The 144,179-nt window shown below is 38.5% G+C and overlaps 3 protein-coding genes across 6 annotated transcripts in view; 1 reads left to right on the top strand and 2 right to left on the bottom strand.

The window, feature by feature from the left end:
* Nucleotides 1-54,079, top strand: part of LOC137290359 (3',5'-cyclic-AMP phosphodiesterase 4C-like) — a 374,490-nt gene extending 320,411 nt beyond the window's left edge. For all 4 annotated transcript variants that reach the window (XM_067821234.1, XM_067821236.1, XM_067821233.1 and 1 more), the window contains 11 exons: nt 7,714-7,829; nt 12,810-12,922; nt 21,331-21,424; nt 42,466-42,656; nt 44,315-44,413; nt 44,731-44,895; nt 47,436-47,535; nt 49,541-49,695; nt 49,828-49,950; nt 50,395-50,577; nt 51,035-54,079. In XM_067821234.1, coding sequence (XP_067677335.1) covers nt 7,714-7,829; nt 12,810-12,922; nt 21,331-21,424; nt 42,466-42,656; nt 44,315-44,413; nt 44,731-44,895; nt 47,436-47,535; nt 49,541-49,695; nt 49,828-49,950; nt 50,395-50,577; nt 51,035-51,343 — 1,648 coding nt within the window. In that variant the 3' untranslated portion in view covers nt 51,344-54,079. The remainder of the gene's footprint in view (nt 1-7,713; nt 7,830-12,809; nt 12,923-21,330; nt 21,425-42,465; nt 42,657-44,314; nt 44,414-44,730; nt 44,896-47,435; nt 47,536-49,540; nt 49,696-49,827; nt 49,951-50,394; nt 50,578-51,034) is intronic.
* An 18,705-nt stretch (nt 54,080-72,784) lies between these two features.
* Nucleotides 72,785-119,041, bottom strand: LOC137291448 (uncharacterized). The gene is made up of 22 exons (XM_067822796.1): nt 118,927-119,041; nt 101,186-101,892; nt 89,107-89,269; nt 87,959-88,113; nt 87,402-87,568; nt 86,867-87,127; nt 84,609-84,698; nt 83,907-84,089; nt 83,285-83,401; nt 82,690-82,833; nt 82,253-82,459; nt 81,809-81,973; nt 80,966-81,095; nt 80,706-80,863; nt 79,978-80,052; nt 79,630-79,809; nt 78,584-78,653; nt 78,004-78,162; nt 76,883-77,056; nt 76,144-76,322; nt 75,364-75,541; nt 72,785-73,783 (listed from the first exon to the last, which is right to left on the bottom strand). Exons 2-22 carry the CDS (start codon nt 101,649-101,651, stop codon nt 73,422-73,424), a joined length of 3,783 nt encoding a protein of 1,260 aa, XP_067678897.1. The 5' UTR covers nt 101,652-101,892; nt 118,927-119,041; the 3' UTR covers nt 72,785-73,421.
* Nucleotides 119,042-127,655: 8,614 nt separating this feature from the next.
* On the bottom strand, nt 127,656-129,153 carry LOC137290785 (large ribosomal subunit protein mL64-like). Its single transcript, XM_067821909.1, has 2 exons — nt 128,685-129,153; nt 127,656-128,085 (listed from the first exon to the last, which is right to left on the bottom strand). Exons 1-2 carry the CDS (start codon nt 129,149-129,151, stop codon nt 127,788-127,790), a joined length of 765 nt encoding a protein of 254 aa, XP_067678010.1. The 5' UTR covers nt 129,152-129,153; the 3' UTR covers nt 127,656-127,787.
* Between the last annotated feature and the right edge of the window lie 15,026 nt (nt 129,154-144,179).

The following is a 144,179-nucleotide window of genomic DNA, read 5'->3' as shown; positions in this document are numbered from 1 at the left end:
TCCGACCATGCTTGTACACTGTTTCTACGGATATCCCTATGATGTAGTATACTTATGCATAGATTCCTATGTAAGGCCTAAAGAGTATTGATCATTAATCAAGTACATTCTGGTCTCATACAGAAAGTGTCTCAAGATATTGGCAAGATTTCCTGCCAGAAAACTGCGAAGCCTGCCATCTTGATGCGATATAATTCCCACAATCCTGCTGTAAAATAGCATTTCCTGTTTTTCCTAGCCAATATTGAATATTGCTATTAGATAGAGCATTTCTCCCTGGCTTCCTCCGTTAGTATGGAATCAATGTTGCCATAGCGATGTCTGACATTGCTCAGCATGCCACTCTTCAATTGTATGTCAGTTTCAGTTTTCTCACAATCGTTGAGACATTATTGTACATAAAGATTACCGTTAAGCAAGGAAAGGTGAGGCATTGTGTCGTCATGACAGTGTGGCAAATAGCCGCAATATCAAGTCTGGCACATGACAGAGGCCTTCATCTATTTACTTGATAGGTAGACGGTATGCAAGACTTGTGTATGACTTGGTTCAATCTAGGTTGTTGATGGTTAATATGTAGGATATCATTATCAATTCTTTGATGATCAATGCTTATAGATATTTCAAAGGATGATATTTTAGATTAATTTTTTACTTAAAGTATGATGCTGGATGTCTGATATTGACTATTTTGTTTGAATTACCATTGATGGTTAGTGATTGTCTGCCTTGGTTTGGTGAAGTCAATGACTGAATGGTAGTGTTTCCAGATGTGGTCGGTGTGTCAGAAAGAGATCATGTATCAGAATTTTAATAATGTCAGACTAGTGACGTGTCAGTTAGGTTAATATGTCAGAATGGGAGTAATGTGTTAGAGTGAGGGTAATGTGTCATAGTAGTGATGTGCTAGTGAGGGTAATATGACAGAATGGGAATAAAGTGTTATATTGAGGATAATACATCAGAATAGGAATAGTGTGTTAGAGTGAGGGTAATGTGTCACAGTGTGTCAGTGAGGATAATATGTCAGGACAGGAATAACGTGTTAGAGTGAGAGTAATGTGTCAGGGATGTGCCAGTGAGGATATTGTGTCAGAATGGGAATAAAGTGTTAGAGTGAGGATAATGTGTCAGAATGGGAATAAAGTGTTAAACTGAAGATAATGTGTCAGAAGGGAAATAAAGTGTTAGAGTGAGGATAATGTGTCAGAATGGGGATAAAAATTTGTCAGATTGTGATTGGCTTCAACCCATCATAAGATGTTAAGTATAACTGTTTGCTGCATGTTGAAATGGGTTTATGTAAAAATAGCAAAATTTAAATAGTCCCTTGCAATGTTTTGAGGTGTCCTAATGGTTTGAGTGGTGGTGTAATGCCTTGATACCCTAATGACACAAGTTGGTGCTCAGAATATCAATCACTGAGGGTAGACTTGAGTACTTGAGGCTTGAGGCACCTGAGGCTTGAATACTGCTGAGTGGAGCATGAAACAGCAAACAGCCATTTTAGGGCAAATCAGGATCAGAGACAGGAATGTGATGGTCTACAGCCATTCTGGGGGTGTAGCCTAGACCTGGGTGCTGTTGTTCAATGCGATCTTAACGCTAAGTTGACCATAACTCCCATGCCAACATGGACTAAGGGTGGTCTTAACACTGAGGTTGTTTAGTACGATGGCAAACAGGGTTCAATTTCCCCACTTGGATACAATGTTTGAAGCCCATTTCCTGTGCTCTTGCTTGAATATTGCTAAAAATGGTGAAAACTAAACTCACTAACTCATGCACTCACTTGACTCCATGCAGTTAAGTAGGAAGCAACAAACTCACACCCAGATCGTAACACACAACAATCATCTGCCTTGACCCAACTTGTTTATTGAGGAAGGTTGATGGTGAAGTGGATGACAAGAAATTGAGTTGCCCTTGGCGAAAGTTTTACCCAACAAGAAATGGAGTATTTGAGTATTGGAAGTGTTATGTTATCATGTCAAGAGCTTGATTAACAAGCGCTTCGAGGGAAGTCAGTTGATCTAATGCTGAAGGTAGCCAGAGGCCTGCAGAAAGTCTGCTGAATTGGATCATTACTACCAGGAACTGTCGCTTGGTACCAGTTTCCCTACTCTTTACATATTGCACTTAAATGGTTGCTTAATAAATGTCTCATTTGGCAGTTTATTTGAATTTAACAATATTTCCGAGTTCCACAAACTGCTTGTCTCACTGACTCATAATATGTCCCGCTGGTGCAGTGATCAAATGAAGCTGGGGTCCATTTGTAACAGTTTCACACCAAATGGGTGATTTCAATCAACTGACCTAAATAATACTTCCAAAGTGTTTGATGTGATTTGCCCATGTTAATTCGAGGAGGTTTAAGGGACACTGGGGAGTATTTATTCCTGATATGGAGAATGTTCCTTCTGTCTGGAACTGTTCATGATGATGAAGCTCTGTTGGAATGTATTAATTATTGCCCAATGTTGCGGAAATCACAATCCTCATCACGATCACTTAACTATGGCATTTCAAATGTTCAGCTCATTATAGACACTAATTACCCATTTAGAAAACTTTAAAAGTCTCCTAATAAAGCACTAAATGTAACTGAGATTTGTCAAAATTACCCTTAAATGTGTCCAATTTTATGGTTTAATATTTGACCTTGAAGGAGACCAGTCAGGTGTTGCATGTGTTTCAGAAAGGAGGTAGGTAAAGCTTAATAGTTGAAGTGGAAATAACAGGTGTTCCAGGTTTACAGACATGAAAGCAGGCACCTGTAATTATTGTAGGTGTCTAGCTAAGCAGTATAGGTGTCCAAATGGGTGTTTTATGCATGTTCAATAGAACATGTCACATCCTGTAGGTGAATTCCACTCGACTGTGTTGCCTTGTATCTTGCTGAAACAAAGTAAAAACAGTCAAAGTCAAGTTGTCATTTTGATTGTTTTTCCCAAAATTTAACTTGATTTCTGATTGCTTATGTTTTTTGACAAACACAGATGTCAAGTGTTTTGAAGAAATATTCTACTTTGCGTCTTGGGCATTAATTTAAAAGGCAACTTCTTAGATTGTGGGAAATGGTCCCCGTGTCAAGTTGTTTTTAATAGCCCTGTAAGAGCAACTTAAAATATAACTTTTTTTTTTCATGTGTTCTTGTGAATTATCATGTTGAACATAACAGTCATGAATATTTTGAATTTATTTGAAATTATTGTGTTCTTGTGTATTTATTTTTCACATGCATATAAACAATTTGAAACAAAATAATAAATTCTAACTGTAACATTTACATACTGGTTTTCTAAATTTATCTTTGAAAATGAACTTTTACATGTCACCAGACAACTGTAAAACAATAATTTGTGGATATCAACAGTATTGTTTTAAAATATCCTTGATCATGTTAATGGTCCAAAGTGGAAATGGAATATCACACAGCAATATTAAATTTGTTTTGTGTTTCTTTTAAGAAAATTGGTTTCATTGGTTTCTTTTGATTTCATAATCTACTGAGTCACGAGAAAGTCATCCCTGATTCTGGCATTGTAGACACAAATACGCTCTTTGCCACTGAAAATAGCCAACCTTTCGCCATTTTAACACAGATCCATCTCAGTTATGTGCACGTCAGGACTACTCTCGTTTGTACATAATCATCTCTATTTATGTACTGTCAGACCACCTTGATTTGGTCTACCCAGGTTCAAATTCATCTCACAACAAGGACCGGAGTTGTTCACAACACTGGTTGTTACCAGTAACAAAATCAATGTAAAGAGTGTAGCCATCGCTCAGTGTAATCTTGAGTGAGTGGGATCATATTTGGTGATTGACATATACCCAAACCTAGTAATTGTGCCTACGTCATAGCGTTCAGATCATAGGCTTCCGCTGTATAATCTGAAGGTCTAGAATTGGTTGGATCGTTACCACCAGCAATTCTGATGATAGCCATCACAGACGCTTATAGATGCTCGGTCAGGCTCTGGAAGAAGTACTTTTTAGATGTAAAAGATAATTTGAAATCTGTTTCCATAAGCTGTTTTTTTCTTGCTTTTCAGATAGTTGATTTAAATGATTTTCAGATGCATTGGTATCTGATTTGTTCAAGTTGTTCAAATTATATTTTTTTCTTTCATACAAGATCATTTTAAGCAATTTCAAAGAGTCGATTGTTTCTCAGTGGAGTCTTTTTCTTTTTATTATGTTGTTTGAGTATGGTCTTTCTCATGGTATTGTCCTCTTCTTCATGCATTCTTTTAATCATTTTCATATTCATTGCCTTCACGAATATTCCCCAATGTCATATTTATTGTCGTCTTCATGTATTCTTTTCCTCATTGGCATGTTCAGTGTATTCATGAATAATTTTCTCATTGCCATATTCATTGTCTTCATGAGTATTTTCCTCATCATTTTCATTTTCATATGAATGAATATTTTCCCCATTGTCATATTCATTGTCTTATTCATGCATTATTTTCCTCATTGTCATAATCATTGTCTTCATGAATACTTTTCTCATTGTCATATTCATTGTCTTCATGAGTATTGTCCTCATCATTTTCATTGTCATATGAATGAATATTTTCCCAATTGTCATATTCATTGTCTTCTTCATGAATATTGTCCTAACTGACATTTTCCGTGTCCTCTTCATCAAGAACACTTTTTCCAAGTTCATTGTCTTCTTCAGGAGCATTGTTATTCTCAAAAGAATTAATATGTTCTTTGTAAGATTTGTCTTTGTTATGAGGGTTATCCTGATGGGCACTGTCTCCTTTGCTGCTTTGCATTATTCTTTTCTTCTAGAGCAATGTTTTCTCCTCCATGATAACAACATCTTTTGGATATTGTCTTACTCTTCATGAAATTTGTGTTATTCAATGTATACACTGTCATCTTCTTAATGAACATTATCCTCCTATGGATGAACAGTGGCTTCTTATCCAAAGGCATTGTTTATGTCATTAGCATTGTCTTTTCTATAAGCATTGCCTTTTTCTAAATCCTTATTGTCTTCTTCTCCACAAGCATTGTCTTCTCCCTAAACATTGTCTCTAGCATTGTCCTTTCATGAGCATATTGTCTGGTCCATAAATATTGTCTTCACCTGAGCATTGTCTTCTCCACAAGCACTGTCTTCTTCATGAGCATTGTCTCTAGCATTGTCCTTTGATGAGCATATTGTCTGGTTCATAAATATTGTCTTCACCTGAGCATTGTCTTCTCCACAAGCACTGTCTTCTTCATGAGCATTGTCTCTAGCATTGTCCTTTGATGAGCATATTGTCTGGTCCATAAATATTGTCTTCATTTGAGCATTGTCTTCTTCTCCACAAGCATTGTCTTCTTCATGAGCGTTGTCTTCCCCAATTTTTTTGTCCTCAACTTGAGATATGAATGTTGTTACCTTCATGAGCATTATTTCAACACTTTTCATCATTATCCATGTATATTTGTTTACTCTTTACACTGTGCAAATCTATTTCTAAACACATATGCTATTCTGGATAAGGTCAACACAATTATTTGTGCAGTATTGGGATTACTTTACACTCTTCTCTCATCAAGCTGATGCACTGTGATAAAATTGAAATACTGCCCTTTTGTGCATGTGAAAGTCATCTTTGATATCTCTGCCATGTTGTTTCTGCATGGACGCCTCTCTCGATCAAGCCGGTCTAATGACCAGGGAAATTGAGGACTATATTAAGCACTAACAATTTAGGAACTGTTTAAGTCACTGCTGGAAAACTACGTTATTTGTAATGATATGAAAAATAAGCACACCTTTTGTATGGTAAATAGAACAAATCTTGTCAAGTTTGTGTCTATGTTATTTTCCTAGAATCCCAAGTCATTTGTAACCGTGCATGTCTTAATATTTTTTGTAGTTATATTTCAACAGTCAAAAGGCTTGTCATTTCTGATGAATGAAGTATTGTAAGAGGTTTTCCAACTGTTAGAAAAGGTTTGTGTGGTATGTGATGGTGTTTCTGTAGATATACTGTACAGTTGGTTATCACTTAATAACAATACCATGATGATAAGAGGCAGGTTGTTATGAGTACTAGTCCCATGTCACTAGATATGTATGCATCACGGTTCTATTCTCGGCTTCCTGGGAAGTATACAGTCCTAGTCTAAATGACACTATAAGTTTTAACATTCACATGTCCGTCACATCATATTAGGTACATGCTCACATTGCACCTGATCATGACCCTTTGCGAATGGGTGAACAATCGCTCCTTTTGGTTGTCCACTAGTCTGTCTCACAGTGTCTGAACCACATTATTTTCCCTATTTTCTCTATTATTTTCCAAACCCCCTCTACATTGCTCAAGCCTTGAAAGCAGCTAGTCTAGATTTCCATAGATTCAGGAATCTCTGGTCTCAATGGGGCTCCTTTTCTATTTATATGGGCTAGTTTATTACTATGAAGATTATATATATTAAGAGACAAAGCATTAGTCTAGCAGTCCACTTATCTTTTATGAACAGGTGGGCAGGATCTTGGTGACTGCCATTTTTTCTTTAAACTTAAACAAAATTATAGATGGTGATTTGTCATGTATCATGTAAGAATATGTGCATCATTAGGTCTGAATATGGACACGACTGAAACACATGAAATGTGGACAGGAATGGAGCTCTAATACAATCATAACAGAGTCAGCAAGTTGACAGAGTGGTCACCCTTTGTAGTGTAATACATTTGATATTATCTTAACCTAGAGGTGTGCTCACAATATCGATCCCCAGTCAATGTGGCCGACATGTGGTTGTAATTTCACTAAGATTCTGGAGTAACAATAAAATTGTTTGGAGGAATTGCCTCAAGGGACTTTCAACTTTCTTGACGTTTCACTTGGGTTGTAATAGGAAATCTGATTCAGAATGAAGAAAGCCTGTTGGCGCCTGTTTATTATATCTTATCAAAATAAGTTAGCAACTTTGTTCAGAGATAAAAATAATGTTAGTCTATCAAGGCTTTTGCAGTAGGTTGTACAAGATGAGAGATTTTATGGGTGCTTCATCTATCACCAGCCTCTGAATGGCCAGTTAAGAACAGTCAACACAGTAGCCTGATAAAAAGCTAATTGAGAACTATTGTTATGTTAATTGGTATGTTTGATAGTTAATGCTTAACATCAATGGAATGTGTATGTCCCACTGGTATGAGAATGTAAAGTCCAAATAATTTCTGCTGGTCATGTATGATGTCTACTTGTCATGATGTCTTACACCGTGCATCAGGGGTACATAACACTTGTCTCTTAATGAGATAACTCTTGGTCTTGATATGATAACCTTGATCTTGATATGATAACCTTGGTCTTATATGATAACCCAAGGATATGATTTTATACTCCCTGATCATCATATTGTCTCCATATCCGTATCTACGTTTTATGATATGGATGATATCCACTCTTTTTGATATGATATGCTCTCATCATGATATGATTTCAACTCATGATGTGATATCATATACAGTTCTCGTATGATGATATTGCTTCCTCATGAAACTGCTCTCCTTAGGATATTATATCATTATATAATGCTCAGTTGTTTTGTAAAACTATCAAACTAAGCACACTGTCTTCTAAGGTCCAATAAACCATTAGTAAACAACTGGTCTTGAGAATGTATGCTCCCCTGAACTCTGTAGCACCTTCCTATATTCTGTGTTTTGCTCTGCAGACCTAGGCGAGGTTCATCCGGCCCCCACGGCCATGGACTGCTGTCACATGCATCACAGCAGTCTCCACAGCATCACCATTTGCAACAGCTGTCTCCCAGTGGCAACAAGCTGCAAGGTGAGTGAAGGAGTGAGTGAGTGAGTGAGTGGTGAGTGAGTAAACAAGCAGGCAAGGGGTCTAGTGGGACAATGAGAGTGTGATCAACACGTTGTGAGGAAAGCAGTATTATTTGTTGAGTGAGCAGAAGGATGATCAGGTGAGTTACCAACCGTTCATAATTTATGGCAAGAGGTGGTGGTGATGATTTTAAAGTGGGGTTACCCATTTTGTTCCTGGTAGGTAAGGGGGGGGGGGGGGGGTCATCAGTTTAGTACACATGTTCTGGAGGGGGTGTTCATTGATTTTGTACATGACAAGCAGGGGGTCACTTATTATGTAGAGTAATTTTAGGGGTTAGAAAGTGGGAGGAGTGAATAAATAAGGGGTTGCATCATGGTGGTTGTTGCTCTCGATAAAGCCTGGATCATTTGACACCAGCACTTCCAAGGGAGACAACTCTCCACTGCTAACTCTTTACTTCACTCAACAAACTGACAACAGGCCACGCACTCCTAAGTGGTAGGGTAACTATGGCGGGCCAGGTGAAGGTCTCAGTCAACAGTTAGTTATTATTTTCTTCATCATATAGTCCCTGAGTAACTTTATCATGATACCCTGCAACTTCATCACACAAATAACTGAAGAGATAAATCTGATCCACTCACAGCATCCAAAAAATGAAAATGGCTAAAGGGACATAACTCTTGACTGACTATAAGTAGTAACATATATTTCTGAAAGATTAGAAATCATTATCAAAGGTAAGTCACAGCTGAATTTTGTTTGATGATAATGTAATAAAATTTGAAGTGTTGAAGTATACCTACAGACCTGTGGAAGGAATCGTTTCAGTACATAGCATTTGCAGGATTAAGTAAATTTGTGACTCAGAGCTTAATGAATTCATTAATGAACATGCTTTTGATTAGATAGGCAGATAATTTGAGTTAAAATATGATTATGCGGTATTAAAGATTCCAGTACAATGATTCATACTACTGAAGGTTAAACTTAGATGATTCATTGTTAAAGCAGGTGCTTGAATCATGAATTACTTTCTTTGTTTGTATCAATGACGAACAGGTCAGTCTTCCCCTGAGAGTGAAAACCTACAGCAAAACATATTGATGAGCAAAATTGTTTCACCTGCTCTTTGCAGTTTGCTGATATTTTTGTGCAAAAAATGTGTGATATCTTAACAAATATTTGGTGTCTCATGTTGACATTGAAAAAAATAGTTTAAAACCATATCATATGGAAATGTTATTTGTTTTCCAAGAATTCTTGTTTGTGAGAATTTTTTTTATGTTGACAGTTGAGATAAAATGGAGGAAGAATTGTTTCAAATTTTTATCAGCTTACATAGTTAGGAACTTAGCCATGATTTTTATGTGACGAGTGCTCCTTGCAAAGAGACCTTTGTACAATATCTGAATTTGAGCTAAATAAGAAATTTCTTGCTGCGTTTCTTATGTAAATATTATCAGGTCTTAGAGTGTGTGTATTTGTGTTATAAATCTCATGTCCAGAAATCTGCAGCAACATTGTCTTATTTCTTTTATCACCAGTCCAAATCAAGCTCCAAGTCCAGATCGATGGAGTTATTCTGTTTGTTTACCTAACAAACTAATCCACAACAATACATACATACAATATACATCAACAACCACTTCAGCCCCCACCTCACCCTGCCCCCACCCACCCCTTACCCAGTGAATTGAGAGATGAAGGAGTAAATTTTGTACTGGTTTTGAGAGCAGAGGATGTATTATAATTTGCCTCAGGAATTAAAAAGTAGTCATTTTATCACTGAATCAAACTTAAAAAATAATGCACAATGCATTTTAAATTTATTTTTTATTTTATCTACCACAATTTTTTCACAAGCAAATGCACCACCACCAAAAACAAAAAGAACAGCTACACCTGTCTACTCCCCTCCACCCTCCCAATCCTATTCCGGTCCCCTTCCCATCCCCACCCCCATCTCACTGATAAAAAAGATGCAGGGAAAAATGTGTACAGATTTTCAAAACAGGAAATTTAATATATTAATGATGAGACATTAAAGAAGTGTCCAATAATGAGGTAATAGCATTAGTTCTCACAGAGAACTGTGGGCAGATTTTATGAACTGGAAAGTTGTTAATAGCCATGAGAAAAGAAAGATTTATGTATGTCAACTTCTTTATTGTAAATAACAGGAAGGAAGGCCAGTGATCCTGACTCGTGCTGGAATCTGTGTTACAATGTGGGAGCACTGTCTCACTGTATCACTGTATCACTGTATCACTGGCTTCTTTGTGTTTGTTTTTATCACATCACATCAATTACCATGTTGTGTCAGTGTATCACTGACTTCCTGATGTTGTATTCTGTATCCTGTCACATTTATTGTCATGTTGTCTTGGCCTCATGTTTGTCTTACATATTCATGCATTTTAACCCTCTGTGATTAGATTTCCTCCATATTGTTAACCACTGTTGAGGCCAGACCAGTTTTATTTCTTGTTTTATGGATTTTTGTCCTCTGAAAACCTAAAGGCTGGCAAAAAAAAATAGAATTTACAATCAAAGTAATATTCCTTCTTAATACTCAGGGTATTATACTTTTGGCAATTTATTAAATGAAAAAAAATACACCCTAAAAAGTTTTTTCTTCTGAGTTTACATTTTTAGCTAATAAAATATTAGGATTTCATTTTTTGAGTGGGGAAATTTTTTTTTTTTTTTTTTTTAAAAATATGGCAGGCAGATCTGTAAAACTAGAAATAACATTGGTCTGACCAAAACATGTTCTTTTATATAGTACCTCAAGTATGTAAATTTATCCCCTAATACTCACTACCATTCACCTGATGAAGGAGCAAGTATACACTCCAACATGTTGTGTTGTTAACAATAAAGAAATGTTGCTTTTCGTGTTTCACTTCTAAATACCTTTCAAAGCTTTGATAGCCCTGGGGTATTAAAGAACTGCCCAGAACAAGGTTATCATGTTAGTTCTCAGTGATTTGTTGTCATGTGGTTTTTCTGACACATTTAGAATATTGGTCAGGTTTGTAATCAATGAACGGTTGTGTTGGTAGGCATATTGTTCTTATCAAGAACTGACTCCATTGTCTGGAAGTATGACGTTCATCAGATGAAATGAATTATCTGTTTCATGAAGGGATGTCACAGGCCCTGATAACAGCAACAACAGTGACGTCAACATCGCCTTGATTTCATCTTGTGTCCATGTCACATGTTGGTCAGTTGGAAACCGATTGTGTACTTTGTAGGTGAATCTTCTGACATAATTTGACTTCCCACATGCAATCAGCCCCGTCCTTGTACTGACATTGTCATGTCATCATATTCTAATTGTGTAGATTGATACTCATGCTGTTGATCACAGGATTGGCTGGTCCAGACATGATTATTTACAGACTGCTGGAATATTGCTGAGTGGGGTGTAAACCTACACTCCCCCACTCATAGATTCAATAAGTCGTATTTAGAGGTCCCTGGATTGTAATGCTGGGTCGAAACCTCAACAAAAAACCTTCAGTCATCAACAAACTTCTTTGTGATCTGGTGGATAGAGTGCCTCCCAAGAAAGAGGAAAGTCTGTGGCTCAATCCCAGACTGGTCATTAAACAGTGGTGCTTGTTATTACCTAGCCTGGAGCTTGGCAGGAAGAGATCAAATTTGCGCTGGTCAGTTTTGGATCAGTATGCTGTGTCTGGGTGGGGCATTCATGTTAAAATGTAGCCTGACATCACATGGGGACTGCTCTGGAACATGCCATGATACTGGACTAGCATTGACAGGACAGTCTACCATGGGATGATGGTAAAGTTCTAGAAAAGATTCCTTGCTTGGCATACTCATGGCAAAAGCATAGAATAATAGCAGAAAAGAATTTGTTTCAGAGGCATTGAATTTGGAAGTCTGGCATAGAAACACCTTGAATTGGAAATGAACATAATTCCATAAAACATTATAATGTATAAATCTTGTGGTATGACAAAGGAGCTTTTAAGAATGATTGGATATAATTGTTAGTTGCCCCCTCTTAGCTACCCCTTGTGCATACATGCACTCTCTCTTATACTCATGCACACACACAAACATATCCACAAACATAACATATTGGAATAACAAGACTCTTAAATCTTTCAAATCTTTTACTCACACCACAAGAGTGAGTGAGTGAGTTTAGTTTTATGCTTGTCTTAGCAAAAAAAGAAGATATTGCAGCAATATCACCATGGGGGGCACCAGAAATGACACCATATAGATTTACAAGGTGTGAAATTGTTGAAATTAGTGTAAGGAGAGAAATTGTGAGTAACTGAAATAATTGCATAATCATTGACCAAATGTGAACCATCTGAAATTGAATTCATTCAAACTGTCATGCATTTCTGTCAGAGGAATCAATCAGAACACACTAACGAGACTCTTTACTGCCAGATGCCTTGGATAAATGATGGAGTGTATGACGTCACTGGGGATGTGAGAGATTTTGTCATATACACGTTACTCCATGTGGAAAATGTGGAGTTATATATAGGAGAGTCATTGTAAAAATCTTTTGTGCATATGTTGATAATGGCTAGTTTAATTTCCCTTGTGTGCTGGTGGAACAGTTCCTGATTATTGACAAATAGTCTGGTTAATGTTCTAAAAGTTGACTGACTTCCTGGTAGTTGAAAAAAAAAAGTGTGGAGACCTTTGTGTTGAAACCGGTGACAATATTCTGGATGACCATCATGGTATTGGATGTTTTCCTGGTAGTCAAATTGTGGAAAGTTGTGCTGAAATTATTTAAAAATATTCCAGTTAAAATCTGATCTGGGATTACTTGTTGATGTGAGATTGAAATGACAGTAGACATGATTGAACTGTGAGTGTCTGTTACGACAGCTTGCTGTATCATAGAGTGGAATTTATTTCACTTATTTCAATGGAATTGTCATTTTTTTTATGGAGAAATAATATTTGTTGTAGATGACACATACATGAAGTTGGCAGTGGAGACACTGGAGGAACTAGACTGGTGTCTGGACCAGCTAGAGACCATCCAGACACACCGCTCCGTCAGTGACATGGCATCTAGCAAGGTAAGCCTCGGTTTTGTTTGCATCGTTCTGTCAGTGACATGGCATCTAGCAAGGTAAGCCTCGGTTTTGTTTGCATCGTTCTGTCAGTGACATGGCATCTAGCAAGGTAAGCCTCGGTTTTGTTTGCATCGTTCTGTCAGTGACATGGCATCTAGCAAGGTAAGCCTCGGTTTTGTTTGCATCGTTCTGTCAGTGACATGGCATCTAGCAAGGTAAGCCTCGGTTTTGTTTGCATCGTTCTGTCAGTGACATGGCATCTAGCAAGGTAAGCCTCGGTTTTGTTTGCCTCATTCTGTCAGTGACATGGCATCTAGCAAGGTAAGCCTCGGTTTTGTTTGCCTCATTCTGTCAGTGACATGGCAGCTAGCAAGGTAAGCCTCGAGCAAGGTAAGCCTCGGTTTTGTTTGCATCGTTCTGTCAGTGACATGGCATCTAGCAAGGTAAGCCTCGGTTTTGTTTGCATCGTTCTGTCAGTGACATGGCAGCTAGCATGGTAAGCCTCGGTTTTGTTTGCATCATTCTGTCAGTGACATGGCATCTAGCAAGGTAAGCCTCGGTTTCATTTACATTGCTTCATCATATGCATAGTAAGAAATAATTTCCATGTGAAAGACAGTTGTACTCAGCTTATCAGGACTTACCCATTAAAAGTAGATAATCATTGTACATCCATGCACTTCCCTATTATAAGTAGATAATCGTTGTACATCCATGGACAGATAATTATTGTACATCCATGGACTTACCCATTGTAAGTAGATAATTATTGTACATCCATGCACTTCCCTATTATAAGTAGATAATCGTTGTACATCCATGGACAGATAATTATTGTACATCCATGGACTTACCCATTGTAAGTAGATAATTATTGTACATCCATGCACTTCCCTATTATAAGTAGATAATTATTGTACATCCATGCACTTCCCTATTATAAGTAGATAATCATTGTACATCCATGGACTTCCCTATTATAAGTAGATAATTATTGTACATCCATGCACTTCCCTGTTATAAGTAGATAATCATTGTACATCCATGGACTTCCCTATTATAAGTAGATAATTATTGTACATCCATGCACTTCCCTATTATAAGTAGATAATTATTGTACATCCATGCACTTCCCTATTATAAGTAGATAATCATTGTACATCCATGGACAGATAATTATTGTACATCCATGGACTTCCCTGTTATAAGTAGATAACCATCATACATCCATGGACTTCCCTATTATAAGTAGATAATCATTGTACATCCATGCACTTCCCTGTTATAAGTAGATAACCATCATACATCCATGGACTTCCCTATTATAAGTAGATAATCATTGTACATCCATGGACAGATAATTATTGTACATCCATGGACTTCCCTGTTATAAGTAGATAATTATTGTACATCCATGGACTTCCCTGTTATAAGTTGATAATAATTGTACATCCATGGACTTCCCTGTTATAAGTTGATAATCATTGTACATCCATGCACTTCCCTGTTATAAGTTGATAATCATCGTACATCATGGACTTACCATTCAGTACAACCATATCGCAAAGCAAATAATTTTTCAGAGATATGAATTTCAGGTTGCATTCAATATCAGCCATTAATTTATTATCAACTTTTCCAAAAACAGTGATCCTTCTCAGCAAGGCAATACCCTTAAGGCAATATCCTGAAGGCCACACAAGGCCCCCTTCCATCTCTTGGAGTTGATGAGCGTGGTACACTTACGATCCATTCAGAGATCATTTAATTGTATATGTGACTCAGACAATATAGTGGTGATGGATAGCATCACTGCACCAGGTGACACATCACTCTACACCATCTGTACTACAGCACTAGAGGACAAGGCTGTGGAGTTCTCCTGTGGTGCTAATGTCTTTTCAGGCATTCACCATCATATTGTGTCAGAGTTTATGCAGTGACTTGACAGTTTACATCATGTTCTAGCAGTTCCAGGAGGTGTTATATCCAGAAAACTGAAGACATATCTTTGTTTTTTAAATTAGGCATGCTAACCCTTAATCTTTGGGTAGTCAATGATAAACTATCAAATTAAGTTAAATAAGTGATAATTGTTTTCTTTAATTACAGTTAATTAAATTTTGAAACATAAATAGAAGTTAGATTTAGAGCATTCATATTGTTATATGTTTCTATTTTGGGTTCCGAGTGATTTAGTGGGTATATAGTTTTATGGTGTTTTATTTTTATTCCTGAAACTTGAGGTAAATGTTCTTGACAATACTAGCACTGCACACCCAGCATTGTTTCCCACAGAATTTTGCCAAAGTTCATGTAGACAATATTGAATGAAAGAGTAAATTGAAGTAATACATGTAATTACAGATATATGTCTTGGCACACTATTAGTAATTTTATGACGATATGGCATGATGAATTAAAAGCTGTATATTATGGATTTGTATTTGTAGCATCTAGTGCTCAGATTCAAACCCCAGACCTTCTGTTGCAAGTTTGGACACCTTGTCCCTATGACCAAAGAAATATACCTGATAATATCAGTGGATCATGACCCGACTCTAAGAAGCTAAATTGTTTGGAAAGAAGTGTGAGAAACTTCAGAATTTTCATGATTATTATCATTATTATGTTATATTATTATAATATGTATAAGTAATTAAAATGAGATCTTAATTGTCTACTGCTGAACAACTATCTGAGGGCATCCCAAAACAGGTCATGTCAAAATCAAAGATAGTTATATTTTTTTGCAGGAATTAACTGATTGCCATTCTTGTCATATTTAATAGTCAAACTATTGCCCAGGATATTCCTCAAATAAAGTGATTATTGTAATTCCCTAATTAGACATTCTGTTTCTTGCCATGTTTATTCATATAAATATTTTACTTACCTCTGCATGTGTTTGTAATATTGGCACTGGTTTGACAGGATCTGCTCAACGCATTTATTTTGTTTGTTGTTTTGTTTACAAACAGAGATAATAGCCAACATATGTTTGTTGTTATACATGAATTACAGTATATCTGGATGACAATGATCATATACTTGTTTACTGGCAGTCTATCACGCAGTGAAGGGGTACCAGGTGGGATCAGACTATGTAACCATTAACCAACTAGTGCCTTGTGGATAGTTTGGGTTGTACAATCCCCAAGGAACTGACAATGAAAATTGAGTACCCAATTAATCAACATGAGATTAGAGTTGATCTTAGAGGATAATTATGTTGTGGGCTAGTGTATTATAAATATTATTATTGTGAAATACAAGAATATCACAGAACTGAATCTATCAAAATACATCACCAAAAGAATGTTTATTTTTTAGACTTCCTTTGTCTGAGATGTGTGTCAAAGATCTTTCACGGTTCAACCGTCTGTTGTACAACATTAAATGCAGTGATTAAGAATTAAGGTACTAAGAATAAAGGGTACCATCTTTAATGGGGCACTGTGTCAAATCTGTTTAAATATATCTACAAATATTTATCCCTTCACTGCCTTTTTGTTTCACTTGGAAAAGTCCAGATGAAATAGAAATAGTCCATATTTCCCCCCCAGGCTGGTAGCAAGGACTTTCTGTCATTATGTCTTTTACTGGAACCATTGGGGACCAATATATTTTGAAATTAGACACAGATGTATTAAATACTTGGACAGAAATAGGACCTGCGTGGATAGTGACAGTTCTGTTTCTTTGTTGTACACCATCCCTGGTGCTCTAATCGGAGTGCGTCTACAGAAGCAGCCTTTAATGAATAACTATGGAAACGGTATGGGTCACAGGAATAGTTAATCCACCATTACAGTTAATTGCTAACGCATGGATCTTTACGATGATTAAAAAGAAAGTATTTTGGACAATTTGTAGGTCTTTTTCGACACTGATTAATTCATTTTAAAAATAGTTTTACTTTGAATGTTCTATAAAGTCCATGAAGGGATAGTAAAGGTGTCTACAATGCTTATGATAAAGTTGGAAACATATAGCAGACTCCACGTTTGAAGAGATTATTTTTGGTTAAGGAAATTAGTTTTGTCACTATTTTTTTTATATGTGAAGCATTAAGCTTCTGTTACTTTTTTGTATGTAAATCAGTGTTTTTTTACTCATATTGAAATTGATGCATAGGATGAAATTACTTTGAGACGTATTATTTGAGACTGTAGCCAGAGTGGGCTTAGTGCAGCTTTTGATGAAAGAAGACATATGTGCTGATACAGATATTATGGAGATTCTGCAATGGGGAAAAAAGTGTGATTCACAGAATCCTTTGAGACACATCATGTCTAGTATGACAAATTACATTTGCTGTTCTTTTCATTAGAGTAATTATATAAGAACCATTAAGACTGAGGCAAAGCTGATGTGATTATGTTCGGATTCAGGGCTGGAGAGAACAGATCCTGGGGCTTTAGGTCAGTAGGATTTCTGACTTGTGTTCTAGTTTTTGTAAGCCATTGATTTGTCTGTGGAATAAGCCTTGGCCCTGTGATCCAGTGAGTGGCACGAGGAGTAACATCCTACTTTTGTGAAAATGAATTGCAAAAACTGTCAAGGACATTGTGGAAATAGTTTTGTTAGGTCTTTGAATTTTGTATCAGATGATGTAGTCTGGGTTCCCCCCCGAGGCATATTGTTGACCTTGCAGCTGAAGGTCACATCTGTTGATTGTTGGTTACTGGAGCAGGAATCAGAACAAGTGAATGCAGTGTCTAGGTATAGAGCCCATCAACCCAGTATGTTACTGAACCTTCACAAGTACTAAAAACCTGTCAGTCCATCCATTCATTTGTCTATCCACCCACCCATTTACCCATCCATCCCCATTCACTCATCTACCCAATGTCCATCCTTCCATGCACCCACCAAACCTATCCATCTATCCATCCATTGAATTCAAAATCAGAAGGGTTCATCGGAATTAGGACAACCATATGTACTTGTTCACACACTTGTGAAGATCTGTGGTAGAGCTGATCCTCAGTAACTTTGGAGACTACTTTGGACCAGATCGTCATACGCAGTGATCTGGTTGACACATGTCATCATACTCCAGCCACGTAGATCGATGCGTGTTGATGAATCACCATATCAACAATTTCTTATAAAAGTGTAAGAAAGTGCAGTTATTAATTTTAATCATATTGACCACACATGGATAAAAAACCAATTAACTTTATTTTTAGCATATGGTGACGCTTCATTGATGATGCCATACAGTGCTATGACATCATTGACAATGTCTTACAGTGCTGTGACGTCACTGACGAAGATCAAAGTGCAATCATGTGGGAATATAAATGATGTTACAGCATTGATTCTCCTGCAAGAAATACCTTGACAGTCATTAAATGGAAATGGACACCTTTTTTCATTTGATATCTAATACTCTAGTTTGACAATTTGTCCTTTTAATAGCTTTATGATGCTCGGCTCATCACATTGATAGAGCAGTTTCATGACATCATATCATTAAAACACTCCCTCTCGAGACTGCTGATATTGCACAGTAATTGCACTCAATCATACCAGTCGACAGCCGATACTCACTCACTCACTCACTCACTCACTCACTCACTCACTCACTCACTCATGTTATTCTGTGAGTCAGTGGACATCCAGAGCCCTCACTATTCTGTATTGCTATTGCTTAAATATTGCTAAAAATGTTATTAAAGTTTACACTCACTTAAAGTTCAATGAGATCATTTTGCCTTATGATCTTAAATATGTTATTAAGTTTATTTGAAACGTAGTTCCAGACTGCTAAACCTGTCTGCACTGGCACAAGCACTTCTGACACAAATAGCCACCTGAGTATCATATTGTATTGAAGAACGTCTAGATGGCTTCCCTGTCTGTTAACTGATCAGTATCATTTGATCAAGGTTCTCTCTCTTCAGTTACCTTCAAGGATAGACTCTCTTGTCTGAGAAACACTTAAGAATCACAACAATGGCTGTTTTGGGGATGTGAATGCCTCTCTATCAGATGGAGGAATTTGTGAAGGCTTTTAATAGATGGATATTTGTAGATGGCTTGTACTTTCGATGGGTGTGTTTATGTTAATACCTTGTTTATTGGCAAGTACAATAAATTAAGCTTATAATGTACTTACAGGAACAGTTTTAGATGTTATGTCCATAGTAGGATATATACATTTCAACTGAAATCTGCAGCAAGTGGTGAGGACAGAAAATCAAGTTTCTTCTATACTCATACAAATTAAAAAGTTCAAGTGTTCCTTTATTATTTTCCAGGTTTCTTCAGATATTATAGAAATATACAAAGGGACACTTGTACTTTCAGGTGTTCCTTCACTCGTGTCTAGACCCATGAAGGTCTGAGGTAGAATAGACCTTCAGCAACCCATGCTTGCCCAAAAAGGCGACTGCGTTTCGTAATAGGTGACTAATAGGATCGGGTGGTCAGGCTCACTAACTCAGTTGACACATGTCATCGGTTCTCAGTTGTGCAGATTGATGCTTATGCTGGTGATCACTGGATTGTCTGGTCCAGACTCAATTATTTACAGACTGCCGCCATATAGCTTGAATATTACTAAGTGTGGCGTAAAACTAGACTCCCTCACTCACTCATTCGTTTCTATGAGCATATATCCAACGATCTTTATAAGCAAGTTTGTTCCAAGTGTTATTCATTGAATGATGGAAGACTTTTGTTTTCATTGTTATTTGATTGTAACCTTGAGTTGATCAAAGATTTTGGTAACAGGTCTAGTCATGTGTCTGCTTTAGATGGATTTATGTTGTTTTGACTGTATTCCATTTCTGAATAAAAGCCTCAAATCATGCAGGCCTCAGATAATTCTGTTGTGAAATTAGGTGTTTTAGACGACTTGGTCCAATGGTCTAACTGTTATGTATTGAAGATGGTTTGGTGAACACAAAAGTTTGGGGTGTGATATCCGTAAGAATAAAAATGTAAGAATTTGAGAAGAAACATCAGTAATCAAACATTCAATTGCATGTCTGTAAATCATGAAATGCTATCAAATTTTGAAAGATTGTGAATTGTGACCTCTGATGATGAAGATTCAATTTTCCTCCACCGAAAGATATTGACCTAATAACACTTGCATATCTTCAACAACATGTTGTTGTTGACGATGCTCAGAAGTCATAAGTGCGCATAGGTAATCTGCAATATTTGTCTGACATGTGTCACTTCAGCTGCAAACTACTGTTTATTAGCCTCTATTAACAGACAGAAATATACATGTCGTCAATACATGCTGACAGCTGTTGCACGCCAATGAAAAGTGACATGCAAACCTGTCAGTTAAGCATAAACAACAATTTGACATGTTTTGTATGACATTCAAAGCAATGGTTAAGATTTTAATGGCAGAAAGAGTGCAGAGCTTTAAATGGAAAACATGTGCAAAGTTACTTTCCTTCTATAAATTTGATGTTTATGAAGCATGGAATGGCTGCAACTGAAGCTCACCTGCATGACAATGTAATGTATTGCATCATGCTTCTTAAGACCCACCATATTATCATGCTGAATCTCTGGGTGCTTATCCTACTTTATATGACATCCCAATTTGTCCAAGAGGAAGTAATGCAATTTTTGACATGCTGTCACAGAAGCCAAAAGCTATTCATGCCATAATTTGTTGTGGGTTGAACTTCCAAGTTGTTTATTAGTATTGTGATTAACCCACTAAATCTCTCCAACTGCATTATTCTAGTACTATGCACATCATCCTTCAAACACCTCTGGACCAGTGACCTGATTTCCCTACATGTAGTGGAAGCTGAATTTGTTAAACAGTTCAAATCCTATTTTCAATATGGCCACCCAGCGAGCCATATTGAAAAAACTCTTCATAGCCATTTATGAGCCAGTTTTGGACTAACTGTAATCGTATGAAAGTAGTGCCATATTGAAAAAACTCTTCATAGCCATTTATGAGCCAGTTTTGGACTAACTGTAATCGTATGAAAGTAGTGCCATATTGAAAAAACTCTTCATAGCCATTTATGAGCCAGTTTTGGACTAACTGTAATCGCATGAAAGTATTTCATGCTACTTCTTAATTAAGTGTAGTATGTAAATAGTATTTTTGTGTAAAGATAAAAACATTCCTCACACATGTCAGTCAGCTGGCTGTCAAAAAAATCTTAAAAGCAAGTAGCAGAACAGTTTTGACCTGATGGCCTCTGTTTGTTTCACCGTTTTGGGGATTACTGGCTTTCATTGGAAATAGCCATGTTGTCATTAAATGATATATCCTCTGTGATCCCTAAAACACACATTATGCATTGTGAATGGATTGCGTCATCTGCATGGTGCGACTTTGAATAAATCAGGGTTAGCTTGCCTTTACGCTTATGCATGTGACATGTTCATAATTTTTTCTTTGTCTATTTCAGTTCAAACGAATGTTGAATCGAGAGCTGAGTCACTTTGCGGAATCTAGCAAGTCTGGAAACCAGATAGCAGAGTTTATTTGCAATACTTACTTAGGTAAGTGATGTTTATTAGCCAGGGGTATTTGAAAACATGTTGGGCTGCACACTGCCCTGGTCCTTGACTGGACTCCTGGAAGAGGGGTTTCTATCTGTCATTGATCCATATCCCAGTTAACCTATATCTATGTGTTATCAAATATGAATCTGTGTCCCAGATAATCTGTATCTGTGTCCCAGATAATCTGTATCTGTGTCCAAACTATCTTACACCTCAATCCTAGATACCACAGATATCTGACTCTAAGCATCATGGATCTGCATTCTACTACTATAGATGTCTGTGTCCTGCGTTCTGTATCCAAGGTACCACAGATGCATGTGTCCTGCCATCTGTGTCCTAGGTACCACAGATATCTGTGTTGTAGGTACTACAGATATCTGCATCCAAGCTACCATGTATTTACACCCTAGCTACCATAAATGTCTGTGTCCTAGGTACCATCACATCAAATTTGGATCTAGTGTGCTTGTATCTGTGTCCTACCCAACATTGACTTTTGTCTGCAAACATGCACCATTACAAAAAAAATATTTGAAAAAAGGCAACTTCTTGTGTCATGTTATTCTGACAAGTCACCAGCATTTTTGGACTTTACGGGGAAATGCACACCTTGACAAAGATGCCACACCTTGAGAAAATCAGGAGCTGGTGTCAATTGAAGAACTTGACAGACATACTGGACACATTTTTGGCCTCTCCAAGCCAGACAAGCTTGCCACTAAATGCATTACCTAGTCTCTCAGTTCTCTTCCACTGTATGTGGATGAGAGGTAAGATGTGACGGTGTGAAAAATGTTCAGATAAAGGAATTACGATCAACAAGAAGACTTTTTTTTTAAATAATTATTCTTTTTGTTAAGACACTAATGCTTCTAAAAATATATGAAAATTAAATTCTTAGACATGTACTTGTCATGCATCTCTCAGGTCTTGGCTGGTGTTATAAGTGAGTCAGGACATCGCACTTCTTTTGAAAGAGCTCTTTGGTTGTTGACGTGGATGTGAATTTAACTCTTTTTGAGACTAACTGCTTCATCAGACTTATTGCATATATATTTAATATATATATATACCGAGAATTTATTAAATATGGAGTTGGAGAATCATTTGCAGATCAAAGCTTGAGCAATGGTTTAATCCCTTTGATATGTACTCAAGGGTAGAAGTCACTGGGATCATATTGATTTATTGACAGGTGGAAAGTAATGGTGATTATCATGATATAGATTTTATTACCCTATTTATTGATCAATCTTCTTTGTACGCAACAAACCATTTGTTAACATGGACCAGCCTGACGTCATTCCATAAGCCGTGGAAGTAATTATTCTTTCATCACATCAGCAGTTGATGAGGAACTTTACATTAAGTTGCACAAAGAGCAATATTTTTAGTAGTCTGGGTATGAGATGGAATTTAAATATTTTCCACTGATACAATTTTGCAGTATTATTCTGCAAATGTAATGACAAACATTTGGCAGTTTTGGGGAATGGGGTGTAATGCACGATGCTTGGATGCAAACAGGGTTCATTTAAAATATTTGAATGAGTCCAATGATATCAGAATCCGACATTCAGAGGGGTCATGATTAAAAACAAATTCTGCTTATTATTCCTGGATGTTTTTATTAGTGTGCTAATAGCATGGATGTAATATGGCTTGACCAGCACATATAGAAATATACTTTCCATAATACGCCTTGCATGAATGACCTTGAATCCTTATTTAAAAAGTAAACAATGGAGTGAGGACAGGATGATAGCTACAAATATATGTATTTAAAAAAAATCATATTACATGCATATTATTTTGATGACCAGTTGTCAAATATTTAATATTTTATGAAAATATAGCAAAGACCACTTATTTGATTTACAACAAAACAATTCCCTAATGACTACTTCTATTGACTTTGGGCACTAGAATGTCTGTGAAGGTTCAGTTATGCAAGCCCTTACTAAAGTACCCCAGCTATGACCCCCTAGAGATTCTGCTATGCAAGATATGGAAACAAACAGCAGAGAAAGCCAACTTTTCGCTGTACCATATGTCATTTGTTATTTTGGGCTCAGCTCAGGTGGGGCTAGGTAACTTAGATATCGGCATTCCCAGTCTGAAGTGAATCGTAAGCTGTATGGGGTACATGTATTCCTTGAAATCATATTTCGGTTAAGTAGAAATTAGTTTTCAAAAACGGATCTACAAACTGTGTGGTTTATGGGTGTTCAAATACTGTGGGAACTGTTTGGGTAGACTGGTGTGGAACTGAAGATTGTTTTTCTGTTTACGAAGGGACAGTACTGAAATAACGCCTGTAGGTTTGTACGGGATTAAACAGGAAGGAAGAATGTCAGATGAGTTATGGGATGTTTTCGTTTTTAGCCTCTCATTTTATTATATTGTTTATGAGGTATTTTGAAGTTTTAAACTGGACAAGATGTTTTCTTTAGGACCTCATCACAAAAATGTCTGCAATTCCAAAATATAGTTTATGAGAAACCTTGCTATATTTATTTGGAGTAATTGTTTTGTTGGTGATTTTGAGCAGTTTTTATTGAAATATATAAATGGAGTGATTTTATATCATTTTGGGAAATATTCCAGTCATAACAGACAAATTTTCCTTCAGGCATAGGGATTTGAGTTCAGATATTTAGTGTCATCAACAATCACTCAGCACTAGGAGAACCTTTATCTCCTTAGTGGATGTGTTGTTAAGTATGTGCATGAATAAGTTTCAAAAGCCTAATGGAATTACTTTTCAAAGTTATTCGGTTTCTAGCTACTGTCCGAATTGCTTCCCTTTATCTTACCAGGATCTACTAATCTAGACTGGTAAACTTGTATGGCTTGGTTTCAATTGTCTAACATTTCCCAAACCTGACATTCTCTATATTAATTACATTTATTTTAATGTGTTAAGTCAGTGAGTGAGTTTAGTTTTACGCTGCACACAGCAATATTCCAGCTATATGGCGGCAATCTGGACAATTGGGAACCGATGACATGTGTCGACCATGTCAGCGAGCCTGATCACCTGATCCTGTTAGTCGCCTCTAATGACATGCATAGTCGCCTTTTATGGCAAGCATGGATTCCTCAAGGCCTATTCTACTCCGGACCTTCACGGGTCTACTTCCATTCCTACAGTTTGAAAATAAGTGAATCTTATCCATACTTTTAAAAAAGTAGATCCGTGTTGATAGAGTTTTTATCATCAATTTTAAATTTCTGATTATTTGCTGTCAAATCAGTATGCACCCTCATGAATATGTTTAGCAAGTGAAATGAATCTGCTTTTTGCCTTACGACAACATTGTATTGACGTCATGAATTTTATTGTCACGGATATGGTTTGAATTCATTCATTTGTGAAGTAGGAGGGTGCAAATGAATTTCATTTTGCGAATGACGTCTTTATGCTTGTGTGTCAGACTGACCCTGTGATGAGGTGGATGCCGTGTGTGATTTAGGAAGCGCAAAGTTAATGATTCCATGTTGAACCAGATTATGCCGAAAGACTAAAAGACATTGCCTGCATAATGGAATGGTACAGGGACGAGTGGACTGAAGGCTTCAGAGCTCTGTATTGTTTATGGGTAACTACCTGGTATCTAAGAACGGGTAACCCAGATACCCGGGACAGGTGGGTAATGAGCTGGACCCAGGTACCGATCTCAACACCTCCACCTGTTATGTTAATATGATTAATAGGTGGATTAAACAATGTAGTATGTTATTCTTTCATGATTAAAAGGTTGCAATATCTTTGAAGATTTAGACATAATTAAAGTCACTTCTTTTGAATAGAATGCGTGGTTAACACATTCTTTTATGTGGTCTCTGGTTAAGATATTGAAAAACTCGAAATGTGAGCCTCCGAACTGAAGAGTATATTGCCATTTCTTACAAATCTGAAGTCATGAATGAACATGATGGGTATGCAGTATGCAGTTAGGATAGGATGATAGGGGCAGGGTACCCGGGTAGAAAATTTTGACCTGTCTCTGTTATCTAATTGGGTTAACACTAAAAGACCAGTGGATGTCCAAGGTCCCGATTCATGAAACGTTCATAAAGTTGCAACCTGTCCTAACTCTGTAGTTTACCATAGGCTTACGAATACCATAGGGCTATGAACACTTTGTGAATCAGAACCCAGATTTGCATAACCATGTACAAAAACACATATATCCTTATTGCTGTCAGAGTGCAATCATCTTGAAAATGACGTACAGCCATTTCTCCTCACCTTGAGTGTTACGTCTGGATGCAGTTTGTTCTTATTCATCCCTTCCGCTATAAAACTGTCTGGTGAATAAAAAACATTTCAATTATGCTGTGCATTATAGCACTCAAGTGTGTTGAGGCAGTGAAATTGAAATTTTGAAATTTTTTAGAACTGAACAGCTCGTTATGTTAGGGTACATTTCTCCTGAGGAAACTGAAAGACGTAATCATGGGAGCCGGATATTTGAAGTTGTTTCAGGTTGGTTGAAACCAGAGCATCAGCTGTTACAGATCAATTACATTTAGGAGGTTATTGTCACATAATTTTTTTATCAATTTTACCTGTACTCAGAATCCTTGTATCAACTGTGCCTGAAGTGATAATCCTGTTTACCAATTGTATCCTCTTCTCAGAAACTGTTATATGACTTACAACTTTTATTTCTTCTTTGAAACAGTTAAAATTCTACCCCACTCTCAGAAATTGTTTCCCCAATTTTACACCATCTCAGAGTCCTTGGTACAAATTGTACCCTCTATCAGAAACCTTTTCACCACCTGTACCTTCTCTCAGAGACCTTTACACCAATATTGTACCCTCTCTCAGAAACTTTATCACCAGTTGTACCCTCTTTCAGAGCCCATTTATATTAATCATACCTTCTCTCAGAAACCTTTATTCCAACTGTATCCCCTGTCAGAAACCTTTACACCAAGTGTACCCTCTCTAAGAAACCTTTACACCAATTGTACCCTCCCCCAGACACCTTTACACCAATTGTACCCTCTCCTAGGGACCTTTACACCAATATTGTACCCTCTCTCTTTTGACTCTGATTTGTAAGCTAATCTATGAGTGCTTCTCTCAGAAACTTTATCACCAGTTGTACCCTCTTTCAGAGCCCATTTATATTAATCATACCTTCTTTCAGAAACCTTTATTCCAACTGTACCCCCTGTCAGAAAGCGTTACACCAATTGCACCCTCTCTCAGAAACCTTTTCACCAATTGTACCCTCCCCCAGACACCTTTACACCAATTGTACCCTCTTTCAGAGACCTATTCACTAATTGTACCCTCTCTGAAACACCTTTACACCAATTGTACCCTCTCTCAGAGACCCTTTAAACCAATTGTACCCTCTCTCAGAAACCTTATACCAAGTATACACAGCTACACGTCAGTGCTGTCACATATCTAATGCAGCATTTAACAAGAAACAAATTGTATCAACTGTGCTTTTCATACTTGTTATTTTCACCGTGTTACCAATATGGAATGAAACTTTAATGTTGCCTTAACGATTTCATTTTTGAACATTGTAACATGCAAACTCAGCCTTTTAAACATACAAACCAATTATGTTGATAAGTATTCAGTCACATGTAACAACATGCTTTTGTTGACAGCCTGCTGTATCTAATAGTACAGTCACGTTGATAAAAGCCCTATCTAGTAATACACTCACGTTGAAACACAGATGACTCGGATATGTAAGCTAATCTATGAGTGCTTCTCTATCTCTGTCAGCTGGTGTCAAGGAGCTGTTGATAACTGTAGAAGTGCAGGTACTTTAACAAGTGGACCTCCTCCGGATCATTATGTCTTCATTAAGATACATTGTAATCAGCCACAGGACCAGTGTATACAAGCTGTGGAGACAAACCTTCACACCTTTGTCAGTATAGAGAAATGTAGGGCTTTACATCTTGTTTTCCACTTGGAAGTATTGCAACAATGATAGAAACTGTCATGTACTTTGACGATACCTTCATGGTGTGGAGACATTGTGCTATCCTCACATCTGCTGCTGGCCAATTTGGTCATAAGTTAACTTTTAGCAACAGAATTATATATATCATATTTCAAGGTATATCTCATGTGTTACTGTAGATACACTGATCTCACAGATAAGTCAAGGTCCTAACGTGTCCCTTAATATCGGTGTGAAAATGAGTGAGTGAGTGAATTTAGTTTTACGCCGCACTCAGCAATATTTCTGCTATATGGAGGCGATCTGTAAATAATCAAGTCTGAACAAGACAATACAGTGATCAACAACATAAGCATCAATCTGTGCAATTTTTGGAACTGATGACGTGTCAACCAAGTCAACAAACCTGACTACCCGATCCCATTAGTCGTCTCTTACGACAAACATAGACTCCTTTTATGGCAAGCATGGATTGCTGAAGACCTATTCTAGCCCACACAGATGATGTCAAAATGGTATGCTCCATACATAAACTGAACCACCAACCTTCGTTCCTCATTTCGTCATGCAAATATGTTTTCTTGTTCAGTCCCACCAAGCATTATGACATCATTTTCTTACCACCAGAAAAACAAGTTTGACAAAAGTGTACCCTGTAGATAAGCCAACCTTCTACAAACTGATGTTTTGGTGTCATAAAAATTCAGCTTGCAGTATTCTACAAAATGGATATAACAAATAACAAGGGTTTGGTGAATACAGCTAATTTAAAACATAATTAGATGTAACATATGTCATATTTAGGATTTCACTTTCTTAGTAAAGTACAAATTCTAGTACTTTTTTCGGTTGAGTCCCATCCGGGATTCGAACCCGCACCCTCAGAGTCAGGCACCTAATTGCCAGCACACAAAGTCAGCCGCCTAGCCCGCTCAGCCACCGCGACTTCCACTGAGTGGGCTAGGCGGCTGACTTTGTGTGCTGGCGATTGTTTTGACAATTATATGCATTACTAACATGAAGTAAAGTAAAAACTGATTTATGAATAAATATGTGTGAATATCTTAAAGGTGTCTGTTTGTTAAGAATAGTATAAAATTCAAACTTTTGTTAGTTTTAAATTCAAGCTTTGTTTGTTTAAAATTCAAGCGTTTGTGTCATGTAGTACTAAACACCTGGAAATATACCTGTATTATATACTGTGTAGAATGAAGTGTTGTTTATCCCACAACTGTCGTTAGACATATTCTTGGGAAACATATATTAAAATGTTATTTTGGTTCATTGTTCATAACGTCCGAGCACCTGTTGTCAGTTTGTGTGGTTCTACCAGTCGTTCAGGAATAGTAGCCCAGTTCCTGATGTCCGCAGGTGTTGTGACTGAACTATTATTATTTTGATTATTTTGCTCACAATAGAATTTGTTTTGCTAGTAGTAAAGAATGGTTGCTCTCTGATGCTAACACTATAATTACTGTATGTTGCTAGGTAAACAGCAGGTGCTAGTAGTGAGTTAGAATAATTTTATTAGCAATATTCCTACAATATCACAGCAGGGGGCACCAGAAATGAGCTCCACACATTGTACCCATGTAGAGATATATGTTCATAGTGTTAAAAAGGTTCTCCCAAATTTCAGAAGGAAACTATTCAGATTTTCTTGACCTTCCTTTCCACGTATATATAAGAAGGTGAAACATTGAAGGGTCATATTACAGGTTCGATGTTTAACTCTTGAAGGTCATTGAAAGAACAGGTGTGAAGCCATTTTCAAATGCACTCTTGAATTTCGCAGATTAAATCTTCTGATGTTTTCTCACAGACATTTTTTTATTAGTGAAATGTTTTTCATCAGTAAACATAAGGAGTATGTGGGCTCTTGAAGAGAACGTATGAGGTGAGGTAGGAAGAAGGCAGTCAGTACAGTCGTGATTCTCCTGCTTAATTCATTGAGGGTTTGGCATCGAGGCACCCGCTGCGTCTTGGCTATCCTGCGTTCATGTTGACGTCAAAGATGGCCGGAAGTGATTAGTCAGCAGTAATTATCATCATCATCACTTTGCAATGAATTCATTGAGGTGGTATTCTTACAAAAGTTATTTTTAGTTTGTAATTCTTCAACTTCTATTTTATCCTGTATTCTCTCTCTTACTTAATACATCTTGTTATGCAGGTTACATTTCAAACATCTTCAAGTGCTTGGGTAAAGCTGGATAATATGGCTCAAAAATTTCATCTTGTTTTTTGGAAGTTTTTTTTTTTTGAGAATATGTCCAAAATGTTAATTTTATTATCAGTTATTCGTCTTGTGAATAATAATTTACAGATTTTAATTAACTCAAAGAGACCAATGTATATTTATACAAGTCATTCATTATGTACATTATATATTTGACTACAAGCAAAATATGTGTTATATCCATCATTTTTATAGGTGTTTCCATCCAAAATATATTTTATTGTTATAATCTGAGCAGGTGGTGTGAAGACATTTTTGGAATTCCATCATTTGAATTACTTGCTCAAAAACTCTGAAACTCAAAGGTGCAGTAGGGTAGCCTAGTGGTTAAAGCATTAGCTTGTCATGCCAAAAACTCAGGTTTAATTCCCTACATGGGTACAATGTGTGAAGCCCATTTCTGGTGTCCTCCCAGCCGTGATATTGCTGGAATATTGCTAAAAGTGGCATAAAACAGAACACTTCCACTCGCTCACTTGACAAGCCTGTCAGGTCGTTTAAGTTTTTTTTAACTTGTTTGTTTCAACACTTCTGGTTATAACTGTTGATATATTTGCTTTTCTTATTGAATGTGTTCAACTTAGTGGACAGTTTTGTCACATGTCACTTCCGTTAGCAGGCAGATGAAGCTAATACAAACATGATGCTAGCCCAGACATTTTTGAGGGCAACAAGTGTTTGGTCATGTCTTAAGGAAACTGTGATCTCATGAAAGCATGGAGGTGAAAGTTCTCATTGCTGAACTTTCTTAACCACATTTATAACATCATCACATTGTGATGTCATAACCACTTTTCATAATGGATATGACATCACACAAATTAGTCAGATAAGAACTCATCTGAGATGTTCCATAGATGCCAAATGTGCAAGGTTTATATTTGATATGTAGACATGATAATGGCGTTGCCATTGCTTGTTGAACAGCCCTGGTAACAGTTTCATGTGACAATCTGTCAGTTGGCATCCAACCAGATCGAGTACATCATCTGAATTTGGCTTGTTTTGCAGACATAATTACACAATCTTGCTTCCTCTATGACAAATGCTCAGATGATAAGCAGATCATTAATGAATGGTATACACCATCAATATATGTACACATGTTTCATTGAGGCTCGTCAGGTTCATTTCAGTTCTCCATAATTGCTCTAGGGATGGGGAGGTTTGGGAATGTCAGGATACGGAGGCAGAAAGCATGTCTCTGCAACACTATCTCAGGTACTTGTGGCAGAAACAGATTTGTTTTACAGACAGCAATCCTCAAGAATGAAGTTTGACTGTAACTCGTGACAGTTTTCATTTTTAGGCATTCAATGAGTCTTTGACGTGAAGGAACTGTGGGAGGGTGGCACCATGCCAGAATGGGAATAGTTGGTGCCGATGTCTCCCTCCTGCAGTGCGGAGGAGGATGTCTTATTGTGATGGGGTACAGGCAGTATGGCTCCACCTGTGCCCAACCTCGTTAGTGGCAGACTCATCAGGTGCAAACACCTGAAAATTTGAGTCTTAAGCTTTAAATGTTTGTGTCATATTTTGTAAATAGTGGTGCTCCTAATTGGCTGCTGATATTGTGTTGGGTTAAGTCATCACGGACAATGGAAGACACATAACTGCATACGTCATCAGGTTCAAACAGAATGGGATTTTGTGTTTTGTAAGTATGAATGCATTCCTGTACATTTGAATGCAGATTTTTTAGTTACTTTCAGTTTCTTTAATGCATTCATGATCATTCTTGGTCACTTCCAGTTTCCTGATTGTATTCCTATGTTTCAGTTTCCTGATTGTATTCCTATGTTTCAGTTTCCTGATTGTATTCCTATGTTTCAGTTTCCTGATTGTATTCCTATGTTTCAGTTTTCTTTATTTTGATGGCAGCCACATTTAGAAACCAAATGAAAACTGTCACTTTTTCATTGATGTGTGACACTAAGGCTAAAGGTTTTACTTTTCTGCAACTGGCATCATATGAAAATTTAATACTTCAGTTCACAAGAACCACTACATAACCTGATTGCATTTACCATAAACATCAAAGTATGCCTGGCCTTGGTCACATACCAGTCCTTCACATGATTCATAATATATGAATATAAGTGTTGCTTTGCACCTGACATCAGATCATCTGTCATCATCTGTCAGTAAACAAATCAATTATCAGTGTTATAATTGACCATATTTGTTTTTTGGGATACTCAACCAAACACAACTTGACAACTACAAGATGAGCTACATGTGAACAGTGTGTTCATAAAGATGGTATGCTCTTTAAATTACCAAAAGCTCAAGTAATGGGGAATATAGAAATGATTTCTGTCCATCTGTCCGTGCATGACTCTGTGTGTCCATCACACCTTGTCCGAGGCATATCTTCTAAACTGTAGCAGATCTTTCAAACTATACATGCTAGCTTTATCAAACTTGGTACGTATGTCAAGCTTGATCCATAGATGTGCCTTTTGGGGGGTAGACTCAGATGTGGATTTCATTTTGTGCTGTTTCCATGGAAACATGACTCAGGCTGTGGCTTTGAGGATGTCATCTTGTTTGGAGCAGATTCCCTAAACTATACATGCTAGCTTCACCAGACTTGACACACGTATCAAGCATGCTTCACAGATGTGCCATTTTATGATTGGACCCAGCTATGTATTTTTTTTCTGTGGTTTTCATGGCAGCAAGTGTGACTTCGACTGAATGTGGTGTTAGTGCTCTTTTCTGCAGCAAAACCTGTCACTATTTCTTCGCTAGACTTGGCACATGGATAGATCTGATGGTGTACTGGTATGTTTTTGGCAGTTTCGGAATTCTGAATAAAATATGTTTTGTTATTCCATGGCAAAAAGTTGGCTTCAGCTGAATTTGGTGGTAGTGTCCCTTTCAGGAGCAGAACTTGAAAACCTTTCAATACTTTCCTTCCACTTTGCCATACACACACCAAAACATGTGACATCATTGTAACTAGTAGACATATTCATGAAGCATATTTTGCCATTGTGTATTGATGACTTTGTCTCCTTGTTAAAGTTGTGAAGTGTGTTTTAATCCTGGTCCAGATTTATCTACATAACAGGTGGTCGAACTCCACAGTTTTGATCTTTGTAAGTCATCATGCATTGACCAACTCCCATGTTCATTATATCTGTCACTGGATTGTGTGACCCAGATTTATTCATTTCCAGGACAGCGGTCAGTATATGCTTAGGTCAAGTTAAACAGCCTTAAAAAGTGACTTATTGAAATTACCAGAAACTGAAAGATAGTAATATATCTGGTGTAGATAATGTGTTACTTAAACAGTGTTTCTCTATAGGTTTTGATTACCCAATCGATGCTTGAATTCTGGTGCTGACCCCATTTTTTTAAGCAGTATGCATAAAATATGCTTTCAGATACCATTATTTTTTCCATGAACCAAGGGATATTGGTCATTCTGATCGGCAAAGTCGACATGATTGCCTCAATCTTGATTTAATGTATAATTTACTTCTAAGTAAAATGTAAAAAATACAATCTTAATTTTAGAGACGTGTAATCGGAACCACAACATTATATTTACTTGACCTTAGAACTTTGTGATTATCTAGGTGATTATCCACAAATCGATTGGTTCATTGGCTACAAGGCAAGTAATACAGACCAGGATTACTCAACCTGATTAGGATTACCTGAATGATCCTTTCCTCACAGAATTATTACCCCAGGCTAACTATGAGTCTCTAATGCTGACCATTAATTTGATCTATTCATCTTATCCTTGTCCGCTGGTCTCTGGCCTTTATCCAAAGAACTCTCGGTAGCTTGTCTACATAAGAAGTCATTGAACCCTGCAGAGGCTGAGTACTTGTGTCTTGTGATGACAGGCTTGTCATACCCAGAGGCTGTGAAAGCAAGGGTTTTGATGTAATACTGTCTGAGCACCATACACTTCATGTCTTTATTACTTGTTACGTCATCGCTTGCCCTCGTCCAGCCTTGTCCCCTCCAATCAAAGGACTCCACCACCATTACTATTACAGGTTTGAAAAATGCATGCATTAATTCATGCATTAATTCATGGTTTATTACAAAGTATGCATGCATATAACATGTTTTGTGGGAAAGATAAGCAAGTCTCTAGGGATGGCAGAAGCTTGCATATTTCAGATTTTCAGAAAACTGGAAGACATATGCAAACATATTTTGGGGTTTAGGAACAAGGTATGCAAGCATAATTTGGGTTGTAGGGACAATATATGCATGCATAATTTGGGATTTAGGGACAATATATGCATGCATAATTTGGGATTTAGGGACAAGGTATGCATGCGTAATTTGGGTTTTAGGGACAAGGTATGCAAGCATTACCTGGGAATTTGGGGAAAGATATGCAAGCATAATTTGAATTTTATGGACAAGATGTGCAAGCATAATTTGGGGTTTAGGGACAAGATATGCAAGCACAAGTTGGGGTTTTAGTAAAAAGAATGCAAGTATAATTTAGTTTTTTAGTACCAAATATGAAAGCATAATGTAGATTTTTTTATTAAAAGGTATGCAAGTATATATGTCAGGGTTTCAAGTGGTCCCTGTAGTTATACACTGGGAGTTCACTGTTGGTGCCTCACATGGACTTCAGATCAGTGGTCAGGCCCACAGACTTGGGTCATGCATATCATCATATGCCTACTGCAAAAATTGATGCCTATGTTGTCTATCACTGGATTGTCTGTTCCAAACATGCTTGTTTATTTACAAACCACTGTCATGTGCCTGGAATATTTCTGAACAAACAAAACAAAACAAAAAGTGAAGGACTTTATTTATGCCTTATTGTTGTATTAACAACTAGCTTTTGAGATGGTCCCCAAGTTACATACAGTCAGTCCATTGTCAATGGTTGACACAAATGTTATGGCTGCTTGTCAGCTACGAGGGCATGTTTTGAGTTTGTCAAGGCATGCGGGGTTACTATTGGTTTGAGTTGTAGGAAGTTGTCAGTAAGTTGATATATGTGTAGACTGTGTGAATGGTGTCAGGAAACTTGTATCTGTTTGTGTCAGATTTAATATTGTCTAAGTAGGAAACTATATAAATACACTATATTGTTTGGAAATGCCAAATCTTGCAGTAGAAATTACACACTTAATGAAGTACAAATTTCATTCATTCTGACCAACACTCTCAGAGACAGGCACAAGATTGCTGGCACACAAAGTCAGCAATCAAACCCACTCAGCCACCATGGCTTTCATGGGTACATACAACCCACACAATGATTGTTATGATGATATGATGCAAACAACACACTTTCTAAGTGTCATCATTACAATGATTTCGGTCAGATTTCAAGAAGGATTTCTTCCATAACATGGATGTTGTAGTGATTGTCAAATAGTTAGAAATCACGCATCCTGTTTCTGGCTCATTGCCAGTTTGTTACATCTGCTGATGAAGAAGATTCGGATGTGTTCAAACAGGATGTGGTGATATCCCTTGTAGTACATCCCACGGTCTCTCAGCTATATTGTTTCTCCTTCTCATCTTCCTACTGAATGTGGAAGTCTCAAATGAAGCAAGTCTGGTCATCAGTATCCAAGACCCAGCAGGATTAATTACACAGGGTCACAACTTGAGATTGATTAGGCTAGTCTAAATTGATCTCTAGGGTCCCTGAAATTAAGTAATGTTTCATCTCTGTTTATATTTTACTGTCTTTATTTTGTAGATATGAATGTATAAATATTATTGCTTTATTTCAGGACTAACTTTCAATCTGCAAGTCTAGATTTCCAACCTTAATCAGTTTTTTCATTAAATCACATTTTTAACTGAAAGATTGTTGAGTTTCCATCAAAATTGCATTTTTTTTTGTTCAGAGACTAAGCATTTGTCTATTTACATATGCTGTGATTAATGATTTAGTCAATCACAACGAAAATATCAAATTCTATAAGTTGTTGAAGGAATGATACTCATATTTGTTATGTTATGTTTTTATTTTGCATGAGCATATAAATGCTTGAATATTTTCCACAGAAAGTGCAATATGATATTTGAAGTTTATGCTTTGGATTGAATTGCATTGTATTTGATTGAATATCAGTAATTTTAGGTTGAAAAAATCTAAGTGATTAAAGCTCAAACATTGTAGCAGAAAATATTGGTGTATTTATAAAGTGCATGTGTGAGAGAACATATAGTATTTTAATGAGTAAGCTGAAAAAAGTCTTTTCAGGTCTCCGTGGTAATATTCTTGAAGCTGGGCATGGCAAAAATATTGCTGTAGATGATTAGAAGGGATCGTATTGGTATGTTAGTTCTGTCTGTTGATCAAAATCAGGCGCAGGTTGTCTTTCATTTCAAAGTATGAAGTGTGCTAGGTTGTCCACTCATCTGGGGGAACAGTTTCCAGAACATCTGTCTTAAAAGATGTTGATGAGGGTGAATGGGAGAGGATGAGGATGTTGATCGCACTTCCTACGCTGTGTTCGGGAGTGGGGGCAGTGGCCAGGAGATCATTATGAACACTGAGCCGCATGTGTCACACCCTTTGTGTTGAAGAACACCTATCCCTCTTAATGGCTTCATGCTCAGATGAGCCTCTCCTGTCGAGGACTCTAACATTTGCTGTTGTTTTTGTTGTTGTGTGAGTGATTTTATCTTAAAATATCCTATCCTAATTATGTTTTTATTATTTGAAGTTTATAATGTCTGTCAGTACTTCTTCATGTGTGGTGATAAAGTCGTTAAGGGTTAATTGTTAGATTGTCAATCAGCACTGAAGGTTTGTGTTTTAGTGTGCATTTGGTTGGGATTGGGTTGTTAAGAGACTATAGGTTAATGTGGAACTTGGCAGTCATAGGCAATGTAATTATGGTCAGTTGCATTAAGACAATTAAACATCAGCTGCTTCATCTTTTCATCCTCCTCAACAGTACGTATCTTTTCATAAGAGGAAAATATTACATGCTTTCAGGGGAGGTAAGATTACAAGTGGCCTTTGAAGTGGAAGGACTTTGAAATATCAAGTGAAGAATTATCAAAATATCACAGTTTTGAAGTTAGGTGCTTTTTTTGTATGTTCAGTCTTTGATGCTATTTGATACAGTCAGAGTCGTAGGCTTGGATGCACTGTTCACTGGTGGAGTCAGGTGACAGAGTTCCACATCACAGATCTGTGAGAGGATAACAGTTTATAATGACAGATCCTTTAGAGGACAGCTGCCATCACAGATCTGTGACTCAACAGTGCCACATTTTCTAGACTTGCGTGGACTTTCTTGGATATATATATTTCAGGGTCTGTACGACAGACTAACTCGACAGCTCTTGTCACAGATCTGTGAGGGAACAGTTGTTATCACAGATTTGGGACAATAGCTGAAGCATCACATATCAGTGATAGCTATGATAACCTTTGTGTCCCCTGAAACATCTGTGATAAAAGTTGTCCTCTCACAGATCTATGATTAAAGTTATCTTCTCACAAATCTGTGATGAAAGTTGTCCTCTCATAGATCTTGATAATGATTGTCCGCTACAGATTTGAGATAACTGGCTTTCCTGTCACAGATCTGTAATAACTGAGTAGGACATTCGCCCAAATTCCCCCTTCCCCTCCACCCACCCTGAAATTTTAATGGTGAGGAAACATTTTGTTCAGTGGCATCTTCACAAGTTGGATGCCTTTCAGTATGGTCAGATACAATTACAAAAACTTGAAACTTGTGTGTGTTAGGGTAGAAGTCTATCCAATAACTGGCTCCTCTCTCACAGATCTGTGATGTGGAATTATTTACAATTCTTTTAAAAAATGAAAAGTGTTATTATCCAATTATACTTTTTATTGTAACAAATCCTGCCAGCATCCCTCCTCCCTACCACAGATTAAATAGCGAGTTCCTTAGTCATAACGAAGTCATACACATCTGACACAAAGGAGGAAATGTCAATGTCGTATATGATGCAGTCTTGACATTTGCTCACTGGAGCTGCATACCATGTGTTCAACAATGCAAATCATGAAAAAAGGTACCTTGTACGTCCAAATATGGGCATATTGTGCAGATGTTTCATTTTTATGGTGTGCGTGTGTGCGTGTGGAGAGGTGGGGGAGCGGGTAGGGGTTGTTTTTTTATTTTGTCAGGTTACTACATTATTCACTCAAGCCATGATATCTACCTCTGCCTGAGATATTTATGTCCAGTATGAAAGTGTTTAAGTGAATATGACAATTTCTGTTGCATTGCTTTTTGTCTGACTGGTGTAGGTGGGAAGATTACGTGATGCTATTCATGTCAAGTATGAGCTTAATGGGATTATGTTTAGTTTCAATACTTCTAAACAATGAATGATTGTTGATTTACAATACAGCTAGCAATGTAGTAGAAACTGAGATCTTAATTTTTTTTTGTTTAATAATTAACTGAATTTTACACAAACGGCATTGCAGGAGCATTTTGGAAAATCAAACCTAAATATGGCAATCTACTTCCTTTTTATCAAAGTATGATTTAGCACACAGGGTAGTACATATATGTAATTGTGACATGTTTAGCGATTTTTATTCTTGGAGGAATTGTCAAAACAAGAGTGCGTGTATGTTTTGGAATAAATAGTTGGCAAAATAAACCTGCCCTTCTGCATAAACCATAAATGATCACTATTGATTTGGCTACTGTGCATACAGTGTAAGGAATAGCTTGTCTGCAAGGATTCATTTAATCTGCTGATTTGATCCAGTTGTACGATACCTGCCCACGTAGTGAGGGCTGGTGTCACAGATAAACACTGGCTGTGACATTGCTCCAGTTACAGGAGTTAGAAGAAACATACCCTACTTCTACTTTCAGCTTCGTAGTTACTGTAAATTCATGCTATCATTGCATTTTATGTATCAGTTTAAGGAATGGGGCAAAATATTACTGCATGATAGCTTAAATAATACAACTTACTGACTCAGCATTACTGGATGACAGCTAAACTACTACAGCTTTATAACTAAACATTACTGCATGACAGCTAAACTACTACAGCTTTATAACTAAACATTACTGCATGACAGCTGAACTACAGCTTAATGAATAAACATCACTGCATGACAGCTGAACTGTTACAGCTTAATGAATAAACATCACTGCATGACAGCTAAACTACTACAGCTTAATGAATCAACATTACTGCATGATAGGAAAAATACTGCAGATCAAGGACAAATCATTACTGTATGACAGCTAAAGTACTACAGCATAATGACTAAAATACTACAGCATAATGACTAAATTCTACTACATGATGGCTAAATTATTACATCCTGAACATGGGTAGGAACACCAGACATCCATCAATATTCTCCCTATCCCCATACAGACAGAGTTGTCACAGAAAACATTCAGTGCAACCATGTTCATGTTATGGTTTTAATTATAACTCTGCCCAATTTCAAGAATATGATATACAAGTTGTGGTAATCTGTAAAGAATTTCTTTAAATTCATCTGACGTAAGATTAATAACTTTGAAACTGTTTGAATATTAGTCTATATAAACAGGTAGATAACGAGGCTTTAGGTCGGCTTGTGTTTGGCAAGTATCAGCTGTAGCCTGTACAGGGAGAGTTGAGGCAGCCATAAGCAAGCCTAGCCCAGCCAGGTCTGTGAACTAACGAGACAGCATAAGAGCTTAGTGACGTCAAAGCAAAACTCACACGAGGAACTTATTAGCTGTTCACTCAAGCCAAGAAACTAATGCAGTCCCAGTGTTGCACATTGATTGGCAGGCAGTGGGTGGAAGTCAACCAATCAGAAGGCAACTCTCATAGTAGGGAAATACGAGAGATATGGTTAGAATGTTCTGTGTGTTTTATTCAGTTTACTTTGAGCTTGTATATGACACAGAGGTTCATCCTCTAAGGCCAGTGTGAGTTGTATCTTTGGATATTTGACGAAGGGTTTCTGCCTGATGCTAATCTGGAGTTTCTGAAAGACGGTACCCGTTCTGAAACAGAACTTTTCTTGGAACAGTTTGATGCTGAGTGTTTGTAGTTGCGATATGCCTGTGTTGTGTTCCCTCTCCGTTGTGGACTCACATTGTCGCGTGCCCTGCAACGGCAGCAACATCGACATGATTCCAACCTCTCACACCGACACAATTCTTCTCACAGTGTCATCAAGAACGTGCTATGAATGTAAGTAACTACATCAAAATTATTTTGGTTAAAATAATCTCATACAACTGTTTTCCTCAAATATCATTAAGAATAGTACCATGAGTGAAATCACTGAGATTCTTATGTCAAAATATTTTGGATGAATTTTTTTTGTTTGCTTTCAAAAGTCTCCTTATATTAGGAAACTGTATTTCTTAAATATGTCACAATGTGTTCTTGTGCGATATGTGTTAGAAGTCATATTTGTTCCACTGGATAAATGTATGATACTTCAGCCATTTCCTGTTCTAATTGTTCTGAACTCAGTGACTTGGTGTGAATCCCACACAGTCTAGGGGCATGGGGGCAAAGACAGACCACATGAAAGAGAAACTTACGACTGATATACTCATGGTAACCCTGAGCGACCCAAGCCAAAATATTTTGGCCTGTGACAGGGAGTAGTGGACAGCTGCACCTCATTTTCACACCCTATAATGAACATGTTAGCAACCACAGAGCATGATGATTGACAGTGATGTTAATCTGTGTATCTATCAATGACAGCAGGTGTAAACACGTGATTTGATACTCTTCTGTTTATCAAACTGCAACACTGATTATCAAGGCAAAGAGCATACATGTGTCATGGTGTTGTCATTTAACATAACCCTGTGAATTTTTATGTTTTATCAACCAAAATAAATGAGTGTTATGGTACAAACTGATTTTCAGACAGCGATAGGTGTTGTAGACAAGCTTAATGCTTATACATAATGTGTGTAGAAACCTGTATCGTCCACCCAGTGTGTCCTGTTATGTAAATCACCGCTAGTGGTTGTAAACATGATGCTAATTAGTACCCAGTAGATGGTTATAGGGATTAATTCATAATACCACACCTACATTTCTTTTGGCTATTGAACCTTCAGTGGTGTCAATGACTGACTAGTTCATGCATTGATCAGAGAGCAAGACAAGCTTGTTTGTGGAAAATTTATTTACAAGTTTTGATGGCTTAAAGAAGACATTCTTCAGTCTGCAAAGTAAATAAAAGGGGAAAAATTTTGTTGACAAGTAGTATTAATCTAGCAATTCATGTGTTAAAAATGAACTGGATTGATAAGCATTATATGCATTAAATAAGCATTGTTTAGAATAATTAAAAAGAGGCTATTTGTTTTTAAATTATTCCTTTGAAAGAGTCAAGTGCATGTATTAAAAAAAGGAAGTTGTGGGTTTTTTTTAAATGTTGTCAGTAAAAATTAAAATCAGGATAACAGGACAGGATAGGCTCTGGTGTATGTGCTGGTCAGAGTTCTGTTGTACAGAACATCTTACACCTTCAGCCGTGGTAATTTGTGTTGGGATTGACAGAGCTGCACCATGGGATATTCTCACACAGGGGTTTGGATGAATGATACAAATTTTATGTGAATGTTTGCTCATTCTTTCGACCACTGGTTTGCCATATTGATTATAAGGCTTATGTTGTTACAGATTGATGTATTGTACTTGAAGGTCTGAATGTAGTGTTAAATGCGATCATGCTTCCAAACTCAACATTTCTTTTGGCATTTCCATTTTCTGTGTATGTAGATCTCAAGAATATTGTGCTGGTTCTGAGTGAGGACTCAATTACCAAATACTTGAGAGGATCTGGTTGGTTGACACATGAACTGGGCACCTTAGGGGTGATTTTCCTGCTTCTCAGTAAGAACTCATTTACCAAATACTTGAGAGGATTTAGATTTGGAGACAATCAACTGGACACCTTAGGGGTGATTTTGCTGGTTCTCCGTTGAGTGTCCCACATGCTGAGCTACTTGCTGTGTTGAAGGTCTGTCCGATTTGTCCCAAGGTTGCTATAAATATCAAGCTTAGGGTGGACACAGCTCAGTCAGAATCCTGTCCAGTGTGTGTCCTGGGATGATCTGCTCAGGACCTCCACAGGACCTCCTCACTATGGACTTTGATTGGCTAACTACATTACGGTCTGTTTATGAATACAGCAGGGCATCTGCTGAGACTGTGTACATTACAAGGGCAACTGCTGTGACAGTCTACATTCTACATGGGCACATGGAGGGGCACAATAAGACCATTCAGGGCACCTGCTGTGCCAGTATAAACAGAGGGGCCCCATAGAGGGCAACAGTGTACAGTGGGCCTCATGCTGACTTATCTTAGACCACCAAGGTCCTAGAAGGACCATGGCACCTAAAGCTTTTTGACCTGAATGAACAACCCCTGTGGCTTTCTTAGTGAACACTGTTACTGAAAACGTGACAAGATTATTATACTTATTCAGTAGCCAGAAGAATTTTACTATCGGTGGTCAAACGTGAATTACTCTCCCGAACTGAATCATTATGTTGGACAAGTGGTATATTGTTATTGGAGGTGAGATTAGGATTTTGGATTTGCATTGTATCTGGTGTTACGTTAAGCAGTGCTCTTGAGATGGACCATTTTGGTTTATGCACATTTTCAGTTTTGTTTTTGATGTTTAAGAACAATCATGACACACATTCACGATATTCACAATGTAAATATTGAATCAAGGAAGTGAAAAATTACGAGGAACATAGTTTCATTTTCAGATAAAGAGGCGGATGTTGTGTTTTTTATTATGCTGTGAATTTTTGTGACTAATTTTACGAGGAAAAATTAAGATTTTTTTGTTCTAGGAGATTAACCATTGTTTTTTTTTACAGACAAACAACAGGAAGTTGACATCCCGACCTTGAAAGTCGACACAGTGGAAACGGTAACTAAGGAAATACCGGACAAGAATCGGCCTATGTCCCAGATACAAGGTGTTCGGAAACTGAAACATGCCAACAGTTTTACAGGAATTGTGCCAAAACATGGAGTAGATACACCTCATAAAGAAGAGCTAGCACGAGTGAGTGAGGCAGTTATTTTTTATTACAATATATATGGAAGGCACAGATCCATTATTCATTTCTTTTACAGATTTTCAGGCTTCAAACTTTGATGAGATATTATTTACTTTTTATGTGAGTAATATCAACACCAGAAATAGCCAGACATGGATGTAATATTTCATGATATTAAATTTATCAAATACAAAGACAAAAGATTTTTATGAAAATACATATTTTCAGTGTACTTCATAAGTTTATGTGTCTGTATTTCATTTTAAAATAAGATGTAAAACAGAAATGTAAATTATTTTGGTTCTGATTGCATAATATATTTGTTTGAAGACACCTCAAGTCCAACAGGTTCTATGTACAGTTTGTAGGGCTTGTTTCCATCCTATGTATAAAAATTGTTCCAATGCTGTGTTACCTGAGGAAGTCATCCACTTAGAGAACATGAAATGTGCGATCAACATATGAAGTTAGGCTGAAATATGAATACAGTCATGGAGGTGTTTAAGGTGTTAATATGGCTGCAGTCACGTTGGCAGTGAATGACATGGTGGAGTGATGTCATTCACATTTCTCGGGGAAGGATGTAAACTTCTTGCTATAATCAGGACAAACATGCCAGTATCATGTTTCATATTTTTAAGGAAACAAAACCTCCATTAACTGCTAAATTCAGGTGATATTTTTTGTTAATATGTTAACATTAAAGTAAATATGGGTGAAAATATTTGAATACTCTGTGAAATTGCTGGAATTTGGTTTGGCATGTTTTTGTCATATGAGTGGTACAGCTGAATAGTTGAGTGACTATAAAGAGACATTTCTGTGTATCACATTGCTAGAGCTGTACAGATACAGACAGACTAATGATTAGTCCCTGAACATATATAACTTTGATAGTTACAAATAAACCCATTTAAATTGAAAAGGAGCCCCAGTGTTGCAGGAAATTGACATAGTGAAATCTACATTTGCTTCATTGAGGGACTTTAGCATAGTCTGTCTCACAGTCCCTGAACCATATTCTTTTCCCTAAAGCCTAGCCCTCCCTGCAATGATAAAGCCCTAAATCAAGCTTTGACTTAGCCTCTGTATGTATGTAATTTTGGAACAAATAAACCAGTTTAAACTGGAAAGAAGCCCCGGGGAGACCAGAGATTCAGACCTGAAGAAATCTAGACTTGCTTCATTCATTGCTTCAGCATTGCAGGGAGGGCAAGGCTGTAGGGGAAATATTGCAGTTCAGGGACTGTGAGACAGACTGTGTACTGACTTTGGTGCACTTTTGTCTTATGCTTTTGAAGGTTATGTTATTGATTACCGATTGTCTGGGAAGCCATTGTTGAACTTCCTACATACTATTAAGTTCAATATTACTACAACTACAATTATTAATTGAGATATTTCAGCTGTAAAGTGCTAAAAGGGAATATTGATATGTCAGCAGCTGTGTAGATGAAGAATATAGGAATATTTGGTTGCTATGCTTAATATAATTATGACATTCTGCTGATACTGCAAGGCGGCAGCTGTTTTGCTGTCAGTATTAAGCTGTGTTTGCATAACCTTGTACTTCGGATCAATAGGACTATAGTTACTGAGATAGCTATTGAATAATGTATTGTCAAGTGAACTTGAACTAATTTCTTTTTTTTTTTCATTTCAGTATTTGAATGACATTGACAAGTGGGGGATTGATATTTTCAAAATTTCTGAATACTCAAGCAACAAGCCCTTGACCAGCATCACATACACTATATTTCAGGTGGGAAATAGAAAGCAGTATTTGTTGCTAACAAATAAGATACCAATTTTCATTTTTGTGTAGCTTAAAAGATTGATTGTCTTAACAAACACATGAATTCTTTTGGCCACAGTGTCAGAATAATTATTATATGAAAACAGAAATAAAATGATTTTACATTTTTACTTTTAAAGATAGATCATTATTTATAAGAATCTTGCCGCATTAATTGAAATTTTGTGAATCTTTCAAGAGAATACATGTAAATATTTGTTATATGTGACAGACGTGATTTGTAAATGCATATCAATATTAATACAATAACCTTTGTTTTCCAGGAAAGAGATTTATTAAAAATATTCAAGATTCCTGCTCATACTCTAGTCACTTACTTGATGCACTTGGAAGAACATTACCACCGAGAGACGCCCTATCATAATTCCATCCACGCCTCTGACGTCACACAGTCCACGCATGTGCTCCTCAACGCACCTGCCCTTGAAGTAAGCACAACCAACATTGCCTGTTGATAATCAGTGTTAATGAATAGTCTGTAGGTGTGGAGCTTACCTTAGGTTTTGTAAGCTGCAGATGTTTTCTCAAAAATGAAAATACATGGTGCATACGTCCTAGTTGGCGGAGGAATATTTTCAGATTATCTTTTGATAAAAAATATGTTTTCACTGTTATGTGGTCACTACAAAACTGTTTGTGTCCTTTTGAAAAAATGCCAGGCAGATTCAAGATATTTATGGTAAAAATGTTCCATGCAAAAAACAGGAACCACTTGTTGAACTTCTAAACATTCTCTTTGTATATCAAGATGCCAATATATGACATGAATAATGAATAATATGTGTTGAAACTTTAGATAATCTACAATGAATATTTCAGCTTTTTCATAGTTTTATGAATGATAAGTTATTTCTATCATTAGTTGAAAAAATATGCTTCATTTTTCTGGAGACATGAGGATTTATAAATGTTTGTGTTATGGAAGGAAGAAAACGAGAAAGAGATGGCTGTTGTGTCGATATCTTCAAACCATAAAATCTTGTTATATTCAAATACAGGATAATCAGAGAGTTGTTTTTATCTCTTATATAATACTGAGAGTGGAGGAGTATTAATGAGCATGTGTTTATTTCCTGGCGAGGCTTCTCTGACGTAGGAGATTCTTTATGACCTCAAAACATTTTGTCAGCAGATTGTTATGAATGAAGATTATTAGCTCGCCATTCTTTAATTAATTGGGTGATCTCATGTTGGACTCTGTGAAAGAGTGGAAGTGAGACAGTCCTCTTTGTTATCGTGGAAGTCCATTCATGATAGTTCTGCCCAACTGTTGCTAACAATTAGCACCAACAGATGTGATAAGGACTTACGTGTGTCCTCGTCCACAACCCCACCCTTGCTAGGCGCCATCACGGCATCGGTAGAGGAGATTGTGGGGGTGAGGGACTAGGCTGAACTGGAAGAAAGAACAGTGGCTCCTAAATCAAATGCAAATATTCCACTAGAGGGGTGCTTGACTGTCAGAGAATTAATATGAGCCGTTTTACAGAGTAGGGCATTATTGTTGGGTGAGCTCGTGACACCGACCTGTGAGGGGGTGAGCGTAAAAGTAGGGTACGACTGTCTGCCATAGCGCTTAGCTCACTTCCAGAAACTTCTGTGGGCAGGATTGCTTGGTGAGTTTTGGTTCACCAGCAAGGTAGAGTTTTTGGCATACCTTCCCAACCAGTGATTGTCTTACCTCCCACCAACTTCTGGTAAACTCTCTACCCAGTTCTTCTTCGATAGTTCTGAAATTCTCATCAGCCGTTCCTCACCCTCAAAGGTATCTATGATGATATTGGATTACAAAGTCACCAGATTAACTCTTATGTTATGCAGTCTTTTTCCATGATATTTTCATGTCTTTTTGATGAAGTGATTAAAGTATTTTGACATTCTAAGAAGTTATGTGATAAAGATCTGTCGACTAATGAGTGGAATCCGACCCTGAGTGTTCTTATTTACTGATTATGATGAAGTATTTCCCCAACATGTTATGAAAGGAGAGTGTAATCAGTGTAGGTTAAAGTATACAGGCTCTACAGATAACACTGGAATGGTTCTAGGACTTGGCGTCAGCGTAGACTTCCCAGAAATATATCTCCAGGACACAACAGTACAGTTGACTGTTTCCAGGAATTTTCACAAAAGCATCTGATGGTGGATAAGGATGTTGTTGCTAGGGTTAGACGGAGGTTGATGGTTCTGAGAATGTTTTCATAAGATGATCTGATAATGTTTTCCTCTAAAAAATTAAAACTTCCTATTTGTTTGTTGGAAGCATAGTGTTCAAGTTTTAGGCTGGTCGTAAACATGGTGGAGAGTGTTTTGATGATGCTGGAAGTTGAAGGATTGTTCAGATGCTAATACGCATTACTGCAGTTTGAAGCTTTGTCAATATTTATGCTAAATCCTTTTTTTATTTTATTGCCTCATACAAGCACGGATGCATCTTGATTTTATCAGGAAATTCACATGAAAACATATTATTTTGATCAAGATATACGTGTAATCTTTGTGGATATGCTAGCTGGAAAATATCAACATATACCAGTGTGACCTTTCAAGGACATTAGCCATATAGTAAGGACAAATATTCATGTGTTTAAATAAGTTTTAAAAATCTAAGGCTGATTGTTTGTTGTTTAACACTGCAATGTTTCAGCTATATTATTTAGGTCTGTATATAACCAAGTCCATGCTAGACCATCCAGTGATTGACAACATGAGCATCGATCTACACAATCAGGATACAATGACATGTGACAAGACAGCAACTCTGACCACCTAGTCTTAATTACTTAAGACAAGCAAAGATGAAATCTAATTCAGATCTTAGAAGAGCTATGAGATAGAAATTTACAATCCAGAAGGTTGATGGAACATAATCTCAGCTGATGAATTTATTACATCAGGTTGGGTTTTCTGGTTATTGGGGGAGTTGTTTTGTTGTTGTATATCTAACGATGTTTTATTTTTGTTTCAGAGTGTGTTCACAGATCTGGAGATTCTCTCAGCTATATATGCATGTGCTATTCATGATGTGGACCATCCGGGCGTCACCAACCAGTACTTGGTCAACACAAGTAAGTTCATCATCCCCATCTGGCACCTTGTCATCATGTGGCTATGTTCCCATCTGTAGGCATGTGGTGATCAGTCGAGACCAGGGACCCAATCAACAAAGTCATCATAGCTGATCCATAAACCTATGACAAACTATACAGTTACGATAGTTCATAATGTCACGATCGCTTTGAGCTCAGGGTGCAGAAGTATTGTGTTTCAGAACAGGTCAGTAGAGATGTGGTAGATATACTAATGGGATATATGTCATGATATACAAGTTTTATGCCTCTTTTAGCAATATATCCAGCAATTTCATGGTGACAGACACCAGAAATAGGCTCCACACATTGTACCCATGTAGGTACATTAACCTCTAGGTTGCCCCACTATATATACTATAGGTATACTAGGAACACCATGATTTTAACAGTATAGCTAATACAGTATGATGATAGCATCAATACATACTAGTATCCTACATTGGGATATACTAGTAAGGATATAACAATTTTAGATGTGCCAGGATGGAAATATCAGAAGAAAACAGGATATACTAGCAGGATATACCAGGATGGATGTATGAGAATATGCAGGTGGTGATGTACAAGGAGAGAGATTGTCATATGCTGGTATAAGAGTACCAGTATATCAGGATATACACATAGTGATATACACAAAAATATACAACTCTGTTTATAAATGGTGATATATTTTGGTATAGTCATTGAGAATAGACTTAATCATATACAAGTTTACTTGTAAGCAGGGATATATCAGGATGTACGAAGGGAATATATTGTTAGGATATGGTGATATATGAGAGGGGAAGAATTTGGATATACTTGTTAGTGGAAGAATAGAAATGTGGCAATAGATACACACATACCAATGCTCATAGAGCAAATGTGATGAACATGATATATTCCTGGAGAATTTGGGATATTGAGGTTAGTGTAGATGTTTGACGTGTTGTGTGAGTGCATTGCAACCTGTAGGTCATGTACGTCATCATAAGTGTACCACCACTTAACAGACAGGAATAGCATCATACAACCAATCAAAGACCTGGCACTGCCCAATTTGCATAAATATATCCCACGATGTACACCCCAGACTGCTGGTTATGACGCAATTGTTGACATCTGTTGCTGCAAAGCTTCAAGGTCAGGAGAACTGGTATCAACCAGCACTGGAGGATTCGCAGAGGAACATTCTCCCCACGTTCCACATTTAGCTGGGGATGTGTTTGTTTTCATTGCTGTTTGATACAAAGAGCTAACTATGCAAGTGTTTTGGCCTACAGCTGTGCTGGGTAGCCTCATCCTTGGCAGTTTTCGGTCAGCTTGGATATACAGCCAGTGTGGACTGATTTGACTGGGAGGGAATAAACTAGCTCCTAAATCTAATTTGTGAATACTGGCTTGAGGTCTAAATAAACTGTTCCATATCTGGTTTACTTTGATGTTTTGGAAGCTACTCTGTAGGCATCTGGTGCTGACTGCTCGGGTAATTCACTCCACTGAGTCCATTCATTCAACTTGATGTTCTTCTACACTCATTCATTGGAGATGGGAAGCTGATAAACAAAAGCACTGTCAAGCTAGAGGTGGTCATGCAAGCAGACGGTCACAAATTTGCATACCATCTGCAGGTGTAAACAGAGGATTTTTGTGTTTAGAGATATGAAAAGCTGTAGAGAAAATGTGGAGCCATGTGACAGTTAAGTTGTAATAAATACAGCCTTCAACATGACTTGAGTTACAGGACAAAAATGTTTAATAGAAAAAGATTAAAAATTCAGTTAGTGTTAGTGTACAGCCCCTCATAGTTCAAGGCCAGTGTTGACAACCCCTGACCCCTGCAGACAGATCAGACCCTGGTCAGCAACTCCCCCCTCCTATAGTGCAGTAACTGACCTGTGCATCTTGTGTCCAGTGTGGACCCAGGTCAACCACTTAATCCTCCCTCTCTCCTCCATCTCTCCAATATATTGACTGACCGGTGCCTTTTTTTTGTTTCCAGGTTCCGAGTTGGCCCTGATGTACAATGATGAGTCCGTTCTGGAGAACCATCATCTGGCTGTGGCATTCAAACTCCTCCAGGAGGAGAACTGTGATATCTTTCTCAACCTCAACAAGAAACAGAGACAGACGCTGCGCAAGATGGTCATTGATATGGTGAGTAGCTGGACATCCTTGGTCAGTAATTTACAGGTGATGAGGAAAGTGGAACATCTTAAATGAAAGAATGGGTTTGCCAAAATTGATATATTTTGATATTTCATTCTCATGAATGTTTGACTCTTGCAGGTGCTGGCGACAGACATGTCAAAACATATGAGTCTTCTGGCTGATTTGAAGACTATGGTAGAAACCAAGAAGGTTGCCGGCTCCGGAGTTCTATTGCTGGACAACTATACTGATAGAATACAGGTGCATACCTCATCGTCACAGAAACAGCTAATATACTGATAGCAAAAGAAACGCAACACTGATGTTTTTAGTAAAGTTTTGAAATAGAAGACATAGACGTTAATGCTTACTTTTGTGAGATTTCATTTTGTAGAAACTTGCATTTCTTTTGCCGGTCAGTATACTTGAAACATATTTACATATTTTACATATTTTTAACTGTAAACATTGGTTATAACACACCCAAAGGCATATACACTTTTTAATAAACATATATATCGAGTGTCTGGATCATAAAATAGTCCATTTTATCCACCTGTTTATTATATATATTTCTGTTTTGTAAGATAATTCATTGTACCTTGACAGAACTAAGTAACATTTTGATGTCCAGGAACTTTGAATCTTTAGTGGTTTCTTTATTGGTTAATTTGATTCTGACCTTGCCCTTCGTTTGCCCTTCAGGTTCTCCAGAATATGGTTCACTGTTCAGACCTCAGCAATCCAACGAAACCCCTTGATATATACAAAAACTGGGTGGATCGCATTATGGATGAGTTTTTCAGACAGGGAGATCGTGAACGAGAACAAGGTCTTGATATTAGTCCGATGTGTGACCGGCACACTGCAACTGTGGAAAAGACTCAGGTATGCATAGTCACAAATACTGTTTATTATGAAAGCTAGTGATTGAAAGTATGAGCAACATTCCAGACTATTGGGACACAACGCCTTTGCTGAAAGATTGTGAAACTGTTAAGTAGATCTGCATCACTTTATCTTTTCTCCATAACATTAAGCTGATGTGCTTTGATCTAAGTGAAATACCATTCAAATCTTTGATAAATAAATCAAAACTCACTGGTAGTTGCATCCATTCACTGATCATGTCGAAGACCCGGGTTTGAATCCCCACAGGAGTGCGATGTGTGAAGCCCATTTCTCCCATTGTGATACTGCTGGAATATTGCCAAAAATGGCGTAAAACAGTTCTCACACCCTCACATGCAGCTAGTCTTAAGTGAAATTTTCTGTGTAAGTGGTGTGATGATTATGTGAGATGACTGATTCTTTCACAAGACTAATGTCTGCCCTTGCTTTCTAGGTTGGATTCATCGACTATATTGTCCATCCACTGTGGGAAACGTGGGCAGACCTGGTCTTTCCAGACGCCCAGGAAATCCTGGACACGCTGGAGGACAACCGGGACTGGTACCAGACAATGATACCAATCTCACCCTCTTCCAGTTTCTGTAGCAATAAGACAGACGAGAAGGATGACCAGGAAACCACAAAGTTCCAGTTTGACCTTGAAGAGGACAAAGAGAATGAAGGTCAAGGTAGCAGCCCAGTTGTCATGCGTGTAATTCCAGAAGGATTGGACTCAGATCAGCGAGGACTTGATAAGAAATGAAGCCTCTGTGTAGAAAGATATAGTAGCTATATGTATGAGCTGACATCAATTCTGACAACACTGCAAATGCTGACTCTCGTTTGGTCATGGCCGGCCAATATTTCTGTGCGTTGATGGATACTCGAAGAAGCTAGATGACGAATTCATTATTTTCAGTTGCACATGAAATTCACTCAGGGAAGAGCACGGCAATGGTACAAGCGGCGAGCTACCAACGAACATCCGATTGAGCTAGGCTGGTGCCATGTAGCCCCAATGTCAGGAAGAACTGCAAGCAGTGACAATGCTGTTGTTGTTGTTGATGACGATGACAGAATGATCTCCACATGATGTGTTACCTGTCCTTATAGCCGATCTGGCTTCCTCTGACACTCATTGTGATTAACATGGACAAGGGGGGTAACTCTTGCTGAGCTCCCCCGATCTGTTGCATAGACAAAGACTTGTGTAGATATGTTGAAAGACTAAAACAACTGATATATGTCAAAATGGCAGAATGTACACAGGAGAGTGTTTCTTGCCCAGAGCAAGGAGAGTTCATTTGTATATGTGATTTATTGCATATTTGGGGCATTTAATTTAACCAATAATTTCAAGATTTATTAAGCAGCTTGAAGTGGGTCCCGTGTGACAACTGTGATACATTCATTATTTCAATTCCGTCAAACTGTGTCATTGCAAATGTTTGGTTCGAGTATCTTCGCTCAGACAATTCTCGTCGAGAGACGACTGGACATGTCTAGTCTACCGAGAATGAGGAATTCTCAGTTCTTAAATGAACTCTCTCCAGTCTGGATTTCAACTTCGAATACAACGTAGTTGTTTTAGTAGCATAATTTTCAAAATAATAGTTTAGAAGGTTCTGTGTAGCATAATAAAAAATTGCAAATAAGTGTTAGGATTGCATAGTGTTTTCTTATCATGTTGAATGTTATCATAAATTTAAAATAACAATTTTTTATATGTTTCTTGCTAATCCACTAACTTTATAACACAAAAACTGTTGGATTGTTGAGAAATTGAGTTAGCTTTGACTCTTGTGACTTACTGTTTAACATGTGAAATCCCTTGCAGCTGATTGAGGCTATATCTGACAACAGTTCTGTGATAATGTGTATTACCGCAAGGGAAAAGGGAGGGGGACATGGGGGATGGGGAGGGGATAAGAAGAGGTAGTCCCTCTTCCATCAATCGCTTTCAAATTGTTCATAGAACCTATTTATTTAAGTTATTACTTGATCAAGGTTGTTTGCAGTTCAAACTTCTTTAAAATGTCCCATACTTAAAACAAATTGCTACCTTTCTGAAATGGCAGCTGATGCTAACGGGGTTGTTTTTTTTCCACTGGAACACTGGTAATGCATAACAGCTCAGTCCAACCAAAACTTCACTCTTTACTTAGAGAACTTCACTCTTTACTTTCAATAATTCACTCTTTACTTTCAAGACTTCACTCTTTACTTTGAAAACTTCACTTCTTGAATGTTAATCAGAATTTATTAGGGATTTTGAATTTTATAATATATTTATTATCTGAATGATTGTATGAAACTTTTCTTGAAAGTTGATGCATGCATAAAGATGAAATTCTTAGTGGTCATGTAACTTGCACTAATTAATTTTGGCACACTTGTAAAAGTTTTCTTATTGAGGCGAAGTTGAGTCACCAAAGTTTTAGCATTTATAAGACACAATTTTAATTTAGTCTGTTGTATTTTATACATTTGAATGTTATGGAAAAGATCCACATTTAACAATGTGGAGAAATTTTATATTATGCATAATTTGAAAGGAGATATTTTCCAAATATGGATATTATTTAGATATTTTAACTGGTGATTGGACAAAAGCTAAGAGCGTATTCATAGTCTATGATGTTCACTTGTAGTGAATATGAGATTATTGTCGGTATTCTATCCGATATCTACATATCTTGCTGATTCCACAGGTCTGTTGTGTTTAACACTAAGAGTCTATGTTCAGTGATCATCAACACCATCAGTTTCATTACATTCACGATCAACTCATCGATCACTCACTCACTCTAGTATTTATTAAGTCTCAGGCCATACAGGTGTCTCGTGAGATTCTGTTTTTGTAGTTTGGGAAGTGAACTTACAGTGACTCGCAACTTGGATCCTTACAAAGGATAGTTTTGTTGTTGTTTATTTGTCCAATGCAAGAATAGTCACTGTTGAGTTATGCATTTATTGCAATACAAAGGACTAAAACGAAATTGTTAAATCTTGTGTTATCTTAGGACGTTGCTGTCACCGTTTGTCAAAGTGCCACATTCACTAAACACATTAAGTAAAAAATTATTTGTTACTGTTTCGTTATGGTTTAAAAGACTGTAAATTGACTTCCCTATGCATCTTACGTAGATGTTATGATATTAATTAGCAGGGTTCTCACTACATTTATGTCTGTCAGAACCATTTTTTAACATGGCGTTCTTGATGTTTTTCTATGTCGCGGCTGTTCCTGACACAGTGCTCATCATCCTCACTCTGTCACGGTTGTTACTGACGATGATCCCCACTGTGTCACAATGGTTCTTGACATTGTGGTCTCAAACAGCAGTGTGTCAAAATGGTGGACGAGACAGAGAACGCCCTTGATGTACACTTCTCATACCAATCATGTACTAACCATGTGATATCATTGCCCCTTCCTTCCCATGGTTCCATGCTGCAGGAACCAGCTAATATTTAAATTAAAATTCTTTAATTGCCATTGATGTGTTGGTTGTATTTTTTAGTTATTGTGAGATTAATGCAGTGTGAAGTAAATGTGCCTTCTGCTCAATCTGTGGCACATATTCTGACAGAATCATCTTTTTAAACCACTTGAGATTCAATTCTCCTAATGAATGCGTGGGGTAGCCTATTGGTGAAAGTGTTTGCATAACATGCTGAAGACCCAGGTTTGATTCCCCACATGGACACATTGTGTGAAGCCGATAACTGGCACCTCTGCTGTCATAATGCTGGGATATTGCTAAAATCAATGAAAAATTAACCCCACTCACCACTCTTACGGCCTCCATGGTATGGGTGATGTATACTCCTCAGGGAGTTGAGAATTACGTGGTTCAGTGTATGTTTTGGGGTCACATTCTCTGCTTGCATCATTCTAAGTAATATTTAGTGGGAGGAGGATGTTAATACCTTCTAGTGCCCTTGGTCAGCATGGGTTGTATATTCCTAATGGAGCTGATAATGACATTTGAAGAAAAAATCATATAGATCAACTGATGAGAGAACTGAATTTTAGCAGATATCTTGACAAGAGCAGTGTATAAATGGTATGTGTTGTTCCCTTGACTAGTTGTCAGCATACAAGGATGGAACAAGGACTAGCCAGCTCAGTGTCAGAACACTGTGGTAAACATGTGTGACATACATCACTTCAAGCTGACATGCTGTGGAAACTGAAAGATTAACAAAGACTTAGTCAAGGGAGATTACTCTTCAATATGATTTGTCAATCTACATCTGAAACCACTATAATTCACTCTTTTTAGTGGTGCCACACAGCCAGTGTTGTCTCATCTCATATGGTATATTTGGTGTGCAAATAGGGGACACTCTCTACATACATCATGGATCCAAGTGGTGGGGGGTGGGGGTGGGGGCTGGGGGTTGGAGAGGGTCAGTGTTTGTTCAGGGGTTTGACCACCTCCACCCCCAACCTCTTAAAGAGGCTTAAGACCTTATTGAAGATTTTGTTTTTCTAGATACACCTTCCTTTCCCCAACCCCCAACCCTTCCAAAATTCCTGACTGCCAATGTACATAGTTCATCTAACACACTAATAGCATACATTTAAGGTCCACAGATAATTACTTTCTATATACATAAGGTTTATATGGTACGCTCTCCGTATACTTAGGATCCACATGGTACGTTTACGGATGAAACCCTGTTTGGACCCCCACATAACACAAGCATGGATATATTGTAAGGGGCAGAATATTTCCAGTATAATCTGTTGCATAACTTGCTATCCTTCCCTTCAAAACTTTTTCTGTTTATAAAGCCATCCACACATAGAACAGACTTGTATCATATCTACACAGCTGAACTGTCCCACATGGTACATACAAACCGGGATGGAACCCATAAAATCTGTGAGACAGACCCTGAAACAAATATATCCAAGAAAGACCATGCAAGTCTAGAGTGTGTGGCAAGTCTAGAATATGTGGCAAGTCTGAAATATGTGGCAAGTGTGGAATTTGTGACTAGTCTAGAATATGGAGCAAGTCTAGAATGTGTGGCAAGTCTCTTGGCCCCTTTTCATTATGTTTTAAAATTTGTTATGAACATTTTTTGTTGTAAAATATTTTCATGTCTGAGGCTGGATGTTAAAACCCAATAATCAGAATAGACTGGTCAATGAGACAACCAGCCTGAATAGCATAAGGTGATGTGGATATCTATTTTATTAATCCAAGGGAGATAACTCCTTAAGTGATTTCTTTGAGGGCATTTAGAGGCATTGTTACTCCTGGAGTGGTAGGACATCACAGCATGCTTTTCACTCATTGCACTGGCTGTCTTGAAAGCTGGTAGGAGTTGTATGGGGTAAGTCTGATTTGGTTTCTTGTGTGGAATATTTGAAGATCCTTTCCTAGAAATGTTTATTTGTGGTTCTCTTGAGTTATTGTGTTGCATTTATGATCTTGTGGTTAGAGGTTGGTGGGATGTTTGTTTACTAAATAATTTCTACTGGGATAACTTAGACTACAAGCAGAGACCATATTATAATATTATGGTGTCTCTGCTACAACTAACACCTAGTCATAGCAACATATTTTACCAAATAAGAGCACCTTTGTTAATTTATCTTATGATGTAGATAACAGCAGTCTCAAGACTGTATTCATGATTTTCAAAATTGTCACAGTAATCCTAAGACTTGCCAAGCATTTGACTAAATGGACTTGCATGGGCTGTCTAGAATATCTGAGGTTTCAGGGATGCCATTCTGTAAGATAATTATGACACTGGTTTAGATTTACATATACAAAAAACTATTCAGCAAGTGTCATGAAAAATACTCCAAGGCTGTCATTTAGCCAGAGAGAGAAAAATATTGCACTGGGGAAGGACTCCCTTGGAGCAAATTTACTATATAAAAAGAGGGAGATACGGGTGGAACTATTTCTGTGTAGTATTCAAGATGTCTAGCAAGACAGTCATAATGTCCACTGTGCCCTGAAGAGCATGCAGCCCCAGTCGGCAGAAACATTTTCTCACTAATTTTTTCTTCATGTCACAACTGGCTACTGAAGTTGAAGTTTAAGATATTTTGAACATGTATTTATTTGGTCAGTATTATTTGAATATGTTTTTTTATTCTTTTGTTTGTGACTGAATATGAATGGATTTATCTAGATCTGCACAGAAACTACTATTTGGCCTGAGTCTAAAACAAATGACAGTAAAAATGCCCAGTTTAAACAAAGTTTCCCAAAGCCTCAGAATTAATAAAAACATTAATAGTATACATTTTTTTACTAATACCACATTTTGTTTCAAAATTGTCCTGAGAGACGCTTAGTTTGTTATCCCTGTTCGATCCCAATTTGTTGTATGCGACTAGGATCCCTGTCCACAAATCAGTCATAAGCTCGGGATAAATCATAGAGGTTCGACAGATCATTACATTTTGAAACCTCGGTATTTCAGCCCCAACCCGTCTCCATGAGACGCTGAAAGACAATCAGACTCTGCAAACTGTAGTGTTTTTATGGATTGTACCTAATAAGTACCAATGCATGCATGTTTCCTCTTCTACCTGGCATAGCACAGACAAAGGTCAACATGAGTCATCTACACTGAACTACAAAAGAAATATCACTCCCTGGTTCTAAATTCATAATCAGTTTAACTCAGTCACATGTGAATAACAATAATTGTCAGAAATAGTTCAACATTGACATCATCATCAACACTTAAAGACAAATTCACACTCTTACAAATCAAAATGACAGCATGTGACATGACAATACGATCTGAAAGTCCATAACATGTATGGGCTCTGAGCATTGACAACAGTGGTACATTGTATGTACAATGAGTGGATGAGACGGTTGATGAAGGCCATAGGAAATCACACCCAGACTCGCTGATACGACTCAGAGAGTTCAGCTGCAGTTGGTGGCCTTGGTCTCACATCAAACCTCGAAATCTCATCCCACAAGTGTTCTATCGGGTTTAAGTCTGGACTGAGGGCAGGTCATATAAGTGTTAGTATGCCATGTTGATGGGTAAAGTCGCTAGTTGTTCTTGCAGTATGGGCATTGTCTTGCTGGACAGATGTTACAGCATTTCCTCTACCAGGACCAATATTCTGGAACACCATAGGGCCTAGTTTGCGACTGAGAGCAATAGCACCACACACCATTATGCTCGAACCTCCCCATGAGTCTCTTTCCAAGGCACAATCATTTGCAAAACACTCCCTGTGTCATTGCCACACTCATTTTGCCATCAGTTATCAAGACACAATACCTGTTTTCATTGGACAATGCTACAATTCGCCAGTCCTTGGTTGAGATGAGCAGTGAGGATCAGAACACACTAAGGCCTGGGACAACTGATGTTTCCCTGCCTCAAATTCTTCCACTCTGTTGATTGTGGTGATCACTATGGTGATTGCCAATGGCTATCTGTGCAGCTCCTGTAGCCCAAGTGAAATGATTTTGCAGGTGTTGACAATCTGACAATTTTGCCTCAGGGTTGTCACAAGCAGTCTTCCACTGTGGGGACGGTTGGCTGTGCCTCCAGTGACTTGGACTCATGGCTGCAGGTGATATATTGTTAAAACATAACCAGAAAAATGATTTGCAACATGTCTTGCAGTTTGGTGGGCAATCAGTCTTCCTAAAGCTTGCTCTCTATGTCCCTTTGATAATCATGATATGTCGCTACTGTCAAACAGTGAATGCTGGTGCATGTTTGGTGACTCTTCTAGTCATGTCATGTTGTCGGGTTTTTTGTGTCAAATACTGAACATGAAATCAAATTTTCTTGAACATTCGCTATGAACCATGTCTAGCTAACATGTAGAAAGTGAACAATTAAACATCTGGCAAAATATTGGGTAGGGTGATGTTTCTTTTGTGGTTCAGTATGTTCTTATGCAGAAATGATCAAGGGAAGACAGCCTTATGACATCAAACATCTGTATTTCTCATCTGCTATAATTCACCAACTCAAAGCATGCGGCAGGCATGTCTCGTTGCCCTAAATGGAGAATGTCACAGGACTCCCTAAAAGCCTGTGTCTACCTGAAAAGTCGATGTGTGATAAGCAAGAACTCTGTCATTGCATTCATTGAGGAAATTGTTTCCATAAGCTAATTTGTCTTATCGTCCTTTCTGCCCAGCCATTTCTGAAATGCAAACATACCAAACAAAGCAGGTTTATAAACCACTGAAATGCAAACATACCAAACAAAGCAGGTTTATAAACCACTGAAAAAAGTAGGGGATATTGGCCATGAAGCCACAGAGGCAACAGATGAAGGGAAATTGAGGGAAAATGTGACAATTTATCACATTTCGTTAAAAATGTTTCATCTGTATGGATACAGGTTACTTTTTCTCAAATGCAATGGCAATGGCTTGTGGTATACTTGCAAAATGGAATATACCCTACTTTTTTTTAATGGTTTTCTTTTCCATTTTAATTGAGTTACTTGTTTCCACCCTAATTACCAAGATGTGTATAAAGAGACAAGGCATTCTATATTTACATTCAGACTTGAAGGTAGTTTTCCCGAATTTTATAGAATCTGGATACTTGTTGCCTTTCATTTTGTCTAGACATCTAACTCTGCATTTTGTTAAGTTATGACATGCTGACAGCCACTTCAACTGCTCACGATCATTGGATCAGTGTCCTGTGAAAAAGGGTGTTAAAAGTGTGGACTTAGTCATGTTTAGATGGATCTGAAGTCAAGTTTAAATGGACCTTGAAGTCAGATTAGATGGACCTGGAGGCAGGTTCACGTGACCTTGAAGTCAGATTAGATGAACCTGAAGTCAGGTTGTTATGGGTCGTGAAGTCAGGATTAGTTCTCAATTTATCTGATTTCTTGTGCATGATGAATGATTTTAGTCATGTGATATTGTTCCTACTTGTTGTCTGTATGGTGTGCTTCAACATTACGTCAAGAAGAGTACAAGGATCCACACTGCAAGCCATGTTCACTCATGCGTTACATGATATTTACTGTTATGTTCAACCCAGCTTACCTCATGTCAGTGTGGGGTACAGAAAATGTTCGCTTGTCACACCAAAGGTCTGGGTTTCATTCCCCACATGGCTACAATGTGTGAAGCCCATGACAGGTATACCCTGCAATGATATCGCTACAAGCTGTGCAAAACTCAGTTCACTCATTCTAACACTGCAGTAACACCTGTTTGTGTGACATGTTTACAGGGGTTTTCAACAAAGCTTTCAGCTGATATTCAAACATGTAATTGGATTTTAAAGTGTAAGTTCACGAAATCTAACCTGCGAAGATCAGGGGTAGAATAGGTCTTCAGCAACCCATGCTTGCCATAAAAGGCAACAATGCTTGTTGTAAGAGGCGACTACCAGGATCGGGTGGTCAGGCTCACTGACTTGAATGACACATGTCATCGGTTCCCAATTGTGCAGATTGATGCTCATGCTGTTGATCACTGTATTGTCTGATACAGACATCAATTATTTACAGACAAGCTCCATATAGCTTAAATATTGCTGAGAGTGGCATAAAACTAAACTCACCTTTTATCTAGGTTTTTGGGGCCTTATTGAACAGATATCCTTGGGCATATGATGACTATCACTCTATAGTTGAATAAATGCATTGATGGATGTCATGAGCACCAATCTTACTACTGGAATATTTGGACATGCATCTGACAACTCACTGGGTCTGACCACCAATCTTAATAGTTTCTTTCTATTGTTATGCCTGATGATACATGCTTCAAGCTATACTACCCATTCAACGTGTAGACTCACTGAAAGCACATATGTTATGTACATATGAATGATTAATTCGAAGACGAATTTCCCCACTAACATGGGGGAACCAACTGCGAGTCTTATGCAGATGAATTGCACAGTGATCATGCATCAAATTGCCCAAAACCATGTGCAAATATCATGCATGTGAACAGCTGTGTTTTTGAAAGTTTTGTTAAGGATTCGCCAATTTTCACCAAGTTTCATCATTTTGTGAACTCATGACAGTAATCTTGTCAGCATTACGAATTTGTTTCACAATACATCAGTTCATGTTGTATAAAGAGTTCATGAAAATAATGTGGAGTATTTTCCCAAATCTAGTTTGACAGTTGACTGAAGTAAGTGGCTGCACTTACACGAGTGATTTGAAACTTTTCATTGGTAGTATACAATGTGAACTTTTTTCATATTAATGAGCATAGTTTGTGAAATTAGACCCATGTTTAGGTGAGGGGCCTCCACATGGAATTATGTAACTAGAGGTACAGCTTGGAGTTTGATGAATTCAGGCAAGTTGATTGTGTAAGCTAATTAAGGTGGCCAGCTTACAGGTAAAGCGTTAAAACTTGAATGATTGTGACAGAAGCTTGTGTTACTCTGGTCATATGTGGAAGTAGTTTGTAGCCTTGACTTTTGCCATTTATTTTCCATAAAGTGGACATTCAAAAGCTGTACCCATGTTGGGCTTTATGCTGGAGACAAATTTGGAAAATCATAAAGTATGAAATCATCATCTTGACAGGCTTGGACAGACTTGGAGTGAGTGAGTGGTAAGAGTTCTGCCCATAACCCTCACCCCAATCAGAAGCCAAAATTACAAACTGACATGCATACCTCACTCTAAATATACATCAGTAAACTAGAACAGATATGAAAAACGCATCAATGAACTTGTTTCAATGTAGGAATATTACACCAAGGAAGGTGGCAATATTCTATGTAAAAAGAGCGGGGTTACGGGCGGAACTCTTTCCGAGTGAGTTTGGTTTTATGCCGCTTTTAGCAATATTCCAGCGATATCATGGCGGGGGACACCAGAAAATGGGCCTCGCATTGTACCCATGTGGGGAATTGAACCCGGGTCCTCGGCGTGATGAGCGAACACTGAGTTTAACCACTAGGCTACCCCACCACCCCGGACAGACTCGGAAATGACGTGACAATAACCTACACTGCTAATGCCATATTTGTGATGCCCATAATTATTGTTAAGAAAATCTCCTTTACATTTATTTCACTTCTATTTGGTGACAACCTACTATTAGCATATTATTAACTATTTTCCTTAATTGTTTATGTTGTTGTGTAATCCATTCAGTGGAAAGATTTGGTATCCCCCATAAGTTTAATTCCAGTTAAATGATATCACCAGAATATAATTTCTCATCTGACAAGGACGAGTTTTAACATTTTGTTTTAATTGTATCTCAGCAATATTTAAAGACTTTTTCTAAAATACCACACAAAGAAATGTTCCTTCATGGTTAAAATTTGGTGGGGGGATACAAGAGGAAGACTTGCCCATTTAATTGTGCAAGTGAATGTATGGAATACTCCTTTATTACAACCTTCACTCATAACACTGTAAGCAAGCGGTTGCTTAGGACAACTAATGTAACATGCATCTTCACATGAGTCATGTGGCTGGTGGTATGGCTGATGAGTCTGTTTTTCAGTTGTTTTTCATGTATAATTAAGCACATTTAACCAAAGCACAAGTGATGATGTTAACAGGAAGTGCTTATGACTTTCTATTATATTTAGAAGCATGATTCTTTAAAGTTCTAATCAATGTAGCCAGAGGCATAGGACCTTCTGATTTATGGCTGTTGTGCCATCGACGTGTGTTTTCAAAAACAGGAAGTGATGTCATAAAACTAGAAGTGCTCCCAACATTCTTATTAACGAAGCTGCAGGTATGAGTTTATAGCGGAAGCTCCATCACGTTCCTCATTGTTGGGTGGGGACAAGGCACTTTCATCTTCTATTACGATGTAGTGGGCGCATGTTTAACCAAAATGAAGGTAATGAGGATGTCACACTGGAAATGAGTGTTGAATACTGGTTAGGAGAATGTCTGTGGGCCTCTTCTCTAATTGTTTACCATAATACAGATCAAGGTTACACCAGACCAAATGCCATCTTTCAGTATTGAAGTTCTTACTTATCTAATTTCCTGCTTTGTATCTGGTCCAAGGCCATAGTTGTTTACTTCCATGCGATGATATCATGTACTTAGGATCGTGGACACAAGGGGACCTGTCATCGGAAAGAGTTCCGCCCATATCCCCCACCTCCATCAAAAAGCAAAATTACAAACTAACATGCATACTTCACCCTAAATATACATGCAGTAAACTAGAACAGGTGTGAAAAACAATGAACTTGTTTCAGTGTTGGAATATTACACCAGGGAAGGACTCCCCTGGTGTAAACTTACCATGTAAAAAGACTGGGTTACGGGTGGAACTCTTTCCCCAGTCATCTAAGGCACCACAATCTATATTGCTGTTATTGTTGTGTATGTAGGTAAGGAACATTGCTCCAAGTCTCTGAATGTATGTAATTTTGACAGAAACAAATAATTCCTGAAAAAATGAAAAGGGAGTCAGATCCCGAGCAGGTGTAGTCCAGATCCTGAGGACTTGCCACATTTTGGGCTTTAGCACTGCAGAAAGGGGTTTTGAGACGAACTATGGCATCCTGTACTTACCATCCTTGTTGGCATCAGTGGACCAGTAACATCAGGCACCATGGGTATGGTAGTTGGTTTGAATTCTGGTCCATCCTGGGCCTTGGGGGAGCCATATGCCTAAAGCATTGGCTTGTCATGCCAAAGACCCAAGTTTGATTCCCCACATGGGTGCTACATGTTAAGTCCATTTCTGGTGTTCCTTGATGTGATGCTGCTGGAATATTGCTAAGAGTGGTGTAAAAGTAAACTTGCACACACCTGGTTCATCCTGATTCTTCTCTTCATCACACCATGAACCCATGAAGGTCTCGGGGTAGAATAGGCCTTCAGCAACCCATGCTTGCCATAAAAGGTGACTATGCTTGTCGTAAGAGACGACTAATAGGATCAGGTGGTCAGACTCGCTGACTTGGTTGACACATGTCATCGGTTCCCAATTGTGCAGATTGATGCTCATGCTGTTGATCACTGGATTGTCTGCTCCAGGCTCGATTATTTACAGACCGCCGCCATATAGCTGGAATATTGCTGAGTGCAGCGTAAAACTCAACTCACTCACACACTCACTCATCACACCATGCTTGTATTTCACTCAGGAGAGAACAGTCAAAGTCTGCATCAATTAATTTTTATCTCACATTAAACAAACACCTAAATATTGTTCAAAGCCAAGTCTGTAGTTTTCTTCCTTGCCTTACCATCCTGGACTTTTTGGGCTTTGGTGGACCAGTTACGTGCTTTTCGTTTTTATTTTGTGATTCATTCTTATAGCTACATATATACAAACATATTACTGTACCTGAAGTGAGCAACTGTCTGAGAAACGCTCCAGCAATATGATGTAGGGCGACACCAGAAACGGGTCTTACAGTCCGTACTCTTGTGTAGGGCAGCTGAACAGTTCATGATGGAGATTTCATTTAGAAATATTTTTTTCTGCAAGAAAGATGAATTCTGAGGTTTTCAGATAAGTGATATTACATAAATACAGGTCTGTTTGCAGAGAAAATTATACGGTTTAGTTTTTTGTTGGCATGTGAAGATATTTTGATCCTTTGAGGTATTTCTCGATCTACATTGCAAGCTTATAAAATGTCTTATAGAATGTCTTATAGAATGTCTTATAAAATGTCTTATAGAATGTCTTATAGAATGTCTTATAGAATGTCTTATAGAATGTCTTATAGAATGTCTTATAAAATGTCTTATAGAATGTCTTATAAAATGTCTTATAGAATGTCTTATAAAATGTCTTATAGAATGTCTTATAAAATGTCTTATAGAATGTCTTATAAAATGTCTTATAGAATGGCTTATAAAATGTCTTATAAAATGTCTTATAAAATGTCTTATAGAATTATAAAATGTCTTATAAAATTATAAAATGTCTTATAAAATTATAAAATGTCTTATAAAATGTCTTATAAAATTATAAAATGTCTTATAAAATTATAAAATGTCTTATAAAATGTCTTATAGAATTATAAAATGTCTTATAGAATTATAAAATGTCTTATAAAATGTCTTATAAAATGTCTTATAGAATGTCTTATAAAATGTCTTATAGAATGTCTTATAAAATGTCTTATAAAATGTCTTATAAAATGTCTTATAAAATGTCTTATAAAATGTCTTATAAAATTATAAAATGTCTTATAGAATTATAAAATGTCTTATAGAATTATAAAATGTCTTATAGAATTATAAAATGTCTTATAGAATTATAAAATGTCTTATAAAATGTCTTATAAAATGTCTTATAAAATTATAAAATGTCTTATAAAATGTCTTATAAAATGTCTTATAAAATGTCTTATAGAATGGCTTATAAAATGTCTTATAAAATGTCTTATAAAATGTCTTATAGAATTATAAAATGTCTTATAAAATTATAAAATGTCTTATAAAATTATAAAATGTCTTATAAAATGTCTTATAAAATTATAAAATGTCTTATAAAATTATAAAATGTCTTATAAAATGTCTTATAGAATTATAAAATGTCTTATAGAATTATAAAATGTCTTATAAAATGTCTTATAAAATGTCTTATAGAATGTCTTATAAAATGTCTTATAGAATGTCTTATAAAATGTCTTATAAAATGTCTTATAAAATGTCTTATAAAATGTCTTATAAAATGTCTTATAAAATTATAAAATGTCTTATAGAATTATAAAATGTCTTATAGAATTATAAAATGTCTTATAGAATTATAAAATGTCTTATAGAATTATAAAATGTCTTATAAAATGTCTTATAAAATGTCTTATAAAATTATAAAATGTCTTATAAAATGTCTTATAAAATGTCTTATAAAATGTCTTATAAAATTATAAAATGTCTTATAGAATTATAAAATGTCTTATAAAATGTCTTATAAAATTATAAAATGTCTTATAGAATTATAAAATGTCTTATAAAATGTCTTATAAAATGTCTTATAAAATGTCTTATAGAATTATAAAATGTCTTATAAAATGTCTTATAAAATGTCTTATAAAATGTCTTATAAAATTATAAAATGTCTTATAAAATGTCTTATAAAATGTCTTATAAAATGTCTTATAAAATTATAAAATGTCTTATAGAATTATAAAATGTCTTATAAAATGTCTTATAAAATGTCGTATAAAATTATAAAATGTCTTATAAAATGTCTTATAAAATTATAAAATGTCTTATAAAATTATAAAATGTCTTATAAAATGTCTTATAAAATGTCTTATAAAATTATAAAATGTCTTATAAAATGTCTTATAAAATGTCTTATAAAATTATAAAATGTCTTATAAAATGTCTTATAAAATTATAAAATGTCTTATAAAATGTCTTATAAAATGTCTTATAAAATTATAAAATGTCTTATAAAATGTCTTATAAAATGTCTTATAAAATTATAAAATGTCTTATAAAATGTCTTATAAAATTATAAAATGTCTTATAAAATTATAAAATGTCTTATAAAATGTCTTATAAAATGTCTTATAAAATTATAAAATGTCTTATAAAATGTCTTATAAAATGTCTTATAAAATTATAAAATGTCTTATAAAATGTCTTATAAAATGTCTTATAAAATTATAAAATGTCTTATAGAATTATAAAATGTCTTATAAAATGTCTTATAAAATGTCTTATAAAATTATAAAATGTCTTATAGAATTATAAAATGTCTTATAAAATGTCTTATAAAATGTCTTATAAAATTATAAAATGTCTTATAGAATTATAAAATGTCTTATAAAATGTCTTATAAAATGTCTTATAAAATGTCTTATAGAATTATAAAATGTCTTATAAAATGTCTTATAAAATGTCTTATAAAATGTCTTATAAAATGTCTTATAGAATTATAAAATGTCTTATAAAATTATAAAATGTCTTATAAAATTATAAAATGTCTTGGCTTCATTACACTTACAGCATACCTGATTGTTTCATGTAGGTCATTACGGAAATTGCATGTCATAATCTTCTAGTTAGACCCAACTCTCTCTGTTGTTGATCACTGGATAGTGCGGCCCAGATTTGATTCAATATATGTATTCCATGTAGCTGTAATATTGTTAAGTGTGATGTAAAACTAAGCTCACTCACTCACTCCATGCTATATACATAGCACGAACTGTCAGTTCACTTGATGAAGGGGTCTGGAATGACCCAAAACGAGTCAAGGAATTAATAGAAGATTTATCCATAAAAGATTTTGGTCATATGTAACAACTTCTAAATTCTGCTAAAACACATTATATAGCAACCTTTTCAAAAGTTTCCATTACTTCACCACATTCTAGTGGGCCTTGTAAATGAGATCATCTGAAGAAAAACTGGATACTCCACCATTACACAAGGTACACAGGCATGTTAGCTGTTTGTCCACATTACATAAATATGTACTGGTAGATATTTCCGAAAGGTTCATTGAAGATATCCACAAAGTTTTGGACAGTAACAGGTGATGGAACTGAAATATTCTCATAACTAACGAGGTTGCTAAAAACATGCTAAGTCAGTTTCATTTAAATAATGAATGATTGAAAATGATATATTTAAAAAAATTGATTATAATTATGATTTTTGCATGAAGGTGAAATCCACTGACATGTTTTGTCACATGATATGTTTGGTCTGGAAGTCTTCAGATACTGCATGATAGGGACCTTTGATGCTTCTTGCCATATCAGGGTACGGGAGCAGCAAGTGATGGCTGCACAGGGAGCTGATATCTGGACTTGACAAACTTTGAAGAAATGATTTAAATTTAACCACTATGCTACCCTTTCATTACCAGATACCCTTTTAATGTTAACATGGTGAAGGCACAATGCTGCTCTGTTTCCACAATATTTTGGTGTGTCTCCCTCTCTCTCTCTCACACACACACACACAATTAAAGACTATTTATACGTTACTGCCTTACTGTAGAATCAGTAACTGCAACTTCAATCACAAGTTGAGTTATAGGATATTCTTGAAGAACGTTCCAAGGAACATAACTCAGTGGTGTTTGTTTGAAATAAAGTTTGGTAGTTATCGGCACAAAAGTTGATTCATTGCGATTCAAACTTTGTATTCCATATTGTGATCTTAATCCGTAATTTTGTTTTTGTTAGAGATTTAATGGTAGCTTTGTTGGTGAGCTGATAGTTGAAATATGAGTGTTGCGTGATAAGCTTAAATCTCACAACTTTTTCCATGAAATCTTTCGAGCTCTGCCTTAACTCTGATCATCACCCAGGCAGTTGGGTAGCCCAGCAGGGTCAGTGTCAAAGGGATCTTGGTTCACAAAGCTTAACATCTGACAATAATTAAATTTTTATTGTGTTCATTAAAATTCTGGCAATCTGATTGGTTAACTGGGAACAGTTCTTTTGATTTCATTTCCAAATGAATAGAAAAAGCTAAGCCACGCCCACCGAACCGGACTACTTTCGAACCTTAGGAATGTTGTAGAATACCTTTCCATGGCGAGGGAATTCCCTTTCACTCGGGTACCCTAATGAACTATGGATAAACACTGAAGTGATACATTGTGGTTAACATAAAGAAACTAGTCAAAATTACCCGTGAACGTTAAAAACATTGTAACGCCTCGACAAGAGCATACGCACGATGGAACATCAGTTCATGGCATTGCAGTCCCAGTCACATCACAGCCTCTTTCCACTTGCACAAATACTGCTGCCACTAACTATCTCAGTTCCACTAACTTCATGCCATCGGGCTTCACTTCCAATTCTCACTTTTCAAACTGAGTCTTTCAGTTCGCTGGTAATAATTCAAATGTTTCAACTTGAAACTTTGCTGTTACTGGAATGCGTCATGTTTCGTTGTTCTGTTCTCATTCGCTACCCAATGTTAGCTTGGTTGATTGACAGCTGTTTGTGCTCTATGCTGATTGGCTAATAGTTTGGTAGGCGTGTCATTTTATGTAAATGAGTCACCTGAGTCATGCCACGCCATTACCGAATTCTTACACCGAAATTGTTAATCAGAGGTAACAAAGATACCTGTTTCGATGAATTTGATTATGTTTAAAGAAATATTGTTGAACGCCCATAGTATTTGTTGTTGCATTTAATTATAAGAATTGACTACGCGGATTCATACAGTTTGCACACTGGTTTTTAGTTTCATACCTCAGTGCAACCAAAGAAACACACAGTCAATCCTTAAATGATATACACACCAAAGAATGAAAATGTATATTTTATTGATATTGTCTACATATGTACATGGCAGATTTAAATATACAAATTATGTACACATAATTACACACAAGAATGTACAACATGAGTTGGAAACTATGACAATTTCAAGTAACTCAACAGATTGATACAATACTGATTTCCACGAGTAGATTTCAGCATTCATTTGCTTCCACAGGAATACAACTGCTGTGAAACATATTAATAGTCAGTTAAGAATTTAGCAAGTCTTGTGAAGTCCTGTACAAGTCCACTCAAAGATGAAAGAATGTACAGACATCACTGTCACAATATCACACAGTACTCTTTCCCTGAAAACAAATCTTCAACAACTTTTGAGCCTGTACTGATAAATGTGTCATAATGTGTCAGTTTACAAAATCTCAGATTGTATCATGCATATGCAATATTGAATCTCTCTACTGAGAGAAATATTCATGCAAAGTCTCTCAGATCCCTTATACTTTAGCAAATGACAGAACGAATATACTGATCCACACTTGGATTTTCTATCACAGTAATAAAACCACGAATCCGGGATTCTGGCATTTGGTATGTTTTCATGCTTGTTTAAGTAAACTGATTTAAGGATATGTGTCTATGGTGTTTCAGATTCACCTTGAACTATGTACTAAATATTCTCTAAGAGCTTATCTAAATCATTTTATTTTATATATTCCTTGAGACACTTTGTGCTGTGCTGTGCTGCACAATGAAATACTTTAGAATAAGTTTCAGTTTTGCCATTAGATCAAACAACAAAAACATGTCCTGAGTTTAATATTTGAAATATCACAATCTTAAGTTATCATCAATTTGGTAAATTGTTTACGTCCACCTTTAAAATATTGTAAAAAAAGAAAGAAAGAAAAAAAAGCCCTAAACAAAACAACAAAAAAAACCCCAACCTTTAATTATACACATCATATTCTTCATTTAATTCTTTTTTAAAACTACTGAATAAGTATTTTTTTTCCTATTTCACAGCAACAGTAAACAAGAATGTACACTCTTAAAAAAAAAAGGACCTATATTTAGTTATGCCATTTACACAGGTCCTCAAACTGAAACCTATCACAAGAATGCAATTGCAATGGAGCTTGCCTTCAGTGAATATATTTTCTGTAAAAAGCCCCAATGAATTATCAGTTGCCATCCTCAATACTGCTGAAGAAATGAGCTCAATGTCCAGACACATACTAAAACAGACAATGGTGCATAGCCACTCATTTGTGATCAATTAAATGAAGCATTTATTCAAGGCCAAAATAAGAATGATTTTTCTTCAAGTTCAAACAATTGCCCTTAAATTAGTGTGTCACACTGAAGAAACTGTTGTGATTGTTTGGTAGTGTTGATAAATAATGATGTCAGTGATATTTTGGACAGGTTGTGTAATGACAGAAACATTTACTAAACATTATATTCCATAAGCTATTAAGACTTCCTCTGTGGTGTAGCAGAGGTAGGTCAGCTGTTGATCCCATGTCATTCTTGTTATCTGATGTTACTTGGTGTTTCCCTACCTGGTGTGGCACTGTAAGTCCCCATGGTCCCTAGTATGGTGATCTACCTTCAGTTGTTGGCAATCTATGGCCTGTTTTTATATTGTACTGTCCAAATAGTGATAATAATATTTTTAAAGTTTCCACACTAGTTTTAAATACTAACTGTGATAATCTAATGATTTTACTGTCCTTCATCGACAGGTTCTTCATAATATGAACATATTAAAAACCAAATATGTTATGTATGTTCTCGTCACGATATGGCTGCAATATTGCCGATGTGATGTTAAATATTAACTCACTCACTCACCTACCTGGTGTTCGGCTTCCAGGGAACAACATGTTGGTCCAGAGTCAAAACCATGTATCTATATGTATAGATATGGATATCTAGGTGGAAGTACATATGTACTTAGCAACTAACATCCAACAGTGAGTAGCTGACTAAAAGCGATGTCAGAAACCACACTGATACTAGTTCATGTTACTTATTGAAAAATTGAGGTAATCTCTACAGTAGGATGAAGTAACGACCTGTTGCCTTTGTTTTGACCCATCCATGCATTGAAATTATTCTTCATAAAAGTCACTATGCATACACACCTACAATACAAGGAATAGTGCAGTGGTTTAGCTTGTAACATAAACTACAGTTAGTCTATGGTTCAATTGTGAACTTATGTGAGATGGTTAGCGTGAAGACTGTGGCAGGTGTGTGAGATGCTTAGCTTGAAGACTGTGGTAGGTGTGTGAAGACTGTGGCCGGTGTGTGAGATGCTCAGCTTGAAGACTGTGGTTGGTGTGTGAGATGGTTAGCGTGAAGATTGTTGTAGGTGTGTGTAATGCTTATAAAGATTGTCGTAGGTGTGTGCGAGATGTTTAGCATCAGACTTGTCTTCAATAATGATAGGAAACAAAACAATATTAGTGAAGCTAAGGATAATAGGAAACAAGAATAATGAATATTTCAGATCAAACTGTCCATAATACACATATTATGCTTAAAATGTTTTGAAACTAGTTCAAAGGACGGAACAGTTAACACATGATGAGAAATTAAATATGCTTAATGTTGAGACCCTGGTAAAAACACATACCAGCAATTAAGAATTCATCTTCTAAAATCTGACATCACCTTTGCACCTTTCAACCAATTCTTATTATCTTGCCATCTGACATATCTATGTACCTACACTGTCTACAGTAATTAGGGATATTCAGACTTCGTATACCTGCAGTTCCTCACTGCAGACCAGAGGCTAGTTCCACAAAGTAACAGGCCTGTGTTAAAATATAGAAATAATTTCAGTGCCAAGACTGCTTTGAGGAACAGAGCCCCTAAGCTCTTGATCTTTCAGATTGCTAAAACAGGGAAATTATGAAGTAAAGGGACTGTGAGTAAACCTCAGAATTCCCATGTACTGCTATGTAAATACTTGTAGTTACAGCACTAAGGAACTTGGTAGTTCTTGGTTCACAGTGAAAGACTATTAGTTCTGACCCTGTTAAACTGGAAAAATCATTATTATGGATATCACTAAGGTTTTACACCTCGCATCCATAAACCTGTTTCCAATAATGGATTAAAAACAATGTGAACATAAATCACTTGCTGACTGACTGGTGATAGGTACATGCAGTGTATGACTGACCCAGCACCATTTTCTCTAACGTTCCTATGTGTAACCATGGTAACAAGTGCAGCAACTCAACAATGGATCAGAAACAAGAATCATGTTCCCTACCACCAGAATATCTAAGGGTTATTCAGATGATGCTTCTGAATTAGGACGGACATAGCTTCAGTCATACTTGAATGATGTGAAGGTGCGGCTTTTTCACTGAAGCCCACAAGTACTGTGATAGTGCAAACAAACCGAAGCTGAATGTGCACAGCACATTTCGGCACCTTAGATAGCTAGGCACCAGTGACCAAATGTGGTAATCCTGATGCAATATTGGTCTCATCTACCACTTAAGTCCACAAGCACTGGTGGCTACACCCCTAGACCTAGCATATTATCAGGAAACCTGGTAACTCATTGAGGAAAATACCCACTGACTTCTACACTGCAAGGGGTGGTTACCGGGTAGCACGTATTGCCAAGCAACCCATCTGCATAGCAACATGTGGATAATTTCTCTCATCAGCAGTGCTGGACAGTTAAACTAAATCTTGTTTTTCACATCTCACACAAAGTAAAAAATATTTTCCTGACCTAGATTATCACTGTTGTCTTGCAGATAGCTACTTCATGCCCTCTTCATCATTTATCTTACATGCATCATCACTCAAGTTAGGACACCTAATACATATCACACAGTGCCCTTAAACAAATGTCACATAAGTGTTGTTTCAGTCATTTGGGTTGATTGAGTACATCCAAGTATCACAAGAACTTGTTCCTCAGACACATCTCAAAGCTACAAACTTGTTTTTCTTGTCTGGTAGCTCTGAATACCTTGATGGCACCAATGTCCACATCAGTACCAATGACCCAGTAGAGTTGAAGACCTTGATGGCGGTATTATCTATGATGTATCCCCTATTAAGTAGGGCTGAAAGTCTCTAAATGCATTCGGCCTATTCACACAACACAGGGTACTCCTCTAGGTCAGAACTGATCTTCATGTTTGTCATTGGCTCCAAATTGTGCATTGCATGCTCAAGCTGTTGATCACTGGAATGTCTGATTCTGACTTGATTATGACCGCCGTCATGTAGCTGGAATACTGCCGAGTGTGGTGTAAACTAAACTCACTAGGTTCAAGGAAGGATTACATGAAGATAACTTATTCTACCTAAAATGTTAATTCTTGCTTTCCTGTGGTTCCTTTTATCTGGTGGGAAAGCAACTGGAATGAAATACTGGCAATCCTGGTCCTCAGATTGATATATACACCATGTGACAGTCATCCATATTCACAATCACTGCCAGTCCTGCTTTAATGTTGACACAGATACCCCATGAAACCATAGAATGTCCAGCAATAGTCTGCTTGGTTGTAACACATGATATAAACCCTGTCACATCCGTTTCATTGACTGTTGTCAAGGCCAGAGTGACTTGCAGACTTAAAGCACTATATAGTGAAGACCTCTGAAGCTGTGACAGTTTCTGTGCGCTACAATATGATACACACTGCACACTTGGTCACATGAACCTGCTCAACGGTCCCTGTTGCTGCTGCTGGTTGCTGTGCAGGCTCTGGCTGAGGTGCAATGACTGCATTGCGATGTGGGCTGGGGGGGTTGTGGTACACCTCTTGGAGCAGGGGGATGTCTGGTTCTGTCAGGGAACTGAGACTGGTGTCGTACAGGCTCTCGTTACCTAGTTCCTGTTGTTTGCTGATGTCGGTGACAGTGACGGCGGAGTCAATGCAAGGCTGGATAGCAGGCATGGTGTGCAGGAGGATCCGGTTCACGATCTCATTGTGTTTGTCCTGGAGGTCAGCATGTATCCCACTGCCCCCGTGACCTCCGATACCTGCAAGATTATTGAAAGGTTATTCTGCATGTTGTCTTAGTGTTGAAGTTACATCAAGGTGTTAGAGAGAGAGAGAGAGAAAAAAAAATAACATAAGTAAGTTCTGGTTTAAAGATTTCAACACCCCAATTTTACTCAGTAAAAAATGCCAACCGTCAAGCCATGACCCTCTTCTTAATGGTTTCAGAACGTCATGAGTTCTTAAATTGCGACCCGTGAAGGTCCCGGGTTAGAATAGGCCTTCCTCAACCCATGCTTGCCATAAAAGGCGACTAACTGGATCGGGTGGTCAGGCTCACTGACTTCTTGACACATGTTATCGGTTCCCAATTGCGCAGATCGATGCTCATGTTGTTGCTCACTGGATTGTCTGGTCAAGACTTGATTATTTAAAGACCGTTGCCATATAGCTGTAATATTGCTGAGTACGGCGTAAAACTAAACTCACTCACTCTTAAATTGCACTTAATGCTGTTAGACAAGTTGAAGATCTGTCTTTCTTTACTTGGCGTCATTTAACCCCAGTCTGTTATACAGAATCAAGACAAATACATATGGCGCAGCTTGTTGTAGTGCTGGTTGTTACAAGGAGTTACTTAAAGTACAAAACATACAGGGCACAGCTGCACACTTGCTCAGCTATTGTTGACATTGGTAAACAATTATATTTTGGAGAAACTGTCTATTCCTGCAACAGCATTATGCAATATTCCATCTGTTTCATTTTAGATGGGACATTACCAGACAAGATGACTTTTTCATTGTATTTCCAGTACTAAAGGCTAAGTGCCTCTCTGCATATTGCTATTTCCAGCATAGTCTATGCGGTAATATATTTCTCATATCAATCAACGTGGAAGAATTATTACTTTGACTGCTATTTCATAAAAAATTATGGCATATATATACAAAAAATGTAACTACAGTGGAATCTGTCTGTTTCATTCATCCAGATAATACAGCAGTTCTTATAAGTCAACTTTTGTCTGTTGCCATAGACACAGCTATGGCGCAGCACAGCTATTACCTCCCTTTCTGTCACTCAGTGACAAATCAGTTCTGCTGGTCGATATGCCATAACTATGAATTTAATTTTGTCACCTTAATTAATTAATTCTATAAACATACAATATTTAAGAGAAATATTTATTCAACAGACCCTTTTTTTTAAGTCACCTATATCCAGATTACAAAGCACTGTTCTCATGGCAAGTTGATTGTTATTTCAGTCCGTAATTGTGAGAGTCTGGTTCATAAAGCAAGCTTTAATGATAAACTAACAAGAAGACAGACTGAAATTAGAGGTAATGCGGGGGATATTGATGACTAAGTCACACTTGTTGCCATGGAAACACCAAAAATATTTTATCAAAAGGCACTAGTACACCACTCTGTGTCACGTTTGGTGAAGAAATATAAGAACACTTTTACAGTTCTGCTCCGAAAAAGATAAATGTGCACAGACAGACTGGGTGCATTTTCATACCCCCAGCAAAATGTGTTGCGGGGTATAAAAACAATTTTGATGGGATTTGTCTGGATTTGACATCCCACTATGCTATTTAAAACATTTGTACTACCTTTCATGTTGATGTAGACAAGCTGAGAGAGGATGACGGACATGCCCCCTGGCGGCGGCCACATGACGGACTCGAACATGACGGGGATGATGGGCTTCTTCAAAATGTCTGCCAAGGCCAGTTCACGGTTACAGTGGTGGGACACCACATACTTGGGTGTGATGCAGGAAATGAACAACTGTGGCAGAAGTCAGAGTATGTATGGTATAATATGATTGCTGTACACTGGTACAGACCATCTATATGATTATGGCTTTCATTCACAAATAACCCTGCTTGGCCACTAGAACCACTCATTCACATGTTACTTTTTAATGGCTATATTAAGTAATACCAGTAAGGGGTACCCTGAATTCAGGATTAAATTTTCACTATTCATACAGCTTTCAGCTTGGCTGCTCAAAGGCACTTTGACATCCTTTGATCAAGGGTGTAACAATTTCAGCGGCACATCATATTGTGAATCTCCACTCCCTGGGGATCATACATCTCTTGGTGCACCACCCTTAAGAGGTACCCATTCACAGCTCCATGGATTGGGACACCTAGTTTCTGTCCTTTGGCAATAAACATGCAATAAACTTGGACAATGAATTTGTGGATTCTGTTAAGTGCACAGGGTTATGTACTATATACATTGGTGGGCTGGATCCTGGCACCTTCAAGCCAGCTGCATGTCCCATTCAGTGAGTGCACGAGAGGGAATTTTTACAATGGTGAAAACACACTGATGGGGGGAAATGATTTTGCAACTGTTTTCCCTAGATGTGAGCAACTGACCACACAGTTTCGAATGCCCTCATCTATCTTGAGGTTGAGCTGATCTCCTCCACCCATCTGGCCAATGTCCATCCAGCAGGTGAATCCCGACCTCTCCAGGCGTGCTCGGAGAGTCTGGACATCATCTTGGGAATCCCACTGGTAGCTCAGGAAGATCTGAGGCATGTCGGACTCACTCTCTAGTACAAACATACAGACTCTGTAGTTCACCTTCACATGTTAGGGTCAGTTCTTGCACTACATAGTTCAGCAACTGAGGGAAACAATTCACTTCAGTGTTCTATTATCTAATCTTAGGTTGATAACCTTGAGCATTTTTTGTTTGTTTGTTGTGTTAATCACAATTAAACAGTCTTGTTAATCAGGTCAGAAAGATGAACACTTGTACTTTATGTGTTCTCTTATTTGTTTCATTCAGAGTGAGTTGAGTTTTATGCTGCACTCAGCAATGTTTCAGCTATATGGTGGCGTTCTGTAAATAATTGAGTCTAGACCAGATAATCCAGTGATCAACCATCTGATCCTGTTAGTTGCCTTGACAAGGGTTGCTGAAGGCCTATTCTACCCCATAACCTTCATTGGCAAGCTTTTGTCAGGTTACAGAATTGAGATGTGAATTAAACAAAAACTGTCGTTTCAAGACCAGTTTTTTCTTAAACCTGCTCTGGTCATCAGTAACAGTCTATCCAAACAAATCATGGTGCTGGAGACTGACTGAATCATGCTACCCAACACATACCTTTGGCCTTCTGGATGACGTCTACTATGTCATCTCGCTTGATCTGTTCCAGGAACACCATCATGAGGTCAACAGAAAGAGAGGTGTTCCCACTGGTCAACACCCAGTCCGTCAGCAGAGCAAGGGCTGGGTTCAAGTCCTCATTGATCTGGTCAATCCGAGCCTGTTTGTAACCTGCAGGATAAATAAACATTGTGATCTTCAGAACATTCAATTCTGTTGTCACATAGCAAACCCATATGTAATGTTTTCAGTTAAAGTATTGGCAATACGATGCTCACTCAGAGCCATATGACTAAACATTCACCTTGCTTGTTTAACACTACTTACCATGACAAAAATACCAGTGCAATTAGTATAAAAATATTTTGTTGATCTTGATGTGGTTTCTGCCTCGCTGTGAAAGATTGAATCACTCATAAATGTCAACCGAAGGGAAAAAAACCCACCCAACCAGCAGGAATTTCATTCCCTGACTCCTGAATACTACATAGAAATGGCCTTGAAGAGGTGACAGTGGACAAAAACATTTATGAAAACATGACCTTTTCATCTAATTTTACCTCTGTTTTTTTTTTTTTTTTTTGCTGGGATATCTGTACAACAAGGAAATCTTAGTCATTTAGCTCCTAAAATATGTATATATGGAAGGATGTTCAGCAAATGAGAGAATGTTTCACAATGCCTTAAAGATTGGTTGGAAAATCTGAAATTACATGGTCTCACAACAGAATGGCAAGGGTGGCTGCACAAGACCAGAGGCATGTTCAGAATCGTGAGCGCTCATTCCTGAATGCCTGTGTCCGCGAAACATCATCACAGCTGCCTTGCAAAGCGAACAAAGATGGCAATCATGTTTACTAGAAAAATGCCCATAATCATTAGTTAGCATCCACCTGATGAATGGGCAAGGAATAGCCAAGAAGCATTGTATAAGACGAAATGCAAGTGCTCGCGGTTCTGAACACACCCCAGGACAGCCACTTTTAACCTTCCCAATGGCTTTTGGTGGCCTTGATCCCTGTGCCAAGTCCGACCTACCTACCTATGAGTTTAGCCAGTGCTGCCAAGTCCGACCTACCTACCCATGAGTTTAGCCAGTGCTGCCCAGTCCGACCTACCCATGAGTTTCGCCAGTGCTGCCCAGTCCTGGTCATCAGATCCACTGTTGAGCAGCTTTGCCGCTCCCTTCATCCACGACGGCAGGTTGGGGATGTTCTTCTCAATGTTGCCACCTGTGTTCTCTAACGACAGTCGAGGCAGTATCGGTTCTGGCATATCTGTGCAATAGAGAGGTCATAGTCTCATAAAGATGTCATTGTTGCAACTTTTTAAAAAATATGGAATGTCCTTTTGGAAAGACCCGATTTTAAGTTTCAAACTATATCTGTCCATGCAGAATAGATTCACATTTACTGGTGTCTACAGACCGAGTTTTTGAATGGAAACTCAAACTTGAGAGAATACATTTCCCAGAATGTACTGAAATTGATAATAAACTAAAAAATAGTAGAGTGTTTGGCCTTTTTCATTTGAAATTTGAGCAAGTTTTTTTGAGAAATGAAGGCCTGATATTTTGTACTCCAACAACTAAACTCTAAGACCACCATCCAACTTTAGCACACTTTAGTTGGATCATGATTGATTCGTAATGAGTAGCACATAAGCACATATTCAAGTAAAAAAACACCAGACATTTACCTATTTTTGGTTGAGGAAACCATTTCCTGATGTCAGCAGTTTTCACCCGTCTGTGTTCACAGCAAACAACCTGAAACCAGGAAGGATCATGTTACACATAATACAGATACACTCAAAACCATCATCCTCAATCAGCATTGTCCATGAAGGAAAACAAAGTTCTATGGATAGTCAGCTTCTTTATTGCAATTTACATCAACTCATCAATTGAGTATCCAGTGTATTTGTTAATTGTATATACTCAGTAAGCAGTATGTATATATTCTCCATGTTTCAAATTGTTTCACTTGCTTGATAACAATGTTAGTACCTGCCCTCAAAATGTCTCTCATTGCAGTAAAGAAGTTGACTATCCACAGAACTTGGTTTTCCTTCATCCATACAACTTCTAAAATGCCTTTCAAAGAAGTATTATTACATGTTGAAAAGTTCAGATCTGATTTCTTCACAGAATTTTGATAAATTCTGATTCCACTTTAAATTTCTCAGAATGATGTCTCAGATGGGAACCATGGTAATATTTCTTCCTCAACTGTTTTCAATGTTGTATTTCCTTGACAAAAAGATTGAAACATGTTATTGGCAAACAAGGACAAGTTGAGCACTGATCTGACATTATAGTGACAATTGACCTGTGTTAGCATGAAAGAGTACAGTCCACTGTGAGCGAAGGGGCCCCAGGTTGTCCGTGATCAAGTGTAGTACCATGGGTGAAGCACAAGGGCCTAATGAGCACGGTGTGTGCAGCTACAAGCGGAACCAATTTTATCACCATGCACTAGCCTACATCTCTTCCTTTCAAAACCATATAGGTTTGTTCACTGCCTACATCTCATGAACACTTTCTCTGCACCAGTTCAAGTTATCCTTGTTGCCAGTATTTTGTTACTCATATTTTTGTTTTATCCAAAATGCTAGATAACATTGTCAGATACTTTGATCCTTAGTATTCCTTTGATTTTGGACTTTTCATCTGTTTCACAGGCTGAATTCATACAGCTGAAATATTGCCAGTTGTGGTATTAAACGAAAAAGTGTGACCCTACCTTGGTGGTGAGACATTCGTCTAGGTCCAGGAAGTGGACACACGACTCCTGTGTACACCCAGCCAGACTATGTCGCTCACACACTTTGTCACATGTACATCGCAGACACATCTTGTAGGCAATCCTCTTCATCCACAGCTGTCGCAGGTCTGTCATTGTTGACTCAAGAAAGTTTCGTACCTATGAACAGCAAGACACAACTGATCAGGATTCAATGTTTTATATACAAGGGGAGACAATCATGACTCACTTTCCTAATCATCTCCACATGGACCTTGAAAGCAACCATCAGTTTGTATATGAACTACTGTGCATTAAACATATCACAGAACTGAGGCATATATTAACCTTGGCACAAGCTGCAGAGAGGGGGTTGTAGCCGGGGTTGGTGTAGATTGAGTCAGAGATGCCCACGATGACAACCTGAAGCAGAAAAATATGTACAAGTGGGAAAAAAAATTCTCTGACTAAAGTAAAACACTATTTCCATTTAAATTGTGTAAACATTCCACAGTCTGGGAGCCATCAGATATTGTGTGGTTGGCAAGTACCTTCAATATAAAATATCTCATCTACATATACTTTAACAACTACCTTTAACCCATGGTCTGCTATGGAGACAAGTGTTGGGAATTTGTTAATGTCTTACAATGGATGATTGGTTCATTGCAACTGAACAATCATCAAAAACTAATTGGTTAGCATAATTAATAAATATTTTCCTGATTATGTTCATGTACAATACCATAAAGCAAAAACCGGTAGATCTTTCAAGAATTTTTTAAATTGCACAAAACGCATTTTAGAAATTTCACATCTTTAAACGAAGACTAGTATGTTAGGAACATAAATTTCCCGGAGTCTTTCATTCAATCCTGACCTGGAATGAGCTTGTAGCTCTTATGAAATGTAACAGACAAAACCGGCCTAGAGAAAACCATTGTTAATGCAAACAAGCATTCAAAAATTAATTGTGTTTGATTATGAGAAAACATGATAGATTGCTTGGTCGTTTAGTCATTACGACCAATCTTTGATTATTTCAAATACTCAGACCACCACCAACAAACATCTACCTTCAGTCGGTGGTATGCTCTTGGCGCCAATTCCAGCACAAAGTCATGGGAATCATCCAGAAAGAACTTGGCGATTCGACTGTAGAGATAGGGGTCTCGTCCCCCATTGTCCTGGGACCATCTGATGGCTCGTGTCAGGATCCGATAAAACAGACCATCTATAACAGTCATGATACTGTTACCATGGTTTCAGCATTAATGATATAAAGAAATGTGTTGATTTGCCACGATTTGATAAACACTATGAATGACGAACATACCTGGGAGAAAGTTGTTGAAGTCAAGATAGAATACTGCCGTGTTGTCTGAGAGAGTGTACAGGTGGCGCTGATCATCCAGCTTCTCCAGACGCATTGGGACGTAGTAGCTGAGTGTCTCCTCACGGTGAGTCTACAATACATCAATACACTTCTGTCAGGAAAACAGATCCTCTAAAAAAGCACTGAGTGTCACATGCACAGATCTGTATACTTCAACATGCTGACAAACTTCTCTGATGTTTACTGATATGTGTCTTCAATAGAGTCCTATGTGAGTTAGAGGACAGTCAACAGCATGGTAGCATGATGTGGGAAAAATCCGTAGGTGAAACCCACAGGTTGCTAATTGTGCTGTTTCAGATATACATACACTTAACAAAGAAGGAGCCACATCTCTTTCATAGTATAACAAGCTAGTTCTCATGAATATTCCTGAGTTTGAATGAACTAGACGTAATATCACTTTGAACAATATTTCAAATATTTCAGTTATATCCCAGTGTATCACGTCGAGCGAGTGAGTATAATATTACACTGCTATATTCCAGCTACATGGCAGCAGTCTGTAAACAATCTGGACCAGACAATCCAGTAATCAACAGGATGATCATCGATCTACAAAGCTGGAATATAATGACATGGGTCAACAAACTCAGTGAGTCTGACCATGTGATCCTATTAGTCCCCTCTAACGACAGGTACTGGTTACAGAAGACCAACTCCAACATTGATCAGCAGGATTTCATGTAGGGAGGAAATTCTGGTGATGCAGGTTGAGGACCACAAACCAAGGACCACAGAGATCTGAGATTCATTAACCGATGTGGGTGGTGTTGGGATTACCTGTCCACGGGGCGGCAGTCTGTGGCAGATGAGGTCAAACTTGTCCATGAGGGCCAGCAGCGTGGGCTTCTGGTCCAGGGCATCACTCCACAGTATGTCCAGAAGAGGCTCTTCCAGGATCCCCAGCTTCTCCAGGCGGTCCCACTTGTCACTCAGGAGGTCCCACTGGGACATAGCAGAACACCTGGTTACACCTACCCCCATAACCACCCAGTTCCACATAAACACATCTGATGATCGAAAATCGATTGCATGACATTAATCAGATAAACCAAAAAAGAAAAGCAACTATAAAAGGGGGTAAAAATCCTTAATATTGGTGATTACATTAGATTTTGGTTACCGATTCACCCCATCCCCATTAACCAAACTACCTGATCATGACTGGACCCAGCTGTGATGATCCTCCTTAACATATCCACCCCATTAACTACCCCAAACTACCTGATCATGGCTGGACCGAGCTGTAATGATCCTCCTGAACATATCCACCAGCCATTGAGGTTTGAGGATGACAGTGTTACGGAGGACATTGTGGGCTTGGCCAGCATTGCCGTAGTGGATGATGACGCCAAGGTCATGGTAGAACTCCAGAAGAGTCTTCACCTCTTCCGTGTCCATGACGCCATGATTACTTGCCATCTCTGTGATCTGTGACAAGTAAACAATTCAGGCTGCAGACAGAGTTCTATGTTCCAAACATGTCATGGTAGCTCGTTCACAAATGTATACAAGAACCATGCTGACCAGCGACAACAGCAATACTGTTACGCTAAATCCCGATCTCATCAACTGTCTTACACTGAATCATAGTCGCATCATTATTGTTACACTTAATCCTAGTCTAAGTTACTTTACACTAGGAATCTGCTATAGCTCACCTGATCAGTGGTTGCGAAGTGTGTGCCTGTGTCCGCCTTCTCTGTGATGTCCTGCTCAAATTTGAGCCACTTGATGGGCATCTGCTCCCCCATGTACGACTCCTGGCTAGCAATCCGCTCGATGTGCTGACGCAGCTTATCAATCTGGAGCAAGTCAATGCAACTGAGGGTCACAATGACAATTAAAATACATATACTTCCATGAGAGGTATCTAGACTATCTAATCCTCCATTAAACGATATTGCATGGCCATACTGTCAGTAATGCCACAAGAGTCTGACCTAACAAGCATACAGTCTTTAAGCATACATTTATACATACATACTTTGTATCAGTATATAAACTAAAGTGAAATAAAACTTAACTCCAGAACTGCTTTCATCCTGTTTGTTTTTCAATGTAAGGTCATTCAGAAAGTTCCTGTGACCTGACAAAGTTGAAGTATAAACTGTAGCTTAGAGATGAAGATGCTGTTGTTCAAATGGACACTATGGTGACCAAAAGTACAGGCAGAGACATACTCTCAATACAGTGGAATACCAACCATGCCTGGTGTACTTATCAATCACAAAGTACAAACAAAGCAAAGCTAACCTGCACATCCTCTCCACCCAAAGAATTATTTTCCACAGCAAAGAATGGTGTCACGATGTGCTGCGTGTATGGCTTGCCTGTCAGGAACTCTCGTAGCTGGTTGAACTTCTCAGCAACCTGTTGCAAACCACTGGCATCATTCCCAGTTTGGAATAATAAGCACTTGCCAACCATGGGAACAAATATAAACTTGAACTGAAGTGATTCCTAATTCACAATGAACACTGATGCCACAATATTTCAGAACCCTTACGACCCGTGAAGGTGCGGGTTAGAATTGGCCTTCTGCAACCCATGCTTGCCATAAAAGGCAACTATGCTTGTCGTAAGAGGCAACTAACGGGATCAAGTGGTCACGCTCACAAACATGGTTGAAACATGTCATCAGTTTCGAACTGTGCAGATTGATGCTTATGCTATTGATCACTGGATTGTCTGGTACAGACTCGATTGTTTACAGACTGCTGCCATATAGCTGGAATGTTGTGGAGTGCGGCGTAAAACTGAACTCGTCCATTCACTCCAAACCCTTACAGTTTGTCTCAATACTTAAGCTAGGTGTACACCTGCAGGATATGTATTAATATTTAAGAGATGTGTAGCGTGACCCTGAGTATCTCACCATTTCCATCTGTGCATCATGGTCCAGAGCCAGACTGTCTCGGTGGGTGCCCACGATGAAGATGGGCGGGGACAACTTGGTGTTGTCCACGCTGCTGCGCATGTTCTCCGCGGCATGGGCGTGTATTGACCGCAGCCAGAAGTCCATGTAGTCGAGAGTGGACAAACTGTCCTCTGTGTCATTCTGAAAAAGGAAGACTTTCACTGCCAGAAATACATCTGTTATGTTTGGTAGTTTAATGTCAGCAATATTCCAGCAGTATGATACATAACTGAGCTGGATGAGACAATCCATTGATTCACATCACGAGCATTAATCTCTGCAACTGGAATACATTGACAGTCATCCTGTTACATGCTTACTGTGATATGACTGGATCAGGATCATCCTGGGCTTCAAGTTTCTCACATCATTAATTGGACATCACTCACTAGAATCAGTTACAGGAGTTGTCTGATACAAGAGACAATCCATTAAAAATAGCCAAACATCTCTTAAGACACAACCATAGATGTAAACTAACACAGGCAATTGTGGTTTCTGAGCATAAGACAGTGGTAATAAAATCAAGTCATGGCATAATTTAATGGTACATCTCAGTCCAGTGAGCTAAAACACCTGTGATGAACACTCCTGCGATGTTGCCACAGGAACCCAAGTACGTGTCTACTGCATAGCGCAGCTCAAGGGAGACAACTCTACCTTTTCCTGCATCTCTGGTAAGTGTTTGTCAGTGAGATCATCACACAAGTTGAACACAATCACATAGATGGCTCGGGCGGTCAGGAAAACCTGCAACATCACCAACAAAGGAGAAATATAGGGAAAGCCACATGGTTATTAAGTCTGGTGCTAACGAGATTACACCTGGACAGTTTAACAGTTGAAAGTTGATTGCTAGTGCGGACAAACAATATATCAGTATCATTCATTATAATCTATTTATGCAGTGATGAGTTCCAGCTGGGCTGCTCACAGGCGCTTTGTTTTTTTTTTCCCCCCTCTATTACAGGAAGTAAGCACTACGTATTATCAAGCTTAACTCCCTCGGGATCATACAACTCTTGCAGCAGCTAGGCGCACGAGTCAATGTGTCTTTCCATCCTTACGAGATCCCCATTCATAGATGGGTGGACTGGGACACACAGTCACAATTTGACATGGCACTCAGCAGTGTGCCAGCTATATGGCATAGGTCTGTAAATAATTGGGTCTCGACCAGATAATCTAGTGATCAACATGATCACATCGATCTAAGCAATTGGGAGCCCATGACATGTGTCATGCAAGTCAGCAAGTCTGACCACCTGATCCCATTAGTTGCCTCTTACGACAAACATGGGTTATAGAAGACCTATTCTAGCCTGGATCATCATGGGCTGTCATACCAAATACCACAAATGATCACACATTAGCAGAAATAAATCATAATTTGAGGCATGCAACTCTCTAAATCCTGACCCAAACCTGATGACCAGTGCAAAAGTGGAACCACCAATCTACCTCCTGTCTTGGAAGTGACAGTCAACATGTGACCCATGTAGATCACAAGCCTACTGACAGCTCACAAGTTAAAAATACTTTCATGGAAGTGTATCCTGTACACAAGCTGAATCCTTCAAACAGAATCTTTTTCCGATCTTCACCATCTGTCTTCGCTACCTTCAAATCCAGTAATTATTGTATACCATCTTCCATAATGATACATCAATGCTCTAGATAATTTTTTCAGCATTGGACGTATGTATGCGCTACTGTTTTTAAATACAGGAGTGCTGGAACCCTTTTAGAGGAGCGGGAGCGGTATAGAATTTAATGGAGCATCAGTAATCTTGTGTTTTGTTTCACATATGCACCACAATATTGCTCCTCTTGTGTAAACAGGTCACTAAACAATAAAACAATAACCAGGTCCTTTAAAGAATAAAATCTTTTTTGAATCTTTTGCAAAATCTTTCAGAGTCATTTCAGATCCTTTCATTCATCAGGTGAACTGACAATTGAAGGGACCTGAAATGACCCCTAAACTTTGTGTGTAAAACACTAAAAGAAGACTTATCCATAAAAGATCTTGGGTCATCTATAACAACTTCTAACTGCCTCTCAAAAATAAAACAATACTTTTCTAGATAAAACCATCCATGCTATTTAGTGAGGTGAGGTGAGGTGAGGTGAGGTGAGGTGAGGTGAGGTGAGGTGAGGTGAGGTGAGGTGAGGTGAGGTGAGGTGAGGCGAGGCGAGGCGAAATTGTCCTTGACATCATACTTAAGAATATTTCACTCACGTGAGGGTGTGCATCAGTGTGGATGAAGGAAAACCAAGTTCTGTGGATAGTCGACTTCTTTATTGCAATGGGTGCAACAAAGAAGTTGACAATCCATAGAACTTGGTTTTCCTTCATCTATACAACTTCCAAAATGCCTTTCAAAGACATCTCGTGTGACTGCTTGCACCAGCCCAGATTCAAGCTGGTTTTATAGTGCTAGGTCAGTGAGATACCATGCCACAGTTACGCATGAATAACCCACTCAGAAACATCATACTGCTACAGAGCCGATCAGTCCTTGTCCACAATAATGGCGAGCACCAGGCAGGGACCAATCAGTACCATATTTTAACATCTTTTGGTTTGATGCGACTGGAGACAGAAGCTGTGACCTTCCACAATCTGTTCAAATTATCTAACCACTACACGACAGGGGCGGTGTATAGAGATACAGAAATGTCTCATTACTGGGTAAAAGTATATATTCAAATTGGCTGTATCTAATAAAGAATTTGACATCCATAAAAATATCTCCCTTTCTAGATGTAAAGAAAGACTGAAACCCCACAAAAGTTCAAAGAGAAAAGTAAATGTTAAAGTTTCCAGCTGGGTCAATAATATGACACGCCAGGAAATCTCTTCTATCATATTCAGCAAACAATGTAAATACATCCTGGAAAGCAAAAACATTTACCTGGTGTGTTGTGTAGTACACTGCCTGACCTGCTAAGTCCCAAATATTGAGCACAACTCGGTGACTCTTCTCAGTAGTTGGCACAAGGTCAAGGCTGTGTGTTGGTGACCCTTGGGACCCTTGACCCAGCATCTCCTGAACCAGCTGCACAACACGATCCGGTACATCATGCATTACTTCTGCGGGAACCTCTTTGATATCGTCAAACAGATTCATACCAAGGGATGTTGCCCTCCGGACCAGCGAGGGTTTCCTCTTGTCCTGTAAGAACATTTTCTTGCAGGTTTTTGTTTGTGGTTCATTCAGATCAACAATTAGTTTTTCCAAACACCTATGGACACAACCTTAAGTTTTTACTTGAAACAATATAAATACCGACCTATTAATATGATAGAGTCTGTTTGGGATCACCAAGACACATTTTAAGATGATTAGTTTTAAGAGGAATAGGATGATGCCTTAAATGTTGTTTTAATACAAGACAAAGCAGATCTAGCATTAATCCTCGTAGCTCAAAGCAATCCCCCAAACTCACACTTATCCTGTTGGTAATCTTCCCTGCTGAGTGGGATGTAACAGATGACTTGGTGTCTCTAGATGTTTTGGTTGCAGCCTCTTTCTGACGTTTCTGATAGAGCAGTTCCTGGACAATATTAGTGGCCAGTGCCTTGTGGTACTCCTCCTCTAGACCCTCACTTCCACCTTGAGACAACAGAACTATTTTAGGTGCTGGAAAATGTTGCAAAGTGCCTTGTAGTACTACTCCTCTAGACCTTTACTCCTACTGTGAGACAAAGCATGGTCAATACGCTTCACATACACACTCATATATACATCATCCTTTAAGGATGATCTCATATACAGTCTTCTTTGTTTACCTTGTTTTCAAAAATATCTGACATAATCACCAAAGTGCAGAAAATATATATGAGACATTTTGAAATTTTGTGTCAAGCCTGTTTTCCTAAATGGCTCCAAGCAAATTTTCCACAACGAACATTATATTAATTCTGATGAACATCAAGAATAAACAATGTTCTGATTAGAATAATACAGTAACAGTAGTCTTAAAAAGAAAAGAACTTTTCTTACCAAGAATACCCATGTTTTTCTTCTCTGTGTCACTTTCTTCTTCCGGTAGTTGCTCCCCCTTGATGGCTAGTTGCCATGACGATCTGTTGTTGAGGTTGAAGGAGCAGGAAGCGGACAGGTCGATGCCATCTGTGCTCTCCTCAGCTGTGTTATGGCTGTGGACACGAGTATATCATGTTACAACAGTTTTGCTGATGCAACAATAAGTCTAACAACTTTGTTTAAATCCTACTCAGCAACATGAAAGACACCTGTAAACATGGCTGACAGACTCAAAGAACCAGTGGCTGATGTCAAAATCTGGGTTTCTGTAATTCCTCTAAAGTGAGCCACAGAGGCTGACCAGAAGCCTGATCAATGACCAAGGGGAGGTTCTTGGTGGTCCAAAGTGTGAGGACTTTAGAAAGATCAGTGTGAGGTTTTGGTCTGTCTGTTTGTGTGTCTGTCTGTCTGTGGGTTGCAGAAGTCTTCAGACACTTGGGGTTAAGGGGCTCTGAGAACACTGGAGACAATGTTCAGAGACTTGGGGTTAAGGGGCTCTGAGAACACTGGAGACAATGTTCAGAGACTTGGGGTTAAGGGGCTCTGAGGACACTGGACACAATCTTCAGACACTTGGGGTTAAGTGGCTCAGAGGACACTGGAGTCCATCTTTAGGCACTGTGTTTAAGGGGCTCTGAGGACATTGGAGAAAATCTTCAGACAGTTGGGGTTAAGGGGCCTTGCGGAGAGTTGATTGCTAACGTAAGGTGACAAGGGTGTATGTTGGGTTTAGTCCCCCCCAAAAATGCCCAAACTGTTCTAAATGAAATCTGATGTTTTACTTGTATGAAGAATCGAATAAAAAATTATTGAATCAAGGGTCCAGTATAGAAAATTGAATCAAATCGAGGTCTAGGTGAATAGTTTCACCCCTAGTCACAACTATGGACACACTTCTGTCCCCCATATTGCCATCTTCCATTCTACGGAAAGGACACAACCTTGCACAGTGAATAGCAATGGCACAGACTACTGCACAGACTACTGCACAGACTACTGCACAGACTACTGCACACCCATGCTGCTCCATCAATAATCCACGTTAGTGATGGAGAGACCATAAATTTTCACACACAAATCTTCCATAAGTCATACAACCAAAATACCTTTGACCTGTGAGGGCTTTCTTGAGACTAGTTTTGCCCACTCTATCCTTTCCCACGAGCATAAGACGTGTGCGGAACACTGGCTGGGTTCCTGTCGAGCACGCCTTTTCGTACGCCTCCATCGCATCCGGACCACGGGCAACAATCTCCTTTGGAGCATCATCTGCAAGAAGTTGTTTTTGATTAAGTTTTAGGTAACTGTAGAAACATCTTATAAGGTTCAATTTACCATTCAGAACCATAAAATCAGTGATGAGTCTTTAAACCAGTTTTGGTACTAATCAAGAAATATGTGGCTAAATGGAATGACAAGAATATTATTGACATCACTTTGAAAACTAGATTTTTGGATCAGTATATAAGGCAAACGCTCAGCATCAACAGGAATATGAGACTGACTGAGACTGTTTGATGAGGTGAGGTAATGTGAGATTTTACATTTTGGGATATGTTTAAAAAATGGCACTAATGGTAGTACAGGAAGTGACATGAAGAGATGAATACTGACATGGGTTATCGTGTCCAGGAATGAGTAAGTGAATAGGATTTCACATTGCTCTGAACAGTTTTCTAGCTTTATCATGGTATGTCAACTGAAAGGAGGAAGAGTGATGTGAGTTAAGTTTTACGCCACTTTTTGCAATATTACAACGGGTGATACCACAAATGGGTTTCACACACTGTACTCATGTGGGGAATCAAACCGAGGTCTTTGGCATGATGCTCAAACACTTTAACCACTAGGCTACCCCACCACCCCTTAAAATAGGGAGGAAGGCCTCAAGTGAAGCAGATCTAAAACTTTACCACTTTGTTGAAACCCATGGACAGGTTCAGTGTTGATACAGCTAGAAACATGATTCAGTAAATAGGGCTTCAAACCTACAGTGACAGGTTTCTGGTATCTATATAATACTTGTTACTATACCTGGACTAGGAATTAGAGAAACAGAAGAAGGGTTGAGTGGTGTATCCAGGTGAAACTGCTGGCTGGTATGTCAGTAGACTGGTACAATAACATTGGTACTTAGCGGGACTTGTGCTTTACAAGCAGCAAGACATGTTCATGAACATCCAGAATACCTGGGATATGACTGGTCCTTTGTAGTCCAGTCCTGTGCTCTAGGAGATGATTAAATACATCAGTTTGATGGTGAGTTTGGGTTGAATGAGTTGGATTTTTACTCCACCTTAAGGAATATTCCAGAAATATCATGGCAGGAGACACCACAAACAAATGTGGGAAATCAAGCAAACGCTGTAACCACTGGGCTACCCCATCACCCCAGTTTGACATTGATGGATATAATTCATAATATCAACCACTTGGTATCTGACCTAGATTCGATTATTTCCAGACAACCCTGAAACAGCCTAAATATTGTCACTTTTGGCATCAAACAACTTGTAGCGATTTACTATTCAAGATCCTCAATGGCTCCGAAATCAACAATCTCTTAACAAAGGCACTGAGCTTCTGTCTCCCCACTTGTGTTCTGATGACACCTCACATGAAGCAGCAGTTAGACAAGCCTTTCTGGTGTGTAAAAATCAATATACTGTCACCTGGATGATTGGGACTTTGAGTAATAGAACATGTGATTACTCATGACATGCTATATAGCAAAAATCATTGTCCAGATTCACCTTAGCTGCTAAAACTCTGGCAGAAATGGCTCTGCCAATAACTTCGTGTCAACACAGCGAAATCAATGTTTTGCAGGAAATGGCATTGCATCCATTAGGTGGCCTTGCACACGACACACGTGCAGCATACAAATACTGTTAAAGAAATTGGACTTCCATAACATCAGCAAACACATGGATGTGGTAGGCTTTTTATTTGGCAAGATTCAAGTTGAAAATGAACATGTGGGATTTATTGATAGGTTTGTGAAGAGAAAGCCTACCTTTTTCAGATTTATCATTTCAGCTTTGCTTGTGTTGCAGGTAAAATGACTGAAAAGGGCTGTAGAGATGTAGAGATCTGCATTAACTGACTGCTTTTGGAATCCTTTGATTTATTTGTTTTGTTTTTGTTTGTTGTTTAACATTGCACATGACAATCTCCCAGCCATATGGCAGTGGTATGTAAATAACTGAGTCTGGACCAGACGATTCAGTGATGAGCATTGATCTCCACAACTTTGACATAATGACGTGTCACCTGTCAATATTTCATTAGACCAACACTGACTTACTTAGATCTGTCAATATTTAGTTAAATCAACTATGAGTGAATTCTTTAAATGTCACATGCAACGTAAAACAACTTTGCTGATTCTAATACCTTTCAGCATGCACTTACTGAAACAAATCATCAAAATGCCAATTTCAACCTAGGAAATTGAAGAAGAAGAAAAAAAAAACGCTACGAAAAAAAAGCCCGCAAAATCGGAGTTCAAATGAAAAAAAAAAAAAAGTGGGTCCAACAAGCTCATAACGTTTGTGCAGTGAATAGGTTCAGTATGCATACCCAGATTTTGAGGTTGTGAGCAGTAGTCTAAGATTGGTTGTGTACACAGACAAGTAAGTAATCTACTTGCAAAATTGGAGTTCAAATGAAAAAAAAAAAAAGTGGGTCCAACAAGCTCATAACGTTTGTGCAGTGAATAGGTTCAGTATGCATACCCAGATTTTGAGGTTGTGAGCAGTAGTCTAAGATTGGTTGTGTACACAGACAAGTAAGTAATCTACTTGCAAAATTGGAGTTCAAATGAAAAAAAAAAAAAAGTGGGTCCAACAAGCTCATAACGTTTGTGCAGTGAATAGGTTCAGTATGCATACCCAGAGTTTGAGGTTGTGAGCAGTAGTCTAAGATTGGTTGTGTACACAGACAAGTAAGTAATCTACTTGTTGCATAAAAAACAACAACAACAAAAAAACCCAAACATGTTGATTGTGATAAGCAGACTCTGTCACAGAGAAAACTTAATGTCTGGTTTATTGATACCTATGATGCCTGTCTGCTAGCGACAATATGCAATGCACAACTTTAATCACTGACCACATGCAATTTGAAATTAACACCTATCGGGCTTAAAGGCCATAAACAAAGAGGCGGCTAAACGTCTTGGCAAATGAACCAGTGGCCAATGAAAGTCTTCGTTACACTTGAGTGCACATTCACCAGCTCTGACAGGGTTTGGCATCACGGCTGCTTCATTTTGAGGGAGGTGAACCATGTACAAAAAGTTGCACTTTTGATTTGTGATTATACACTTATAATTCTGATTATTTGTTAATCTGCAATGCATGTCATATATCATGAATAAGTGATAACTGTGTTTTATTTATGTTTGGTTTTTTTTGTTGCATGTGACCTTTAATAGGTAGCAGTGGATTTATTCCTGCTTAAAGGAAAATGGTCTTTATTCTCGGTTTTTAACTCGGTTACTTGTATTTCTTCCATTTCAATAAAAAATTACCTTCAAAATGCATTAAATAATGTGTTAAACTTTAGATCTGTGACCTAAACATGCTAAAGCCTTATGTATTTTGTGAACTAATTTCAAAAATTACGAAATATATATTTCTGGGAGCAGATTCTGTTTCATGAATGATCGGCTGTCACCCAAGCAGTAGCTGGGTAAATAGTTCTGGACAAAATCATTACAGCTAACAGCTGATTTCTCGTGAAACAACCTACATGCTGGCAATAAAGGTTGAAATTGATGCAGCTGATGCTGTTTTATCTGCATGTCATATCATGTCATGTCATGTCATGATGTGGGCGGATTTCATGACAGAGTCGGCTAAATCAGACGTCATCCTATCAACTACCACCATACCACTCAGTGTTCTGTTAGCAGTATGGCTGTCCATTAGAGCCTGCTTATTGTTTAATGTCAGGATAAGGAAAGACCAATTTTATTTCGTGTTTTGTGGATTCTTGTCCACTGAAAACGTAAATGCAGGAGGGGGAAAAAATTACCAATCAAAGTAATATTCCTTCAAAATACTCGAAGAATTTTACTTCTGGCCCTGAGAAATATTCTCTGGTAAATTTACATTTCTGGCCAATAAATACATTGGGATTTAATTTTTTGTAGTAGTGACAATTAATTTCTAATTCTGTATCTTATTCTTGAAAAAAATATAGCAGGCATATTCATAAAACAATAAAAGAAATTTAGTCAAAATTTCATTGAAATTTGCATGTGAAGTAAAAAAATTGTGCAACACTAACAGGTGATAGTAACAGAGTGATTCAAATTTTATGTCATTTTGTACAGCACAGAACTTGGATGGTAGTCAATCAGTTTGAAGTGAGGAAAAGCATCTGAAAATACTGAAATATATTTCTTGTCTGTTTTACATGGATATAATACACACCTGTGTCAATATCACTTATCTCCAACTAAACCTTTAATATGAAAATTATATCTTGGTCCATTTTCAACACTCTTCTTGTTCTTCAGCTCATACCAAGAGTCTGTTAGGTACATACCTGTGGAACCATGCTACTTTCCTAACAACACCCTCAATGTCATACAAATTAATATTAACATCAAAGAATCAATAGAATAGAGTTCTTGGACATGATGGATGAAGCAGGATGTTTCAGCAGCTGTGGCACCTTATATCACACGGCTGGTCACTGTTATTCATCAAGCTTTGATCTCGGTTACTGGTAATGTGTTGACGTGACAAATGGTAATGTGTTGATATGACAGTTGTAACAGTTTGTCAATGACTTACACTTCCTAGCTGACTGAGAATCGATGGGCAAATTGGCCAATGTACTGACTGTCGCCCTCTTGACCACAGAATCAGTTGTCCTCAAAGTACGTCTTCAGGAATAAAGCAGTGTTCATATATAACTTAATACTTCTGTAGCCTACTTAATAATCCCTGCAGTTAAAAAATCGACAGTGCCAGAAAAAACTGCTGTCAAGGTTCTTTCAAGGACATATTTTAAAGTTGTCGATATTTTTCACATTGGCCACTTCCATTGTAATTATTCCACCTTGAGACACCACACACCTGTCCAGTCTAAGCAAACATGATATGTACAGGGCTTCTGCGAGGATGAGCCGCTTATACGACATCAATACTTGATGGTCTTCGTGATGATGAGTGCACAGTACACACCAGTACAGAGGACGTGACTCTCGTCATTAGCATGTGTTTATTGTACATCACATTTAGAGTGCTCAGATATAAGACTACTAAATATGTTGTTTACAATATACCAGTTACCAAAAAACAAGGCTCCACACCTAAGACTGTATGTCCAGGGCTTCAAGATTGAGACGCCTTGCTAACTGTTGACTGGACAAACTTGATTGCTTGAAATCTTTAGAGTTTTAGTAAGTTTGGTTTCCATTGATATTCTGTTCCTAAGACACATGAATATGAAAGGGAACATGAGAGTATTCTTTCAAAACAAAAGCATAAATCACAATCTTTTCTCTCAGTACCTATCAACCTGTGCTAGGATTACATGCCGCAAGTTTCATGACTCGAACATATTTGAAGGAAATGTTAAGCATATACAAGTTTACAATTGTACAAATTACGAGCGGTAATTCAGCAGATGAATCTAGCATCTGATAGATGCAGATGGTAGAGGAGAAAGCCCTTTATTCAAAAACAACAAGCATTCCTATGGTTATTTTTTCAGCCGATATCCGTAAGTACTGTGAGAATACGAAGCGCCTTCCTACATTGAAACATATTAAGAAAACATGTTTAGCATCAAGCAATTCAAGTCAGTAACACATACTCAGAACAGATTTGCCTTTAACTGCACCTTAAATATTGTGTGTGCATTATATGAACTGTCCAAACTCGGATAATAAGATTAAAAAATCTAGTCCTAATTCACATCAGGCCTAATAACTTCTTTATTTCTTTTAATACTAATTGTTACTTCCACTAACTGTTAAATCAATCAACTTTCATATCCAGTAATTTCACAGTGTGGAAAAATATTATTCCAACCTTGGATATTATGCTCTGGATAATGATAGTAATGAAGTAAACAACTTAATACTTCTTTCTAGCTTCTAATTCCTTTGTGTTTAGTCTTTTTCACTATGTCATCTGGACAGACCAATGCAGCAAACATTTTACCTCAAATATTTCATAATAATGATCAGTCTGTGAAAAAAGCAATAATCTCAACCAAAGAAAATAAACACCAGTGTACATTATTTCTGCTTTCTCCAACCTCACCTCCCTCTAATGGACATATGAGCTTTTCAATATCTTACATTCTCCAACCTCACCTCCCTCTAATGGACATATGAGCTTTTCAATATCTTACATTCTTCAACCTCACCTCCCTCTAATGGACATATGAGCTTTTCAATATCTTACATTCTTCAACCTCACCTCCTTCTAATGGACAAGCAGATAACAAACAGAAAACAGAATGGATGAGCTTTTCAATACTAGTATATAACAAAGGAAATGACAATGACCAGTGGAGACCATTCAGCTTGGAGGTAATTTTGTTCTGTTAATATTCTGCCGTCTCGCCACGTGGGAACTCAGTCAACATGCTATTGTGATGCTAATGCTGATCTTGTCCTTGGTCCTGCTAGTGGCCATCATAGAATTGTCTCTACCATTGTGATGCATGGCACTGACCAAGAAGGGATTGTCTAGGTAATGCACATCAGAAACAATGGCAATAAGATATACAAGCTTATATGTCTTTCATATAAGTAATATCTGGGTTGCACTACTTTGGTTTCAAATTGAACATAATTTTGTCAGCATTATACATATAGGTATATGATCTTGCTGACTCAGTTTTGTCTGCTATGTTCTGTGTTGTGCTAGACAATGTATGGTTGCATAAATATGTCATAGGTACCAGGTACAAGAACAGAGGTTTATGCGAGAGACTGTGAGCTCTGCAGTATTTAAGAAAATGAATATGAGCAACAGTGAAGGATGGAGAAAATGTCATACCTACTTAATAAAAGACTCATGAAGGTCTGGGTAAGAATTTTGACCTTCAGTAAACCATGCTTGTCGAAAGAGGTGGCTAAAGGGGCTTGCTGACTTGGTTGACACATGTCATTGGCTCCCAATTTCACAGATCAATGCTTATGCTATTGATCACTCGATTCTCTGGTCCAGGCTGGTGAGAGAGTTTAGTTTTATGCTGCACTCAGCAATATTCCAGATATATGGCAGCATTCTGTAAATAACTGAACCTGGGCCAGACAATCCAGTGAGCAACAGCATGAGCATCGATCTACATAAATGGGATGACATGTGTCAATCAAGTCAGTGAGTCTGACCACCCAATCCTGTTAGTTGCCTCTTATGATAAGCATAGTTGCCTTTTGTGGCAAGCCTGGGTTACTGAAGGCCTATTCTAACCCGAACCTTCACAGGTCCACCAACTTCTAAACATGCCGCTCATAGAAACATTATTATTATGATTATTACATAATACACTGAATTGCAAAAAAAAAGTCACCCCCTTTTTGAAACTGGTAATCAGTTTAATTCAAAGACAAGTAAATAACATAATAATTGTCGGAAATATTTCAGAATTGACATGCTTGATCATCAATACTTAAATAAAGGTCAAAATCCTTCCCAAAATCATTCTGTATTACTCTGCGAAGCTCATACTCACCACATATCACATCTGTATCATGATACAGGCTACAAGAGCTGACTGATTGTCAACAGTGTTCACCAGGGCTGGCATGCTTAAAATCCAATCAGAGTGATCTATCACAACAATTGGTGCCAGGTTCATTTCAACATGCAGCATCAGACCTAATGGTGCTAGACAGCTTGTAGGGTACACTATACACAATGATGGACAGACACAGACATGTAAGCACCTGTTCACGCAACCTACAAATAAAATTCCAGACTTAACTAAGGCATGATCCAAGCATTTGACATTTGGATTGAACCTGTAAGAGCTTTACAGTCACAGCAGTGCAGTATATATGTACACAAAGAGTAAATTATTCAAACTGTGAGGGCTGGCATTATAGATGTAGAAGATTGTGAAACCCAAGAAACCAGGTCCATATGGGCCAGTGAACTGACTCTGATCAGAGTGATTAACGTTGCCAAGGTATGCTGTTAACTCTGCCCTGATCCCATCAATAATGTATTTCAACAGGCTCAGGAACTGCACAGTCCAGCTCTGTGGGTGAACACATATTGATACGAGCTTTACACATTTCATGACAAAACAAACTTGCTATGGATCAGGACGGTCAGACGGATCTGGTTATTTGGTTTCGTTCGTTTGTCAGTGTACAGTTTTTTAATGTAAGCATAAAATCGAGAATCGAGGGCGTCCATAATGTCCCATGTTTCTACACGGCTCTCTTAGACACTGACATGGACTGTCCCATCATTTACTGTATTCTTAATCAGTCAGCCATCTTATTAGTTGCAACTACTGCTACATGCAGACATTTGTACATCATACCTTCTCGGAACAATCTTTTGGAACATGTATTTCACATTTCTTTACGGAAGATTTTTCTAAACAAATAGTTTGTCAAGGAAAATGAACCAAATCAATATTTTTGGTTTAGTAGTGAAATGAATCAATAGTTTATATGAATTTTCAATTCTAGTTTTTACAAAAATATTTTCTTTTAATCACACTATCAGTACATTAATGGAAATACCAAAACATCAAAAGTTTTCAGTTGATTGCTTAATCAATTAATAAATATGCTGTTTGTTTGGTAAAGCTGGGTAGAAATATACACGGTACCTCCAAATCCAGCTGGGAAATATACTCTCTTGATATTCATGCTGACAGGAAGCAATATTTTACAGTTGACAAGAGTGAAATGAGGTATATTTGACTTCAAAACATATCTTACAGCTTACAATAACATGCATTAAATTTAAACTTGCTAAATGATACAGATCTTCTACTGTCTGAGTGCAACTTATACTGAATTAGATGTTGTGGTTCTACACTGCAAGGGCAAACATTGCAGTGTTCGAAACACCTGCTAGCCCAACTGCCCATGGCGGGTTATTTTCAACACAGACTGCCAGATTCCCACATTCACCTGCCATGTGGTTAAGTTAAAATTTAGACATATATATGAAAATAATTTGTGGGCAAGCCAGTTTTGGTCAGGGCTGACAAGTTCTACACCTAACCAGCCCTGTGGTCTGGCTTAAATCTCTGAGAATTTCATACCCTGGAAAAAACCAGAAAACCGCTTCTGTAGAAAAATATGTGTTATGTGACTTTTCCCATATTCTGTCAGAGGCAAGAAAAAATGAGAAACAAATATATTTCAGCCACAAATCATATCAAATATGTGTAAATATCCTGTAAATACATTCCTTATAAACACAACAATCAGTCTGCCAGTAGTTTCCATATAAACTAGAGCTAGACTGATCATACAAGTTTTTTAACAGATCAATCAGAACATACATCATCATTACTGACAGCTTAAATCTAATCAATAAAACAACTTTGTATCTGTCAGTCACCACCTCTGCACTTCCGATACACCATGTTGTGTCGGGAAAAGAAAAAGTCTTATTCATGTTGATTAAAAATCAGAACTCAGGTTGTTGTTGAAAGTACAGGGCAATAACACGACTAAAACTACACCGATTTCAGCAATGGCTGCTAAAAGTCCAAACACACCATGAATTGTCCCATGTCTTACAGAAAATGGGATCTGGCTTGTCCAATTATACAGGACTTCCCTGGATCTAGTTTTGAGTCCAAGGGACAATCAGTAACAGCTTTGTCTTTCACAGCATGAATATGGCAGAGACATATCAGGTTACACATGATATTGCCTAATCGTCAGCATACAGTCAGCCGTCTAACCCACCCAGCCACCATGCTTCCTGTTGTTGTTTTCATGAAATTATATCTACTATGCAATAATGTTCCACATTCAGAATCAACTGGGGAAAATAAGTATAGTAAGGTACATATGAAGTGAAAAAGGTTTTAGTGAGCAGCACATGAGAACAGTTACCAAACTAGTTATGTGCAACAAAGCAATCTACCATTGATTGTATTATTTTGGGAGGGACAGACCATTCATTATTCAGAGTTGATAATACTTTTCCTTACACACCTGTGGGCTAAAAAAAACCCCATTAGAGATATTTGGTATCAAAAGGATATGAGAGACAGAATTCCAGGTTCATGATTGGCTTGTCCTTTGTGATTAACCGAGATCAGATTATAATGGAAAATGTTATGGAAAATGTTTCTGACTAATTACTTTACACAAATCATATTCCTGTGACAAGAGAGTCAACTTACATGGAAGTGCGGTTTTCAGCTGTAAAAACTGAGGCTGGAGTTTTGATTTATTTGCCCTTCCTGTTGACCAGATTCAATCACTAATGACACCTGTATTTGCTTCAAACAAAATGGCTAGTAAAAATGATGATTTGGTTGAAATTATAGATCTATACTGCTACAAAATGTGTTATCCTACTGCGGCTACAGATAAGTGGCGTACAGGGGTAATGTACACTTATAACTCAATGCTGTACGGCATAATCTAAGATTTCAGGAGAATCATGTACGCACATAAATACCTTTGTACGTCTAACACACATATACAAAGTTTAATAGCTGAAAGGTTCTTTAAAACTATAAATAACAAACCACTTCACCTGCTTGCTGACCCTAAAATATCAGCACTCCTTCAAAATTCCAAGTACATCTCCACTTGCAACATGAGGTGTAAGTGCACCTACACCCCAAAAAGTTATCTGGAGCCCTGTCCTACCACATGTAAGAATGTCCATCTCTGATTGGTTCATATGACCTTGAATGTGGCCATACCCTGCAGAAGTGGGTATAAAGCTTTGAGAGGAAGAATAAGTCATCTATACCCCACCCCATGGAAAATGGCATATATCCATGGCCACTATTGAGGGTGGTTCTCATTGTCTAGTCAGTACCACGTTAGTATAATGTATGATTCAGTTTGTTTTATTGTTGCATTTACACACAGACTTAAACATTCTGTACAATATATTTGTTTGCATTTTGATTTAGGATATACAGAGTTTTATGCATCCCTCATTAGGTTTGTCCATGAGTGATGCATAAAACCTCATATACCCCTCATCACAAACCTACAACTTATATTCTACCTCACAAAGTTCATGAAATCACTTGAGCATGTTGAATAATTAACATGAAAAGCGTAATGAATGTAGAAATGAAAATACCTGTTGACGTCAAGTTGGATGTACATTGTACACATACTTTGTCTATTATTCAACTGATCAAAACTGATTTTGCTGAACATGGTTTTGATTGGCTAGAGCACTAAGTTGTTAATTGGGCTAAGGGCTGGCAAGGATGGATACTCCACTTCTACAGTCTACAGTTAATTCAGCTACATACTAAATATCTTGAACCCATGCTGAAACTTCATAGTTATAACAGTGATGGATTAATTTCTTTTCTGTTTCATTTAGCCACAGACACACATACAAGTTTTCTTGTTGAGGGTCACATTAAATATCAGTAGTTATCAGTATGAGGGCTTACATCAGTCATGACGGCTGACGTTTGTATTACATGACACTTTAATCAGGATATTTGATAATTGTTACATACATTCATGCCAGTTATACAGGAAATAGTATCATTAGGGGCACAAGATTGTTGACAAAGATTGACAGAGGACATACACTGGAGAAGGTATGACCTGTATGGCTTGTGTGTCATTAGCAAACAAAGATTTTCTAGAAAACCCAGAAGAAACAACTTAGCCCAAGATTTCACCCATGTCGACAAAATATTCACTTATTTCAAACAAGGTGCATGTCCTGAGAGAAAGGTGTTGTGACAAACACAAAAGTGTTACATTCTCGTGTCACATAACTAGTTTTGTTTTGGAAGAGTAAGAGAAAAAAATATTCTTTCTCTCACAAACATGAACAACTACATATATTATTCCCTTATATTTAAAAAACTTACTTCCTGCATACGATAAAAGAATGCTTATGCAAGAATTATACCAAATTACCTCCCAATGAGACTATTCAATGATGGGCTTTAGATTTTGACAAATAGGATGATTATAGTACATAAATACTCAGTATTCTTGAAATGTTCACCCACCTGGTTTGACAAATTTTGCTGCCTTTGTGTTTCCATAGATGTCGAGGAACAACCAGAGCGTCCTGTTGGTCGGAAGTCGTGACAAATAAACCCCCTTGTGCTCATTATTAATGAAGACTTGTAGATGGCCCTCCGTTGTCACGTAAAATGTAACACGTGTCCCTGATGCGGTCAAATTCTCATTAACTGACCGAGCCCAGTAGCCTTCCTTCTTCAATAGATCAGGAAATGCAAATTTGGGGAGGTCAGCCTGGGTCAGCTTGTTGGGGTCGTTTGTGGTGACTCCGATCCGAAGGGCGCCACTCCATGTTGAAACACAGGTCAGTTCCACACACAGCTTATGGCCCACCTGGATTGCCTGGTCACCAAACACTAGCCCATTACAAAAATGGGCCTCTGATCTTGTTGCTTGCTTTCTATCATCAGACAGGACAATGGCTCTACCATGGACATGATGAAATTTCATCTTGATCCGAGAATTTCCATAATGGATTTGATAAACCTCACATTAGGGAACCACATCTGATCATTATTTCTTCATAAAGTTCACAGATGTGTTTCTGAATAATTCTGCCATTTTGGTTGATTTACATGACATAGGTATTGACGTCTACACAAAATGAGTCATGGTATCGGTAGTTTACTGGTTGTATCTGGCTCCTCTGCCACATGTCACCGAGTCAGCTCTTGGTGCTTCATGTCCAGCTCTGGAATCAGAAAAGACACGAATTATATACAAGCAAACAGTTGGTCTGTTGGGTGACACTGATTCCAAATCAATAGTGACAGCCTAGCTTCATTAAAGGCGTTGCCACCCTGGATGGTGTGGCAGGTAGTTGCAGTTCATATCATATGATCACTGGTTCTCACTGATGTCATGCTGTGCTACTGGTACTCCCACAGGACTAGTAATTAGTGTCTATACCTGGGGAATATCCAGATGTGTTCAGGAAGTGGTGTGTTAGGTGGTTGCAGTGACATGTTGTAGAAGTGTATCTAATGTGGTAGGTGGTGTGTTGGAAAGGTGAAGAATAGGCAAGTGGTGTGTTGGGAGGTGGTGCAATGGAGAGGTGGTATGCTGGCAGGTGGTGAATAGGCAAGTGGTGTGTTGGGAGGTGGGGCATGGAGAGGTGGTATGCTGGCAGGTGGTGAATAGGCAAGTGGTGTGTTGGGAGGTGGTGCAATGGAGAGGTGGTATGCTGGCAGGTGATGAATAGGCAAGTGGTGAGTTGGGAGGTGGTGCAATGGAGAGGTGGTATGATGGCAGGTGATGAACAGGCAAGTGGTGTGTTGGGAGGTGGTGCAATGGAGAGGTGGTATGCTGGCAGGTGGTGAACAGGCAAGTGGTGTGTTGGGAGGTGGTGCAATGGAGAGGTGGTATGATGGCAGGTGATGAACAGGCAAGTGGTGTGTTGGGAGGTGGTGCAATGGAGAGGTGGTATGCTGGCAGGTGGTGAATAGGCAAGTGGTGTGTTGGGAGGTGGTGCAATGGAGAGGTGGTATGATGGCAGGTGGTGAATAGGCAAGTGGTGTGTTGGGAGGTGGTGCAATGGAGAAGTGGTATGCTGGCAGGTGGTGAATAGGCAAGTGGTGTGTTGGGAGGTGGTGCAATGGAGAGGTGGTATGCTGGCAGGTGGTGAATAGGCAAGTGGTGTGTTGGGAGGTGGTGCAATGGAGAGGTGGTATGATGGCAGGTGATGAATAGGCAAGTGGTGAGTTGGGAGGTGGTGCAATGGAGAAGTGGTATGCTGGCAGGTGGTGAATAGGCAAGTGGTGTGTTGGGAGGTGGTGCAATGGAGAGGTGGTATGCTGGCAGGTGGTGAATAGGCAAGTGGTGTGTTGGGAGGTGGTGCAATGGAGAGGTGGTATGCTGGCAGGTGGTGAATAGGCAAGTGGTGTGTTGGGAGGTGGTGCAATGGAGAGGTGGTATGCTGGCAGGTGGTGAATAGGCAAGTGGTGTGTTGGGAGGTGGTGCAAAGGAGAAGTAGTATGCTGACAGGTGGTGAATAGGCAAGTGGTGTGTTGGGAGGTGGTGCAATGAGTCTACCAAGGTTTTAAGCACTACTTATGCATTGGAAGAACTACAACAGCTTGGAGTTGCTATCAATAAATACTTGGGTTTGACAGCAAAAACAAAGAGAGGTGCATTATTATGTCAAAAGTGATTCTATTACCAGGAATTATTCATTATATCCAATACACCATATGGATATTCCATCCCTACCAGTTCCTTCCCATTGCCATCAAGCAAATCACCATATTGCTATCCCTAGATCTAAGTTTATGTTTGCAATTGTGATTGTTATAATGATTTACAAATCAGTCAGTGAAGACAAAAAATATTCCCCTGTCAATGTCAACACCACAATTACAGGTGCAAATCATTGTGTCCCAATTACAGGTAAGGCCATCATACATTATTAATGAGATTCTCAACCTTAGCCAATGGTATTGATCATATCAGAGGACACTAATGAACACCAGTGTCAAATAATTCGTGCACTGTTCCCAACAGAAGGAAACAGCTGTTCTCTGTCTTTAATGAGTCAGTCCGCCTGGATATACCCATCGCTATACAATGTGTAAGTGGCTTCATAAATATCAGGGGTCATGGGGTAGCTTAGTGGTTAAAGCATTTGCTCCCCCGCATGGGTACAATATAAGTTATCACATCGTGTCGAGGGAAATACAGGTTTTTTTCAGTCCTGAGTAAGGTTAAGACAACCTTAAGAGGGACTGATAAAACCCTGTATTTCCCTTGACACGATGGGATAACGCATTTATCTAGCTGAATGTTTTCACTAAATCAAAACAAAACAACACGCAACACGACACGTTTCATTGCTGCAATGTTGACACCAGCTGATCGTTTCACCTCAATGTACTGCACGTTACTAAAGGCTTGTCGATGCATGCTTTTCTCCCTTCGTGTCGTCACCGAGGCGTAGTGGGGTGATATGACTTTCGTAGCAGGAGTATACGACATTTATACTCCCGCCCGCCGATTGTGATGGATGTACATGGTATTTTATCAGAGTCATGTGGACCAATCAAAACTTACATGAGGCTGGATAATGTGTTATGAGAGTGTATGTTGTGCAATTTGAATTATCATAGATTAAGTGATAGTTATTATTTGTGTCACAATGTTTAGAGTACTGAGTGATAGTTACTATGGGTCATATTTCGTTCATCAGTAATAGTGTTTTAGTGGCAAGCCTTTAAGGTAGCACATTAGAGTTGCCTCCCTTGGGGGTGTAATTTGACTGTTGGTAAACCAGAGGCCGATTGTGAAGCTTCAATACTTTGCTGGAATGCTCAAGAATCAGTGACTGTGTATATATAAGGCTGGTTGTTATTTGAACACATACACAGACTTACACTCAGAGTAATACAGGAGTTGTGTCATCATTTGGCCTACCTACATCTATCTTCCTCTTCGTCAAGCCTGACCTACATTCAAGACCGCTTGGTGCGTAACATTTAGCAGAACTGTTTCTCACTTAAAACAAAGACATTGGTGAGCTGATATTATATTTGTAACCTATTGCTTGAGATTTGATTCAGCTGCACTGTACTACAAACCTCTATTGTGAATTGTGGTATCTTGGTATTCGTCTGCTCAATACATATTACTGGATATTTTAGACTTGTCAGTGTTGTATTTTGCTGGTTCTGAGGGGATTACCTTTTGTCACAGCACATTATTACTCCCCCAAAATGTGTGAAACCCATTTCTGGTGTCCCCCCATGGTATTCTAGAGTATTGCTAAAGCAGCATTAAAACAAAATCGCTCACTCACTCAGAACTGTGAAACGTTTCATGTTCAGTATCTGGCGACAGCATCGAATCGTCTCTTGACATATAATCACTAAAAGACATAGACATCCACAGTACTCCACCCTTAAGGATGGGAGAGCAGTGATAACTTGGTGCACATAATGGCTGCAAGAGATGTATGATCCCACAGAGTCCAGATTGATACTACGATGTGCCGTTGATTACATCCAATCCAGTGACCTGAGCATTCACTAATTGTGTGGATATATGCACTGTATGAATATCCGATCCTATTCTATCCTATCCTATCCTATCCTATCCTATTCTATCCTATCCTATCCTATTCTATCCTATCCTATCCTATCCTATTCTATCCTATCCTATTCTATCCTATCCTATTCTATCCTATCCTATCCTATTCTATCCTATCCTATCCTATCCTATCCTATCCTATTCTATCCTATTCTATCCTATCCTATCCTACTGTGGGAGTTTTTTCAGTTGTTTAAAACTTGTTTTGTTTAAATTTTCAAATGACTGACATCGGTCTTTTGAATTGTTGTTTATTTAGTGGAAAAAAAGAATGCCTGATTCTAAAAGATGTTTCAGCATGTCCTTAGGCATTAAAGTTTGCTTACTGGACTAACTTGAAGAATAACTTTTATCCTCTTTTGATCTGGGTCAATATGATTTTAATAATGTCAGATAATTAGGAGTTGTAAACGTGCATGTTGGACCCTTCCTTTTCCAATGAGAATGATGACAATATTTTAAGTTCTGACACACCATATTTGTCCTGAGACTCACATTGTGCATGGAGCATGTTCACATGTTTACTACCACTCATTATGTCCATATGGCTGCCGTATGTATGTTTGGTTTTGTACATGATAGTAAACACAGTTACCAAGTATTGAGTTCTTCAAATTTTACTTCTATACTTTTCTTCTTTAGGCACCATTAATTTTTAGTAATCATTCACATCTATACAAAGTAAAGCTAAACAAATTAAAATGTCCACAATTCAAAAATTTGAATGATAATCTAATAATTGTTTTATGTGTTGTAAACAATTTACATGATGTAGTTGTGTATTCATGTGAAGACACTGGCTACCTCTCCAAAGGCAACCTGCAACACAAATCAATAAACAAGATCTTGTACCTGCAATGACCTTTTACCTGTGAAGTGTACATAAATAAACCACTAGTATACAGCTGTAGACTCTAGAGGATTTTAACAATGTCTACTGGCAGGAAACTTCTGTTAAAGAAATCAAGATTCATGTTAGACTGACAAAACACTGTCACAAAAGAAAATAATTACTGAATGTTTTTTTCAACATGCTGACTCTGTCTGTGATAGATTAGAAAGGTAAAAAGGTGCAGACTTATATAATCTAAGAATATGCAGTCATAAACCTTATAGATGATAGCTCATCCATGACTTCTGACAATAGAGGTATTCATCTTGTCAGACATATCAGTGTTAACCCATCCACTTTTTACACACACGAGACAGGGTAGTTACACAGCTGCAATCCATGCAAGCACATTGTAGTATCACCTGTTGACTGTCAGTGTGAATCATGCACATCTTATACGAACAATAGATCACTGTATATAATATGCTTTAGAGTAAAAGACATTAAAAAGAATCATCAATGATCAAACTTTGTTTCATGCTTACAGGAATGATATCAACTTTGTAAGTTTGTTTCAAGCTGCAAGATACTGATATATACTACTGGTTCTCACAAGAAGTTAAGAACATCCCATTTTTCTTTCATTCCTACTAGCTACGATGTGCAAGACGAAAATGCATACTACTCACAAATAGTTAGGAACATACTCTTTCATACCATCAGGACATATACTACTCAATATAAGTGAAGAACGTCCCATTCTCTCATACTTACTTTCTGCAACAACGAGCAAGATCAAGACATTTAATATCCAGTTCATTTTGTTTAGTTATAAACAATTATGTCATGGAGAATGACATAGCCATACAAAACTTCTTTCCATATTTTAGTCACGGGTTCTAGTTTTGGCTTACAAAGCATCTGAACTAAATATTTTCAATGGTTTTCTTATGCGTGAGTGAACTATCATGGTGTAATATATCATATCACCATATTATGTTTCAAGTTATCACTAACTTTTTATTCAATTCAGATCGAAAACCTAATCAAAAGATTGCCAGAACACATCCCACCTCACTCAGTATTTGAGGCGGCACTAAAGATGTTCATACCCTGTTCCAAATTCAGTTCAGCACGGTGATGTGTAAGATTTGGTAAGGAGAAATTTGGATGAACAACTTCTTTATTCAGGTGATGCAACATTTTGTCAAGTATGTATGACACAAGAATCTATCTTGAAACATCATAACACCTGAACATCCTTATCTGACTTGCGAACTTCTGAAAGTGCCACTCAAAGAGGAGTCACACAGGTGAGCTGAAATGGGGTTGATGTGGCATTTATGAATATTTTGCTCATATGGCAACGTGTGTACATGTGTTTTGGTTTCTTGTACTAGAACAGACTTAGGCTTGTTTTTTAGTTTTAGCTCCTGCATCCTGTTAATTCCTGCATCCCATGCCCAAAATGACTGCCAATGGACGCAGCAAAACTGATTGGTGAGTCCATAGGGACACAGAAAAAGTCTTTGCATAAAAACGTCCAATCGAGTAACAATGAGTAATCGCTGACCTTGCTACCTGATGGGTTATGGGATTATTTACAATTTATATACCGTAACAATGTGATGATCATGACATGCAATACTACAGCAGTAAATGAATTACAACAGTGTTACAGCATAGTATTCATAGTACTATTTATAGTGTCCAGGACTCGTATTCTGTAGTCCAGGATCCCAGAAGATTAAGAGTATGAACCACAGGGACCCTAAAATACAGGGGCCCCTTTCACAAAACTCTCGTAAGCCTAAGGTCTCGTAACTTTTCTCATAGCATTCCTACTTCCTATTTTACAGTACAGGAGCTACGATGCTACGAGAAAAGTTACGAGATCTTAGGCTTACAAGAGTTTCATGAAACGGGCCCCAGGACTCCATGTAAATCCCTGTTTAAAGTCTTTTGGTATGATGCAACTGGGGATCGAAACTGTAACCTTCTGCTCTCTGGGTTGACACTCTAACCTGACTATACCACACTGAATGATAAGTAGAATCTAGGCGACCTCTCTGATAAGAGACAAGACTTTATGATCTCCCTGTACTTCATCGTTTCCGATCACGCAACTCCAGAAACACATGCTTGTTATTAACAACGTTGGTATATCGACACAAAACGTTCTGTGGATGACATTACAACATTGCTGGGACTGATTCAACACACTGTGTCTATGTGATTATTAATTCATATCTGACATTAACAATACAGAATTGGTGAAGACAGGATTCACACCATAATGTTGTCTAGAAACTAATCTGAGACAGACTGACTGACGCGCATTATCTCAGGGTTAGGATGAGCTGGGGTAACAATGCACTTCTTTCCATAATCATTTCTAGCAGATCACTTTGAAAATAACTAAGGTAATAATACCTGTCCAGTCGACCAGTCCTTGTTGTACCCATTTATGCTGAGCTCCAGGCAGGACCAACTAGAACCAAATTTTAAATTCTTTTGATATGACATGATTGGGGATTGATGCACTACTCCATGGAGGTGGTCTGTTCATCAACAGACCATCATATAGCCGGAATATTGTTCAGTGAAATATTAAATCATAAACAACAACAACAAAATAAATAAAAAATAAACAAAATTAAAAATAATAAAACATCGTGTTTGCAGTGTCAGTGTAGCTGAAGGTTAGAATTGTCCCCTACATCCTATTTCTCAAACACTGCAGGTCGATATCAGAAGTAATGCTTTAGTGTTCATTACATGTCTAGCTAGATCAACCAATGACAGCACTAATGACCTGTTCCATCATGCTCTAGTACACGAGGAACAAAACTAGAATCAGATGATTACATATAATTATCAGAAAACTAACCCCAAGTGTATTATATCCATTTACTTGGAATTACATCATTACGCATTGGGAGAAAAATGCCCACCATCAATAACAGCCCACATGCAGTAGTTCAGGTATTTTTAAACTGATCAAAACAAATTCTTTTATTCTAAATTACAAAATTAATCTGATTTTAAATGGTAAGAGACCTTCGAAAATCACGACTTTTCACTGATAGCCATGACAGTTCATCACCTGAATTCCTAGTCTGTCTCACACACCCTTAACCATTTTTTTTCTCTTCTAGTCTGCCCTAACTGCAATGCTACAGTCCGAAATCAAACCAGTCCAGATTAACATACAATGAATTTCCCACCTCACAGAGGTTCCTTTTGAATTCATACAGGACTATTTTGTTCTAATCAAAATTATAAATGTTCAGAGAGACTAGGTGTTCGTCTACTGAAATCCATATCATCTCCATGCAGGATGTGTTCATATTTCAAACGACACACATGTTTACACTTACAGTTATGACACAACTACTGATTTCATCAAAAATGGCGATAAGAAGATCTATCAATCCTCTATCACTGATGACACTGGTGGTCATTAGACACGCAGCCAGAACTGCAATTAGTTTAATCAGCAGAACAAACACATTGACTACCAAGCCATATCTGCTCATCATTACTCGCAAGCTATGTCTTGACTGCCACAAACCCTCGAAGCCTGTTTTAATGACATGCCAAAGTCCATGTCGTCAAGGTTTCTCATGAACATATTAGCATCACTGTTATTAATATCATAAACAAACGACAAAGTTTTGTTTTATCCTGCAATAAAGCTACAAGAAATAGTTAGACACTGGGTATCATTTTGCTTGGGTTACACTTTCAGTAAACATGATAAATGTCTGCTTGCTGTTTAACCTCAAGATGACAGCAGTAGTCATTACCTGGCAAACAAAGGCAACTAGCAGGACTAAGTGGTCAAGCTTGGTCATCTGGCTAACACCTTTACCTCAAATGGATGTTCATGATATCAGTCCCTGGTTTGTCTGCTTCAGACTTGAAAATTTACAGACTACCATATAGGTTGAATATTGCTGAGCCTGGCATTGAACAAACAAACAAATCAGTAGTGTGTAAATAGATGAGTCCAGACTAGGCAGTCACATGATATTGTGAGTGATGATTGTCAGTACTGGATGTTGGGCAACCAGAGGTGTAACTATCCAGTGGGTTTGCAGTACAAATACATATACAAAATACCATAATATAGGTAATATTTTCTTCCTTTTTGACCTATGAAGATCCGGGTTACAACTGTTCCACATCAAACCCATGCTTGTTGTTAGAGGCAACTATGTTTATGATGTTGACCACTGGATTGTTTGGTCCAATTGACTATCTACAGATCAAAGTCACGTACATGGAACAGTATTAACAGTGCAGTATTAAACAACAAATAACAATCATTTGGGGATTTTTTTTCAAAGTTCAGACAGCAAACATGGGATATTGTTGGGACAAAAAAATAACTATTTGCACTGCTCACCAAGAGATACAAGAGAATCTGCACTGACTGTGTCTGTTATCATTCATATTTGTTCGCGTTCAAATAAGTTGTAACATACAGAATCATGTGCTGCGGTACAAGCGTTATAAATCGATGTAGTGTGAACACAGAAGTCGGAAAATCAAAATCACTAAGGACATGCCTATTGAAAAGATGCTAGCTTGTCCTCGGACAAGGGAAGTCAATAGTTATCCACGGATCCCAGTAACTGTCAGGTCAACCTAACATCGCCTCAGTGTTTACATAGAGTATTGACAGCTTTCCTCAGTAATCAGTATATTGTTCCTCCCTTGGGTGTGGCTATTGGGTATATCTAAACTGATGTGTAGAAATTTTTCTTGAAATAATTCTATTAAAATACCATTTCAGGGAACTGCTGACTGTACGTGTCCATTTGCTGCCAAAGTGTGTCCTTGGTGCATAAATTCGCAACTGCAGTGTTTATCATGATGCATAAAACTGAATACACCACTGAATTTCTCAGTAATAACATACCGGTAGACATGATAATGAGAATATTTACAACACACCTTTTCTGCTACCATATAGCCAGAATATCTCGGAGTGCAGCATAAAGCTAAACTCATCACTCACTCACTTTCCCAGACTAGGGCCCCTTTCACAAAACTCTCGTAAGCCTAAGGTCTCGTAACTTTTCTCGTAGCCTTTGCACCTCCTATGTTACAGTATGCCAGGTACAAATGCTGCTAGAAAAGTTACGAGACCTTAGGCTTACGAGAGCTTTGTGAAATGGGGCCTAGGTTACCTGCTCAAAGCACACAACCTGGTCATAATTAGCCTGGATATCCCCAGCTACCTGTTAACGCACTAGAAGGTTAATAGTCACATGACTTATCCCACCACGTACCCATCTTCTCCTAGGTGAATAGGGGCAACTTTGGCTGGTGGTACCTAAGAATGCCAGGAAACGTTTATTACTAGTCCTATTTTACCAAGATTAGAGAACTTGTAGTGGCAAATTCAACCAGAATTGACACTATGAGTATTCTCGTGATAGACAGTCAACATGCTAACCTCAACCACAGCTCGAATGGGGTTGTGCAGCACACAGAATATGATGCTCTTGATGTGTGAGTGAAGCAAGCAAAGGTTGGCAACATATTTCCCTCACTTTGGTTTGAAAAATTTTTGCATGTCAAAATCAAATATTGCCACCATCAAAGGTACACTCCCATTTCATCAGATTTTCAACCCCATATTTAAAAATTACTCAAAAGAAAAATATTCTATTCAACATTATGTGCTCTTCGCCTCCATTACCTCTGCCAGCTTATGCGCCAAATTGGCATCATTGTGACAAAATACTAGTGTACAGAAAGAGAAGAAATCCCATTATATTCAAAGACCACTCAGCTCTTCTAGAAGCATATTGTCTAAGTGTCTGATACATATTCCTTAAACCTGTGGCAATCCAGATAAGCCTCCAGCTACGCAAGTGCAATGAGTACAGAAGAGAGCCTCGTTCCACAAAGCACCAATGTTAAAGAATGGGAGCTAAGGTTAATCTTAGTAAAGGATGCTTGATGAAGGGAGCACCTGGTGTTTTTCAGATCTGGCAACAACCATACATACCTTTTTAAAGTCCAAGTAAACTTATCCTCAGTACTTTTTGTTACACTCCACTACTGAGTCTAACAAAACCGTATGGGAGGTCACATCAGGTAACCTTTGAGATTGACCAATTAGAACACAGCTTACCAAATCGTGAAAGTGGACATTCGCACATACCATTTGAACTTTTTATATAAAAAAGGTTCGTACCCAAACGATTCCAAATGCTATTTAGCGTACGCTCGCTTCTGGGTGATGCACGCAGTGTACATACAACCATGACAACGGTGAGTAAACAGTCACTGAAAATAGTGTTTTTTGGGCAATATTTAGGGATGTTATCTTGCGGAAATATTAGCTAATGGTAACCATGTCAAAAGACACCCAAAAGCGTATATACTGCAGGTCAAATAACTGTGTTATATGCGGATTTTTGCTTGTGGAGCGATCTGTGTCAGTGAGCTGAATATTTTGAAAGTCCCTCCGATTCCTAAATAATAGCCGTTGTCTGATTGGTTAAATCTATTTAACCCTCTCGCGTTTGACTGGACGGTCATTGGTCGCTCAAAGGTTACCTGATGCCACCTTCCACTAGGTTTTGTTAGACTCAGTGGTGGAGTGTAACGAAATACACTGAAACTAAGGTTACTTAGACTGGCTTTTTTAAACCATTAAATATTTAACTGTTCATTCATTGTAGTGTTACAATATTTGTCATCTTACAGACCCAAACTGCCATAAACAGATTGAGAGTGTGAGTTCATCATCAGCCAGTGAGTATGAAGAAAATATCCATCCACTGCTGACACAGAAGAATCTATTCCCATATAAATGCAGACAAAGTTTTCGAAAATTAATAAAGCACCAAAACAATAAAAGCCTTTTACAACGCTTTCTGACCATGTATTGGATAGCATTGTATGTTGCTAGTTTTCCTCCAGACATCATCTACTTAGAGTACAAATGCATTGTCTTTTGCATTGTTCACAGATTTATACACTATTGATGAACCAATAATTGCTATTTAGATCTTGATGCCGAACACCAGCAACCAGTGCCTTGATTGATGTGGGTGTTATAGCACAAAGATATTCGCCTGTTGAGACAGCTTCACATCACTATTGTTGCCACAAGTATCACGTGATTATGACTTGTGTTGGTCCAACCGATAATCATCTCTGTTCCAGAACACAGGTGACAAGTTATGGACAGATGGAACTGCACAGACTTGTGCTCAATTACCATACAACCATTATCAGTATTGATGTTTCATTAAGACCCCTAAGGTGCACAATCGCCCAGGTTTCAGACGACAACATCTAGCATTTTACACAATATTTTTACAAAATGCTTGCAATTATATTATTATTGTCACATCACATATGAAAAATTTCTAAGTAAGATAATGAACAAAAGTACCTGCCTTCCCTACCGCCCATGATGAGTTATTTTTCCAAACAGACTGACAAATTCTAATATTCACCTGCCCTACAGCTGGGTTAAAACTTACACGCGTATGAAAATCTTTATCATATTTCAAACTTAAATTATTTGCAGGTAGGTAAGTATTGGTCAGGGGGTGGCAAATTTGACATCTACCAGCCTTGTGGTCTGGCTGAAACATGTGGGAGTTTCATTCCCTGTTATGTGGCATATGTACATGTCAGTTAAATGTAACTATGGAAACGGCACATACTGTATAAAGGATATGACAAGAACATGTGGAAAGGTTATGAGACCCTCTGAAATAACATGTCAAGGGTGTCATCAAAAATACAATGGTAATACAACGGTACTATGGTAATACAATGGTACTATGGTAAAACAATGGTACAATGGTAATACAATGGTAATGCTAACTAAGTCTCTGTCTGTGACAACACAAATCAAAGCAGGGCTGTGATAACACCAAAACTGGTGACAAAAACCTGTCGCAAATTGCACTGAGGTGTGATAATCACGACAGCAGAAGATAATTACGAGGAGCGATAATGACACACACTGCACTAAAGTGTGATAGTTTACACATTCTGCATTTAATGAGAGTCTACTTCTCATATAGAGCAACATCTTTGTGGAAATGTCATAATGTTATTGATTGTCACCTCCAAGAGGAGACGTCCGCTGGTGCAAGTTATTCATGTACATACAGTAATATTCGTTTATAACGAACTCAAAGGGACTGTTGTTTTCAGTTTCTTGTAAGCGAAGTTCGTTCTAAGCGATTCGGGAATGTTCGTGAATATTCGGAAATTACCAAGAATCGCCACCACGCCAGTGGTTTGAGACAAGATCATGTTCACAGAGAAAATAAAATATTTTGTGTCAAGATCTAGAGCTTTACCGTTTACGTTTACGTGACAAGCCCTTCCATGCTGACTTGAAAGAAAGACTTCCCAGATCGCTATTTATGCCTTGACAATGTCAACAAGATTCACAAGATTAAATAAATGATAACATTTCACAGGTAAGTTTATTTTATTATTCCCTTGATCCTCTGTGAGGAAGCCTGTTTGTTTTCACAAGCTAATTGGTGACACGTGAGATGACACGCAAGTGGATTCGGATCAGCTGTTTGTTATAAACACGTCAATTAACACGTGAAATAGCACAGAGGGCTCATCAATTTGTTCGTTGTAACAGATAATTCGTACTATCAGTGTTCGGTGTATACGGTAGTTAATTCATAACAACATATAGGAAAGCAGTCGGGACTTCTGAATTTGTTCGTTGTAACCGGCAATTCGTTGTAAGCGTGTACATTATAAGTGAACTTTACTGTATTTATTGATTGGGGAGATTCTCAAGTCGGTGTCATAAATGTGTCTATGGTGCACAGGTTACTTGAGTACCAACTTACGTGGCTATAGACACTGAATGTAAGTTGTAACTGCAGATGTCTTTGGTTCAGACCAGTTTTGTTTCTTGTTTCATGAATTCACTGGTTGTATATTTTCAAAAGTAAAAAAAACAATTATAAATCAATTCTCCCTCCTCTAAAAAGGAATCCTTATGTTTTAACTGGTCAAAATTGTACACCCTAATTTTCTGAGGACAAAAATCCATAAAACAAGAAACAAAATTGGTCTGGCCTAAGCTGAAAAACCTGGCAAAATGTGTATTGAAATTTCCAAAACAAGCACTGAAATACTCATTTGTAGCATTACAAATACACAAAGACAATTACACAAAGACAATTACACCAAGACAATTACACAAAGACAATTACACAAAGACAATTACACCAAGACAATTACACAAAGACAATTACACCAAGACAATTACACCAAGACAATTACACCAAGACAATTACACAAAGACAATTACACAAAGACAATTACACAAAGACAATTACACAAAGACAAATACACCAAGACAATTACACCAAGACAATTACACAAAGACAAATACACCAAGACAATTACACAAAGACAATTACACAAAGACAATTACACAAAGACAAGTACACCAAGACAATTACACAAAGACAAATACACAAAGACAATTACACAAAGACAATTACACAAAGACAATTACACCAAGACAATTACACAAAGACAATTACACAAAGACAATTACACAAAGACAATTACACAAAGACAATTACACAAAGACAATTACACCAAGACAATTACACCAAGACAATTACACAAAGACAATTACACAAAGACAATTACACAAAGACAAATACACAAAGACAATTACACAAAGACAATTACACAAAGACAATTACACAAAGTCTTTGGGTAGTTGTTGACTTGCATACCGTGACTTACGTGCCCCAGTCAGTAGCTAACTTTCAAATATTATGAGTGGATCAGATAAATTATCGATTGACTCTCACAATGTAACTGAACCCTTTTTGATCTTTAGAGAAAAAAAATAACGAAAAGGCACCTAGTTTTGTTTGTAGCACTCATTTTGAGTTGTTCTGTTAAATTACTGGCATTAAAAATCAACCTACATTTATAAAAAGGGTGGGTATTGTCAAATATGAGTACCCACTGAAGATCAGAAGTACCCATTTAAAACTGACATCAAGGTAAAATATCCAGATTGCAAAAAGCTTATCTAGAGCTCTGCAACTGTCAGTGTGTCGCATCTACCGGTGTAACGTATATTATTGTTAACATACCGTCTTGCCAGTCATACCTCAATTCTCGCTAGAGACAAACTCAATCCAAACTGTCCACAGAAAAGACCAATAAGAAACCAACATTAGACAATCAAAAACCAGCTTTCTGAAACCAGTGACCTCCAAATAAGGCTAACATTGAGAAATTTTCTTTAAGGTTAACTTATTGATTTATAGTGGAAACATTGTGTGAAAAACAGAAAAAAAGGACTCAAAAACCTTAAATTATGATATAAATATCTTTATGAGTAATGGTAAGTGATGTTTATTCGATCACTTTAAACACTATTGTTTTGCAAGTTAAACTACACTATGCCAGTGTATGAAATAGCGTCTGCCCTGCTCGCTGCTTACTAGTTTCATAGCGGGCTTTCAACTTGGGGGTAATATATTTTCATAGATCATATATTTGACCATGTCATTGACTACGGACATATTTCGAAAATAATCTACAATGTGGTAGCTACATTTATGTCTATACAGTTCATGATCAATCAAACTGTAACTTCCACAGATCAACCTACCCATTTATCTAACACTAAATGTGACTGGTCTACAGAATGCTTTCAGCCATTGAAGTTGAACAATGTCGTTCTTTTCTGCTTTTCTGATTCAGATGACTAAATGAATCAACAGTGAAAATCATGTTATGATTTTATTAAAATAAATATTTTGTATATGTTTGAGTTTACCTCACTACAAGTAATTCAATAATTACTTTATTTTAACACCTCATCTCAAGTTTCATACACTGACTGTGCTAAAGTTATGTTGAACGACGTTTAGGGGCACTGGGATACCTTGCTGGTAAAGCCTTAGCTCTGGAAGCTGAACTCCCGGGTCATATACCAGCTTCAGTAAAAATTACTACATGTCCCAAATCATGATATTGCTGGAATATTGCCAAGAAGGGCATACAACTAAACTTGCTCACTCGTTACAACCTTGTAACATACATGGTAGTGTTACAACATGTGTGAGGTAACTGTGCGAGACAAATGAAATCTGACTTTAAAGGTTCATGAATCTTCAACTGTAAGCCACATGTGACCTGCGATATGTGATAATCATGTATGATGCAAGGAGGCCAGTGAGGTAACAACTGACTACAGGGCATTCACTTCATTACATTGTAGCTCTGTCTCACTGAAGTTGATACAATGTTTGCTGATGGTTACTGAATTTACTGAAACATCAACTTGTCAGTTTGTTTAAAGAGTTTATATTAAATCTGGCTGAGTTTCAACATTGTCATACATTTCACAACAACTTATAGTCTAAGAATGAAGATTTTTTATGGATATCAACTTCTTTATTATGAGAACACAACATTTTGAAGTTAATGCTTACTCCTGATGAAGTTGATATCCATAAAAAATCTTCACTCTTATGCATTTCACTTCTAAATGCCCTTCAAAAACGTACAGTCTGTTTGCAGTGAAAATGTGTGATGAATTTCACTTCAAACAAACAAGTAAATCAAATACAGTGAAATTACAACTGCATATTCTTATCAGAGCAAGACATTCTTTTACCTTGCCAACAGGACATTTATATCTTAGAATATTATTCATTGACTTAGCATAAAAAATGTTTCACAAACGAACACAGATTCAAATTGCTATTATTGGTTTGTATTGTTGAGGAGTGAGCGCAGTAGTTGGAATAGTGAAACAAATGAATGTATAAAATAATGAGTGTTAACTTAGATTAGCCCTACTTGTCCTCGGTGTTTCATTTAATGCAGTCATACTCCTTTGTCATAAAAGCAAAAAGCAGGATTTGAAACTATGATCATTTGTTAAACTTTAATCCTAGGGAGAAATTCTGATATTTAAATGTCCAGTTGGCAAGGTAAAATTACGGGGATTCACAATCTAAATTTCACTTCAAATGATTTATTTTTGCAGTCAGTTTGTTAGGCAACAGAAATATCAGAAGTCACGAAGATAACTACATTCCCTGGTTTATTGCAAGATGACACAGCTGTTTTTTCATCATTGTTGATCAATGTGATGATATGCCTAGTTCAGCAAGCTAAACTATGATGTGCCCTAATACTATCAACTGCACTTCCAGTTGACACTGGTGAGATCACAAACTAGAGACGAATTATGGGATACCAGCGAACCCATTCCAAAACTACAAGTACGACAACCAGTATTGGGAAATGGTTCTAATTCAGTGCCCCAGTGTTTCCAATTACCCGTGGCATATGCATAATTTAGATGGAGGAATAGAAAACGCATATGGCTGGTATGGAATTAAAGAATTTTAATGACCACAATGATAATTAATCACAACACAATGTGAACCCATTAGAGGTTTATTTTCAATACGTGTCTAGAATGTGCCATTGTAAAAGTAAAAAAACTTCAAACATGCAATGTTCGTATGCATCCATATTCAAGAATTTTTAACAACCTGTTTGAGCTCGTTATGTATTGCCTACTACGCGATATAATAAGCCTAGGTTGCTTGCAACAAAGTTGTGTCGAGTGTCTGACAAGCAATAAACGTGTGGCAGTTTACGCTCGTGGACCTGAGTCGGGTACACCTGTATCGGCTGTAAAACGAGTCGGCAATATGCTCACACCTGCCGAAATATCTCACCTGAATTTTCCAAACAACCACCTAGTTCAACAGCACAAGAAAGCAACGTCGAAATACACAGTACCTCCAATAGTATAATGTCCACATTGTTTTCTGTAATGACAAGCAACCCTCAGCCGGTTATATCCCGCACTTTTTCAGCCAGTTTCGCAAAGCATTCTGGCATCCATTTTGTCACTAAGGCGGATTACCTCCCTTGCGCTTCGTCGGCCAAGGGTGGATAATCCTTGCCCAGAGCATCACAACCAATCGATGTTGATTACTGTGACAGCAAAACAACGTCTTAGACTCAGTCAGGTGTTATGGACAGAGAATTATTGCACTGTTCAACTTGCACAAGTCAGAGTTTGTGAACATTAACTATTTTTCACATTTTTGTAACGTTTGTTTCTGGGTATCAATGCACTGTTGTCAAATATCATATCTTATGTCAGAGTGCTTTGACTCCAGTCTCTGCTGTGTGCATGTACATGACGTACCTTGCTGACGTGCCACACCAAACTGTTTCACAGAATTTTATCATACATAAGTTCCTCCACCAACCTACCTACCTTTCACGGTGTTTGGCAGGGTACAGTCCTTATTTTTATTCAAACAATCAAGTAACAACCTGCATACGTGTTGAGATTGACCTGAGGTACTCTACATATGCATGGCCTGAAAGGTGAATTGGCGCAATGGGCAGGTCAAGTAAATTCATCAAATATGGGGGCAGAGAGAATGTTAAATGGCAAACTTGTCTCGGCTGTCCGGACATGCTGACGATTGTCTGACAAAGACACACCCCTTCACAATAATAGACCCAACCTGTTGTGACATGGTCAGGTAATGCATTAGTATTCACTTGATCAGGACAAGCTGAATGAGTTGTAGCAGTGTGCGAAATAGTAAAAGTAATTTGCAAGCAAGTGGGGAACCAACTAAAGAAAACATACGTCAGAATATTTTGTTTACACTGAAATAAGTCATTATAAGCTTCAAACCTGATGGGCATTTGTATCAGATCATAATCTCGCATGAATTGAAAGTGTATAGAAACTTAGGTTTTGGAGTGTGATATACATGTATTTACAGTTGAAAAATGAATAGCCAGTCGGACTAGTGCCTGTGGAGATTTACTGGCCCGGCTGGATATTTACTCGTCACGGGCTGGCGGACCAGAAGCTGACGGCACGGTGCCACTAGATATACACCAAAATGTACTCAACTTCTTTAAGCGGAGTGTAGACGTTTGCATGATGGACATGCACAAATTTTACGGATTGACAGCTTTTTTTTATTGTAATAGATGTGATGTTTCAGTGTAGAAGCACCAAGACCGGGATATCCACTTGCTTGATAACGGTCCTAGCATCTAGCTGACATCTCGCATCTAACGCAATGAAAAAGTTGTCAGTCCATACAATTTGTTCTTCACTAGCACGGGCTCAGTCCAATGAAGTCTCGTGTACACTCTGTGTGCTGGAGACTGGGTGCCTGAATCTGAGGATGTGAGTTACATTCACCACTTTCTTTGTGTAATCACAAATCTGTACATTGCTACACTGATTGCCATACGTCGAGTATTAACCAAGGGGAGACATCTATGTTTCATATGAAGTGGTGTCAATGTTTCAAATAACATTACAGTGGGTCAATCGCCTGATCATTAGCTTGAACTACAGTATTAAATGACAAAACCCGTTACACAGTCTGGCAACAAGAAACACACCCGAAAGGAGAGTTGGTGTACCAACTTGGTGCACGATAATGCCAATATCGGAAGCGCCCACAGTTTGGACTAACATAAGCGAAGTTCACGGCAGCTTGAATGAGGACCCAAGATGACTGAAAAGAGCATTGATAATGTTGTGGTGCGTTATCGCCTGATTCTGGTCCCGTCGTAAACGTCAATCCATCTCATCCAAGGCGTCTTCCATGCGAGGACGTTTAGGAAACAGCAGGTGTGACATTACAGAGAAGTTAAACTGCCTCAAAACGTCTGCACAATTGTCTCTTCATTGTCACAGACGCTAGAACGTGATCTCAAACGGCGTTGTCCAGATAGTGTAGGACAATGTCAACATTGAGCTGTGTTTTTGACTCCTGCCATTTGATACACCTTATGCCATTGCACTTACGTCCCCTAAACCGAAGACGAGGCTGAGTTACGGATACACCACTAATGCATTCTACTGGATCCTTGCGCAGGCACCAGGATAACAGGATTAAGCCTCGATTCATCTGTTTAGACAAGGCCACCGCTGCCTCAAATGAAGTCTGGCAGTGACACTGAAGCAAATCTGGGCGCATCCATAAACAGCGGATCGGATTTTATACACTCTCAATCGGCTGCGTCTGGTTCTGACATTAATATCATTGGTCTCAGACCAGGAATTGTCCGAGATGCTAATGTGGCAGCTGGTTATAAATTCCGTTGATGCACCAACCGAATATGGTTGTCCTGTTGACGTATGTCGCACTCGGCAGTATTCTTCTTTGAGAGGCATTTCAGAAGTTGTATAGGTGAAGTAAAACCAAGTTCTGTGTACTGTCACCATCTTTATTGCAGTGAGTGCGACGTTTTGGAGTAGGTACTAACATCTTGATATCATGCTTGATAACGGTGTTAGTACCTACTCCAAAACGACTTCGCACTCATTGCACTAAAAAGGTTAACGATACAAAGACTTTGGTTTCCTTCAATATACCAGCTATATGTCGGCGGTCTGGTCCAGACAATCTAGTGATTGATCTGCGCAATTGGGTTATAATGATGTACATTAACCAAGTCAGCTAGCCTGGCCTCGATAGTCGCCTCTTACGACAAGCATGAATTGCTGAAGACCGATTCTAACCCGGATCTCTATGTGTTGGTGAGTTTACTGGGTTGAATGGGACCCACCGCTTCACTGTGTGTCCCCTCAACAAGCACTCATCAGAAGATGACATATCCCCCAACCTCAACATATCTGAAAGAGCAAATCATCTGACTTACAGTCCAGCTTGATGTTTTTCAGAGCAAGACAAATTCATTTCCATCGGACCCATGAAAAATATACATGCCAACAATCTGTAAATAGCAAAAGGCACCACATCAAGATCTGCCTCATACATTTGCTATGTTCAGTTGGAAGATATTGAACGGTTTTCAAGTTGTTTAGGAAACGAAGCTCATCTCTCACTTTTGAGACTATCGTATCCATGGAAACCGAGAACAATAAAAATGACCAAAATATGTAAATAGGAAAAGGCATCACAGCACGTTGTGTTTCATATATCTACCAGGTTCTGCTGAAAGATATTGAACGGTTTTCGTGTTATCCTCCGGAAACGAATGCCACCCCTCCAATTTGGGACTAAGTTCGACTGTTTCCATGGAAACCGAAAAAAAAGAACAAATGACAAAAATCTGTAAATAGCGAAAGGCACAACTTTAGGTTATGTTTGATATGTCAATCAAGTTTTGCATATAAATATTGAACGGTTATCGAGTTATGCCGCGGAAATAATAATACAAACATTCTACCATTCAACCAGATTTGTCCGGACTATGTATCTAGAGTTCTCATGATAATACCCGCACAGCAGTGACAGTTCACTGGAAAACGTCTGGGACCCACATCACTCTAGTGGAGGGTGGGGTAGTCTAGTAGTTAAAGAGTCCGCTCCTCACGCCAAAGACTTGGGTACCCCCATGAGTACGATGTATGAAACAAATTACTGGTGATATTGCTGAAATATTGCTAAACGCGACATAAAACAAAACTCACTCACATTATTTCGGGCTTTCTTAATTCCTACTGTGACGTAGACACGCCTTCGTGCTACTGAATTACGGTTCAGCCTGTTCACCTCACCCATACATTATGTGACACTAAAACAGGAGCACTGTTCTTATTCCGAACATGTTTAAACATTGTAATCGCAGATAAACAGTGATAATGGCAATTAATTAAGATTAAGAGTTCGAAATCTATAGATTTTGTGTTTAAGTAGACTCACATAAATGTCTGTATCTCAGGGTGCCAAGTGAAGCTTGATTTGGACATTGGAAAAAAACGTCTCGTCTGACAGTGATGTATTGCTGCTGTTATAAACGAGGAAAATTGATCAATACAAGGTCTTACACACCCCGCGAGAGTATTGCAGGTAAGTCCTATCAGAAACACTGGATTACATTTGTCAGGACACCATGCACACCGTTTCTAGCTCTGCACTCAGACACATTAAAAGTGCAGCGGTGTTGAGTGGTGGTTAGATAATACCTATATAAATCCGAGGTACATAAATGTTATAAAAACCCATCTGTTTGGCTGGGAAGACACACCCAACACACCCTGTATCTTGGACACTAGCGATTACACCTTCAGCTGTGCTTTAGCGTGGACAAAAAGATTTTTATGTTCCCTGGCTAAAAATACGACAGCTCGATATTAAACGCATTTCTCAATATCACAATCAGGCCAAACTCATTAAAATCAGATCTCAGGTCTGACTTCCACTCCATAAACATCTGAGGATATCTCATGGGAATGACGTTAGCAGGGCGTTCATTAACCAGTCAGGGAGGGGCAGGGTAGCCTCGTGGACAAAGCGTTCGCTCGTCAAGCCGACTACATAGGTTCGATTCCCAAGATGGATGCAGTGTGTAAAACGCATTTTCGGTGCCCCCCCCCCCCACCTCCACCCTGTCACACAATCCCCTTTGCCACCTCTAACTACAAGCATTAGTTACCTAGGATCTGCAGGATAGCCTAGGGGTTAAGCGTTTGCTCGTATCGCCCAGAACACGGGTTCGATTCCCAATGTGGGTACCACGTATGAAACCATTGCTAGTGTCCCCGGCCGTCATATCGCAGGGATATTGCTAAAAGAGGCGTAAAACAATTCTCAGTCTCACCAACCAGTTAGAATGTCGTTTAGGTTTCAAGACCAGGAAAGTTACAATCCCAACATGTTTAGTACTCCGAAACTCTGAATTCAGAAAGAAAATTAATTAAGAAAATCGTAATTACTTCTCTACGAAACAAAGATGCGATGAAAGCTCGTAACTGGAGACAAGGCGTTAGTGCTATGTTACAACTCGTCGAGATTGTAATGAGTGACAAAATAGTAGGTTTTGTACAATGTGTGTTACACCAGAGACATAACGCTGAAGTGCTGTTCCATAAAAACGAGAAGGGAGAACTTTATTTTTGAGTTACGATTGAAAACAAATGGGAGATATATCGAAGTCAGTCAATGTTGATGTGATAATAATAAAAGTTTTGAGAGTGCATCACCAATTGCACTTTCTTATGACCATAGACCTCAGTAATTGCTCTTTATAGATGATTGGTGTAACACGTTAACTGTGCACGTGTACAATTTGTATTAAAACAAGAACATTTTTTTAAAAAAACGCGGTAAGAAACAAACATTAACCACTGTGTGCTGCAAGTTTGTTCACATAATTAATGATCTTCAGTGACTTATCAATCTTCTTGAAAGTCACAATCAAGAATGATACCTCATGTGTTGTCACGGTTTATGGTGGTGATAAAGAGAAATGTTGGCGCGTTCATAAGGTGCTTGTCTGTCTTTGAAAAGTTTGCTCCAGCTTGTTCAAGCTGGAAGTCGGGTTAACATACTTTTTTTTTGAAAGAGTATATCTCATGCCTACAGTCTCACTCGTTGGTACTACCTGTGCACCATGCACACCTACTTGAGAATCTCCCCGATCAATAAATATGTACATGAAAACCTTGCCCCAACGGACGTCTCCTCTGACAGTAACAGTGTGACATCTACCATTTCTTGGTAGATGTAGGTGTAACTGACCGATGAAATGGGCTCACTTGCAGTAAACTGTCACAGTTAGTGCAATTTGGGTTATAATTACCCCTGTGATTGTCACACTGCCAGTGCTCATGTAATTTGTGTGATCATTCGAAGCAGGACATACTAGTAAACATGTTCGTTGAAGCGGATATGTTATATTTTACGAGCGCTTTAAACAATTAGGAGGAACATTCCAGTAGGCGTTGGCTGTTTGGTTTGTTAGTTGGTTGGCTGTTTGACGCCACACTTAGCAAATATCTGGCCATACGGCGGTGGTTTGTAAGTGATCGAGTCTGGACCAGATAATCCAGTGATCAACAGCATGAGCATCGATCTGCGCAGTTGGAATGCGATGACATCAGTGTCACGTGTCAACCATGGCTGTGAGTCTGACCACTCTAATGGATCTTGTTAGTCACCTTTTATGACAAGAATGGGTTGCTAAAGATCAATTTGAAGTGAAATTAGCACAAAACCTATTGAAATTAACAAAGGTAAGGGTTTGTTTACGGTTTTGCTGCATTCAGAAACATCACAGGGGCATGTTTTGCTGAAAATAATATGTCAAGCGTACACCAATATCCATATACGCATAAAGACTTTTTTCTATGTTTATGGATATCAGTGTGTGTTTGTTGGACCCAGGACATATTATTTTCAGCAATACAAGCCCGTGTGAGAAAAATTTCATCTTGATGACAGTGGTTTGTAAATATTCCAGTTTGGACCAGACAATCCCATCCAATGACTGACATCATGAACATCGCTCTACCTAATCATGGTGTGGGGGATATGTATCCCCCAAATCACTGAACAGGGTGGGAGACACCAGAAATGGCTTCAAACCCATGAACAAACTCTTACCTTCTACGCTGCCCTATCACCACAGATCTTCGGAACTCATGTTTATGCTTAGAAGAGACTAAGGAGATTGTGTGACCTGTTCAGTGATTTTATGAGCTTTCACCAATATTCATAAAAAAAGCTCATAAAACTGAACACACTCACTACTGAAGATCAATTCAAATGTATCAATTCACTGGTCAATCAGTACGAAATTGCTTAGCCTGAATTTTAACATGATAAGCACAGTCATGGCAAAGATGGGTTGCTGAAGAACGACATCAACCTAGTTATGTGACTGTGTAGTCTTAATGGTATTTAATAATGGGAACATAAGAAAAAGGAGTGGGTGAGTGAGGTATAAATGTTGCTTATAGCAATATTCCAGCAATATCAGGGCTAAGTGTATAAAAATGTGAGGGAACTGAACCTGTTTCCTCATCATGATGAGCGAACGCTTTCACCACTACACTACTTAAATGCTCCTAAATAAAGAGGGCTAGATGTAACATGACAATGAACAGAACATGTTTACAGAAATGTCACAGCCCAAACAACAATGTTGCAAAATTTTAAAATTTCCCACTAGACCACAGGATCTGTGACTGCACAATAACTAGTGGTCCCATCTGTACCTTACTGGTCCAAAATAACATTCATAGATTTACACAACTGTCAATACTATTACATTAATTTGAACTTTAATCATCTTTTGATTTTTTTTAACAATTCACTGACCAAGGGGACCACTGCAAACTTACTATTTAGTGGTCCTGATGAATTTTTACTTGTCAGGGACCCAGGACCAGCATAAAATTCAAACACTTAAACAAGAAACATTCATGGATGTGCTGTAGAAATGTTGTTGGTTAATGTCCTATTGTAGCACTGAAGCGAATTCCGACTCCACTCAAGCTGCCTACACCAATATTCTTGTCAGCTCTGAAATTCAGACACTAGAGGCGTCTTGTGAAATTGTTCTCTTACACTCCGTTGAATACACTTCCATTTGGTAAGGGACATAACTCTGTCCAACACATGCCACTAACAGCTAATCATATTATAAAACCAATAAGAACACCTAATAAGAGGGTTCAGGATATACACAGCAATAGCAGGTTAAGAATAATGTTGACATTTCTACTTTGTGAGTAAAATCTTCCTCATCATGAGTTAAAGCCCTGTTGACCCATTAACGTCCAGGTTAAAATACTGGCCTTCAGTAACCCATGCTTGTTGTAAGAGGCTGCTACTGGTAAACACATATAAGGAACGACCTGACAAATGACCTCAGTTTGTATATTTGGGAACGCCCCACAGAACAATCCACTTGAAACAAGAGGGAGACAGGTTGTCTGATAAATATCGAGAAGTTCATTTTCCCCGTGCGTTTCACACATGAATTGTTATAGCACACTCGATTTGGGAACAGGTACAATCCCAACCAATTGAATCAACACAATATACTGAGCAAATATGTATGACCACCGATCCATTTCACGAAGCAAATGACATTTTCCTGTTTGTTTCTGTTGAATATCTAAAATGCTTGTCAATGCCCCAATCATCTATTTGTCTTCGTCTTAACTAAAGGTTAGCATGGAATATCAGTATCTTATGCCTGAAATTGCAGTCTTATCATTCGAAGGAATATGCGGTGTTGATTTCATGTCACGGTTAGCATGTATTGCTCGTGCATAATCGTCAAGCTACCTGTAGCAGTCAAGTGTACTTGCCCAATTTGTTGTACCGCCTCTCGTCAAAAATGCGTTTAGTGCGCAGGATCATCTAATATGTGTCTAGCAGTAATCAATGGGAATGGCTGGTCAGGCTTGCTGACTTGGTTGTGACACGTCATTGATTCCAATTTGCTCAGTTTGATGTTCATGCTGTTGAGTGCCAGATTGTCAGACTTGATTATTTACAAATTGCGACATATAGATGGAATATTGCTGAGTGCCGAGTAAAACTCAGCTCACTCACCCCTAAAGCCCAAATTCTCTCTGCTTGCATACACTGGGACACATGGTATGAAGAAGCTGCAGGCCTCTAACCCTGCTCTCTGTTTGGAATTGAGTCTTAGGAGTCTTAAATTAACATGGTATTGTTATTATTAATGCAAAATATCCTCAACGAGTTTGCAAAGACTCAACATTTCCACTGTATTTATTTCCCACAATGCACTTACTCATCATAACATCCACACAAAATGTCTCTGTGAATATTCCAGTCATATACAAATGTTCATGTCACGTCTCTATGAAAATCTACATTGGACACTCATGAGTCCTTCTTTTGTGCTTCAGCTTGGATTCTGGCCATAAGCTTTGCTGTCTGTGTTTCCTTTTTCTTCTGTTTGGCTAATCTCTTTTCTTCTTTAGCTTTTGCTTCCAGCATTTCCTTAAATTTCTCATCCCTTGGATCAACCTTGTAGCCGAAGAAAGCCATTGCATCATCCAGAAGCTTCTTCTTCTTGAGCTCCCTCTGCCTCACTTCTTCAGCTCTCTTCTCCTCCCGCTGATGATACTCCTTGATCCATCCATCCATCTTCTCCATGTTCTTGGTAATTGTCTCCACTCTGCAACATATTTGAAAACATAACACAACAGTATATCAATTACTAGATTTAAATGTTTTAAATGTGTGAGAAAGAAGGAAAATAATGCATGTTTTTTTCCAACAAAGTGATCCACACATTCAACATCACATTCTCTTACAACAGGCCCCCAAACTAGGCTAAAATGATATATTAAGCCCTTGTGTACGATAAAATAGAGACGGGTATAACTTACATAAATAGTGTACATCCCCTTCTAAGGTATGTGGTGTCAATATTCGGTCAGTCTGAAACTATACTTGGCTAGGATTCATTTTACCAGGTGCAACACCAGCCATTGCAGGTACCACTTCTGTCCGTATCCTCCCCCGCACCCTCTTAAATCTCTTTCTAGTCAAATCATATTACCTGAATATGTATATGGATAGATAAGGATGAGTTGTAACAAGATTATTTATTACAAGTTTATTTATTAATTTAATTGTATCTAACCATATTGAAAGACATATCAAACTCCAAAACCTGCTACTCAAACACATTTCTCGTCATAGTTAAAATTTAGGGGTAATGCAGGCGAAAGTCTTACCCCAGCGCCTTTACCTAGTGACAGTATTACATACCTTTTAGCCATCTTTGCTTCATCTCCCTGTTTTCTTCTCTGTATGTTTTTCATCATATTGTCTAATGTTGGTTCCCACTCTTTCTCCAGCTTAATCTCTTCTCTCAGTTCCCAGCGGGTCTGCCAACATTTTCGGGGATCGAATCCAGTCTCATCTCCGAACTTTCCATAGTTGCGTCTCCTGTAACGGAGCTCCCTCTGATAAGCTGAACGGATCTCTGGTTGCAGGTTATGTTGACGTTTGTATAGGTTACCCCTCAGACGTGAGACATCTCGCAGTTTCTCGATAATGTCTTCATCTTCAATTACAGGTCTCTTTGGTTTCAGCAAGACTTCTTCATCATCTGGTGAAGGCCCTGAGCTAAACAATGCATTGGATACGCTAACATTCAAACGAGCATGTCGACGTAAAAATAACTGCAAAGGTGATAGTTTACAAGAACACAACTTGCACATGGAGGTCGCCATGTTATAATAATAATGGGAGATAATCCATGAAAAGATTTTATAAGACCACAAGTTAGAAATATTATGAAGCCGTTTATGATTGTATAATTAGCTATTTCCATCTGTTTAACGTAATGTGTTGTCACATCCAGAGCAAAAAAAGAGAAGCATTTTGGTAACAGCGAATGACGAATCGTAGCTTTGGGAATGTTTGTTAAAAACACAAATGAGCCAATTTTGAAACGCGTTCCAGCAGGGTGACTATATACAGTTGTAGATTATCCCTGGTTCCAGTGAAATCGATCCAGTTATAAAATACCCCAATTACTATTAAATAATTACATATATGCCATGGATGCAGTCTTTCTCAACTTCAACACATTGAATTACCCGTAAGAAAGCATTAATAACATGCAAACAATTGGTATTACAGCGTTATCCAAACATGAAAAATTACTTTTGCTATTATCAGTTTACACAGAGAAGATTTATCAGACATGTTTCTATATAATATCATAAGAAGAATGTAATGTCAAATTTGATAAAAAATGTGCATTTTGACTACCCCCATGGGGCAAATCGACAAAAATTCGGGTCATTATGATCAGGGATAATCTACAACAGGGATAGGTCACTCGCTTGCTTTTTTTACCATTTGTACTAATTAACGTGTGACTCGTCATGCTACAACGCACAGAGTGACTTGGCTCGTTCCCAGCTCTACTTCACGTGTTTAACAGAACTTCAGCCAGTTTATTGTATCAGTCGGAATTTTACAATGAATGAATGAATCAATGAATGAATTATAGCAAGAATTAAGAGCTCGTTTGCAGTGACGATCTTTTCCCTAAAAAAATAATTTATAGGACAACACCTCATACCTCAACGCCTTCAAAACGGGTGGTCAAAGATGGATAATTATGAAAATGAAAACAGCAGAAAATAAAAACAAAACTCACCGAGACAGGTGCTCCTTAGAGGGACGATCTTGTTTCAAGTATTACCGACATTGTTTCCGATAGGGGCGTTGTGTTTATGTTATTACCGCTAAACTACCGATATCGCTGCAATTGTTTCGCAAGTGGGCTGCGTTTGTTTACATTTGAGATGCAATTCCTTCAAATGTGCCGTAATTCCTTCAGTTACTTAGGAGGGCCTGAACTAGGCCATATCATGGTATGTCTTACTGACATACTTTTGTCAATTATCAAAGAAGCCAACTAGTTGTTCTGAAAGGCTGGAAGATTCATGGATTCCCTTATAACTTGCTAAATCGGGATATACTTTACTTCAACATCAGGTAAAATGTTGTCCTGAACGATAACCCTGTCCCACGATGAGTTCATGGAGGTTTGAAGCAACATTTTGTCTTAATTCATAAATTATAAGTTACCAGGTGCACTGGAGACAAGATAGTTGATACATCAAGTGAAGACTTGAGTTAGCAGCCCACGCTTGCATACAAGAAGTGACTAACGGGTTCTGGTGGTCAGGCTCTCTGACCTGGTTGAAATCGTTTGCCATTTGATCGATGCTCATGACGTTAATCACAAGATTGTCGGGCCCAAACTCGACTATTTATACACCGCCATCATCTTGCTGGACTATTTCGGAGTAAACATCATTGCGGCGTTAAACAACCAACAAGACGGTACGGTACAATAATGCCGACCGTCGTAACACCAGCGTCTCTGCACCTTCATGGCGATGTTGGGTAGTACTGATGCCCATTGCTGATGACCCGGGTTCAATAGATTCATAAATAGCAATGTGTCCAACCATGTCATAACATTCTATAAAGTGGACAGGAATGCTATGACAAGGACAAAGGGATGCTGGGTATGCATAAACACATAGAAATGTTATCCTCATTCGTTAGTTTGTGAAGTGTTATCACCCTTTGTTTACTTACTAGCAGACGGCATTTTCAGTGATCCTCAGTATGGATGATTTAGAGAAGAAGAAGTTGATTTTAAAATATTATAAGGAGGACATCAAATCAACTAAAGTGATTTCAAGTAGAGCACACATCCCTTTGTACACTGTTTCTCGCATTCTGATAATATGATACTGCAAATGGATATGGCACTGAACACCAGGGAGGCGCAGGTAAGCCTAGAAAATTGACTGTCACAGGAGGCGGCTTGGTATTCTTGTTTCTAAAAACGAACGAAGGAGCTTAAAAAAACTTATGACTGGATATGACTGATAGACGAACTGTGGCTGTCTGTAAGGAGACAATTAGAAGTGAGCCGCATGCGGTGGGTTGGCAGAGAAGTCGAGCAATTCCATCATTGATCATGAAACCTGAACAAAAGAAGCCAAGGTTGAACATAGACATTTTAATTGGGACAATGTGATTTTCCCAGATGAAAGTTCTCTGTAGCTGTTTCTTGATACACTGAAATTCTGGAACAATACCTGGAAATACCTTTGTATCAGCGTCCTACGCACGGTCTGAAATTTCATGTGTGGGGTGGCATATCTGTGTTAGGGGCAACGCCCCCTGTGTACTTGGAGGGAATATGAACAGTGAGTGGTACACAGATACAGACCGTCACCATATAGCTGGTATACTACTTAGCGCGGCGTTAGACAACAAAGGAACAAACCTTAAAGGATACGATTTAGAAAATCTGGTCATGATATTCCTGGACGAGTTGAGATGAAATGGGGTTAAAGGTCGTAGTGATGAGTATTTCGCTCATATGACGACGTGCATATGTGTATTTGGAGCTAACACAAGCTGGTTTTATAGTGCTAGGTCATTGAGATACTAGGCCGCAGTTAAGCATGGCTATCTCATTCAGACACACTAATCTGAATCAGAGTCAACCCGTCCTTGTTTCACCCATTAATGCCGAGTGAAAGGCATACTTGTCCCCAATGACTCGGCAGTGATCGAATCCGCGACATTCAGCTCTCTGGGCGGACGGTCTAACCGCTTTACCCCCGAGACGGCTTTATTCCTGGAGGAACGCTATACCATAAAACAACAAACGACGATCAAGATATGTGGTGACATACCTTTACATAGCGTTAAGTCTCTTGCTGCTGTTCAGTTTAATAAACCTCGCCCATCCGAGCGACACTGTTGAGCAGCTTTATCTCAAGTCTTGGGTGTAGATTATCCCTGAACAAAGATGTCTCGTCTCCATCTATGTACTTCTCATAACCATGTCTTAGAACGTCACTCAGAGATCATCTCACGTAGTTCCGCAATAAGCAAACCACCTGGGTGTTTTCTGCGTCATTCGTTACTAGGCAACGGTTTAAATTCAACCTGGATTCACTTGGCTCGTGTGTCTTCCTGCGTTTACATGATACACAAAAATGCCAAAAAAATGTGTACACAAGGAAAGATAACTCTTCCATACAAATTCAGAAGACATGTATAATTATTTTAAAAACTAATAAAATTGATAAAACCACGCGTTAGTGGTTACCGTGGTGACAAATCAGTAAAACGTCAAACTATGATAGAGAACCCGTGTCAATGCTAATCGCTTATACTTCATGCGTGCCATCGTATCCGATCGAACAAACAAACAAAAAACAAACGAAACATAATCAGATCCCAACATGTAGATATATACACAAATCAACGTCCATCCAACAGTCTACGTCATGTGAGAGATGCCATTCCAAAGCACAAATTCTGTTCAACATACCAAACAGACAGCTAGGGGATCCTGGACTGTTCCCTTCTCTGTCACCTCAACTTGGGCGTCATGCTTCTGTGTGCAGACAACGTGTTAGTCCCTCCTTCCGAGGTATGGGAGTTAACTATCCGTGACTGTTACGATTTATGTCCCTTCCATGTCGCCCCCTTTCACCAGTCAGTTTCCGTCATATTTGAATACTTGCATTTGTTTAAAGCAAAACTGCTCTCAGTCGTGATGGACTTAGCGCTAGTCACTGCTTGATTAAACACCTGACAGGATTTGTAACAATAAGTGGTGACATCAGAGACGTGACACATTCTTTGCAAATGCACACTGTGGACCCATTATGACGCCATGGCTAGGGATCTGTACTTGGACCAGTACTCTTTTCCAGTGCCCGGAAAATCAGTTAGATCATTACTGGCTTCTGCCCACATCTGCTTACTTGTGAAAACGCTTCAGTAGTGTAAACAATATACTCAATATTTGTACATCTCACTCTTTCATCTCCTGTTTCTTATTCAATTTATTGAATGTATATGCTTGCAACATTGGCTTCTTGTACATTTAGTATATACACCCATTGATGTAACTTGTTGGTTTCAGTTTACCCGAAAAGGGGCAAGGAATTGCCCTGAAACGTCGTGACATACAATTAAGAAGTTGTCCATATTTGCCTTTTGCTTTTTTCCATCTGTATCCTACCTTGCAGTAGCGACAAAGGTCCAAACTACCATCTCTGCGTCTGTGCTAAACATCAGCGTATCTACCATGTCAAGCCAAATTAGTATCATGTGAGTCAGTGGATGCACGCTAACTTTCTTAAACTAAATGAAGACAAAACCGAGTGTATGATAGCAAGCTTATGAGTCTAAACATCTATTAACAGAAAATTTCACCACAGCCACTTTCGGTTGGTTGTATTGAGATACACCCATCAGATCAAGTACGGAATCTTGGTGTTCATATCAACAAGACTATCTGCAACTCACCATGCCCCGAAATCAGTCCGCACTGCCAAGACGCATCTTAGAAACACCGTCAAAATAGGAAAATATCTAAATACCGACACCACTAAGTTACTCGTATATTCCTATGTTACGTCATCGTTAGACTACTGCGACTCCGTCATAATCGAATCCAGTGCATTATCACACCTTCAACGGGTGCGGAACATGACAGCAAGAGTCATCAGGAGGACAAGAAAGTTTGACCACGGCACTCTTGTACTGAAGCAGCTGCACTGGCTTCTGTTCAAGCAGAGGATCCAGCTCAAAGTCACCGTTCTAACGTACTCTGTATGATGAGAACTCAAGGTTAAACAAAGGATCTGAAAACCCACCCCTTTACAAAAGCTTAGTAATACTTATTTGTTTCATCACATTGTTCAACAAATTCATGATTATTATGCTTTACAGAATAATAAAAGTATGAAGCAGAGAGTGTACGGCTGATCCCGGCACAGTCAGGGCGGTCAGGCCCTCCACAAGCAGTCCAGACAGCGACAGACATGGGACTTTTCCCATGAAACACTGCCTAGTTGAAAGAACCAAAAACTTTCCGGATAATATACTCCCCAACACCGCAGCCTTCTGCATTACACAGAGTGTCAGAATACAATCGAATACGATCGAATACAAACAAGCCATTTCGGAGTTGAACAAACCGTGTGGCAGATGTCATTGTTACCTTCCCCAAAGTCTTTATTGAAAAGTAAAGTTAAAATATATTTCAATTCCATGTCCTTACTGGGGTTTGAAATGAACCACTGAGTCAGTAGCGAAGTCAGTTTTCACCTTTCTCTCATCAAATATTAAGTTATCTATGTCTCAGTTTGATCAACAAAAGACACACGGCAACCTGAATCAAATCTGTCCTCTCCAATTAGAAACATTAAAATGGCAACAGTCGACGGTTCAAGCGTTTGTAAGTTTCAAGAAGACCATAGTGATGTAATAAAAGTTTGAGAGAAATTACGAGAATGAACTAAAACCACCTTCAGCATTAGGTAGCGTACTACTTCAATAAATCACAACACTAATTGATTCGCATCTTATCTGAAACATAAAAATGCATTAAGTACGAGGGGATATCAAAACGTTTTGAGCCTTGCATATTTATACTTGACAAATAGTAATGGGCAGGGCGCCTAACGTATATTAGTTTCCTAGTTACATATTCCCGGTAGGATCACATAGGCGGATGCATTTCTTCAATGGCAGTGCCTTGTAGAAGTGATATACCCCTAGTGAATGTGAAAAATGGACAAGGTTGAATATAGAGCAGTAATAAAGTTTCTTGTCTTGGAGGGCAATACGGCCAAGCAGGTTGCAGGTCACTGCTGTTTGCAAGGAGTCTTCCCCTTCTGCTGCAACCATCAAGCGTTGGGTGAAAGAGTTTCAGCGAGGAAGAGAGAGCTTAGATGATGATCCCCGTCCAGGACGACCCCAACCAGTACCACCCAAGCAAACATTGACACTGTGCATCAACTAGTGATGGGAAGTCGTCGTATCACCCTGCACGAGTTAGAAGATTCAACCGGGCTCTCATATGGATCCATTCACAGCATACTCCATGATAATCTCCACATGTCCAAGGTGTGTGCAAGATGGGTCCCAAGAATGCTTTCTGACGACATGAAGCTTTCTCTGGTCAGCATTAGTGGCGCGATGCTGACCGTGCCAACCCAGAAGATTTTCACTTTAGAATTGTAACCTGTGATGAAACCTGGCTTCATCATTTTGACCCTGAGAGCAAGCAGGAGTCAATGGAATGGAAACATATCACCGCTCCAAGGACAAAGAAGTTCAAATGGACCAGGTCCCCAGAGAAGGTTATGGCAGCTATTTTTTGGGACAGTAAAGGTGTTATCCACATCGACTACTTGCCTCATGGTACGACAATGAATGGAGAGCACTATACTAACCTTCTGAAGCAGGTACGCCAGTCCATTGAAGAGAAGCGGCGAGGAAAGATCCGGCGAGGGATTCTTCTTCACCAGGACAATGCGCCAGTCCACACCAGTCGAGCTGCAATGGAAACTCCCTATTCACTCCCTATTCACCAGACCTAGCCCCTAGCGACTTCCTCGACTGAAAAAACACATCCTGCGTCAGAAATGATGATGATGAGCTTATCGCTGCTGTGGAGGGTTTTTTAGGGGAGTTCTTCAGATCAGGAATCAGCAATTGGCAAACCAGATGGGAGAAGTGTGTGAAGTTGGAAGGGCACTATGTATGAATTCCAAAATTTATGGACAGCCCCTCGTATATAAACATGTAGTGATTTTCTGAAAGAAGTATTACCTTTCATATACCCGTTTACAAACCTCCTTCCTACCTACTGTTACATGATCATATCCTCTTTTTCAGTAAGGTGAGCGTCTTAAGGCAATATTTTACCAATATCCCAGCTCCGGAAATACGCGATCTCGATGTCTTCACAACGACAATGCTGCTTTCATATCGACAACCCCCAACTCCCCAGTTCCCCCGACTGACGACAAAAACAAGTATAAAATCTATCAATAGTTTAAAATCAATCAAGAAAAGGTAATTACTTTTTTGTGTTGTGTTATGAAAAATAAGTAATACCTACTCTTAACCAAGGTAACACAAATACATACTTCAGAGTATGAAAAAATGCGTTTATCGTGGAGATAACCGTTATCTAGGGTAGATTGTAGGTCACTTCTATATTTACATACACTGCAAAAGACTAGATATTCTATACTAGGTGTTCATACCGGACCAACACACAGTACCGAGAATGCAGCTTGTTATTGGTAAGTGAATGCATGTTGGGATGGTGAACGACATACATAAAACGCTACAGTCAGAGAGGATCGCTAATGTATTGCATTATTTGATCAATCGATGATCGTCACCGGCTACGATTTTGTGTACAATGATATTGTGATATAAAGATTAATTATTTATGTGATGGTAACATTTGTCAGTTGTATTTATGAACATGTTATGCTTCTTTTTGCTATTGTATACTCATGGAAACAATCAAGGGAACATTATTTATCTCCAAAGTGCAATGCATACCTTGTGAAGAAACCTGAAAAAATAATGGAACACTTGTACTTTCATGTGTTCCCTTTTTTGCTTCCGTGAGTATATTTTGATCATTTCGGTATTACATGTGGGTGGTGCATTTGATTAGGAAGACTGTAAAACCAGGTTGATCGCAATTCATTGTGCGGAGTTAGGTCCCTTAGATGCCTAAGGATCAGTCTGTGTTTGTGCTTCAGTTTTCCTGGTTTCACTCTTGGCATTTGTGGCATCAGGCCCCATAGGTAAGTTGTGACCCGTATTCCTGTAGTGAAATATGGACCTTTGAGGGGAACCAGGATGCTTTGAGGGATTGTACACATGTTGAATTTATCATAAAATCGTGAACTGGAGTTGAACTCCTGAGTACGGCGTCAGAAAGACAAAATCAGTCAGGTTTGATTTGAAAATCGTAGTCAGTCAACGCCGATATGGGCATGTCTCCCGAGACAAAGGAAAGCCACGTTTTATTCTCCCATTACATCTGCACGAAAATTTAGCTATACTTTCGTGACAGTTAGGAAGGAACAACTTTGCCCCAACTTTCCTCATACATCACTATAACACACACATACGAATGCATACATACTACCCACCCACCCATCCACCCAACAAACTCAAACATACGTACTCCTACATGTAGACGCACACACACGTCCACATGTACGTGCTTCATGTACTATGGCACGTGTTACATAGATATATCAACGTGCATGTAATGTGTTACATACATGTATACATGTGTATTTTCTGTAATACAAGGCTATGGATGTGTCTATGGTGGCAGTGTGGTGGGGTAGCTCAGTGGTCGACAAGTTCTATTCCACTTGGGTCCATGTATTGATAAAAGCAGTGTAATACCATCCTCCCAGCTCCAGCTGAGATGTTGTGTTGCAGATGAGACACGCCTCGGTGTGAAGAGGACCACGGACTGTGCAGTATGTTGATGTTGCTGCATGTAACAAGGCCACAGATGCAATTAAAGATAGTCATCGAGTTGAAAGGCTTGAAGATCTATGAATGGAATAAATTCTCAGCATCAAAATTAGAGTGTAGTAAACAATATTCTTGTCTCACAAAGCCTCCATACAGCCTTGAAGCCATATTTAGTCTTAAGACGTAAATTATAAGTTGAAGACGGGAAGTGAGTGAGTGAGTTTGGTTTTACGCCTCTTTTAGCAATATTCCAGCGATATCACGGCCGTGGACATCAGAAAATGGGCTTCACACATTGTACCGATGTGGGGAATAGAACCCGGGTCTTCGGCGTGACGAGCGAACGCTTTAACCACTAGGCTACCCCACCGCCCCGAAGACGGGAAGTGTAATTTATATGTTGAACACGAGACGACTAAGTACGTCAAGCGAAAATCCGGGTTCTCGGTCTTATTCAACTCATGCTTGTAATAAGGGGCGACTGTCGGGGTCAGGTTGTCAAGCTTGCATGTTATCGTGTTTCATTTGGTCCATGTTCATGGTTGTAATCACAGGTTTGTCTGATCCACACCCGAATATTTACAGACTGCTATCATTACGTCATACAACACTCAAGACATATACGGTAGTCGTAACGACAGCGTCTCTGCTGTTACATGACAATGCGTTCCTGCTATTCCTCCAGGGGAACCATACTCACTCACTCATTGTTATTCCTCTAGGCCCTGTCCTGTGCCACCGGGGAGATATGTATTCATCAGGTTGTGTACTGCAAGACGGATCCCTGTCCACCTCAGCCTGTCTGTGTCGGTGAGTTCCGGCACAATCCTTGCCTTTAGCTCTCGGTCAGGGCGTATTTCAAAAATACATGACAAGTTACTGGCTTGCATTAACCAGGTTTGTCCTTTTGCAATACCGGTGCAAACTTAATTATATGATTATTGGTCGCCTTACAGCAGTGAAGGATCGCGAAAGACATGCAAGGCTGGGGAATACCAACGAACGAGTCCTAACTGAACAAGACCCAATCGTAACATTCCAGTGTTTATCCGCTCCATAACATTCCTATGTGTTTATCCATGTCATATATTTACCATGTGTTTACTGCAGCTAAAGACAACCACATCTGCAGGTACAGGCCGTGCCAGAACGGAGGAGTCTGTTTTCCAGACGCCACCTTGGGATACACCTGTTCTTGTCTTCCCGACTATGTTGGAATAACTTGTGATGTTCACGTCTAAACAAATAAAATCTTTACTTTAATAGTCTGAATGGAATATTTATATTCTCTCGAATATATTTCACACCGCGACTGCCCCCATTCATGTATTCAATGAGTGAGTTTAGTTTTACGCCGCACTCATCAATATTCCAGCTATATCTGTAAAAACGGATCAGACAATCCAGTGATCAACAGCAAGATAATACATTCCACAAATTCCCAGACCGCCCCCGTGGTCCTGTGGACGGTGCGTCAGACCAGAAGACTGATGGACCACGCACTTGAAAAGGGGCCATTAAGGGGCCATTAAGGGGCTAGCTCCAGCTCTCGTCAAAATAATGAGAGTAGTTTTCCTGTCAACCTGTGCCATAGTACCTGACTAGGCCGGCACTTATTGGACAGAATTTGTGTTTAGAAAACACACTAATCTGTATAGGTTTGTTCTTTGTAAACGAAACTATTCCAATACAAAGATCGAAAATGTGTCAGGCACGTATTTGTAGCATCGCAAATAATAAGAAAGAATTCGTTCATGGGAAAGGGCTTTGTGGCGATGGATGGTCCTATTATATAAGGAAAGTTGATTTTAGATTCCCATCTTCTCCTGCCTGTGTAAATGAGCTTTGACTAATATCGCACCACTTATACCAGAGCCTTATTTCAACATTTTAGTTGGTTTGCTTTATGCATCAGCCACGTCAGACTGCATGACGTCACATGGGCGTAACTGAGGAAAAAGAAATTGTATCATGCAATTAGCATCAGTAAAGCCGCCAAACGACCTGATCGAAATAGCATAGCGCTCGAGTCTGCTACGGGAGATCGGGGGCAAGCCCCCGAGGTAAATTAGCAATATTTTCAAGAGCAAATTAGCATAATCTAATACGAGTTGTTTTGGAAACCAATATATACTTTATTTCTGTAGATACTTTAAGATGCTCTGGGTGTTTTTCCTGACATTTTATTTGACTGACACATACCTAGAAATAGTATTTCCTGATTTATCTCAATATTCATCCCTAAAGACAAACAGTACGACTTTCGATAGAAATTCAAAAACAACATAATAAGTGCAGAGACTGAAATGATACTGAAGTGGGAATCATCCTTGAACTCAAAACAGATCCAAACTTCCAAAGTGACAGTCATTTAATACATGCAGAGACACGTGAGAGTTCACACAGCTAACATGGTGACTTCAAACGACAGCAATGGCCAAGTGAGGCAAAACAAACGTTTGTCGTCTGACAGTTCACACAGCTAACATGGTGACTTCAAACGACAGCAATGGTCAAGTGAGGCAAAACTAACGTTTGTCGTCTGTCAGCCTGACCAGCAACTTCGTTTATGACCTATCAACTTCGAAGTCACAGAGAATATGAAGCAAAGCCAAAGATGTCAGTCGATTTTCGTGGAGAATGTGACACTCTCAGTAGCCTTGTGAAAAGCTTTTTTTTGCGTAACAGGGTCGAAATTGTAACAAAAAAATACGCATTTTTGGTAAATCCACATGAAATAATATACATGGAGAAAACTGTTTTACACCATGATCACAATGACGTGTTACCACAGCCACTAAATGGTCCACTTCAGGTTTGACATCAGATTATTTTTTAAAAACTTTTGTTTGTGTGTTTCTGCCTCGTTGTTTCGTTTGTTTCTGCCTCGTTGTTTCGTTAAAGTCAAAGCCCACTTTGAAAACAAAATGCATTTAAGAAACATTTAAAGAGGAAATGCAATTCAACGATATGACGAGGCTGTTATATCACGTTTTGTTAACACCCCAACCAAGAAATGTATCAAAATATTAAATTTCTTTGTGGTCAAAACAGTTTTTCACAAAGGAATGGTTTGTATTGGAGACAGTCGCAGTCATTCCAAGCCATCATCATCAGCCGTAGAGATACCTCCGTGCAGTCTTCCTTTATGTGCACTGAAGAAATGTGAGATGGTTCCTTGAAGAACCAGGCCTTGAATGCCAGAGGGGAACCATCAGTCCAGAAGAAGGTGTCGTTGTCATACATGTCCTTCATCCCGATCCAGTGTGCAGCTGAAACAGATGGTTGAGTGATTTTGTGAGTGCGTGAGTGAGTGAGTGTGCGAGGGAACGCAATCAACTGCAGAGCTACTGCGTGAGTGAGAAAGTGAATCATTGTGTGAGTGAGCGTGATTGAATGGGGTGTTGAGGGAGTCAGTGAGTCAGTGAGAGTAAGTTTGGTCTTGAATACAGGTTAAAATTGATCTTCAGCAACCCATGCTTGTCGTAGGAGGTGACTAACGAGATCGGGTGGTCAGGGTGGTATCAAATATATAAGAGTGTACAGTTAGTTAAGCTTTAACATGGACGAAGGAAATTCGACACATGGATTAACATAAATATGCATTGTCAGCATTAATTCAGTTGGCTCCCTGCAGATGCAGTGTGCACACAAGGGGGCGTTCAGGTAACACCACCGCTGCAGACGTTATTGCTTGACACATGTCAATGAATTTTTGCCGGGGAATTCTTCACCTTTCCTCCTTGCACGTCTCTGACGACGATTACAGACGATGTCGAGCATTGTCAAGTTGAAACAGCAGCGTCTGGTGGTCAAAGGTGGGGGCCCGTGAAGGTCCCGGGTTAGAATAGGCCTTCAGCAACCCATGCTTGCAATAAAAGGCGAGTATGCTTGTCGTAAGAGGCGACTAACGGGATCGGGTGGTCAGACTCGCTGGCTTGGTTGACACATGTCATCGGTTCCCAATTGCGCAGATCGATGCTCATGTTGTTGATCACTGGATTGTCTGGTTCAGACTCGATTATTTACAGACCGCCTCCATATAGCTGGAATATTGCTGAGTGCGACGTAAAACTAAACTCACTCAGTGTGCAAAGTGCAGTCTATTTCTATTTGAGTTCGAAAGCTGATTTATGTTGTTTTCAGGGCTTTTTTCATCACTTTACCCTTTCCTGTAACGCTTGACTGTCAAGTAGCTGTTATATGTCTTTCCTCGATCAGCCCTTGGTATGTGGGAAATATGTGATTTTTTGGTGAAATACCCGACTGAGCCATGAGTTTAAACTATTCACAATACTTTGCTTCGGCGTAAAACTAAACTCACTCACTCAAAACGTGGGACGAGGTGAGGACGCAGGATTTGGTCGATGTAGTGATTTGCTGTAAGACGTCCTTGAACCACTACCTGCCCTGCTCTACCCATGGAGAACGCGATGTCCCCTCCTCCTCACCACACGCACGCACGCACCACACACACACAGACAGAGCCTGTTCGCGTCAGGACAGGGCCAAATGTTAGTCGACATGTTCTAATTCCCACTTGTCTCAGACGATTACTGATGGTTTGGTCGGAACTCCTTCGAAGACCAGTTGCCTGTCCGTTGTTGCAGCAAATCGTTGACGTAGGGGAAACACCCGGATGAATCGTCCTGAGTAGGAATAGTCACTGTCGGTCTTCCACTTCTGGGACGATCTGGGGTCGAATTAAAGCGGGTATATCGATGCCATAATCGGGATATGGAGCTGTGATGGACGTTGAAGCGTCAGGGACAGGTTAATACTATTTACATGCACTTTTCATGTGTTCCCAATACAAAACAAACACAGCATCACTAATGGGATTCAAAGATAGGAATTGTCTTAAAGACGATTGCTGTCAAAACGTATTGAAATGAACCACTGAAAAACACATGAGCGTTTCTTTTCTTGACGGGTATAGTTTGTGTACAGCTCATACAAGTGTAAATTAAATGGATTTACTTTACCTTGAACCAAAACGTTCTAGAATAATTGGTTATTTACTGAGTAAGTGCAATCCCAAATATAACGCGCTACTTTATGTTAGTTATCTTCTGAATAAGTTGGCTATAGTGGAAAACCAAACATCAACTGGATCCACAAGGCGACATTAACAGTAAGCTTGGACTAAGTTTAGTATGTAAAAGTCCATTGGTACAACGATGCCGTTTAGAGGTTGGACCACTGGACCTTAGAGGACAAGATCTCATTAGAATATTCCCGAATGGACTCTATGATAACACCAATAAATGGCGCATTCACTGCGTGGAGACTTACTTTCACATTGTTTAATGGCTTCATTTTTCTCTTTTGTGTCCAGTTTAATAAGCCTCGCCCCATCTGAGCGACACTGTAGAGCGGCTTCATCCCAAGTCTTGTTCGTAGTATACTCCTTGACAAAGATCGTCTCGTTCCCAGCTTGGTACTTTTCATAACCTTGTCATAAAACGTCACTCTTTAGAAATCATCTCAAACAGTTCCACAATAACCTGGTCACCTATGCCAGGTTGGTTTCTGGGTCATTTGTTACTAGGCAACCGTTTAATTTCAACCTGTCTCCATTAGGCTTGTGCTGCTTCTTGTATTTACATAATGCATAAAATTTACAAAAGGGAAGATAACTCGTCCATAAACAGATATTATTAAAACTACATAACTTTCCGCATTTGTAACTTGATAAGATCACACGTTGGTAGTTAGCATGCTGACAAATCAGCAAAACGTTAATTGATGACAGAACCCGTGTCAATGCTAATCCTTTACATTTACCGTCGGGTACACGTCTGTGAGTTTCTCGTGCCGTCCCTGGGATACACATGGATTCGTGAGTATCTCTCCTTGTACAGTTGTAAATCTTATCGTCCACATCTCGCAGCTCCCATTGTGGAGGTCGACAGTGAGATGCCAGCTTTGGTCCCACGAAGACTGTACATCTGTCTGTAAAGATATATACACCTGATCGTTAAGACAGATAAACGCAATGACCCCGCCAATTGGCAGTTACTCATTAGCGAGTTGCCACAGTGACTCAGGGGTTATCGCCCTTACACATTAGCTCACTTTCCCAGCTTTTTGTGTTCGATTGTTCGCGCTGACTGTGTGTCGCCATGGCTTGGATATTTAAGTGTAACGACTTGATCTCACATCGCCTGGCGGTTTATAGTGGCGGCCGAAACATCCCCATTCGTGCAGATCAAACATAGATCTATATTGAGTTTGATAGGAATTTAGAAGCCCAAAGACCTAAAACCTTTCATAGCAACTTCCTGACCTTCATCCTGGGAATGACCTGAAAGACGTTCACATGGAACATGACTGGACAATATGGTACAAATACTCTATGTTCAAACTCAATCTCTCCGTGAATAATGA

Source organism: Haliotis asinina, chromosome 7 (genome assembly GCF_037392515.1).
Source record: "Haliotis asinina isolate JCU_RB_2024 chromosome 7, JCU_Hal_asi_v2, whole genome shotgun sequence".
Classification (NCBI taxonomy): Eukaryota; Metazoa; Mollusca; class Gastropoda; order Lepetellida; family Haliotidae; genus Haliotis; species Haliotis asinina.
This window is presented reverse-complemented; position numbering and strand designations above follow the sequence as displayed.

Coding starts and splice junctions, on each gene's coding strand:
- LOC137291448 (XM_067822796.1), bottom strand. CDS start 101,651: ATGAAATTTCATCATGTCCATGGTAGAGCCATTGTCCTGTCTGATGAT. Junction 82,834..83,284: donor TGGGTGGAGAGGATGTGCAG/GTTAGCTTTGCT, acceptor GACTTGCTCCAG/ATTGATAAGCTGCGTCAGCA. Junction 81,974..82,252: donor CTCGGTCCAGCCATGATCAG/GTAGTTTGGGGT, acceptor GCTATGTCCCAG/TGGGACCTCCTGAGTGACAA.
- LOC137290785 (XM_067821909.1), bottom strand. CDS start 129,151: ATGGCGACCTCCATGTGCAAGTTGTGTTCTTGTAAACTATCACCTTTG. Junction 128,086..128,684: donor GAAGCAAAGATGGCTAAAAG/GTATGTAATACT, acceptor AATATGTTGCAG/AGTGGAGACAATTACCAAGA.